Source organism: Chamaea fasciata, unplaced genomic scaffold, assembly GCF_029207755.1.
Source record: "Chamaea fasciata isolate MVZ Bird 193981 ecotype frontalis unplaced genomic scaffold, bChaFas1.0.hap1 SCAF_2, whole genome shotgun sequence".
NCBI lineage: Eukaryota > Metazoa > Chordata > Aves > Passeriformes > Sylviidae > Chamaea > Chamaea fasciata.
Window position 1 is genome coordinate 24,989,642 of NW_027094087.1, and position 119,532 is coordinate 25,109,173.

General features: G+C 44.5%; 2 protein-coding genes and 1 long non-coding RNA gene across 3 annotated transcripts; 2 read left to right on the plus strand and 1 right to left on the minus strand.

The window, feature by feature from the left end:
• Window positions 1-1,081: 1,081 nt before the first annotated feature.
• SLC22A15 (solute carrier family 22 member 15) lies at window positions 1,082-31,492 on the plus strand. The gene is made up of 12 exons (XM_066175289.1): window positions 1,082-1,168; window positions 13,279-13,491; window positions 16,614-16,746; window positions 17,769-17,933; window positions 18,879-19,008; window positions 20,674-20,889; window positions 22,230-22,370; window positions 23,118-23,203; window positions 24,608-24,728; window positions 25,585-25,657; window positions 28,205-28,393; window positions 31,397-31,492. Exons 1-12 carry the CDS (start codon window positions 1,082-1,084, stop codon window positions 31,481-31,483), a joined length of 1,641 nt encoding a protein of 546 aa, XP_066031386.1. The 3' UTR covers window positions 31,484-31,492.
• An 859-nt stretch (window positions 31,493-32,351) lies between these two features.
• On the plus strand, window positions 32,352-68,055 carry MAB21L3 (mab-21 like 3). The gene is made up of 7 exons (XM_066175290.1): window positions 32,352-32,371; window positions 48,038-48,146; window positions 52,280-52,420; window positions 56,993-57,284; window positions 59,574-59,755; window positions 60,534-60,728; window positions 63,566-68,055. Exons 2-7 carry the CDS (start codon window positions 48,099-48,101, stop codon window positions 63,797-63,799), a joined length of 1,092 nt encoding a protein of 363 aa, XP_066031387.1. The 5' UTR covers window positions 32,352-32,371; window positions 48,038-48,098; the 3' UTR covers window positions 63,800-68,055.
• Window positions 60,347-63,919, minus strand: LOC136284850 (uncharacterized). The gene is made up of 3 exons (XR_010719316.1): window positions 63,855-63,919; window positions 62,174-62,507; window positions 60,347-61,186 (listed from the first exon to the last, which is right to left on the minus strand). It is a non-coding gene; the product is annotated as an uncharacterized lncRNA (long non-coding RNA).
• Window positions 68,056-119,532: the final 51,477 nt, after the last annotated feature.

A 119,532-nucleotide genomic window follows, 5' to 3' on the forward strand; every position in this document is an offset into this window, starting at 1 on the left:
TCATGCTCCTTCCCAAACCAGTCCCCTTTCTTCTAAGTGAGAACTTCTACCCCACGTTCACAATGAAGGCTCTCAAAATTCTTTCCATACAATACACTACAACTACAGTTTTGTAGAGACTGGTGTAATGGAGAGAGGCATGTCCTCACCAGGCATTAAATCAAGAACAGTGAGGTTTGTGTGGGTCCAGAACTGACCTCTAGTGGCACCTTCATGCCTTATGTCAGATTCGGCTTGCCTTTTTTTTTTTTTCTTCCCCCCCCCCCCCCCCCAAACTATCGGCAAGTACGCTCTGAAGCATCATCACAAAACATTCCACAGCTGAGGTGTGTCAGCATTTTGGGGTTCTCTGTGTACTGATGGAACTTAAGCGGCGTGCACTATGCGGGTACAGCTTCCCAGGCACAGGGCTGTTCAGTACGGTGCAAACTCGCTGGGCGCACAGTGACTCCACTGTGCTTTGCTGGATGAAACTAGACGCTGGGAGCCCAGCTGCTGTACGGGCAATGCCATAAAACCCGCACCTCCTCGCCAGCATGGACCCAGAGCAGCCTTCTCGCCCAGCCCGCAGGGCCAGCGTGCTGCCCTGGTCTAACCAAGGGTCCGGAGGCAACACCTCTGCGCCCCTTCCCAAGAGCTGTGCGAGGTGTGACCCTAGCAGGCACACTCCCCCTGCACCTCGCACCCACCTCCCCAGCGCCGAGCCCGCTCTTGGGGACCCGACCGAGGCATCTCGGCGCTGCCAGCCTGACAGCGCTCTCACACAGCCCTACACCCCGCACGCCCCATCCCAAACCACGGCATCCCGGGCCCTGCGCCTGCGCTGAGCTCCAGCGCGTTTCCGCTTCCCCGGCGGCCGCCCGGGAAACAGGGAGGCGGCCGCATCCCGGCTGCTCTCCCCGGAGCCTGCGCAAGAGCACCGCATCGCGCCTCCCGCCCTTCCCTCCTCCTCCTCCTCCTCCTCCTTCTCCTTCTGCTCCAGCTCCGTGAGGGCCCGGCCGCCGCTCCGCGCCCCGCCCCGCCCCGGGGATGCGCTGCTCGGCGGCCGCCCGTGGGAGCTGCGCGGCGGGCGGGGAGCGGGATGGAGGTGGAGGAGGCGTTCCCGCTGGTGGGGCAGATGGGCCCTTACCAGGTGTACCTGTGCGTCCTGCTGGCCGTGCTCCTCCAGGTGAGAGGCCGCCCTTCCCGCCCGCTCATGTCTCCAGGGGAAGCAGTGCCGGGAGGGGGATGCCCTGGGTGCGGTGGACAGCTTTTCCCAAAATGTTGGGTGGTGTCCCTGCGGTGAGTGCTGCCCAGTGCGAAGGCTGGTGTGAGAAGGCTTCTGCTGACGGCCGCTGGTAGCACTAGGAAGTCTTCCCCTCCGGGTCTGTCCTGCAGTAGCGTGCTGCGCTCCTGGGACACAGGTGACCTCTGCCCAAAGGCAGCGCTTAGTTCTGCAGAGTGAATTTGGGGCAAGCAGCTGATGCTCTCTGTGCCACGTTGCCTGAGCAATTACACCTTGTGTCGCTCGTGTAGCACATCAGGAGCTGGTCAGGTGAAGGGCTGGCTGAGATTAAATTGAGGTTTCCGTGACCTGGTCCGGAAGACGTGGACTTCTGTAAGAGGCTCTGCTGGGAATCCTGCACAACCTAGGGTTAATGGGCTAGACTGGGAATTTCTAGGTTGCATGTGGCTTGATTGTCACTGATAAAGTGGCAGGTGGCCACTGATAGCTCTGTGTACGGAAGCTCTCATGTAACCAGCTGACAGGTGATGATGTCTTGATTTGCCCTGACTTACCTTGTAGAGTACAGGGGCAGTGTCTCTCCGTTAGGTATTTAAATGAGGCCCTACATTTTGGGTAGTCAGGTTTGTGAGATACAAAGCTGGAACTCTGCTAAGTTTTGTGATAAAAGTGGAGTCCAAAATAACAGTAGAGTGCAAGAAGAAAACTATTAGTGTTCTAGGAGACACAGACTCTCTCTGGAGAGAGAGTTTCAGAGACTGCCTGAGCAAGTGATGTGCTCTGTGGCCATGTTTGTCGCTTTTCAATTTTGCTTCATCTTTGTGCATGTTCCTGTGAGGACAGGGAAGGAAGACAAGAATAATACGTGTACTGTCACAGTCAGGCATAGGACTGAAGTATGGTTTGAATGTGACAGAAGTCTGATTTACCCCATGTTAGCATCAAAATCTTCATTGTCATGAATTCAGCTAAACTGACAAGTGCTGGGTTACTTCCACTGTGGAAATTTAATAGTTACAGGAAGGAAGAGGAGAACTTAAATGTCCTCCCTTCTCTGCTGACCCATATTTTGTAATAATCAAGAACTTCCAGTCATGAGCTGTGAGACTGAAGATGTCTTCTCCTGGCAACCCCTACTTCCCCTAGACTGACTGAAGTATTAAGAAGCTTTATAAGATGACCAGAGAAAGTTCAGATGCCCAGTCCTGTTGGATGGGAACTCTGTACTTGGTTGCAAAGTTATGATGATAAACAGTAAAAGCTTTGTAGGTTTCTATTTCCTTGTATTTTTTTCCCCTTCTTTCTTTTTATACTGATTTATCTGATTAATTCCTTAAAATTAGACATTGATTGTTCTGCTGGTCATCTGGCTAGAAAATGTATATGTTCACTGAAGATTAAGAATTAAGGAAGCAATACTTACTTCTTCCAGCACTGGTCATGTTCTGGGATGAGCTGCAAATCCTGTCAAGTCCTCTATGTTTCCTTAACTTTTAGTATGGGTCATCTGTTCTGTAATGTTTGTGTTCGTTTGTTTTGTTTTTAACGGATTAACTTGCATTTCTCATGGAAGAAGTAACCAGAAGGATCTTTGCACATCCTGGAACTAATTCAGAATAACTAAAGAAGAGATGATTGCAGGTTTGCTTTTTTCCTTCTCATGTTATCTTTAATTCTTGACCTGTACCAATGAATATCATCCTCTGACTGGTAGGTTTTCTTTACTTCAGATAATGCAGGCACAGGAGTCTGTAAGGAGTTTAGAAGCTTGTTGTCTCTCAGTTCATGAGTAGATGTGGACTTAGCTGGTTCCTGCTTGGGTGGTTGATTGCTTTTTGTGTTCCTTTATTGGTGCCAAGTTACATAATGTGTCACTGGGATGTGCGAGAGCAAGACTGAAGGCAGGTTCATCGGCTGCTGTTAGTCTTTTGTCGGGTTTATCATCAACCTTTGGAGGATAGACCCAAAGGTAGGTAATGTATCTTGTGTGTGACGTAGAATGTAGATCTGGGTAATCGTGGGCTCCTGTAGTGGATTAGATGCAGCATATGGCAGCAGAATGAGAACTCCTGGTAGTCTGTATCACTGGCTGTGCCATGATTATTCCATTTTATTGCTAGTTTCCTTGTCCCTTTCTGTGTGCTCCCTCAGTTGGCCTATATTTTTGTGTTGGCATAAAAAAATATTTCTACATTCTTGAAGGTAGGAATACTCGATGTGTGAAAAATGTTTGTCTGCTGTGTCAAGTCCCTTCATCTTTGTTGCCAATATCCAGAGCTTAGACTCTGTACTTTCCCTTCCCAGTAAGATTCCCAGCAGGTGCACTTTCTTTACTTGTAGACTTTTATGCTTTTTCATCATTGCATGTTACTACTCTCTGAGTTTCATACTTTTTAAGTACTTTCCTTCATTCTAGTGGGGTTTTTTTGTTGTTTTTTTTTTTTAATACAAATTTCTACAGTAAGCTATTTCCACCATGTATCCTCAGTGACACACCAGTGTGTCTGGTCTCTGAATTCTAGTTACAGACATAGTTTAGCACGCAGACCTTCTTGAAGTCAAGCTCTACCAAACACTTCTGTCTATAGTGGTGAGACTTGCCACGAGTCAGTTTTCAGGTGGGCTTGAGTGAACTGGTACTTGATCTGTGGAATGAGCTTACTGACATTCTGACAAAAGACCTCCAGGTTGCTTGTAATTAGAATAGTGTTTTTCTGTGTTATCGGTGTAAAACTAAATTAAGTATAAGTCTTGTGGGCTCCTTCTTTCATCTTCCCTGATTTCTATTGTTCCTCTGCTACCTGCTGCTGTTATTCATTAACCTGCTGAGCTGTTACTGTATGTTTGGTATGCCTGGCCTATTCACTGCCAAGTTAATGGGAATTTGGAAGATTTTTAGGCGTGTTCTGGAGCAATGGTTGCTAACTTTATAATGGACTAACTGCAACTAATGTAGAAAAATGTTTTTACATATAACATGGAATTATAGAAAGACTGGATCTACCTGAAGAATGTGAAGATTGACTAATGATGTGAAAAAAGGGTTGGATTAATCTTGCATTTCTAGTATATCTTTAAGAAAGTGAGGAAGAAACAAAGGGAGCTGATAACTCTTAAAATACTTAGGACTTTATTTTGAGCTAAAAGTAAGTACTTGATACCTGTTCATTACTGAAAAGGTTGTCACAACCTTTTGAAAAAATTATACAGAAGTATTATTAAGGAATAGTCTTTTTGGTGTTTGTTTAGTGTGTGTAGCAACGTGAGACAAAATCCCACACCTCGATCAGATGCTTGAGAGCATACAAGCATACTTAAAAAGTTTCTTTGTCTCTTGTGGTTCGACATTTGTGGTTGAACAAGTCTGGCCTGTACCAGTGAATCGGAGCTACAGGATTGCCCAAGCCCAAACTGAGAATGGAAATGTGCTCTTACTGTACCTCTACTGAAAGGCTTTAAAAAACATGGTAAAGCTTAAAAGGGAGCTCTTGTTTGCACAGCTGAAAAAGGCTTTGCCTTAAGATGAGTAATGTGCATTGCAGGGTAATATGGATAATTACCAAGGGTGGTTGTTCCCATCCATCTTAGGAACTCCTTACTAACTGAAAGAAGGATGTAAAAACAGTTAAGATAGTTACATTAAGTTGCTTGGATTACACCTTTGCCTTAAACTGTTTGTGATGCAGTGTAGCTGTAACAAGTGGTGCTGCTAACAATACTGTTGACAACAATATCATGCATGACTTTGTCATTACAGTATCCCAGTGCAGTAAGATGGTCTTTAATCATCCCATCTGCACAAATGTTTTGAGGGAAAGCACATTCTTGGACATGTGGCTTAAGTAAGGCAGGCTCAATCCAAATCTCTAGATATAATTCAGAAGAAATAGTGTCTGTTTTCAGACAGGATGCAGATGTGATCCCCTATGAAACTTTGCTTAACTGTTTCTCGGTATTTCTTGTCTATGCCCTGTACATACTCTGCCTCTTAGTGGTGTGAGACATCACTCTGTAGTTGCAATGACAATAAGTCAGTGAATCTTCTTTCAGTACTTACATTTGCTTGAATCTTTTAAACTTTTCCATGAACCAGCCAGAATTGATCATACATTGAACAGCTTATTCCCAGTCCTTGATGATGTATACTATTTGGACTTTATCTGAATAGGAAGAACAAAACAAATTGGAAATGTAACGAACAATTTAAAATTAAGAAAGGAGAGGGATATTTCACAAATTGCATTACAACTCTGGTATAATGTGCTGCAGTTGTTCCAGGCATCATGACAGGTTTGGCATTTACCCAAAGTTACTTGCGCTGTAACTTAGGCGCAGCTCAAGTACCAGTGTCTGTAAGGTAAGTGAGCAAGGTGGCAGGTATAAAAAAGATTTTCAGAATTTCTGTGTAATCTTTTTTGAGTTTGATTACCTCAATGTTTGGGTTTTTTTCTGTATGTGAGAGAAGTATGAGTTTTAAGTCTCTCTGGTTCTGAATAAAGCATTTGCAGAATGTGTGTCAGACATGTGCAGCCAATTCCGTGGAGGAGAGGTTTCAAATGTGGCATGAATACAAACATAAAAAGTAGGGACCCAAATGTTTTTTCTTGTGGAAAGCTTTGTATTCCGACATCTTTTTGTGCGTTGTGTCTTACTCAGAACATAGTTATACTGAAGGATGGTGTTGCTGTCCGTGTAAATACGATGAAGGCTTTTAGAGTACTTGCATCACTGCATATAAGTCCTTGTTCTGGTATAGCATACTTCTGTTTGGGAGGACAAATAAATGAGGTGGGTATGAGTATTTAAGTTATTGGTGCATAAAGATGTGCTGCTACTCATTTGGCTAAGAATATTTCCATATGAAAGTTGATGGAACTTCTAAGTGAAGACAAATCCTACCATTTACTTCAACTGGGTGGGGGAAATCTTTCAAGAAAAAAAAAAGGTAGTTCTTTGTAACATTTGATTTCAGTGGTGTTGACCAACAATCCTTGGTCTCTTCATCCTTCTTTCAGATTTATGACTAACTTCCCTAAGAGAGACAATCACCTGCTTTTAATGATACTACATTTATAACCTTAAAAACATGAATTCAGCTGATGCAGATATTATGGTATTTTCTGCAGAAAACCTGAAATAACAATGCTGGGCTGTGATATGCCTTATTAGCAGTGGGGTCCTTAACTCTCAGATTTAGTGCAGGAAGCATGAGTTTTGGGAGAGGCACAGAGCAGACATTCTGAAGACTTACCAACAGAGAGGGAAGGTAGCAGAGTATTCTGCCTGTTAAAAAACAACAACAACAAAAACAAACAAAAAACCCCCAAACAACAACAAACCAACTCCAAAAGCAAACCAAAGCCCAACTTTCTTCTTTTTTTTTTTTTTTTTTAAAAAAAAGAAAAGTGGCTATGTGGTGTGTAGAGTGAAGTTGTAAGAAGGAACTTGCTCTGGGGCTCTTTTCTGGAGCTCTGGCTGAATGCCTTGATTTTTGAAGTGTCTTTTTAACAGTGGGGAATGGAAGGTGCCTGCAGGCACTGTGTCAATAGTGATTGTTGTCTTTGTATGGGCTGTGGGTAAAACATATGGGGAGATGTTTTCAGATTATTGATAATAAAGTTGTTATTTCATAGAATATTTGGTGCAATGGGATGATATTTGGAGGCAGTGGGAGCTGAAGCAATCCCATCTTCTGCTGTTTGCCTTTCAGCCTGGCAAACAGCAATCCATCTAGCCAGTCTGTCCTCTGAGCACCCTTGAAGAGCAGCCTGGGAGTTAGCAGGCATAATTCTACTGGGTAGCAAACACTATGGGTTAAAAATATTTGTATTATGACACAGTATCTCCCCTTCCTTATTTCCTGCCCCTGTGTACACACAGTCTCTAACTTCCCATGTTTTGTAGGCAATAAATTACCTGTGTTTTTCCACTAGCAATATCAAGGCACTCCTCACTGACACATCTCCATTTTAGTGGCTCTAAATTCCTTTCCTCTTGGGTGAGAAAATTAGTAGGTGTGTAATTGAACTCAGAATAGTTGTTTCCCACTTGCATGAGAGAATTGCTCTTTATTTCTGACATAGATAAAGTATTATGTTCTCAAATGTCTTTGTTATTTCAACTGGAGTAGTTAATATAAGTACTTCTTTATGGTAGTGCTTGTTGTGTAGTGTTTGCATTAACCAAAACCTGTTTGCTTTTTCCAAATGTTAGCCCAGCGGGACTGGAGTCCCTCTGGAGCAATAACATCTGTTTTCTAGGTCTTGTCTGTTTACAGTATGATCTCTGACTAAGTTTGCAGTCTAACCTGTTTAAACATTCCGTTCACCGGGTCGTTTTCCTGATCATGGTGGGCTCAGGGTGAAAAGGTGTTAAGAATTTGCCTTGGAAAGCTCAATGAAGGTTTTGAGATCCTCATATAAAGAAAGATGGAGAGTTGTGTGTATGGCTTACAAAACTTTGTGGTGTGATGTTTAGTTACTGGTGTCTTAAAAATATATAAATACCAGCGTTCTTTAATATCTTTAAATTTGTAGACCCCTGACAGACTTCTTCCTGAAGAGGTTATGCCCTTTTACAGTAAATTTAAGAGTGCTGAAACAGCTTTGTAATTCTTAATTATTTTTCTGAGCACTTTTAAGGAATAATTCAGTGATTTTTGAGGCCTGTAGGCTGTAAGCTGAAAATCAGTGGTTTAGCAAGTTCCACGATGAAATTGGAAAAATATATTTTTTCAGTTCTGGGGTATCATGTTGCTCTGAAATAGTAGTAAACAGAAGACATTTTTGTTTTTAAAAAACCCCATAAACAAAACACAAGTAGATCTAATTGCTTACCCTCAGACAGGTCCTTAAAATGAATAAATAAATGAAAGTAGCTTATACAAATGTCAGCATTGTCTTTTAGTCTGGGTACTTAAACAAAAACTTTGGAAGTAATCAGTAAATTAAATCAGTAAATAAGTTAAATGCTTTAGCCAAGAATATGCTTTTCTTACAGTCTTAGCAGAACTGCCTCTCTGAGACCAAGATGCTCACCCAATACTCCTTGGCAGTGTCCCAAAATGTCATGCAGAGGTGAGGACTTTGATCTCTTAAAATACTACCTGTGACTCAGATAAGTTTATAGCCAACACAGGCTGGAAGGCACAAAGAGAAAGAGGGGCGAACATGAAACACAGACAAAAGATTAATCAAGTTTGTGGAAGCAGGACTAAACTCTGCCTGATACTTGTCAGCCCACAGTTCCTGCTTTTTTTTTGCCAGCAGTTGCTGGCTTTTTTTCATGTTAGCCTATAATACCATTGGAATTATCCACTCCTGGTCTGCTTTGCATTGTATTCATGAACTGGAATAGGAACTTTCAGCACTTCTTTGCTTTATTATTTTCCAAATCCTTTTCCTCATAAGAAGAGTGGAGTGGCACTTCTGATGCGATGTTGGTGAAACTATGTAGCTGGTATTTGACTGAGGAATTGTGGCACTTGATTGCACATTAATGTAGTTTGACTTCCTTGAATATTCCTATTGAAGCAGAGGTAGTATTAATAGTACTTTTTGTCATTTTGATTCATGTGTATTGCCTTGGTTCTTTAACTTATCAGTCCCTGGGCTTTATTTTTACCCTGTGTTTTTAAAGGCAGAAAAATACCCCTTCCAGCTCCATGATTCACGTTCAGAGATCTGTCAGCCTGCCATGTGAGTGAGGGTGCTGTGTTCCCATGGCCCTGTCAGACACAGGTGTGTACACAGGAGTCACTTGGATGGATGTACAATGAAGGTATTTGCTCTTCAGGCACCAGTGTTTGCCCGTGGAAAGTAAAGCAGCCCTTGCCTGAGCATGGCAGCAGTCACCTGACTCGTGGGCACCCAGGCTGAGCAGGAACCATAAACCCTGCTGCTGCCACTGCCTACCACAATAACACTGAGCATGAAACAGAGCTGAGAGGTGTGTGCTTGGATATTTGAAACAGGAGGGGGAACCTAAAGGGGCATTTTCCACAAACGTGTAGGAGGCGAGGCTCTAAGAGTTGTGGTCTGCTGTGCGGTGTTTGTCTTCATTGTAGATGTTAAAGAATTTCTAAATGTTATGTAAGGTTTTGAACAGATTTTGGACCTTTTGCTGTGGATTCTGGGGGCCAGCAGTTTCAGGCTTAAAAACTCTAAACTGTGTAGCTTTTCTCTGTTTCTCTGCAGAAACCCTCAGTTCTTTCAAAATATGTGTTGGCTCTGTCCTTGATAAGTCACAGGTAATAACCAACAATGGTTACATTCTGCATGGGAAGTATTTCCTGTCAGAGTGGGTCTGGGCTTGGTAAGTGGCTTGAGATGTTGTTCTCTCCTGCTCATGGTGATTCTTCTCTTTAACTACGACAGCTTTTCCTTCTGTCTTATGGTGTTCTCCCTCTTACTGTGCCACCAGGAAGGGAAGGATACTTTCATAGAGGAATGTGTTGTCAGCAGCAAATAATAATTTTGCAGCAAGAAGACATTGTAGGGCTTTTCTACATAGGAGTTACTGAGGAGAAAAGATAATGTGGATTTAAAGCCAAATCACCCTTTGGAGATGACTTGAAGCAGATGAGATCATCAGATTTTCAAAAATTAGGTTGCCCTCCAGCTTTTCAGCTGCTTGTCATGGGTTCAGAAGAAATTATTCTAATCCTGAACTGTAACCATCTCTTTGTTAAAAACTTCTACCAGAGCAAGGTCATTCATTGTTCTTCCTTAATTTCTGTCTTTCCTCAGGGTGCAGTTTTAATGTTACTGTATTTGAAAGGTCAGAAGTTACTGTCTCACTCATTATTTTGTTCAGCAATGAGTGCTTCAGCTGATACTTGTCTAGAATGACCAGGCTAGGTGGGAATTGCTGATAAGCAGACTAAAAAAGGTTGAAAGCTACTCTTCCTGGAGTTGAAATCTTGCTTTTGTTTTTTCATTTGTGATTCATAATGGGTAAATTATGAGGTCGAGAAGAGTTTCTTAAATTAGTTTTGTGTTCATTTTCACTATGCACAAAGGAAACTTTAAATTCACTCTCCCCCTTCCTTGCTAGTCTTATTAAAGGCTCTACATCTTTCTTGGATGTAATTTATTATGAAAAAGAACATCCGTAAAGCTGGTCAAGACATGGCAGGCACTTCTATTAATATTAATTTTAAGTTAATTTCAAAATCTGTGAATGAAATAGCTTTAACTGGCTAACTAAAATCCCTTCTACTTAGCAGGCAACGTGAAAGTTTACAGGTTATTAGGGCATTGTCTTTTAATAAATTCCCTTACACTACATTCTTCTAATTTAGCAGACTATGAGATTTTAACCTAAAGAGAATATTAACAAACAGGAGAAACCTCAACTAGCAGAACTCTGAGCATCTCATCATCAGTGACTGGGAGCTGGTGCCTTGTCCCCCTGTGCTTGGTATTCATCTTGATTAATACAGATCAGTGCAGGGAATTTGGTAGGGAACTGTTAACATCCATATAGAGCAAATTAAAATGTTTTATGAACTGGAACTATAGACTAAATGACATATATTTGACTTGACATGGGTTATAGAAAAAATGAAAAATGATGCACTTTGTTTGCCACAGTGCATATAATGTAGCCATTTTATACAGTTGTTATATAACATTTCTATTTGATTTGTTACTGTTTTATGTTGTTCACCAGTCTGCACAACTGTGTTACTGTTAAGTGCAAGCATTTAGAATTCTTAAGGGAGGAATCTTCAGATTCATTAACACAACTCTTACTTAAATGAAAACTTTATTTTGTAATTAAGTCTAGAGTTACCTTCATCGTGTTTTTAAAATCACTTCTAGAAAATGTTTCTGAGCTTCAGAATTGTCAGTGAATTTTGGGGGGTGTTTTGTGGGCTTTGTTTTGTTTCCTCAATAAAATTAATAGGGTTTACTGTACCTCTTACCCAAAATACAAGGCAGGTGCTCACTAGGAAGGAGAGTTTTGTGTCAGCAGTGACTCAGTGAACTTGAGTATAGAACAACACTATTTGATAATATGAAAACACATCTCCACCTTCATATGGTTTGCTGATTGCACTGATCAATTGAAAGTGTTTCTATCTTTGTGATATCCTTGGTTGGTGCCTCACTAGGATGCTAAAGGCTGATTGTTGGGGTGTTTTTTTTAATTGAAAAAACCCTGTAGTGTTTGTCCATGTGCCTGCAGTTGCTTATTTTTCTATCCAGTTTTCTGTAGCTGGTTTCACCTAGTGCAAAAATGAAGTGTGTTAGGTTTTCTTCTTGAAACCAAATGCCTTGAGGATTTTGTTTCTTGATCTACTTCAAAAATATGTTTATTTCACAAGACAAAAGCAAGGATTTTATCACTTAGTCCTGACACAGAATTGTCTGAATGAGTCAGAGTAGAGGGATGCACCACACATCATGACCTGTAATTCTCATTTCTCAGTAATTTCAAGCTGTCCTTGAGAGTATTGTATCCACACATCCCTAGCAACATGGCTACTCAGCTTTTTAAAACCTCTTTTCCCGTGTGATTTTAGTCATTGCCTTCTTTCCCAGATGAGTTCTTTTACTTTTCATTGCTGTTGATCTAGGAGTTGTTCTTTAGCTTAAATAATAACAGTTAACTGTATTTTTCCGAATTTCTTCTGATATTTGATAATTTTAATGGAAAATGGAAAGAGAATCATTTAAAAAATATTTATCTACCTCCTGCCACTAAAGTAGCAGTTGACCATGTAGAATACAAAGAGGAGCTGATGGGAAAAATTGCTTTCAGGTACTAACTTGGGACTCTGTTTTAGTTTAGTAATAATTCTCATTTAGATCTGGGTGTAACTCCAGCTGCTCAGCTGTTGTACAGAACAGAGCAGTATTATCTGGTGTTGCTTGCATCAGAGTTCAGAGGTCCTCAGGCTGCTTTTTTTGTACCAATGGTTCTCCCAGTTTTGTGAATTATTTGTGAAGCAGCCTTCCGAGAGAACTGTGGGGGCTTCCTGTGGGTACATTCTTCCTGAGGGTGCAGGGAGGAGATGCTGGGAGCAGAACAAGGACTGTTCAGGAGGTACCAATATAGAGTTTGAAGAATGGAAGGGCATGAATGAGGGGGTTTTATTGAGGAAGAGGTTAGTTTGTTTTGTCAGGATCCAGTGTGCCAAGTTATAGTCCCTCAGTGAGGGCTTGAGATGAAGCAGTTTTATTTGGAGAGTATGTGGGGTTGGTACTAGCAATGCCTTTTGTCCCTCTGAAGACTTTATGATCCATTTTCTCTTGTGGAATTTGTGCCACTTCTGTGTTCAAGCTGGTCTCAAACCACGGGGTTTTAAGCTGTAGTTGTATTGTGACCTATGAATGTTCTTCTGAGCAAGCAGCAGCAAGCCAGCTCTAGACCAGGCTTGAAATGTCGGAGTTTCCAGCAGTTTTATTTATTCTTTCCTAAACAAAAGTGGCTGTTGATCACTATTTAGACCCTGTGTGTATCTGTAAATATGTAGGTATATAGAAAATGCATGTGTGTGTTCACATGGTTGTCTTTGTCTCTTCTAAGAGTAAAACAGGTCCACAGAGGGTAGAAAGTGAGCAAAGAATTAATTTTGTCAAAACTGGGAAAGATTAGATGTGAAACCATGAGGAGGAGATCTAGTCCAAATACCCAATTAGAGGAGTGAATAACACAGGTGGAAGGAGAGGATATAAGAGTAATATACTTGCATTGAAGAATAGGGGTTTTCTCCTCCTTAGGATGTCTAATAACTCTTCCCATCCATGGTCTGTACCTGCTGTGAGTGGGAGTTTGGGGCTGTCTGACTGAGGGAAAGGTCTCAGGAGGGGAATTTCTTTTCTCTCAAATATCTGACACATAAAAAGTGTGAGAACCACTTTGTTAAAGCTGTGGTTCTTCAGTGTGTGCTGTTTGGTAGACAGGGGCTGTACATGACATCTCATAGTGGTGGAAGACAAATATAAAAATAGGAATATTTTTAATACTGATTCAGTCCGGCTGTGGAGGAGACATTGCGTGGTTTCAAGCTGTGCGTCTCTGATGTTTTTTGTCTTTCATGCCAGCTCTACGTGGCCACTGAAGCCATCCTCATCGCATTGGTGGGTGCAACTCCTCCCTACCACTGGGATCTCCAAGGGCTCTCAGCTAATCAGAGCCATGGCAACCATTCAGTGAGCCAGCAGAGAGCTTTTGGGGAATGGCTTCTGACTGCCAATGGCAGTGAGGTGCATGAGCACATACGCTTTGGCAGCAGCTTCACATCCATAGTCTCTGAGGTAAGTCTGAAATGTGTTTTGCAGCCTCACGTGTGAGTAGTAAATCTTACTGAGATGGTTTTGGGGGTCTCCTTGTACTGCTTTTTCCCTGCATAGTAATGCATGTTTTGATTAGTAAATGAAATGTGCTGACGTCCAGTTACAGCACAGGTAATGTGCTGATGTCTTTACTGGCAACAAAAGCTGGCTTTATATTGCTATGCAGATCTTGACCAATGTTCTGCTCCAAAACTTCCCACCTTTTCCGTGTGGAGGTTGCTCATTGCATCCTTCAGCCTGGTTCCACATTTGAATCGTGACACTCATTTTACTAATTTGCTTAAAATCCTTTATGGACTCTGAGGTCTTTCTGTCCATCCCCTTGCTGAGCTGCAGTGCATGTAGTGCATCCATCATGCAGTTAGCAAGCACTGGAGGAACTGGAGAGAAAGTGGCTCCTGCAGTCTTTGTACGTCCAGATACAAGAACGTGGGCAGCGGGGAGTCAGGTGGACACAGCAGCTCCCTCACATTCTATTCCAAAACAAGCTTTGGCTTCGTTGGCATGGCCTCTGTGTTTTTTCAGAGATTTCTTTCATGGTCTAGTCACAGTCCGTACAGGAATGATTCCAGGCTCTGCATTGATGTGTGCAACACCTGCCCTTCCTTGGTCTGTCAGTATCTGTTCATGTCAAATTGTTCTTTACAAGAGCCCTGAATGCATTGGTAGGCCTGAATGTAGAGCTGAACTGTGAAGTCATGTGTAGCACCACTTGACAGTTCTTGGCTATTGTCCAGAGGTATTAATGCTATCCAAATTACTCCTGTAAAGCAGTTTATTGGTTAAGAGCATATTAATAAAAATGGCCAGCTTTGGAATAGTACCAAGCCATTGTGTACACAAGGCATTGCTTCTTATTCTGGCAATAAAGAGGATATGAGTACTTATGATACCATTTAAATTAAAATTTTAATGGATGGTGGATTTCTTAAGCATTATTTAAAACTCAGTAAGGTTTCTGAATTTTCTCTAGGGTTTTTCTTTTTTTAAAAAAAAAAAAAAAAAAACTTGCCGAAGAATCCTTTACTCTCTCACAAACTTGACAAGTCAGATATGCTTGTAGAGCCTAGCATATGATATAGATTTTATACAGATCTTTATACAGTTTGCTTGCATAAATAAGGAATGCAGGTAAAGAACAAAGCCTGCTTGAGCAATAAAAAACCCTAAAAAAACTCCCCACCCAAAATATCCAAAAAACCCCAACCCCAAGGCAACTTGTATAGATTCTGCTAATTCTTTACCATATGTTTCTGTAGAGGCCCATTTGAATAAAGTCTTTTTAGCTCTTCTGTTTCCCTCTATTGAAATACAGTTTTTATGAATTTGTTAGCTGAATATTTGGTATGTTTGGAGGTTATGTGCTAAGCACAAATATTTTGAGAGAGAATATACATAGCTGGAGAATATTTCATCACTAATTATTCATTTTTAGTCTAATTTCATGATTGTAAAGAAGTTTTTTTCCTACATATTTAAAGAGGGTATGTCAAGGCTTAACCTTGTGGCATCACTTATAACATGACCATTACAAATTTACTCTGAAAAATATTCTGATGTAAAAAGCTTGATTTGTGAATAAGCATATATGTAGAATGTTTTTATGTATAAAAGAAAAGCCTTGAGCTCTCTAAAAGGCTTAGACATTGAGATAAATTTTGAGAACAATTTTTGCTTTGCAACCAACTTATGCCTTATTCCCTGAATGATTCAGAAAGCATCTCTTGTCAACAATTTTCATGTTGGCAGCTTTTTAAATTTTTATACCAAAAGTTATTGCATGATTCTTGTAGCTGTTATAAAACAAACTGACCATGTTATTTCAGGATAAAATTAATCTCATATGCAATTATTCTACAAATGTATTTTTCTGGGAATTGTTTTTAAAGTCTGCAGAAGCTTCAAAAGCTGATTTATGATCATGTGGTTGGTTTCTGTTGAATTTTGTCAGTCTTGGCACTTTATGAGCACATTTCCTACTATTATCAGTAACCACCTCCCTGTTAAAGTAACAATTCAAAATGAAGCAGATATAGAAAGTAAGCAAGTTATTTTCTTGGAGCTTATGAATGAGGTTTTGTTAGCATCCTAATCTTTGTGAGGTTTAATTGCATGGCTCTGTTCTCATGATGAGGTAGTTTATAACTGAGCTTTGAAATAATATAAGCTTTTTTAGAAAGGATATTTAATGAGATTTTGGTAGAGGAAGAGGAGATTATGATGAGAAGATTAGAGAGTTATTGCAGGGATAATGACATAATCACCAGCTTACCAGCACAGGAAGAAGAGTTGGTTGTCACTAAAAGGAAACATTATCTCAAGGTGCAAGAGGAATAGAAAAAGAAAAGAACAGAAGAGGTGGAGTGTTTAGAATACAAAAGGAAATAACTTTTGTACATTGAGAGCATGGCATATTTTCATTCTGCACTTCTGTGGGGCAAAGAATTTTGTCAGGTTCAGCTTGAGACAGTAAGTCTGTAATAATCAAATATTTCGAGACCAACTTTGTATTTGGAATTGAAAAGAACTGTAAATGAGGAAGTACATTGTAAAAAAAGATGAGTGTGCAGAAAATCCAACTAACCTGTGTAATGGTACCTGACAGAGTATTGCTCAGGGACAAGACAGTTCATAAAGAGGAACATGTGCAGGAGTTTCTTCAGACATAAACCACAACTATTTTTTCACAATTTGTGTTCTATGCACTGCAGTGACACATGTCAATGGGTAGAACTGAGTCTATTTAGGTTAACAGCATTATGTGAAAGAAGGCAGAAAAAGAAAAAGTGGGAGAAAGCTGCAAATATTAGAGTATTGCAAGGAATATGTTCTTGATTTCAGAATCAAAGATTGCATTTTGTTTGGGACAACTGCAATTGTTAGTATCCTGTGGGAAGTTTGGGAGATGGCAGTGGGGACTGGTGATTTACTGATTATGATGCTTGGGAGATTTATGAAGAGTTTGATCTTCTTTAAAATGTGTAACATCCCCTCCAGCTATTAGGTGTCGGTAAACTGTTTGGATTCTGATTAATTTGCCTTTTTGCTGGTTGTTTCTGTTTTTTTCTTCCCCCTCCATCCAGTGGTTTTTAATTGGCAGTGCATCCTACAAAGTCAGCGCTGCCAGTTCTTTCTACTTCAGTGGTGTGTTTGTTGGAGCCATCTCCTTTGGGCAGCTCTCCGATCGCTTTGGGAGGAAGAAAGTCTATCTCACAGGTAACCCCTCCCCAAAATAATGGCACAAGGTGTCGTGTCCCTGAGGATCAATGGCAACAGCCCAGTTTCTGCTGAGAGCTTGATATGCAGCTGTAAATCACGTGCTGTGATTTTGATTGTTTGTTTTGGCATTTCACTATGCTTGTGCCATAGAAGTTGAGACAAGGAATTAATATTTCACTGTTCAGTCACCACTTGAATTTCTGTGAGGTATTCTGGGTTTGTGAGTCGTGCCAGAAAGGCTTTCACTCATCTAATGTTGTGCTCATGGGATCTCTGCAAATTGCAATTAGTATTTTTAGTAGTTTTGTAACGACATTCTTACCTGTATAACCTGTTAGGAATTCCTTGCACCTTTTATCCCCTGTCTGCACAATTTAATTTTTATGTATTTGTGATCCTCATACTGTTTTGAACCTCATAAGCTTTCTAACTTTTTCTGGATCAAACAACATTTGAAGCTGCATGTTTTGTATATGTATAAAGTTGTGTGTCAATGGAAGAACGTGTAGAGTTTAAAGAAGTGTTTTATGCTTTTTTGTTTTTCTTTTAAGGAACAGCACTCATTCAAAGCACATAAAGGTGGGCCTGCTCTGCATGCTAACCCACCATGTATTGTCCCCTGGTGACATTTCTCTTCTCTGGTTTCTATACACTGCTCTCTAAAAATGAGGAGAGATATTTGGTCATATATTTAACCTGTGGTTTCTGTATCAGGGATAAATATAAAGCTGTCTTTAACAGGAGTCAGACAATGGTTCTGAATGTCTAAAAAAATTGTCTGCTATGAACAGAATTTAAAGGTTCAAACTGCAAACTATGTATCGAAAAACCACTCCTTCTGTGTCCATTCCTTTTTGACATTGACTCTAAGTATTTAAATTTCTTTCCAAACTTGTGGTGGTGGTGTTGACTGTGATGTCTTAGGACAGATGCCAGTGGGCATAAACTAAAGATACCAGTAGATGCTTCTGCTTCTTTGGGTACCCTTCTAAAATGAAACTTCTTGCCTTATTTTCCAGGTTTTGCGCTTGACATCTTGTTTGCCATTGCAAACGGATTCTCGCCCTCATATGAATTCTTTGCCGTTTCCCGATTCTTGGTAGGGATGATGAATGGTGGGATGTCACTGGTAGCCTTTGTTCTACTGAATGAGTGTGTGGGTACAGCCTACTGGGCATTAGCAGGTAAACTGCCTTTGTTGTCAGAATTCATAGAGTTCAGTCTCACACACCACTTGAGGCACATAAAGCAGTTGCAAATTTAGCTCCACTTGAGCATATCTGTGATCACAGTCTTTGAACTCTGCTTGTTTAACATGAACCTTGGACAAGCAGGGTAGATAACTTGGGGCCATTCAGGTCTCTGCATCACTCAAGTTGACAAAGATACAGCTGAGACATCTCTCCAGCTAAATACTCATCCCAAGGTTTGTCACAAGTGAGCTCTATTAATCAGAATGTTGGACTCTGCTAAACAGAGCCAAGTGTTTGTATGCTAAATATAAATTCTTTCCTTCCTGTCAGTTCTTAAAAAGAAAGTTGCTAAAAAAAGTTGTCCTCTGTAGTAATTACCTTTAGAATTTAGAAGATACAGACACTGTCTTGATTGCTGGTGTAGGACCTGTCCTTCAGAAATGTGTGTAACCTGTACTGCTGCAGCTCTAGGGCCTGACTTACAAAGCCCAGGAATTGCCATGCTGAGACTGTTTTAAAATAGGTAGGGTGTCTTACAGACCATGGGAGGTACAAATGAATACTGTGTATTCCTAAAACTGCCAATTTTTCAATGTTTTCTAGTATTTCTTTTTCTACGTAGAAAGGTGCATACTTACGCTGCATACGTACACATATATTTGGAATTAGAAGACTTCATTGTTCACAGGGCTTTGTTGGGTGTAGAGGATGTAGAAGAGCACTTTTGGGGCTTTTATTAATCTTTGCGATTAGGTATAATACTTCTGCTCTGCATGAACGAAGGACAGCGTGTTCTTTGGTCAAAGAACTGTGTTTCTGCCTGAATTGCTGAATGAATTTTTGTCAATGAAGAGTTAGTTCTAACTAGTTAGTTAGTCTGATCCCATTTGTTGAGATTTACTAATGTTTTTTGTTTTGTTTTTAACTGTGTGTTAGGTTCTATTGGTGGCTTGTTCTTTGCTGTGGGAATTGCCCAGTATGCCTTATTAGGGTATTTCATTCGTTCCTGGAGGACTCTGGCTGTTGTGGTTAATCTGGAAGGAGCAGTCGTCTTTCTCCTCTCTCTGTAAGTGTTTTTCAAACCAAGTTTCATTAAGAAAGATAAAAAAAAGTCCAAGTACCCAAACTACTGAGTCAAGTTGCCTTTCTAGGATGGCATAAAATGGTGTAAATAAGGTTTTTCTCTCAACTTGTACACCCCCTCCCCCCTACATGGTCTGTGGTTTCTTCAAACAGTAGTGCTGCAATATTTGAGCCAGTAAGTCCACATTGTACTGTGTGTGCAGTATTACTGGAGATGGGAACAGTCTCTAGGGTGGTAGAGAAGCACGTCCTGTTCTTCAGCTGGTGTGTGTAGATGACCTAAACTGGTGTGCTACCAGGGAGTATAAATACATGTTAAAAGATACAGGAATAGTTTTGTATTCGTGTAATAACATGATGCGTCTCTTGTGTTTACACAAGAAGGAACAGCATCAAAATTGCTTGCCTGTCCAGTCTTAAAAGTGACATGCAAAAGAAAAAACAGGCAGCTTCCTTTAGTTTTTCAAATGTGATCTCTCTGGAGCTAGTTGGGGCTTTGTGAATTTCAGCACTGAAAGCTCTGTGATGCAGTGTGGTGGTCTTTTCTTACATGCTTTCTGACACCTAAATCTCAGTAACTAAAAGAGCGAAATTACTTTAGCTGCTGTTTAAGCTGGAGGACTTTGCCTTTCCAACATCTATTTCACTTCAATAACCCTTTGAATAAAGCTTTTGCTCCTCAAAAAATCCACACACCCTTTCAAAGGAAGCATCAGAACTCAGGGAAGGGTCTTTGAGGCTGTTAGTTTCAAAACCTTGTGGTGATAGGGACCCTTGGGAAAAAAATTAACTTTCAGATTGATAGGTACAACTTTAGGTGAGTTATGCTTGTGACTTCAGAGCTGTGCTCAGAAGCCTATCTTTCTTGTAAGAAAAGGGGTTTTTTTATTTCCAAATTTCACACTGCCACCCTGCCACATTGCTTAAAAATTACTCAGTGTTGAAAATACTATCAGATTTTTATTCTGGGGAACAAAATATGTTCCTTTCTAAGCTTTTTTTTTTTTTTGGTGAAAACACAGAATCACATTCTTTTAAACTTAGAGGAAAAATATAATTTTTGGTCTGAGGCAAAAATCTTAAAAAACTTCTGGCTAAAGGCTAAAATTTAAATTAGTTCTGGAAGCCTGAAAATAATAGAAGATTTGTGTAGTAGATAATGTTGGAGTTTGAGATCTGTCAGGTGAACAGTGCATGTGAGGACCATGACCTTTGCACAGTTTCTGCCTTCTTATCTACAGGAGAGAATTTGGCAAAAAGCTGAAAAATGGGAGGTGGAAGTTCGTCTTGTGGAAAATGAGAAAAGGAACTTTAAAAAGCATCCTGTGTTCCTTGTAGTAATGTGTGCCTCCTTAATTCTGAATTCTCCAAAGACAGGATCTTAATCATACTGTAACTAGTTATGTTGTTCTTTCTATGTATGTATATATGTATACACTTAGTGTAATTTCTTGGTATCTAAATTATGTATGGCTTACATTTCCTTTCAACATGCTTTGTTTCTGTTTCGGTAAGTGAGTTTTATACCTGAAGGGTTGTTGAAATCTCCTTAATATACTGTAGTGCATTTCAGCCTTATTCCTTTTGACAAGTCCGGCGTCACAGAGAAGAGAATCCCTAAAGGTGTCTCTGTGTGTGTGTGTTTCAGATTCATTCCCGAGTCCCCCCGCTGGCTCTATTCCCAGGGCCGTCTGAACGAGGCAGAAGATGCCCTCTACCTCATTGCAAAGAGGAACCGCAAGCAGAAATGCACTTTTTCATTAAAGCTCCCAGCTGAGAGGGGCTCCAGAGAGGCCAGCAGCTTTCTGGACCTGTTCCGATACAGGATTCTCCTGGGACGCACCTTGATCATGATGTTCACCTGGTACTGGAAATACTTTGTAGGCCCAGCTGTGCTACTGTGGCCTCTTCAAGTCTTTGAGAAAATATGGTGCTGAGAATTGTCCTACAGATTGTTAGGGACGCTGTACCTAAAAAGGATCCTGTATGGTATTTAAGTATCTATTACAGTATTTCCTTAGTGCATTTCTAGCACAAAGCCATTTTTACAGTCCAGTTCTGTGGTGTTTTATCTCTGCATTTCTGTCTTGGGTTTTGAGTCTCAAAATAGTTGAGAGCTGCCCCTTCTGTTCTGACCCACAAGGCTGCTGAGATTAGTCACAGTGTCCTCCTCTAAGGCCCAGAGTTGTCCCAGTATCTCTTCACATGGATTATTCCTTGTTTTGTGTATGAGGAGCCCATTAGCAGGTGGGTGGCCTGCCTTGTGTAATGAGTAGACATGGTAGGCAACAGTTCTTCAAGAGAAAGTGCTGGCTATTGCTGTAGTGAGGAGCAGGAGCTCATGATGCTCCCTCTAGTCACTAGCAGAAATTTAACTCCAAAAGTGCCTCGTTTTTTTCACATCTCGCTAGCCCTGAGGTCTTTTGATTCTACTTTTAAAAAACCTTATGTGTGACATGGTAGGCAGGTCCTCAGGCATTACTGTTCATATCGTTGCTTTTATAATGCATATATTTGGGAAAGATGTATCAATTAAGAATAAAACCAATGGTTTTGTCAGCATACAGCACTGAGTTGTTTTCCTGTTGCTTTTCCAAGTGCTTACTGCAGGATAAATAGTTGATTGTTCTGTTCCTTAAATGAGAATTGCTGATTTGCTGCAGAATGAATTAATGAGCAGTTTCTTTCCACTCTGTAAAGACAACTCCCTTTACAGGGGTTAACATGACAATAGGGTTACAAAAGAAAAGTTAAGCAGAGTTGGAGAATGGATGAATATAACTGGACCAGGGTGTAGAAGTTAAAAGAAGGTTGAAGTGTTGGTTGAACTGCTTGTGAAATTTGATTTACACACTACTGGAAAAGTTGTGGATGACAGTGTAACCTGATAATAACAAAAGGGACAAAGACATTTCTGAAGTTAAATAATATAGTCATGATTGTATTTTAACGTTATACTGGCTTATGCGCATTGTTTGTAAGTGCAGTCTTAAGTTTCACTCAGTAGTAAATCAGGAACTGGGTCTTTGCTGAGACAAAAAGTTTTATTTGCCTAGAAGGCATCATATGCTTACAGAGAAACATTTTAGATCTCCTGAAACACTAGATATAGTTTATAGTGTGTTCTGCCAGACCAGTGCTTCGATTTGGCCGGCAAAGTGTCAGCTCTGATTTCCCTTTTTTTTTTTCTCCTGTCTTTTGCAGGTTTGTGTGCAGCTTGGTTTACTACGGTCTCACCCTTAATGTGGGTGACTTAGGCGGAAGCATTTATGCCAATTTAGCCCTGTCGGGCTTGATAGAAATCCCAGCATACCCAATCTGCATTTACTTGATTAACCAAAAATGGTAAGTAGGGAATTTATTAAGCCACTCAGGGTTTCCTCATAACTTTTCTCGAAGATAGGTTTTCTGTGTATCATATCTCCTAGCTTATATCTGTTGTGTGGGGCGTTCCACTTCAGTGTGAAAGTGCCATTGATTTGTCTCTACTTCAAATAGCAGTTTAACTTGTTTTCAGTCGCTCACCTAATGGCGAGCCGTCCCTCTGGCTCAGGTGGGGTTGATGTAGCTCGGAGGAAGCTGCGCTGCCTGCAGGCTAACACTAGATAGCGTCCTTCCCACCTTTGCCCCGCGATACCATCCTCCCTGCTGGGACAGAGCTATCCCGACTCCACTCTGCTGCGGCTGTCCTGTGGTCTCGTGCAGTACCAGTACCTGTGAGAGCTGCTGTGTGAGCAGAGCAGATATTCAGCCTTTTCCCGAACCACGGTACTCTGGACCATGTCTCAGTTTTTGTAGAACTTCCTCCCAGTCGCTCCTCTGCGTCTCCTGAGGAGGTTTACAAATGTCACGCAGAGCAGCAAGCAACCCCAAATCCTAGAAATTGTCAGCTGCTGTATAAAGCTGGCGCTCATTTTGTTAAGTGTGCAGCAGAAGCTTGTTTAAAAACGGTGTGAGAGGAAGTGTTGGTGGAAGACAGTATTCAGAATTCCCAACTGCAAATAAAGACTCAGTGTGAATTCAGAGGATTCATTACTTTGCAACCCACAAACCTAATGCAGAATATAAACCTTTGTTATTTTTGCGTATCAGGTTTGGTCGGAAGCGAACGTTGAGTGCATTTCTGTTCCTGGGCGGATTGGCTTGTCTTATTGTCATGTTTCTGCCTAAGAAGAGAGGTAAGTATTCTTTTGTTTCTGGAGTATGTGGTAAGAATTGGTAAAAGCAGCATCCTACAGCATAACAATTTGATGGCTGCTGGAAGATTAGGCTCATACCACATGTGAGTCTCAATTTTTGAAGCCAGAGAAGCCAACTCAATAAAAGAATAAGTAATAAACTCCCTAAACCTTAGAGAAAACTTGTTAGTAAGGTTTGGATTTGAATTTTTGCCTTTGGATTCTGCCCTTTACTGCTGTTCACTGCTGCTTTCCAGTGTTTTTGACATAATCCCAATGAATGATATTTCTTGTGGTATCTTCAGTAGCTAGATGATAGGTTAGTGTAAGTAGTACCCGTGCAACTTGGATGTATCTCTCCAAGTGGAAGATCAGTGTCAGAAGATCTGAAGAACTGAGTGATGGAGCAAGTTTCCATCTTTCCCACACTGCTGTGTAATGTTCAAGAGTAGTGTAGTTGTGGTAATAGTAATGTGGCTACATAACTTACAGCTCAGAGAGCATTCTGATAAACTTCTGAGTTGGGGGGTCTTTAAGAAATGTGAAATTAAACATCTTTTGTGTAAAGATGCACTTGTCAATTTTCAGGTTACAAAGCAATTTTTCTTTTTAAAACCAGATAGATAAATTCATCTTGCTTGTAAGATCTCTGGATGTATATTACCTTCCATAAATGGAGAGAATGTTTCAAACACTTGAAGAGTGATTCAAGAAATTAAACATCTGTGACAGAGTACAGAATTTGCTCTAGATGGCAATGGGTCTAATAGGTAAAGCTTTTTTAAAAGAGTACAACTCAAGTTTTCAGAATTCTGATTTGGCTGGTACCAGGCGTCAAGTATTTTTTGCATATCATTCCAAACATAAGATGTGAAAAGAAAGGACCAAACTGTGAGACCCCAGGAAGTCAGCTGTGTACTGAACTGCCTGAGTCAGGCAAGGGTGAAGTGCCTTGGGAAGTGAAAGGGCTCACTGGGCAGAAGGAAGCACCTGTCTTCACTGGGCATGAGCTCTGATTTGCCTGTTAAAAGCAAATAAGCACTGCGTGTTCTGACAAACTAAGCTGGATGGGAAATTTGGTATGATTCTTCACAGCATCTTCCTTTCAAAGCAATAATGTTAGAAGAATACTATCATACTATAGAAATGACAATACTTTTTTAAACTCTTGTTAAAAAAAAAAAGTGCTCACTTTTGGAAAATGTATCTGTTGTACTTTTCTTCAGCTTTCTGATAGAACTAATTTAGTATTTAATTAGTAGTAGACCGAAAGTCTGTGTTGTAGCTTCAACTTTTAGATTCTTCACTAGATTCCTTTTCACGCCATACTGTTGTGTGATTGAATTGATTAGAGGTGTATTGGCATGCTCAAAAGCCTTACAAGAATCACATTTTCTCTCTCAGATACTGGAGTGTTTGCAGTAGTGAACAGTCGCTCTCTGTCTTTGCTGGGAAAACTGACAATCAGTGCTGCTTTTAACATTGTCTACATCTACACATCAGAACTTTATCCCACAGTCATCAGGTAACACAAGTTAATTTTAAGTTTTCGTTTTTCTGGTTCTCTTACATGATCATCTTTTATTTCTCTTTATTCTTTTTTCTATTAACTGCAGTTTTTTATTGGAATTTTTCAGTTACATATAATGATTACATGAAGTTTTACACCTGAAATTTCTTCCTTTATCTTCTCACTCCCTCTTCCATCAAATTTGCAGTGTCCTTTTCAGACTAACCACATTTTTATGTAACAGTAAAATAGACCTTTAGCTGCTTGGCCTGCTTTCAACTCCCCTTCTACTAATGAGGATAACTATAGCACTGCTGATATTTCTTTTAATGAGTGCTTTATAAAACCAGACAACTCTATTATCATACGTGCTTAACCAGGAACATTGAAGATGACTGGTCAATAAGCTTTGTAAAAGTAACTTGATGCTTCACAGGCTGTGTGTGAGCAACAGTAAGGTTTCACTCACTAGGGGCAAAACCCCCTAGTGCTGCTTGCAGACAGAACTTCTGCCGTATGGGTGTATATGATGGTCAGCCACCAGTGAGACTATACTATGGTGTTTTTTATGAGTGGGTACATCTGATGATAAGTAGGATTTAAATAAACGAATTCGGCCAGAGTTTCAGACAGAGGCAAGATGCATGAACTGGAATCACACTTGTTTCAGCTATGCATGTGTGTAAAAATTCTGAATATAAAGGGGATTTTTGCTTCATTTTAATCACAAAAACATGTTTCATTCCTGTCTTGGGATGCTTTTAGTTACATTTCTTTCCCACTTAATGCTCTCAGGGTCATGATTGATGAGTCTTTTTCCTTGCTCAATAACACTTTTCCAAAGATTAATTATGTTTGTTTTTTTTCATAGGAATGTTGGAATGGGTGCCTGCTCCATGTTTTCCCGTGTTGGTGGAATCATTGCGCCTTTTGTCCCTTCATTGGTTTGTCTGAACTTCTGTTATGTATACTTCTGTTTTGTGGCTCTGGTGTATCAGAGACTTTCAGAGATGGGAATGTTTGGGATAAATTTCATATATAAATTAAGACACATAAATTGCCTATCTTAACAATATCATGGTAGGCCAAAGGCATTGCAGTATCTTCTGTGTGATTAGACTAAACCACAGCATTATTTAATTCGGAAAGCATTTTGGCTCTGTAGGAATTTTGTGACCTGTCTAGTGGACCTTAAAATATAATAATTTCAAATCACCAAGATGGTGATACCAAATTTTAAACCCGGCACAAGCAATAGCAAAAGACCCATGTGATTAAAAGAACTCCTGCATCAAAATTAAGCATATGGGCTCAGTAATTCATATTTGTGAGGAAAAGTTTGTTTTACTGTCAGTGCACTTCATTAAATATCCATGGGTTATAAATATCAGCAAAGCAGTTTGTCTTTCAGTAAATGAAGCTGTTGTGAAGGTCTGATACACCAGGAAGGCAAAGAAAGATTCAGAAGAACAAAACACGGGGATGATACCCTTACTTTCCTGTGCTTAGAGTGTTAGGTGTATGCAGGTAAAAAGTGTGCCAGTTTTTCCCAGCTGTTTGCTGAGGCCCAGTGACAATTCTGTTAATGTGACAGATTTCATCTCAGGTCATTTTCCTCTCTTCCATTTGCCATTTTACCTGTCAGGCAGAAGGTTAGCAAAAGAGCAGGTGAGCACAGAAAGCCTTTTAATCTGCAGAACAAAGCACTGGGAAGGTGAGAGCATGAACTCCTCTGGGAACAGTAGGCAAAGCCAAGACTTCTGCCAGTCTACCAGGTGGATTTAATAGGCAGCTTTTATGTAGCAGTTGGGGCATCCATTATATTGTCTGCCAGAGATTTGATACTGCATGAGACACAAATCTTGGATCATGTTTGAAGGGGTTCCAGGAAAATTTAAGTAGTTCTGCTTAAATAACAAATGAACCCTGATTTGGGGAAATAATCAATTATTTTTGTGTTTCATGGTTTCTTCCAGTCTTTTTAAGCATTTTCAGTGTCTTTTGTCTGGAGGTCTCATAACAGTAAAAAAAGGAGAAGTTAACTGCTAAGATAAGAGATGAAATGTTGGTCATTTATTTGATCCTGTTATTTTCCTCAATTGAGAATAGAATTGCTCTCTACAATGTGATTTTTTGAAAGAAACAGCTAACCTCTTTCCCTTTTTAAAAATAAGCCTTCTTTACTGTGAAAACAGGACAAGCATCAGAGAAGGAGAATAAACATTGCTTGTGCTGTCACAGGTGGTGCCAGGAGTGCCAAAGCTTAGTTGAAGTTAAAACTAGCAAGGAGCATAAATAGGGATTCTGTCAGCTAAAGGAAATTCAGTGCAAATGCCTGTTGATGAATGGGATGGGCATCCCATTGGTGGGTGACATGTAATAAGTTGAAATACTTGTGCTTCAGTCTTGAGAGACAAAGCTTGACTCCAATACTCTGCCTGTCAGCACAGCTGAGGAAGCAGAAGGCCAGCAAACAGTAGGAGAAGCAATAGGTTCAAGAACACTTACAGCTGAAAGCTTTCCATTCCATGGGGTAAGATTCCATAAGAATGGTTGTGATAGTGGAGCAAGTGTTCATCATCAGTGATAAGCCACTGTTGTAGTGAAGGATCACTGGTAGGTGTGGGAGGAAAAAAGCTAATCCGGTGTGTGTCCTCGATAACAGAAAGTGGAACCTGGGTATTACAGGCAGAGTACCTCTAACTCAATCTGTGGGGAGGATTGAGACCTCCCATGATCTCCCAGAGTCTGTCTATAAGCATGTGAAGGCAGGAAAGGTAATTGGGATCAGTGAACATGGATTTATTAAAGACAATTCCTTCTCAGCCAACTTGGTTTGATAGTCAGCCATGTAATTACAGAAGGCAATATGGATGAGGAAAGGGAAGAGGGCAGGGAAGGCTTTTGCAAGCCTTTTGACACTATCCCACATTGTTAGCATATATTTATCACAAGTTTTGGCTTGGAGGTTGGATAGGAAATTTGGAAAATAATGGTTTTGAGAGGCATAATACAGCCTGGAACAATCTACTTGGAACAGAAATCTCCACCTTTGGAGTCTTTTTGATAATAAGTAGTGACTGACCTAATCTAATTGAGACAGTAATTGTGTTCAGAGTAGGTGGTTGGCCTAGATGATCTTGAGATCTCTAAGCAGCACGTCTGTGTTTCTGGCGTATCTATTCCCTACTGCAAGGGGATGCTGCATTTGTTTAAAAGTGTGTATGTTAAGAGGCAAGAATTGAGTTCAGATTCAGGAGGTGTTTCTTTTAAAGTTCATGACAAAATCTGTGGGGTTCTAATAGTATTGACAAGATTCAATTCACAATACTGATAAAAACCCACAGCAGAAGGATTGGTGACTTCTGTGCTAAATAGGAACACAAACATTGCCAGAGGGAATGGTTGTAAAGGCTAGTTTCTTTAATATGCAACATGAACTACAGCGAACCAATCTGAACCTAATTCTGTTTGTTTTGTTTTTTTTCCAGAAGTCTGTACAGTGGTCTCTGCCTTACATTGTGTTTGGAGCAACTGGTCTGTTGTCTGGGCTCTTAAGCTTATTGTTGCCAGAGACCTTAAACAGCCCTTTGCTAGAAACTATTTCAGACCTGCAGGTGTGCTCCTACTGGAGGCTGGGTGATGAAGCCATGTCACTGCAAGCCCTAGATGGCTCACAGGTATACTAATTCTTTTCCTAGTACTTTTCTGTTGTGTTTGTTTCAGCTGTCAGCTTGAATCTGCCACTCTAAATAGATTAGGATAGTGATTCTTGGCCTGTGGAGGATAGGCCCCAAGGAGAAGATAGTGTAGCAACCCTAGCATCACATCTGAAATGTTTTCTGGAAATGCAGGCTGAAATATAGCTGGATTAATTCATCCCTTCAAGGTCACAAGCTTACAACATTTCCCTTTGGGATAAAGTGGTGTCTGTGCGTCTCCAATCTCTAAGACTGATTGCTGCAGTGTGCTTCAGCCAGAGCTGGACACTGAAGCTTGAGAAGCCTTAGATATTAACAAAACCAGAAGCCTGTTTGTGAAGGGCTGCACTCAAAGGCAGCACACTGCTTCTGACCTGCCCCAGCTGTTCTGCAGTGCCAGTTACCAGGTCTGTCCTAGACAGGCTCTGAATGGGTTAAAGCCAGACTAGCCTCCCTGTATTGAGTCTAGAAAATGAGATTCATTGAAAACATTGGGACTAACTCATTGAAAACTCCCAGGTATAAGCATAAATAAATGTGGCAGCAGGATGTTTTTTCAATGAGGTTTCCTTGAATTGTGTTTTTCAGATCACTTTTTTTTGTTAAACTCCTGGACACCTCTCAAGGTGTCTGCATCTTCCAGGCATGTGGAGGTTTTTTGATATGGTTACTTCTTTGTGAATGAAGTGGGATTAGAAAGAAGTAGCTAGAGAGCTGGGAGTGGGTGTTTGAATTTGGGTAAAATTTTAAAGTTTAAATCCTGGTCCCAAAACTTCAAGTATCAAAGGACTTAGAGAAATAGAATAAGTGGTCAGAGGACTTGAAGGGAAACTCATAACAAAAAATGTTAGTTGCCCCATTGGGCTGACATGAGAGAAGATCCTTTTAACACCTTTACTTTCATTTGAATAGTTGTTGGTTGAGCACTCTAAGATTCACAGGTAGTCATACTTATTTTCACAGAAATCACGAACTTGTAGAATAGGGACATTTGCTTCCTATCAGAAGCTTCAGTATGTTGCCTTGTTTACCAAGTTTAGCTGTAATAGTTCTTGATAGGACAGCACTGTTTAGTGACCGAAGCACTCTCAAAGAAAGGCTGAAAAAGGCAGCCCTGTAGCCATAATTTTATACTTTAGCTACTTTATATACTTAATTTATAAACGTTTTAGACCATGCTGGATAATGTGTTATGGCACCACATTCTTGCTGACTACGCAAATCCATCATATATGTTTACATCTGCTGTTATTTTGGTAATTACATTATTATTACGTCTTAATTGTGCAGATGGTTTACGAACGAAAGCAATTTTTGTAAGCAGTGCAGGTGTTACAACTTAGAGGTGGGGAGTCACATTTTTATTTTCTTCTTTAAGAACTACAGTCGGTATTACCCTTTGAGGTGACTAGTATTGTCTGTTAGTATTCCCACAAATTGGTTTGCTTATGTCAGTCAGTCCTGTTGGGTTTAAATCTTTGTGCTTCTGTAGGCTTCTTAAAAATTCCAACCTGAACAGGACCTACAAAAGGGGATGTTGTTCCAAATGTTCTTCAGGAACATTTGCCCAGATGGATTAAAATTACTGAATCCGAATGAGAAAGTCATTGGTTCAGACCTTAACTAATCCTGTAACTTCAGTGAAGTTATATCTGGAATGTCTGTGACACATTAGGAATTTATTTTAAAGCTCACAAAGAAAGTACTGATAAAATGGAAAGCTGTTAAACATTAACCCTATTTGACAAGGCCATGAGAGGTCTTATGAAGCTGTTGTGAGAAAGGTTTCAAATTTATTTGGCATACCCTGAATTCCCCCTGTGGAATCCATTGTCCTTTTGTACCATTTTCAAGATAACATGTGTTCTGATGGCCCACAACAGAGGTTTTGTTCCTGTTAACATACATGAATGTGATATTCAAGTTGGACAGCATCCAGTGATAGCCTGACTTTCCTCAAATAGTTTTAGAAAAAAAAGCCTAACATGATTTCCTGAACATCTTCTGACAGGTCGTAGTGCTCAAACTGCTTGAAATTTCTTTGCAGTTAACGCACGTTGCTGTAGCAAAGCTCCTCTGAAGAGAGATCTAAAGCTACAGATTTTGCTTGCATGGTGCTGTCAGTCAGGAGCACTATTTCCATTTCTCTATTTTTCACCTTCTTTCTCACCGTTCTTAGCATATGACTAGGCAGGCAGAGGTCTTAGGATGGATGCAAGCATACTGGGGAAAAAATCCTAAATAATCAAACTAGACGGAGTTTATACTAGCAGAAGAACCTTTTTGACTGGAATCATTTGTGTCAGTTCCATGGAAAAATGCTACACTGGCCAAATAAAAATCAATTAGCTGTAATAGCTGACTTTGTTTTGGGCATGTGGTATAAATTATGTTGTGGAAAGGACTCTGACTGAAGTAGGTATGCCTATAATAAGGATTTTACCTTCTGAACATACAGCGTGGTAATGGTTTTCCCTTTGCCATAACACTTTCATTTAGTATTGCGGGGGTATCGTTTCAATTCAACTTGCACAGTAAAATGTCTGTGCTACCCAAGGAAAAGTGTTAATTCTGGGCAGAGAAGCTTTACCTAAACAAATCATATGTGTGTTCTGAGCTGTGGTAAGCCACCAGTTGCTCTCCACGGAGTAGGCACCTTAGACTAAATTTAAGAAATTAGTTTAGTAGATTACCACTTCAGAATGACTCTAGCCAATCTCTCCTGCATTTCTTCTCTGGTGTGCTGGTCGAGCTGAGAAAGTCCCTCCACTGCAACCCCATGTCTTTTAAAGATACTTTGAAGAACCAAGGATTTAAATCTGAATTCACACAATGTCTTTTACAGAGTTTTAATACAGTGGTTTGACCTGTGTTTTCTTTTTCTCTACCAGCATTCCATAGAAGTGTAATGGTTCATGGTCACATATGTTGAGGTGGATTTAATATTTTCAGTCTAACTAGTGACTTCCTTTTTGCTTCTAGTCTGGAGACAAAGACAGCTCTACAGGGAGTGGAAGTGAAGATGAGGAGTTCTATGATGCTGATGAAGAGACTCACATGATCAAGTAATAAAAAGAAGAAATGCTGGCCTACTCTATGCCTCTTCTTGCCCAGTCAGTCCAGCTGTATGACAAGTACTGGGGACCTTGCTTGCCAGGCAATGTAACTGAGCAAGTGCCTGTGTTTTTCCTTACTGGGAGAGGGATTTGAGTACTGTTTGGATTGATGACATCACTGATGCTCTCCATGCGAGGCAGCCATTCCAGTTCTTGTGGTTCAGAATGACAGTGCATGGACTGCATTTGAAGCCAGGTGAGACAGCAAGAGTGGGATGATGTATTTCAGAAGCCCAGGAAATAACCTAGGCTAAGACAGATTTGGACAGATCATCAGTGCACATGTGTTACTATTTTATTTTCAAGGTGGTGGATTTTTTTTCAGTACAAATTGGTAAACTTGGAAACACCCATTGTATTTTTCCATAAGGTGAAAATGGTCAGAGAATGTGCTGTGTGCTACTCCAATGGGAACAAATTGCTGAAATTGTCTGGTAAAATGGCTTTTGTATATTCAGTAGAGGAGAAGCAGCTGTGAACAAAAGGTTTCTCTGTGTGCACACCTGTGCAGAGTTACAGGTGCAGCTGGTTACTCATGAGCTGGGCTTTAACTTAGTGATAATGGAAGGCTGAGAGGAAGGACTACACAACCGAGCAGCCGCAAAGCCTGTGCGCGTAAGGAACATTACTGGTTTTTTTCCCCTTCTTCTCAAACACAAAGCTTTTTCTTGGTCTGTCTTGTGCATATGTTTGCCACATGTTCCCCACATCTCAGCACAGCTGTTTACAGCCTTGCCTACTTTTACCTTGTCCTCACTTTGCCATAACTGTTGAAGCTCAGCAGCTTCTCTGTGGAGTGAAATAATTCTGTGGCAGATCTTGTTTCCTGGGTGCAACAAAGGTGAGTAATTTATCACATACCATGTATGTGGTGTGTTAGAATGTATAGCTCACTTTTGTGGGTCTATTTGGGCCTTTATTTCTGGAAGAGGCTTAACTCTGAAGTAAGTGGAACTGTGGGGTGCTGTTATATTTCGGGTGTTATTGTCAGGAAGCTGGTAATGTTTATTTTAAAATCTTGTGTGTAGCTAAGGTTTTCGTTTAAGAAGAAAGCAGATCTCTTTGGACCTTTTTGGCTACTTGATGTTTTTTAACCAGTGCTTGCTCAAGCACTTGGTTACTTGACCTTGTTAAGGAAAACAACTTCACTTTCCTGTTTTCACTGAACTTTCTGTAAGTGCTTCATTAGAGGGATATGGAATCCTGAAATATGAAACATGAACATGTGAAATGTGCCAACTAAGTGAGACCTTACAAAGACTCAATTTTCTTGATGACATTGTCATCATCATCCTCTAATCTGTGGCTTTCTCTTTGTTAAGATTGGTTTCCATAAAATATTAGTCTTCCTACTTTGAGTTCCTAGCAAAGTGCCACACAATGGCAGCAAATATATTTTCAGACTCACAAGCCATTTTTGCAGATTTAGAATTAAAAAGGTGGGTCTAAAAATATCAAAAAGCTGCTGAATATTTCCTGGTTGAACTGGGAAGTTCCTTTACTCTGAAAAAAAGTGAAAGTAAACAGCATCTGAAGTTTGCAGCTAGCTGCTTGAACTTTGTTCTCTGGGAACTGTAATGCTGAGCAAAGTGCAGCTGCCCTGGTTGGTGCAGAGGGCAGCCCAGAGTCTGCAGTTTCACACATGCAGCATTCCAATTGAACTTGATCCAGGTGTTGACTGTGAGCAAAGTTGGGAACTTCAGTCCCTATGGACAGTCTGTCAATATTGTTGTGATTTTTACCTGTATTATGAGTGTCACTGGAAGAATTCTCACTCATGGTCTTCACTGGTTTTTTTTTCCCCCCAGACTATTGAGCGGTTGTAGATGTTGCACTTTTAAACTCAACTGGGTAGTCTTTCTGCCTTATTTGGCCCTTTTGTGTATAAGAAAATTTCACCAAATAAGGTACTCAGAAATAGGTGGAAAAGTTGAATCTATTCAAATAGTTCTAAATTTTTTACTCACGCTTTAATTTATGGACAGCTGGGAAAATGGCTTTTTATTGCTGATGGCAAACAGCAGTAAGCCTGGCAGTATTAACATGTTGCCAAAAGCCAACAGTTGTTTTTCAGTGTTTGTTGCCTCTGTCCCTCTTTGGATGTTGGGTGGAATAAGTCAGGAACCGTCATCATCTGCTTCTGGCAACCCTGTGTAATGCCAGAGACCCTCAATAGAATTTTCATTAGCAGTAGGATGCTGTAATGGTTCCGGTGGAGAAGATTACTCTTTGCAGGACCTGAGCTAGATTTTGTGAGTCTTCAACTAAAAATTAAATTTACCTGTCCACTCATGCACTTTTAGATCATTGGTATACATATGTAAAATTGCAAAAAAACCAGAAGTGAAGACAAAATTAGCAATTTTTTTGCAGAGGAATTGCTGCTCTTTTTTTAACCTTAAATCTCTCCCATCTTTTCACCTTTGGAATTTTGAAGGGAATATTTAAAAAGGAATTTTAAATCTTCCATTTACTTTCCCATATCAGTTAATTCAGAAAGTTTAGAGGAGAGAATTTCTGCAGGAGGAGCTCAGCAATGTAGCATCAGACTCTGCTGTCCAGCTTTATGTTCTGAAGTTCAAATCCATTAGGGGCATTAAGTTTCTTTTCTGAGGCTGTTCATTCTTAGTATGATCTGGCCTTCTGGCACAGAAACCTGTAGGATCACTTTTCTTCTTACCCACGGTTTGTAATGCTTTACAATATTGAGATAGTTGTATCTCAGTGTCTAGGTAGTAATTTTGCCATAAGGAGCTACTGGAAAGCAGAGGATGATGCAGCACTGGATACATCAGTTCCCTGCATGTTGTAGTACTGGGAGTCTGAGGCCAAGGTTCTTGATATAGTTTAGTGCAGTATGATAATCTTCTGCTGTGTTTTTTGCTAGAGTAGCCAGTACTATTGGCTATTTTCATGTTGTGCAGGCACTAAGATCTCACTTTTCCCAAGATGGAATTTCTTCTCTGGATTCCGTTGGCTGTGATTTTTTTTTTTTTCCTCCAGGTAGCTCACTTAGTGGGATTATGCTATAGAGAAGAGAGCCTTTCCCATGGTGCTGATTAGTCAGGTCTCAGCAGAATCCCAAACATACCTCACCTACCTAGGGTGCTCACAAGTGATGAGAGAATACAGCTAAGAGTGAAGGAGAGGGACGGGTTGTGTGGGGCAGCATGGAGGAGAATGAGCTGGAAGAAGTAAAAAAAAAATATTTTAAAAAAAATGGAGGATTCAACTAAAACACTTTAGGGCAAGGATAAATGAAAGCACAAAATAGCAGCTGTTGGGTAGAAATACCCTTCTTGCTCCTTGTCTTGACTTGAAGCTTCTGCTTTTAAAGCTAATATTGGTTCTAGGATGTCATATGGAGGGTATCAGTTTCATAATTTGCTTTTTAATGTCTGCTGTGTCCAGCACTGCCTCTTCAGTGATGAAACTTTTTTTTTTTGATCAAAATAAAATGTGGCTTGCCTCTTTTCTTTTGGATTCAGCTTCTTTATGAAATGGCATTGCACCAAAATATAATTAAAATTGGAAAGCCCTGTTATGGAGATTGTTGTATAACTGGTCATTATGGCTTAATTTGCCAGCTTGCCTTCAGGACAGGAATGTTAGAATTATTTGTTGTGTTTGTCATACAACCTCTTGTGAAATTATACTTCAGCCTTCTAAAAGGATTTTACTGCCTGGCTTCTTTTGGTAGGCTGAAGAGAATACCATACAAAAGTGATTAGACAAGTATATTTTTTTAAAATTTTCTCCTGAAAACAAAGCTAGGGCTCTCTATTTAGGAATTGGGAAAGTGCTGTTCAGGGGCCCCTGACATGCCAGAAACTTAGAAGCTGTGTGTTAAAGGAGAGCCAGAGAGATGACTCTGTGTTCAGGATGCTGAGTGTCTCTCTCCAGAGACACCTGACGAACATGGAGCAGGTTGTAGTTTATTTCCACCACAGTTACAGTCAAGGCTTTCAGGATGGGAGCCACATGCTCATCAGCTCAAAGTGTGCAATCCATGCCAGCTTTTCCAAACTCTGTGGATGTTCTGAGGTCAATAGGATATCGTTCACAGAGCCATGGGGAATGCAGCTGAGCCATACATTTTACAGTGTGTTTCACCTAAGCGTATAAAAGCTGTTTGCAAGAGAGTGTTTTTCTTGTACTAAGGAAAAGGGGAAAGTGAGGAATTTTTCCTGGAGTGTGTTAAGGGGAACATTTGAGCTAAAACTCTTGCTCCTGAGTCTGCTGAAGGCAGATAATAATCACTGAATGCAGATTGGGCTAGTGGTATTTTGTTTTAGCTGGAGGTTGGTGTGCTGTTGATCCCTTTTCCCACCCTCTGAGAGCTTCTCTGGTACATGCTCTTTTGACATAGCTGAATCTGTGAGTGCAAACTGTGAGCCTTGAGTAAAGATGTCAGAAAAGCCCAAGAGCAGTGCTGTCATTTGATGGTGGGAGTTAGTCTGGCCTGACACGATGCTTGTGTCAGAAATGTCTATATTCAGCTGTTTACCAAACAGAAGACTTAGGGTGTAGCTGTACTTTGAGTCTCATTCATTGTATCTTACTGCAAGATACATGGTAGACACCTACATAAGAAAACCTTTCTGGCAGATGTAAATGTAGAATTGGAGGGTGGACAAATTTATACGTAATTTTTCCATGCTTTGTATTTTAATTTTTTCTAGTCTGTTGTAGCCTTCAGATTTTCAGGTGCTACTGTTATTTAAGGATAGTAGAGCTGGGTAAAGCTTTTGCCCGGATCGTCTGAGTTTACTGAACTTTCTCATCTTAATTTTGCTTTGACTGCACTATTCTCTGTTTCTGTCTTTCTGGAAAACGCTCCTCTATTGCCTAATAGGTAACAGATTTTTATTTTTTTGTTCTATTTTGAAGTGCCGGTTTTATAAAAGTAGTCTTTAATTTGCTCAGTCAGTTTTATATGGGACTATGTGTAAAGTAGCATCATAGAATTGGATTGTCTAAGTGCCAAAGACAGTTTTTGCGGGAAAGCAACAGTCAAAACTAGTTCTAGCTGCCTTCATTTAGAATTTATCCATGCAGCCTGCCAGAACTGGTATTTACAAGCATCCCTGAAACTATAGGGACAGAGAGTTACCTTTGTTTGCTTGTCTTCCATTGCTCAGTTCACTTAAGTAGCTTTTGTTTCCAAGAAACCAAAGAAATGAAATGAAGGATTAAAGTGTTCTTTTTGTAGAACACTGAGAATTTATCCCATGTAGCTGTTACAGAGAAATTGCAGAACCTGTCTGATTCTGAGTTGCAAATATCAAAGTTTACTCTAAGACTGATGAAACCTGGTTAAAAACTGCGCAATGGAATTTGTTAGTTCGTTCATCACTCTTACAAATTAGTATTGCTAGTAAACAGCTAGCCTGGAGCTTCATGGGATCTAGCAGATTTTTATAAAATGCACACTCTGTTTGAGGCATTGCTAAATAATAATGTATGGATTTTAAATCCCTATTACAACTAACGCTCACTGCAAGTCAGCCTTGTCATGGCTGTATGTCTGTCAGCAAAAAAAGCAGGTGGATAAAATTTGTTGTAGCAAGGGCTGATTAGGCCCCAAAGAAAGATGATTTCTTTCAAGCCATTCTCTGCTATGTAAAGGGGGACCACGGGGTGTATACAGCAAGGTTGTAGGATGAAGTATGTTTAAATACTTGGCTGCCCTCATTCACTAAAGGTTTCTAGAGGAAATCTGTCTTCATCATGCATGTTACTGCTTCCCACCAATGCATCTGAGGTGCTCATATTCTACCTACTTTGTCAGGAGCCAGGCAAGAAGTATGGCAGTAAGAAAACCTTTGCCAGCATTGAAAGTTGTATTTACTTAAAAATACCCTGGGAGAGGTATCTGGTACATCTGTTTTCAAAGAAAATGTTTTTAAATTATGGAAGCTTGATTGGGAGGCAGGCATTTCTGATGTTAGTCTGTAGGAAAAATCAGTTTTGCAGATACCAATGAAAATTGGTACAGAGCAAACAACTGCTAGGTGATTTGTGATGTGGGTTGTGTATGCCTTGAATTCAAGTATGCCTCTAAAATACTGGTTTCTAGTATTTGATCCCTTTCACTTCTCAAAATCCAACCCGAATTTTATTTTGTTCTTGTTAAAATTTGACTAATGTGGAAATGGGAAGTACATTTTTCAGATGGATACTTTTATTGCACTACCTTTGCTTCCTGAATCAAATAGTATTTTGATTTTTTAAGCTACCTCTTTTATGTTGAGCTTTTTTTTGTCACTTTTGTATTTAATTGATTTTGGGGAAACTACGAAATATTTCCTTTTTTTATTTGTGTGGGAATCCATGACTTAGTCCTCAAGCCATCCTTCTCTTTTAAAGGTTTTGTCAAAGGCCTTTTTAATTTACATAAAAGACTTAAAACTTCCAAGGAGCAGCATAGTTACACAGTTAGAACATGGCTTTTCTGTATATATTGTTTGCCTTCAAAAAGGACAGAAAGCCCTTAATTTTATACTCATGTCAGCTGAAGAGATGACTTTTCAGGAGCAGTAAGTTTTGAGTCCGGGGGGCTTTAATCAATTTAATTTATTGCCAATTAGAGTTTTTTGTTACTGCTTTGGTACTGGAATTAAAAATAATGACAACACTTAAGGAAAATACTGCTGTTCTTCTCCAGACACTGGTCTTCCCTCTCTCTCCCCATGCCATCTTCCAGTTCCTTGGCTGCCTGTCATGCTCAGTCCCTTCAGCAAGGCAACAGGCAGCACAGGAGACTGGGATCACTCTGTTGTGCTTCTGTTTATTCACTTGTCTTTGTTTCTTGTTCTGCTGCTCTTTTGTGGGTTACATCACCAGCCACAGTCCCTTTAGAGCTGTAGCTCCTTTGGAGTCTACTCTCAGCCTCTGCTCAGGCTGATTTTCCTTTGGTGTTTCTCCTGCTCAGCTATCTCTCCGTTTCCCTTGTGCTGGCATGGGCTTATCCTTTTTCCTCGTCCTGTTGTAGCACTGTAATGTCTTTTTCTTGGCATTTACAGCTCTGTCTTAGGTCAAGTAACTGAAACTCCTAAGGACATAAACAGACATTTATAGTTAAGCTCTGTGTCTGTGTGCATTTACATCTTTGCTGATTTCAGAGGACAGAACTTAGGCCTCCTCTTGACCAGAGGACCAGCCAGAGGGGTAAACTATTATTTTTGCTGCTCCACCTTTCATCATCATGAAAACAAATCTTCGTGTAGTCTCTGTATCCTGTAGACTTCTGCATTGTTTTCTCATTCCTGTTTAATTTGAACTAACAATCAAAAGTCCTGGCCAGTTGAGAGCTGAGTAACAGGAAATTGGTAATGGGGCAGAGGGAGCAGATTCAGTACAAAAATGAAGTTGTATATAGTTGATGTGTGTAGTGTTGAATGTTTAATTTGGATTAACGGAATACTGAGTGTTATGAGCCTTCCCATGTTAAAATGAGGACTGATATATTTCAGAAGTACTTTCTCTTCTTTAACTGTATTAGTGTGCTGTTGTTAACTCAGAGCTGTGCTGCTGGAAAGTCTGTTTGTAGAATACTTCATCTGAGAAGTCACAACTGAAGACAGCATAAGCTTTTCCACAGTAGACCTATTATGGTGATATATTCATATGTTCTGTGAACAGCTGTTGGATCCATCTTTTTAAGATGTTCTTTGCCATAGGTGAGGGGCCATAACAAATGTTGAAATATTCGGAATAATTGCACTTATCTATTCTGTTTTCTTAATGTATTTCCTATGCATACTGCCTTACCTGTGTGTATTGTACTTCACTGGAGGTACGAAAAGTAAATATCAGGTTCTTAATTTACAACATATTAATGAGGTTTTTTTAATAATTCTGTAATACTAAATATTTTCAAGTGATTTCTGTCTGCTAAGAGGGGGTGATGATGGGTAAACCCAGGTGAATTTAGTCAAAAGATAGTATTTGTGGTCTTTACTTTCTGTTTTAATTTCTACATTAGTTCAGTAATTTTAAATACATCTTTTGAGAATTTTGTAGAGGCTAACCTATGTTAGTAAGCCGACTTTTAGGTGATTTGTAACATTTCTGATACTGCCTCTGTCTCGTATGGTTCGTCCAATGTCTTTGTAACTTATTTTGTGCCTTTTCTTCCCCTGACACAAAATGTCTCAATAAAAACAAGTTCTTTTGCAACACCACAAATCTATTTTATTGCACTGATTTTTTTTACTTGCCTGACCCTTTTGTTTTGTTTTCTGGAGGGACATGAAGCTCTCAGAATAGAATAGATATTTCTAATGGACTCTGCAGAAGAAAATTGACAAGGTGGAAAGCAGGTCATTTTGGAAAGGCAGTGCTACAAAGCGCCTGGGAAACTGGGACTGTCAGTACTAATCAATATATTCCACCATATCTATCACAAATCATTTCTAACAAAAACTGGCACCAGTGGAATGTGAGAATCAATTTACTACTGGCTTCAGTTGTGCTGATTGATGTTGAAAGACTGGAAACACTTTGGGGGGTTTAGCATAGGAAAATGTCCGTGGTGGTGTTACTAACACGCACTGGGGGAGTTCCCATGAGCTCTAGTTGTCTCTTAAACACCCCTTCTTAAAGTGGGATGCAAATGCACAAGGCCATAGTCCCTGTCCTCAGTGGTCCTGCCAAAACATCGTCAGGGAATGGCAGAATTTGGACATTTGTCTTCATTATCTGGCAATGAGGTAATAAATGGCTTGACTGCATTTCCTGTCCCCTGTCCAGTGGCAAAGAAAATATTGTCAGAATCTGGAACAAGTGACTGTGGGGAATAGGCATCAGTGCTCTGTTCTAAACTTCTTGATTTGTTTTCTCTGCCAGCCTTTGCTTTGTTAGAGAGCAGTTCATGGAGTCCCTGGTAGCAGAAACTGAACAGCCCTGTGCTCCTGTGAATGCTGTTCTTCCCTCCTGACCCAAACTGTCCCTCTCCCACTAGATGATTGGTAGCATTATTCACTTAATTTTCCATTTGAAGCTCATCTGCCTGTTTCCCTCCCTCCATGAAAACCCAAGGAGCAGAGGGATGCTCCCTCATGCACTAGCCTGGCCGAGCAACTTGCTCTGCATATTCTCAGTGGTTTTATTCCACTGTTGTTTCTCCTCCCCCACTCCCGTTTTCAGTGCCTTCAATCTGCATTTAACTAGTTCTAGCCCTGGATATGTGTCCCGTGGCCTGTCACTGCCTGGAGCAGATGCAGCACAAACGATTGACGCTCTCCCTTTGGCAGTTTGGCTCTGACTGCACAAAACAGCCAATAAAGTGGCAAGGGCTGGGCAGCTGGTTATGGGAATTAGCTTGATGCTGTATAGTTTTATGGGTCTGAGATGAAGGAGGAAGTGTTTGCTTAAGAATGAAATTGCTTGCTTTTTCCTGCTGCCTGCTGTTGAGGGTGACAAATTTTCAGAAGTTACAGACTAAAAGAATAGCAAATGTATTAGCTAGCATAGCTTGGATTGGAGGTTGTTAGCTCATCTTCCAGTGACTGAAGCTGGAGCGTTTAGCTATGCTATTATCTTATCTGTCTAGAAATTCTCTGAAAAGACTTAACTGAATCCTCTGTAGAGATTGTGACAAGGCTTGTTCTCACTAGTTTGATGATTATCTTGGTCTGCTTTGTGGTACATACATCATACTTCTAATAAAAAGCAAATTATTTCTCACTTCTGCTGGTGCTCTCATTGTACTGTAATTGTTTCCTCATGGCAGTTGTTTCCCTCTGGGCCCATGCATTGCAGAGTCACGGTGACTCTCCTCCCCTGCTTTCTTCCCACACAAAGCATGTGGTTGTCTGGGCCTTCCCCTGTGCTTTTCTTGGGGCACTTCTACAGGTCTATTGGCAAAATCTTCCTTTAATCCTGATTGCTTCTTCAGCTTCTCCTTTCCAACCTCTCCACAGTGCTGTGTTAGCCCCAGGACACAACACAGTGTCCAAGTTGATGCATTCTAGGGGATCACCTGGGAAGTTTGGCATCTCTGACCTTTGTGTATAGGGTGGGAAGCTGAGGGGTTGGATCAGACAGCTCTTATAGTAGATTGGCAATACTGCTAACCTAGATCATACAAAAACACATCTGCTTTTCATGTGGTTCAGGCAGAATGTGGTTGTCAGCTGTCTTCACTCTGTTGGGGGCTTTTTGTGGATTTTTGTTTTGCGTAGGAGAGGATGGAGGGTTTTGCTTTTTTTGTTGTTGTTGTTCTTGGGATTTTTTTGTTGTTTTGTTTGGTTTAGCTTTTTTTTTTTTTAATATCACTCTCTTCCCACACAAGTATTTCTTTCAGCACTCTATAATAGCTCCTGGGGACCAGGCTTTTTTGGGCCTGGGGGCCCTACTCAGTTTCTTTGCTCAGGCTGACCTGTTTGTTCTGCAGTAATTGTATTTTGATCAAGAGACAGCAATAGATGTTACGGGTATGTAACTGTTATTGGCCTGTGATGTATGAGACCTAGTTTCTAGCTCTGGCTCCAGCGAACTCTTGTACATTTTTTATTAGTCAGTGACTGAATGAAGCACATAAACAGGGATGCCAGTCTGAGTCTTCTCTCTCCCAACTGAGTTGGTGTTGGAGTGACTATTCTCACATAGCACTGGTAATTTACTCAATTTGCTTCAAACTGCTGTGGACTCAAGCAATAAGTTCTGAATTAGGTCAATTTGGACACAACAGCAAAGTGTAAAAATAATACAAGCTAACATTGTGTTCTGAGAGCAGTCATGAAAAAAAAATACCAGCTCCTGGAAATGCAGTGATCAAGTGTCATTCAGCCCCTCTTGTCGAGAGAACATCATTGCAAACATGCTTCTTGGTTTGGCTCTTTTAAATCTTGGGCTTGGTCTGTCTGTCCCAAGTCACTGTGCCTCTAGATATAAAATCCTTTTCTTGACACCTGAAAAGAACCAGTAAACCTATGCTGAGATCAAAAGTGAAGCAGCTTTTTCTCACCTGAAATGACTTCCAGTGCTAAAAGTTTTCCCAGTTGCACTGTGCTCCACCAAACACGTTTTTTCCAGATGCTGTTTTTCTAACCATGTGTTTAAATCAGTGGTATTAAGTATTTCCTTTTTGGCATGCAGGCTATTTACCTAGGCATATAAATAAAAGTGCTGGAATGCTCTCATTTTTGTGGATGTTGGCTGCAGGTAGGTTTTCAAGCTGGTGGGACATCCTGACTGAAACAGTAGTTGTAGTTCAGTGATGGATAAAACATGGAGGGAAAATATCCTTAGAAATGCTCTAGTGGAATATTTTATGTTTAAATTACGATGCACTGAACTTACACTGTTTCAGTGAACTTTCAGAAGACAGTACGTGGATTCAGAACTCAAAATGCCAGTTATCCTGCCCAGCATCTCAGTAAACTCTCCTGGAAGCCTCAGAGCAGATGCACCCGGGCTCCCAGCTTCCTGCCTCTCCTGCCATCTTCTGAGCTGACCATTTTAAACGTGGAAATTTCCAGACCCTGAAAACATCACCACACTGGGTCCCAGTGATGTTGGCAATACTAGAAGCACTGCTGTGTGATTTATGTTTGCTGCCCAGTGGCTGATGCTTAACAGCAGCTGCAAAATGGACTGGATTTTCATGAAGTTCCTAGTTGAGGCTGGTTGGTGGTGGGTAGCAGCATTATAATCTCAGCCTTTTTCAGAATTTCCCACATCCTCAGCTGGTGATCCGGGAGTGATCACTTTCTTTGGAAATACTACACTGCAAACTGAAAAGATTCAGGTTGTAAGTAAGTTTGGGTTTCAAATCTCTTCCCAGGTTGAGAGAGCTCATTTCTAGCAAAAGCTATCTGCCTTTTTCTGACGTGTCTGGTATGACCATGAATGGAAAAAAGATACCAGGTTTTATAAACCACTGGACCTGATCCAATGCTGTGCTTAGTTTGGAAAGGATATAAATCTTTAACTTGCATGATATGAAGTGCAGGCCCAAGGCTAATGTGAGAACGTGTGGCAGTGAGAACAAGCAGCATAGGCATTCGGAGCATTTCTGAGCCTGCCAAGTATTGATTGGTAACGGGAGGGAATGAGTGGAGAAGCATTTCAATTTGGCACCCATATGTGATTCTGGTGCTGTCACAGTGAATTAGCAGGACTTTCTTTTCCCTGTAGTCCGTCCCAGGCTTTTGTCATTGAAGTATCCCCTTTGCTCATATCAACTTGTTCAAAGACAAAGTGGAAAAAACCCAAATAAATTCCCAGAACTTTTGCCCCCAAAAAGCCTGATTATGTTATGCTGCTATCCTCTGAATGAAGGCTGAGCAGTACTAACGACTGTCACAGCATAAATGTTATAGGGGATTCAAGCTACAATTACTCATTTTGCACAGTCACTTAATCCACTAATGGGGAGAAATGGGACAACAGTTTAAGAAGGCAAGAGAACTGTCAGAGATTATTAAATCTGTTGGGATCACTTGGTTTAGTAGTCTGTCTTGACCCAAGTACATGCTTCAGCTAATGCAACAGACTTAATGCCTCCGGTAATTAGAGCAAGAAGAGATGGGTCATCATTAGCAACTAGAAATTCAGAGTTGTATTTCATCTGGAAGGCAGCATCTTCAACGGGGCTTATTTGTTGCCACTGCAGATCATCTGTGAGTCACAAGTGATACATTGGACTGACTCATTTGTGTGATTTAGCAGAGGCTTTTGAATACATGCTCACTGTTCCGTATGAATAGTTTTTCTAAATAGTTGCCCAACAGAAAAAGGCACAATATTGGACAACCCTGTGCAGTTAATACTACTGCTCTTATTTACAAGATGTTGGTGATTTCTTTATTGTTGTGTAGTTCACAGTTCAGATTACTTTTGATTGTAGGTTTGAAATGTCTTTGTCATATCTGTGAAACTGAAGAGTGAAGAAAGGAAAGCCAAGCAAGCATGGAAAGCATCGGTAATTGGCATCTTCAGAAGATACAAGAGCCAATCTAATACCATTCAAGGCATATAGTCGCAGAATACTTTTACAAGGGTTTCACAGATCCAAAATCATATTCAATCCTGCATATTGCCAACACCATGAATGAAAATTATATACCACAGATTCAGTGTTTTTGCAGATACTAGGAAAATTCTAAATCATTTTCAAAGAGTACTGATAAGTAAATGAAGATGAAGGTACAAAGGAAATTAGCCACAATCTGAAGTCCATTATAAGGTACTATGAAATGGGAACTGAAATAATATAAATGGGGTGATAAAATATAGCTGAGTCATTTCATATGATCTTATGCAGATCAGCAGGCAAGGAACTGTGACTTGAGAAGACCAAATTATTGAAGTGTGGCTTGAAGATGCTTGAGAGAAACTATAAATCAATGGATGCTCATCAAGCAAAATTTGGGTGTCTGTGGCTGGCTAATTAAGTATGTGATGCTGAAAACCTCCTCAGGAACACCACCAAAGAGGGAAGAAAGGTTGAAGTGCTTCAGCAAGAACAGTCTGGAGAAACTGTCTCTCAAAAGTATGCCCAGACCCTAACAGGGGCTTAAGGCACTTGTAACAATCACTAGAAAAGAAAGGGATTCAGAGGTGTCAAAAAGATAGGCATTCTCAGTGTGGATGGGAATCTACTTAGAAACAAGTATACTTGGAAGTTTAACTTGCCCAATTAATCAACTTTAAAAGATCTCAACAGTGCTCATGTCCATGATATCTGATGGATTGAAGTGACTTTTTGTGGTTTTGTCTTCACATGTTTGCCTGGCTTCAGCAGAGTGCTTTTTATCTCCACGGAGCTGTTGTGAGCTTTTCACAAAAGAAGAGTCATCTGGTCCAACCTCCCTGCTCAAGCAGGGTCGTCCCAGAGCACATGGCACAGGATTGCATACAGACAGTTGTGGAATATTTCCAGGGAGGGAGATTCCACAGCCTCTCTGGGCAACCTATTCCAGTGCTCGATCAGCCCCACATTCAAGAAGTTCTTTCTCATATTCAGGTAAAACTTTCTGTGCATCAGTTTCTGCCCCTTGTCTCTTACCCTGATGCTTGAAACCACTGAGAAGAGCCTGGCTTCATCCTCTTGATGCCCTCCTTCTTTCTTTCTGTGCTTCATGAGGAGTGAGGAAAAAGAAATAGCCATTCTTTACTCCCTCTTGCTGGTGTGCCTGGGGAATTAAGTTGTTGTAGGCTGAGAGGAAATATTTTCTCAAGAGACTGTGTTTATCAGCCTTTGGAGCTTGGATCTGTCTCAGATTTTCTCCACCTTAGTCTTACTTTATACAAGCACTGTCATGGTAGAAGGTTCCTGAAAAGGACCAATCTGGTGGAGGTTTCTCTGCAATAACACTACATCAGCTCAGTAGATCTCACTGGAGAAGCCTGGATTCTTCCTACTTTGTGTCTGCATCCTCTTATATCTACGCAGATGTTCTGATTTCTGCACTGTCCCTTCTCTTTACCCTTTCCTTCCAATGCAGGTTTTTCCCACAGTAACATTCCCTCTTCACACGTGGCCATTAACTGCCTCTACTTTTCTGCTGTGTTTTGTGCTATCTGGTCCTCATGTGACAAACACAAATTCATGTGAGTTCAAGACTGGCTGCTGCCTCCCATACCACTCTAATCTATATTTTGCTGGTGGTGTAAAGGCCTTTATCAGTTGTAGTATTTACTGTCAGCCAAATAGCACTCTTCCCATCCTATAAGTAGCATAATATGTGCTAATGGATTGGATGGAAAAATAATGGATGGATTTTAATAATAAGGATTATGAACATAAGGTATGTTACTATATAAAAGAAAAATTACCAAAAGCACTTAATCTCTCTGCCAGCACCATGTCTCTGGGCAGCTGTCACGAGGAGAGACCTTACAGGTGCAAGAATGAGAGCCTTAATCTCTCCTTGCTTCATAATACGTGTCTGAGGTTCTGAGTATTAAAGTAATGTATGGTGGTGTCACGAGTGTTAAGGAGGTTGTCTACTGTGTGTGCAGCTGACTGTCTGAGGGGACTCAAGGGGCTTAATGTTTTAGGGGCATGCTTTTAATGGAATCTGACCGTTTCAAAGGCTAATTCTCCTCTCTTGTACACTCTGCTTGGATATAATCCCATCCAACCTGCCCCCCTACAAGTTTCATTCCAACCTATTGTTCCACTTGCTTTCTTTCAGACCCTCCCCTTTATCTGGCTTCCCTAGCAGAGCTCACATAAACTGCTGGCCCCTCAGAGGAAAGATAGCCAGTAAGTCTTGAAGTGAGCAAGAGTGTGGTATGAGTCCCTGAACACTGGGAAACCAAGATTTTTTTCAGTGCCCAATTCTAGTGGAAGCTGGTTTGGGAAGTAAATGCCTACATGTCTTTGTGAAGTAGTCCTCGAGTCCCTTAGCAAAAAGACAATGGCAGCTGTCTGGCAGAGAAAAGTTTGCTTTGTAGGTGCTGGGGAAGCAGATGTCCTGCAGGTATTTGTGCTCCAATTAATTACTTAAATAAATGCACTTCGTGTGTGATTTGATGAAGCACATAATGAAGGATAACTAGCAACAACAGCGCCTGTGCTGAGGTAGCACCCAGTGCCCACCCAAGTGCTGCCTTTTGCCAGCTGCTGCAGAGGCAGTAAATTGGTCAAGGGATATCAAAGTTCATTTTCCAGGGGGAAATAGTGATTTTACTCAGAAGTGGAGTGTACCTTCCTTAATAAGGAATGCTTAGCAGCATGGGATCTTATCTCTGTATTCTGTCACTCCCTTCCATGTGCTGATGTACCCTTCTTTCTAAAAGCCACCAAGCTTCACTGGATCAATGAGGCCTGATCAATTGTTTTTGCCTCTGAATCATCCATATGGGGTTGTTAGCTGAGCTGCTGGCAGAAAACGAGAGGCAGCTTTCTGTCTGTTTACTGTAAAGAAAGCAAAGCAAGCTACAGGAGGGGACCGGCTGCACAATATTTACTGTCAATACAGCCGGAGAGACAGAGGAGATATAAGGGGAGGGGAGGAGAGGGGAGCAGGGGCTGCAGACTGCAACCCCAGTGAATGATCTGAGTGTAAAAATACCCATGCTTTTTCAGATGGAAAGAGAGTAGATTAGTCAACAAGGAATAACTGAGAGCATTTAAGAAAGGGTGTAGTGAAGGTCTAGTGAGGCAGGGCGTACTAGTGGCGTGCAGAGTAATAATGCTGTGCATGAATGTACCCAAGCTGCACTGCAATCTGAAAAGCACATCCAGATCTGCCCTAAGACAGAGCAGTTGCTGGGATATTTTTGTGTATGCCTGCATGCAAGATCCATCATTTAAAAGTAGTAAGATGAATATTAGCAATTGAACTTCGAGAATAATATTTGGAGCTAGTTTGCCAAATGAGCTGGATGTCACCATTGTAGCACAGACCAGAAAAAGAAAATTATTAAAAATAGGCATACTTCCTTGCTTCTTTCTCCTCTTATTCATCCACAAAGGTATTAGGTGACCTGAGCTTCACAGGGCAAGAAGGCTCTGAGCAGCTCTCTCTGAGTCTTCCTCTACCTCCAGAGGCAGGTGAACAAGTGAAGAGTGAATTCACACTTTAAAGAGCAGCGAAGACCATCTTGCCATGAAACCATTCACAGATGAAGATGTAGAAATCTACATCCAGAGCAAGGTAAGACTTTATCTGACCAGATTTTCTGTCTCCCACAGTAGGTGTTGATTCTGAAGGGTGCCAAATTTGACAGTTAGTTGCTCGCCTGCTGTCTTCTTTTCTGAGACAAGATTGGATGAAGTTTCATGAGAACTGTATTTTTAATGAGATTTCTAGGTTTCTGTTGCAGAATCTTATCTGCTGGTAGCCTAATTTTTCAAAGTGCTTATCCTCTTCATCTAGGTATCCTGAATTTTTGTTCCTGATCTGGAATTCCAGATGTGAGACTAGCTGTATTTGCCAGCATTTAAATCTAGGGAAAGGTCCTTGCCTCTCTCCCTGTCTGGTGGTCTTGGTTTGACCATAACAAGACCAACACCAGGCACTGCCTCTAAGAAAGATTCATGCAGGAACTGCAGAGACAGACCGATATTGTTAGAATTCAGTCATCAGTCTGTCACCTCAGCTTAGGATACTTCTCTATATGCCATGATTAAAATAACATGTCTCATTAGCACATGCAGACTGGAATCTCATTTTCTATTTTATAAGATATTCCAGCACTCAATTTTCCCCCATTATGAAATGAAATAAAACAGAATAAAATCCTCTGTGAAACAATACTGTTTAATAAAAAGCTCTAAGTGAGCCATAACATTTTTTAAAGCTGACACGTTTCATGGCAGTACTTAGCAAGATCCTGTTTTATAGTCTACTTTCCCCAACAAAATGCAAGATAACAAAGTGACAAATAATTTCAAAATCAGAAAGTGTAAGGCTCTATTTTCTGTAAAGGATCACATATTCTAGTACAATGAAGGTGCTGGTAAGAAAGCCCCTTCTCTATTTGTTTTCTCTATGGAAATGTTTTGGTGGCAAGTATGAAAGTTCTCACAGAAATATACCTTCTTCAGGCATGCAGTGTTGTGCACAGGAAAATCATTCCATGAGAATCTGTTCAGTGAGCTATAACAGCGAATGCTTCTCTGAAGATTTAAAAAGCAGAGCTACAAAGGAAGGAGCAGAGGGAAGCCATGCACAGGAAGATGCTCATATGACAGCCATAAGTACAAGGAACAGAAGCAGACTGTAGTTAAGTGAGGCTCATAGTTGCCAGTATTTTAGGTTATACTGAAAGTCTGTTTTCTAGCAGCCCTCCAGCTCTGATGGATTCTGAGTTTCTGCCTGCTCCTGAGTCTGTTGTTCAAGAGATGCTGCCTAACCTTCAGGCATTTCAGCTTGTCAAATGCTGCCTGTTTTTGGAAATAGGTCAACCACCTGGTGGAATGGATCTCTATAATACCAGAGATTTCATCCTTAAGCCACTCATCAAAGGAAAAATTAGAATGTGTATGGAGTGGATGTGGCTGGCTAAATAAGAGAAAACCCAAATGTTCTTAACAGTTCCTAATAAATCCCAATCCTGCTTCCTTCCCCCTTAATAAAACCTTAATTGACCTTGTTATTCAGGTTTTGTGCATTTGTTTTGGCACAATTCCCCAAGTTAAGACCTGGTAAGGGGAATGCCAGTTGGTCCAACAAAGACCTTGCAATGTCTCTTCTCCCAGTATGTCTGTGCTGGTACTAGAAGTATCTGAGATAAATGCCTTGGCTCTTCAGACTCACGTCCTGTTTTCTGATTGTTTGCCCTCCCTTCTGTAGGAAGGTTGTATTTTCCAACAGAATGATTAGGGGGCTAGTTATGGTTAGCTAATTATAGTGAGCACACTCTGTCAGTCACATGCCCATTGTTCTTTTATCCCTGCTCCAGTGATGGGGAGTACACATTGAAAGAGATGTTTAGTGGTCCTCCCTCAACTATTTCTTGAGACAGTACTCTTATAAAGAATTCATGACACTGCAGTAGCCTAGCCAGTAGGTGATGAAGGCAGAATTAAATGAGGCCAGGCTGGGTTGAAGGGATTCTCCCTGGATGATGGAGGTGGCAAAAAAATGTTTCCAGCAGGTGCCCCTTAGAACAGAGCATGAGCAATGCATACAGATGGCACTCTAGGTCTCTGTTTGAGCTGACCCACTGTGAGATTGTATGCTTTTTATACTTTTCATTTTTAAAAAGTCTTTTTTGGTCTAAAAGCTCTTAGAGATGGACAACTTTCTCTGCTGCTCACCATTCACTTGCTGAAGAAACCATTGGGTATCTTGTTGAGCAAGACAAGCCTATTGGACTGTTCTAAGGAGTTGTTCTGGATGAACAAAAATAAGGTGGAGAAAATAGATACAGTGTAGATACAGATGGAGAAGTGCCATAAATGAAAGCTGAGATGAGGAGGTGAAAATGAACACGGACTAACATCTTTCAGTGTGGGGTTTGTTTTTTTTTTTCCAAAGTAGATGTAAGTAGCTAAAACTGCTCTTAGAGAAAAGGATGAATGAGGAGGAGGGTGAATTACTAGGGAAACTAAAGGGCATTATATAAACATAAAGGACTACATGGTGTTAAGATAGCAAAGAAACAGAATGTCCAGGGTGAATGAGAGCCCAGTGAAGGGAATATGGTGCTGCTGTCTGATGTATTTCCCACTTCCAAAAGCTATTCAGTCCATTGAATGGTCCCGTGTTGTGAAGAAGTGAATCTGTTTGTCCCCTTCCAGGGCCTGGGGACACATTTCAACACACTTTAGTGTGTTTGGCTGATAGTTCAACATTTGACATAAAAGTGTCCAAAAGGACTTTTAAAAGAGAGTTATTTAGATGCTGAAGAAGATGCTCAGTGAACAGGACACAGGAATTTTAAAAAGCCATAGGCTGGTTTGGGTTGGAAGACACCTTCAAAGATCATACAGTGCAATTTCATTGCCGTGGACTGTGGCACCTTCCACTTGACCAGGGCTCAAAGCCCCATCCAGCCTGGCCTTGAGCACTTCCAGGGATGGGACATCCACAGCTTTCTCTGGGCAGCCAGTGCCTGGGCCTCACCACCTTCACAGTACAGAACTTTTAACTTATGCTTTTGCTTCCTTTTGGTCTTAGATAATAACAAAAGACTGTGGCAATTATGTTTGACTATGGCAATTATGCTTTATCATTCACTTTAGCCAAGTGATGAACTCTGTTTCTGATTTTTTTTTCTTGCCTGCAAAAAATAAGATTTAGTAGAATGTCGTGAGGAAAAAGAAGAATCGAGAAGAAAGCAAAAGCTGCAACCAAATGAGAAGAAGCATAGGATCCATAGAAGAACAGTAAACAGTCTTAATATTTACCTCTGCATAAGTAATTCTGGTTGTATAAGTAATGACAAATATGTTCATGAACTTCATTAACAGTAGCTGAATCTCCTAATTTGGTAAATGTGCAAGGATATTTGGAAATTATTAAATGTCCTTCACTAACATGGTTCCTTTATGTTCCTTCTGTTGAATCTCCTTGTTCAGATTGTGACAGTCCCCTTATGCTCCCTTCATTTTCAGTCATAAGTGAAGGTTCAGGTTCATCTTATATTTTTCTGAGTTGTCCACCCCTCACCTCAATCCTTCAAGACTCACACATTTCACTGAAATAATTTTCAATAATTCCATACGCTACTACTTCTTGAATTGAAGAACTACCCTTTAAGCCACGCAAACACCTAGTTCCCAATGGGACCAGCTTTGGAAAGATGCTTTCACACTATCTAGGAATAGAAGCTCAACTGTACTTCAGCCATAAAGACAGTGTGGATACTTTCAGTGTATAAGGTAGGCATCTAAATGATGGCACATACATCTAACACCTGATTACTGGACAGATCTGTAACTCTTGATGACCTTTCAGTTCTTGGAATGAAACATATCCTGGCTTTGAGAATGGCTACTGTATGCAGGGGAGTAACTGGTATTCCGCATCAAATAGATAAAGAATTGAAACTGTAGCTGTAGTTGATAACAAATTTATCTGTGTAATGAACTCCTTTCCTTCCATCCAGCGTGTTGGCATGGAAATATCAATTAATGCTCAATAGCCTTGAATATTGACCCTTTGGTGTTCACAGCTCTGTCTCATGGTCAATTGGTTGCAATACACAGGGAACAATTTTTATTCCCAGTGCAGCATAGGCACAAATGTTTCGGGATGCTTTAAGCTGATTTGTCTGCTTCCCACTGGAGACAAAGACTGCAATTTCCTGTGACAAGAAGTGTCTTTCCTGGAACTGACAGGTGGAACGGCGGCATTACCTGGTTTCCAAAGCAGTGGAGGAGGTGCAGAAAATCATCCAGCAGCTGACCGCAGAAATCAGCTACAAGGCCGTGCGATTCCAGGCGATCTCCAACTCTGGCATTCACAATGAGAACATTAAGGTATGAACAAGGGCTCTAATGCACTCTCTGGCAGCCTGTAGGCAACCAGAAAGTGACTTCTCCATTATGTAAGTGTTTGTATGGGCAGGTACCTCATCCAAAACACCACAGACGATGTGCTGACACTTCACTGTGAAATTCTAGTGACTGGGTCATTGGCACTCACTCATGGACATCTCACAGCCAGAGGAGCATCGAAGAGAGATGGGTAAATGAAGCAGAGCCTCTTCTTAGAGCTGTTGTGTTTACAGAGAGCATCTATTGCCAGAGCTGTCAATCCACAAGCAGAAGCCAAAGTTCCTTGGGAGACAGAGAGAAAAACTTATGCAGCAGTAACGTAAGAAAAAAATGATCATGCCTTCATGAGCTATGACTCATATTTTTCATAGGTGGAAAAGCTTCACTTTTACTGACTTTAGTGAGTCGACTCACTAAAAGGAAAGAAAGAAAAATTAAAAGTCCTTCTTCTGCTACAAACATTAGAAAGCTCCTTCTTAAAAACATGTTTTTTCTTTGTCATGGATCAGAATTTCTTTTTATTGGGGAAAAACATGCTTATTAGTGGGAGAAGTGAAATACCTCCCCTTTTCAGACTTTCAGATGTGAAAACAATAATGCCCTGTCCCAGCTGTGACAGAAGAAGGCTGCTTATTCCTTGTGATTCCATTACACAATAGTAACTAGTAAAGACACAAGAAACAACCACAGCAATGGCAACATGAGATGAAAACAATCTTTTTCATCTGAACAAGTTGAAATACTAATGTCAGCCATTATACTATACCACAGCCATTTACAGATCAAAACACAGCAAATACATAAAAGCGTGAGACAATTTTTGCAGCTCTCTGGGACTGAAAGGGAAGAAGTCTTTGTATGAAGCTGCTGGAAGGGTATGGAGGTGGAGGCAAAATATAATCAGTCTGAAACGTGGCAATTGCCCTGGGGACAAAGACATTCAGATTCATAGCTTTTCTGGAAATTTGTGTATCCCCAGAGCATGTGGTCTTGTCAGTAAGTATGGCCACAGTAGTGTAAAACAGTGCCACATCCTGGTTCTTTAGTGCCAGAGTCTGCCAGCCACCTCTTGTGCTGGAACAAACCCTGTGCTTGGCTAATGAGATCTGACAGGACCAGGGTCAGGGTAAAATTGTTGCTCGGAAAGCAAAGCAGAACAAAACCAGCAAGGCAATCTATTATGAGCAGTAACTTGGTGTTATAGTATGCAGATCGGAACAAATTCTGCTTGAAAGAAATCCTAAAAATCTGTTTCCTTAAAAGTAGCAGATCTGTTGTTCATGCTTAACTGGACCCAGTGTTACAAACCCATGGAAGTAACACTAGGAGGACCTGACTAACTGTCCTGTACTTATGGGGCAGCAAAGAATGGGTTGATGAGATAATATTTTGATTTGGGCTTCTACTTCCAAAAATTGGAAACTTCAATACCGTTGCTGACATGCTTCAACACAGAGGAGACTTGTGTCCAGGGAAAGTCAATATATTCATTATTCCATGTTTAATTTTGCACCTTTTTTTCCCTGACAGTTAAATCTACAGTGGTTTTTCAGAACTTTCAGCTTCTGGCTAAAAGGAATCAATTTAACAGGGTGGGAGATCTAGAGTTGTTGAGAAGCCTCAAGCTCCCTTCTAAATATGAAGGGATGAGTGGAGAATAGTCAAGAAAAGTCTTCAGGTACTGAATATTTTCCTTTGACCCACGTAGCAAAAAGTCACACTTTAATGAAAAACCTGAATTAAAATTCACATGAACAAGACAGATGATATAATTTTTAAAAGTTCTAAGTCTTTGTTTTTGTTGTGGCCCACCATTTTTGGAGCTGTCAACTGTGCAGGGCTGATGCAAAAGCTGTAGAGGCTTCAGTAAGGTTATAATGAAGAGGTTCAGACTAATCACTGGCACTGCACTGCCCAGTGGCATTGCCAAGCGTTTAATCAAGGTGGGGGCAATGGGATGATTTTCCTTCAACATTCTCCAAGCATCCAAGGAAGCTTGCCGCTTTGCTCTGTGAATGAATGACCTAGCACATGCTTTCTCTCTGTTCTGTATACTGTATACTTCTTGTCTTCCTTTCTGCTTCTCTCAGGATCAGCCAGCTTTACTGGCCAAGTGGTCAGCTATGCTTCGGAGGAAGCGCCCATTCCACCCGTCCATCCAGGTATAAAGCCTCCCTGGTGCCTGACAATCCCTGTACTTCCTCCTTGCACACCCTCTTCTCCAGACAATTTCACCCACCAAACTGATCCTTCTGTGACTGTTTTGTCCTCCACACAAGAGGCTTGCTTTTTTTTTTTTTTTTTTTTTTTTTTTTTTTTTTTTTTTTTTTCTCAAAGCATAATTATTTTCTTTCTAACCTAATGTTTCTGCCTCCCTGGAACAGCCTGTCAGGTTCACAAGAATGAGGTTGTTTTTAATTTGCCCAGCATACTTTAGACAGGATTTTAATACAACAGAACTGGCCACAAGTTACACCCCCCAGAACTGGGCTTGGCCTGCACATAGCGTGTGAGACCATTGTGTGACAAGAGCATCGGTGTGGGACTGGGATTTGTTTAGGCCAAGAAGACACTAACTGCCCAGCTTTGCAGTGCTATTCCCAGCCTTGTGTATTCTCTTGTTTTCTGGTAAGCCTCAGGTGGAGGACCCTTGTGACTTGCATTTGCAGCCACTCACATAAGGTGCAGCTCTTCCCTTTACAATCTATTGAGTACCAATGCATACAAAATAACATTTTGGTATGGGGAGGAATGGTTTTTTGCCTACAAATGTGGCTGAGGCAGGGAGAGGAGCAGTAAGTGCATGACAGCCATTGTATTTTTTCCTTATGGAGCCTACTGTTCAGTTTCTGAGCTGCCCACAGGATTTCTCACCCCCACCAAACCTAATGTGTGCAGGTCAGCTTGATCTCCAATATCATCCTTTCAGCATCCTCCTGCCTTTATGGTTTATATTTAACAAAAGAGCAGCTTCCTGGTGTTTTCTTTGCTATTTCTGTGCTTCTGGCTGGCCATCTTTTGTTTTCCAAATCTCTTGCCAGGGAGCAGAGAAGACCAGCTGCTCCCTGCGAGAGAGAGAGAGAGACAGGAGGTGAGCGTAGCAAGGCCGCCCCTGCCCTATGGTCCCTGAGTGAGACAGACACAAGGAGGGCAGCTGGGTCAGCCAAGAGTCTGAATCATCAGGAAAGTCATCTGTTAAGTCAGGTCTGAGGTCAAGTCACACCCCCACTCACTGGAGCCCAGGGCTAACCTGAAATGGGGGTCTCAGACCCATGAGCAGAAGGTGTGGGTAGCAGTCCCAGAAATGCTGCTTAGGGACAATAAAGCCTGTTAGTGCCCTCAGGGCCCTGGCACCTCTGTGGTAATACTTTAAATCAGCTGAGCTGAGCTGAGGAGGGCTACCAGAGTGTTTTGTATTATTACAGGAGAGTGACAAGCATGTTTCATTCACCATGGGTGTAACTACCTTGCAGCAGTGGTTGTCACTTCACATCCTGCTCATGCAGCAGCTCCACCTTACTTATGCCAGTGTAAGTTAGGCTTGGTAGCAAGTGGACTTGAAAAGCTCCTAAGCCAACATGGTAAAAATCTGAAGGAATTTGAACACTCCTTCTGGATCCAAAACTGCCAGATGCTTCCAAAGTAGCACTTGGCCATATCTGGCTATGCCCTGGGCCAGACAGATGATGTTTTGTGGTATTTGAGTCACCTTATTCTTCCCTTGCTAATACTGTCTCAGAACTGGTTTTTATTGGAAAATAGTTGTTCCCCAAGTGCGGCAAATTAACCGGCTTGTCAACAAGCCCGTCTAAGGCTTCCTTGCCCATTGGTTGCTGCCTCCATCCTTACACAGTTTCTGTCATGCTCAACAGAAGATGCAATTCCATACGTTACAGCTGGCCAAGACCCGAACTTATTTCTGGGAGTGACACTGCCTCTGTAGGTTCAGGCATGTCACTTGCTTTATGTCTCTATCCCTTTAAAGGCCAGTGAAACTGAGTGAAACATTTGTAACATTAATGGGCCATTGCTTTATTTTGCTAATGTCTGTAGTGGACTTTGAAAGAGATCAGAAAGGTGCACTTTTTGCCATAGTTATTACTAGTATTGGACTCTGGGCTTATCTCAAGTAGCAATTCTGAGATAATAAGTAGCACTATTTGGGTTTCCCTTGGCTGGATCTCAAAACATATTCTCTTATGCCTTCCTGCTCCTTGGAAACTGCTGGTTATCACATCTCATTCAGTTGCAGACTAGAAATAACAAAAAAAGGTGGAAAGCATGGCAGGTGTGGTGGCAAATCAGCCAGTGAGCTCTTATCTTCTAAGATCCTCACATCAGATGCCTTCTAAGACAATTTCCTTTTAGTCTGCGTGCCTCCAAAGTAACTCTTAAGACAGGTTGTGGCTATGTTCAGTTAGTCCCATCATACCATGGTTTTTCCTTCTTTTCAAAGCCCCCAGTTTTACCTCGCACTTCCTCAACCCTGTTTTCCTTATTTTAGCTCATGGATCTGCCCATGTCTCCTCTCTCAATCTCTCTGAATTCTCCTAGGTCTTAGCACCCAGCCAGTTCCTCATCACAGTTCCTCTGCGTGGCCTGACCGGTTATAGGGAATGCCAGGTACGGCACTGGCGCTATTACACCGTGAATGGAGCCAAGCTCCTCTCCTCTGTGCGGGACCCTGAGGAATTGCATCAGTGGCTGGAGGTGGAGCAATTCTCAAAAAGCCTTCAGCAGTGGCATGAAACGGATGTGAACATCGAAGGTGATCTGGTTCCAGCCAAAGTCCTTATCGTCTTCCGGGATCTGGTGGAGAAGTCAATCGTCTCCTGTAACCTCTCCAGTGAGTTTGGTGGGGACAGGTGTAAGGGAACCCATCACACACACACAAAGGGTTTGGCTGGCGTGGTCAGAAGCTGAGCAAACCCTCCAAAACCAGGAAGCCTTCAAGCGATTGCAGTGACATACACAGACCTTCACTGAAGATAGAATTTGGCAGTTCTTGGGCTCTTTGAACCCAAGATGTTACTCCTTTCTTAGGAATTTGGGTAGGGTCTCCAGTAACATCACCCTCACAGTTCAACTAAGAGGCAGCCCAGATTTTTAGAACATTTAGGAATTTGTTTGGGAAAAAAAAAATCTTTCTCTACTACAATATTTGGATTATCCAGGAATGTAATATGGGAAAATTCGCATCAGAAAGACGCCAAAGTCTGAGGAGAATGTGTTTGAAGATATTTATAGGGCAGATAATGCTCTGGGGAAACCTTAGTTGCCCACAGTTTTCCAGCATGGAATGGTGGGAACTGAGGAGAAGGACTTCCACTGAAGCAATGTTCGACTAGTGCTCTTTTCCCCAGTGTCCAGGCTATCCTGTGGTCCCTCTTCCATAGCATGTTTCCAGGATGACTTTACTCACCAGTAGCCTAGTGAGTCTTCTGTATTTCAGAGCAATAGAAGCTGTTTCCACTCATCTGATTCCACTCTAAATTGTAGTTACAGAAAAAAAAAAAGTGTTAAAGTTTAAGGTCTGCTAGATAATGGCATTTTTTTCAGGAAATACTTGTTATCATAGGAATGGAAATGTGGATAGGAATGAAATCTCACCATTGAGGCTCACAAGAAAGACCAGCTGGAACAGGCCTCCTTCTGAGGCTTTCCTTATGTGAAAGTTATTGTGCTGGGCAGCAGTCACATGAAGTTTTTGCGTGAAAGTTGAGTGTTGCAGGAAAGGTACTTGCAAGGACCCCAGAGAGTGATGTTTGGGTTGATGATTCTGATGCCTTTTTTGTAGGGTCCACTGGGAGGAGATGAGCTAAGATGAAGTCAGGAGAAGCAATTACCATTTTTGTTTGTTTTTGTGAAGGATGGAATTCCTTCATCCCACAGTATGGCTGAAAAACTTCACTGATTTCTTTGCTTCCCTATTTTTTTATTCTTTCATCACCAGCAAAATCAGTTTTTGAGGTGTCTCTCTTTTCCTTAGTGGAAAAATAGTTAGAAGCATTGCAATGCTTTTGGAAATGCCATGAACATATTTACATGCTGACACAGTGGTTGCTCTAACACTTTTCGGCTGCTAGGGGTCCTTGTTGGGAGCTTGGGAACAGAATGGTTCCTGTTTTAATGCCAGGCTTGGCTCAGCAGGGAAATAGCACATAGATTTTCTGAGGTTTATGAAGTTCTGGTTGGGATGAACTCTTTGCAAGGTAATTCATCCCATGAATTGCTCCTTAGCCCATGCCAATTAAAATGAGGTGGGATAACACACTGTTTATTAAACTGCTTATGTTCATCTGCTCAGGCTTTCACTTCAGTGCATTAGAGAATGAACACACAATTGGCTCAGATGAAGGAACAGTGATCCTGCCAGAGTGACCAGGACAGAAACTTCTTCCATGAACTCAACTACACCAATAGAAAACATCCCACAAAGTCCGTTAGTTGCAGCTTTCGTTCCTTTCTGTACTCTTCAATCATGTTCGTGGAGATGAACCACTCTTCTTTCACACTGAGGAAACTTCTTTTCTCCAAATCACCTTGGAACTGACTCTTCTTAGAACTCAGGACTTGCAGTGACGTAGCTGTTAGCCTTTTCTGTGTGACTGCTCTGCATAACATACCATAAATTCTGGTATTGTCTTCTTTGTAAGTGCATCTCCAGAAACAAACCTTACAGATACCCCACAAAACATTCTGAATGACTGGCAGTGGTGTGATCTGGCAAGGGTCTGATCTCAGGTTCTCTGAAGAAAGAAGATAGGAAGTGGTTCATCTGGTCCTCTCCAATCTGCAGTGATCTCCTTATAGTGTACCATTAGAAATATTAGGTTGCACCACTTGTCTAGCTTTTTTTAAGAAGCTGATCCTAGGATTTAAGAGGACCCACAAAGAAAAAAAAAAGCGTGATAATTGAATGTGAAGTTAAGAACTTTGTTCTTTCATCTTCCTGTTCTCATTCCCCAGGATAGACTTATATAGATTTAGAATTTTTTTTATATTCTTCATGTGTTATTGAAGAGAAAGTGTCAAGATAGACCAATAGAACTGCTGGGTCCTAGACAGCCTCTTGCTTGGTTTGTGGAAAAGGACCTTTTTATCCATTTTATCTTCTCTTGTTCTTCTTTCACAGGTAAAGTGACAGTGCTGGAGAGCTTCAGCTCCGTGGTGCGGGTGGCTGTGGAGACATCAGAATCCCAGGTTGAGGTGGAGCTGGTTCCTGCTGTGGAGATTCCAACTTGCTGGCCTGAGAAAGCCCGGTGGCCTCGTTGCCTTAAGCGTTGGCCTTCTCAGGAAAAAGTGCAATGCATCAAGGTAAACAGTGTAAAAACCACCCATAACTCTGGGATGGAATTTACCTCTCAGTTGTCTGACAGTGTTTTCCCAAAGGAAGAGCTGCATGGTGGTGGCAGTAGGGTTAGAAGATGTATCCTCTAAAGGGAGAAGCAGTGTTTCAAAATACTCTGTCATTTCTTTTTGGATTTTGTTCCCCTGCCCCCCCCCCCCCCAGTGGTGAATTCTATAGAAAAAATCTGAGTTAACTTTTTATTCCATGTCTCTCTAGCAAACAGTTCTGCCTGCATCCCAGAGCTCTGACATGCATCATTCTTGCTCTGCCTCATGTAAGACTTCAGCAAATGGGCTGCTGTCTTGCAGTTTACCCTCCAGCTCAATCCCATCTTTCCCTACAACACTCAAGGCTGGATTCTGGCACTTCAGCTCAGCCCCAGCTGCCATGTTCCTGCAGGTCCCATTCCACCTTCCAGTCCTGCTCCCCTCTAATGCACAACCTCCTGCTCCACAGCAAAGTGCCTGCAGAGCTGCACCTCTGCTTTATTGGCACTGCTGGTACTGTGCCTGATGGAACAGGATCTCCCTGCAGTAACTGATACCAGCACACAAGGAAACAGTGCAAAAAGCGTGTTTATTCAACTAAGAATTAAGATGGGAGCACGCCTCATGTTTGCTGCCTCTGCTAACCCTGTTTAGAACAGGCTTCAAGAGATGTCACACGTGCTTTTGTAACCTCTCTCTGCATTGCTGGGAGAAGTTTGCCTCTGATCTGCTGTCACACTTCCCCTGTTGTTCACAGTCGCTGGGTTTCGACCTCCTGGCCCGCTCTAATTATCACTGGCAGCTGTGCTTCTCCCGTGCTGAGCACATCCTCATGGAGGGACTTGATGAAGATGGTGGTTGTCGCATGAAGTGCTTCAGGGTCATGAGGCAGATGAAGGAAGATGTCTGGTGTGCTGGAAATAAGCCTGTCATCACAGCTTATCACCTTCAGGTAGGCATCATCCTGATACCGACACACAGTCGCAGGATCTGTTGCAGTGGCTTCCATCCAGTAATGTCAGAATGTTGTTGGGTAAATCAGTGTAGGATCTGTGTAACTTCGAAGGTAACTGTCAAAACTGCTGCACCTTTTCATTGCTTTATGGTGGCAAAGAGTTCACTAAATACATGTTCCAAACTTCAATAAGAAACTAAGGCCTGTAGGAACGTTATGACTGCAGCAACATAAAGAGAGCTGAGGGCCCTGCTCTGTTTTGACTTCACAGTGTACTGTTGTCTGTACTTGCACACTTATTTCCTTCTTCTTGACTATCCCAGCCATCTATATCCATCTGTCTCTTTGGTGGAAGATGGTGCTTTTTTTCTGTGTGGATATGCGCCAAACAAAACTGTCTCAGATGAGTGTTGTTAATGAATTAGGTGCAAACTACAGTTCTGGTGGTGTTTCACCTGGAGTAGGAAGAGAAGAAAGAGTTAAAGGGGTGGTGGCATCCTCCTTGCACCTATTTCAGAGTTCAAAATGGCTTCAAACAAGATTTGTGAAGAAGAGAGAGAAGATTTGCTATGACTGTGTCCCCACATCTGACAGCTGCAGACAGCAATGGGCCACAGGCAGCACCATTTGTTAGATTATAGATTAAAAATCCTGTTTTCTGGGACTTCATCCTCCTGGAGTTGCCAGGGAGAGGCTGTACTTTTCCCATCTTGAAGCCTCAAGCCATTAGGTTCCTACAGTTGTTACTGATCTTTTGGTGTCCAAAACCAGATGCAATGCTAAGATTTCTCCTAAAGAAAAAGCTGGTGACCATCAAATGCTGTTACAGTCATGGCACTACTCTAAGTCAAGATGGAGCAAAAAAAAATTGATGAGGCTGATAATAGCTTAGCTGAATGCAAAACTCCTCAGTGCCTGTAAGAACAATCTGGTGGGAAAACTATCATATGTAAAACAAAGTGGAAAACCATTTAACCATTAGGAACAATGTTTTTCCCTGACTCAAGGAGCAGATGTGCAAGAAGTGCTGTTGCATCTTGAGCAAAGTAAGAAACTATTTAGAAGCTCTTCAGTTCTTTACTGTAACTGTACTTCTGGCTTTTATGGCAAGAGAGGATTGGTTTACCAGACAGAAAGAACTTTTCAAAATTACTGACATTAAAAAGAAAAACAGGGGAAAAAAGAAAAATGAGAGAATGTCAGGAGACTCCAACCCTCCCTGGCAGATACCTGTCTATCTAAACCAAGACAGAGAAACAGTTAGTGGATAAACCAGCAGTTGAGCAGAGGCTTAGTGTTAGGTTTCTTCACATTCTCAGGTTCCCCCTGGCAGAGGTATCCAACAAATAGGATTAAATAAGGTCCTTCATGACAGATCAAATCTGCACCCCAGAAGCTCTGAAAGCCAGAGAGGACCATGTAACTGCCCTTCTTTTGCTTACCTGCACAGGAATGAAGTTCAGTATCTGGAATTTCAACAAGATCTGGGTACATTCTGAAAGCCAGCTCTATGCTGTTGGTAGAGAGCTGGCAGTTAGGGACCTAAATGCTAGGGATAGATCACTTGTTTGGGCACCTGACTGAAAAAGCAGTGTTGTTTTCCTTGCCTCCAGGAACTTCATTGCAACTGTTGCCTGCTGAAGTAGTTTTAGCGTGTCAGAAGGTAACTGCTCTGCAAGTCTTCAAGGAGCAGCTCTCAGAGAGTTATAGCTTGAATTCCTGACTATGTCTTTGTTCCCTGGTGACATTCAATAAAAGGCTTTGTGATTATTGCAGCTGTGAACAAAAAAAAAAAAAAAAAAATTCACGTTTGAAAAACTGTTTGAGGAGAAATTTGTCAACAGTACAACTAGAGATGAAATTCTACCTCTCTAGAAACAGACAAGTTAAAGGCTGTGGTTCTGCCACCTCTCACAGTGTCTGTGAATCTCTTTTTGGGTAGCTGAATTTGCAAAATAAAATTGGGATTCAAAGGACAGTTAAGGAACTTAGCAGAATTATTGAACACAGGATAGGTGATTTTGTACTTTAAAAAGTTATTTCAGGCTGACAAAGGCAGTCAGTATGGCTTTTTTGGTACAGTAAGTCTAAGTTCCTAGAGAAAATTCTTCTCAGTCATGGGAAAGTCTGAGAAAATGCAACATGGGAGGTGTAAAAAATAATACAAGAGCAATAATCATATGCATTTTGTAATTTTAATTATGTATTTCTCAAATGTTAAGTTGCATAAAATAATTTTGGAGGAATAGAACATAAGATATGCAGAAAGTATCACATGTCAGAAAAAACAGGCAGCATTTGACCAGAAAGCAAGCCTTGCACCTGCAACAGCTTCTTGCAATCTCAGTCTGTTTAGGATGCAGATCTTTGTGTGTATCTTCAGCACAAATACAGCTGAAGCTAACAAATAATTATGTTAATCTCATCATGCTCTATCCTTCCTTGCATCTACTGGCTTCTACCCTTGCATAACAGGCCATTTTCTACAGCCTAAAATGCCTGGCATTTCAACAGAGGCTCCTGCTGGAGGATGGCAAATAGGTCAAGATTATTTTAGCAAGATCATTTTCCTTGGGTTCCTGGCTCAGTCAGGGGAGGGTGGCTTCTCTGGGGAGAGATCCTAACCAGGCACCTCTGAGCTGCTCTTCCTGGTGCCCAGAGGAGACTTCAGCTGGGACCCCTCCATTGAAACGTTAACACAGGGAGGTAGCAGCGCATGTCTCTGTGATTTCCAAGGCTGTCAGCCATTCACCAGCACTCAAAGTGCCTTAGTAAGCTGTGTGAGCCCTCGACAGAACCTCTAACACATCTTCTCTCCCATCTGCTTCTTGCAGACAGTGCTATTCTGGACGTGTGAAAAATACCCACGCACCAAGGATTGGCGCTGCTTCCCTGAAGCCTTTCTGAGGCTGGTACAGAAGCTGCACAAGTGTGTAAGCCAGCACTTCCTCAAGCATTACTTTCTCAAGAACACCAATCTGCTCAAATATGCCAACACCAGTGACCTGGACCTGGTGGCCAGCAAGCTCGCAGTCTTCTTGGAGAACCCCGTTTTCTGCCTGGACTAAGGCAGGCAAAGGTCTCGCCCCAGCCCTGAGTCAATCCCCCAGCTCTGCTCCCCACCTGTGGTTGCTCTCCGTGTCCTTCCAGTAGATGTTGCAGCTGGCTCTGTGAGACAGTTGGCACATGCAGCGCGAAAGAGAAGTGTCGAGCTGGCAGCGGTGGGCGGTGAAAACTGATGGGAGGTATCACTTGATGCCCAGCTGATCTAATTTGCTTTCAACAGTGACAGCCTGCCTGGAAGCTGCAGCCAGTGAAACCCAACTTTGTGTGTCAGTCAGAGCAGGCAACTGCCTTGTTCTGTGTCTCCAGTCTTGTGGCACCTAAGCTGAAAGGCAGCGCAAAGGAGTCTCGCTCGGCTGCCTCTGTAACCTAGCATGTGTATTGTTGCTGCAATCGCCTTTCTCACAAGGACAGAGGGTTTAGTTGCCTGCTTACCTCACAGGCCAGCTCTGCAGAGGGGCAGAGGAACATTCCCGAGGTGTTCTGAAGCTGGAAGCTTTCTCAGAGGAAATTCAGTTCAGTGAGATCCTGCTCCAGTAGGAATTTAGCCATGCTACTAGTGTTGAAGAGCTCAATAGAAGCAAGAAGAGGAACAGAGGGTTTTGCCTTTTCATTTTTATCTCCTCCACTTACATTTTTCTTCCAATTGCTTCAAGTATATCTTTTTCATGTTTGCCTTTGCCAGTTATGTTAGTGCTATACAGTCAGGGGGCTTTGGTAGGGCAGATTTCACTCCCATCCTTGGCTCTATACAGTAGGCTGGACAAGGAGCAGGTCTTTCCTTAGTTGTTAGCACCCATGTATTTTTGGGTGCAGTGCAGAAGAAGAATATTTTTTCAAAGGCTCTTAGCTCCTAGACCCCCAGTGCTTTTAATTTTGTGGATGTTTCAAAAGAAGATGGATTTTAGTATTTCAAACGAACAGAGCTTTAGAATTAATATAAGGAATGCTGGGTTTAATGTTATTAAATTGCTGAGGATAAACCAAGAAAGGGGGGATTTTGAGTTTGGTTTGGTGGGGGTTTTTTGTCACATCGGTACAGGAAAGTAAATAAGTCCTTTGCCAAGGGGGCTGGCAGAGGTGGGATTTGCATCCGGCGCTCCAGGGAGCTGCACGAGGCGCATCCGTGGTGCGGCGTCTCCCCGTCGTGGCAGACTGCGGTACAGCCACGCGTCTCCGGCGCAGCCTCTGCCTCTGGAGTAGGCTGTCGTCTACAGCTTTTGAGCAGACTAGATACGGGTCAGGAAAGATCCCAGCTGTGTGGTCCTGGTCTGGTTGCGGTCCCGTGTCTCCTGCATCAGATCTCACCACGTATAGACCTGATCCAACCATGTCAGCTGGCACCCTCTTGGCTCAGATCCTCGGAATCGTCTCTCCAAGTCACCTTTCCACATGGGTAACCGCGTTGTGTGGAACTGTTTTGAACAGTCAACTTCTCTTGCTAAACCTTTGTTCTCCAGGCTCCCTAAATGGGACACAAGTGTCAGTTTCAGGATGACACCTCCTGTTCAAGTTTGGCTTTCCTGTTTCCTGTGAGCTGAGCTGTTTCAGTAAAGTGCAAGAAGATGCCAATCTGCCAGGCAGAGTCGGGCAGCTGTGGCAGTGAAGTAATGTCTCCTGCTTCATCTTGGTTTTGTTTTGCGGTTGGAGGGCTGGCTTCTGAAGTTAGAGGAGGGCAAAAACAGTTCAAACTGTTCGAGGACAGTGCTAAACATTCAGAGCTGTTAATCCCAGATTTGATACTTTAGTGCTCTGGTGTACGTTTCTTTTGGGATTTAGTTGTGGCTGTTAAAGAATTTATCTCCCTTTATAGCTGGGTAAAAAAAAAAAAAAAAAAGTTTTGGTGGTGATACCTTAACTTGGATGCAGCTGTGTATCAGAGTCCTCAGCTGCTGGCGTTCAGAGCCTGCTGTGAAGCGAAACCATGGGCACGCAGCGTGTGCTGCACAGCCATGACATGGAATGTTCCACTGCTCTGCCAGAGTTGCAGCCTCGTACTGACTCAGCAAAGCCAGGAAATAAGCACAGAATGATGGACCCCTGCTTTGAGCCAAGTCTGATCAGTTTTTGCTCTATTTTCTTCTTGTTTACACGAGCACATGCATCAGCTAGCATACGCTGCTGCAGAAGGTATCCTTGCCACCACTGACGCATGGAAGGTACAATACTATTGACCACAAAGACACGGGAACAATCTCACAGCTTTTTCTCCAGAACAGCAAGATGTGACACAGCTGGCCACTGGCAAAGGGAAAAGGCTCTGAGGAAAGGACTAACGTGTTCATGGAAGCAGTTGAATACAAGAATTAACTCCTTTTAGAGACATCTTTGAGATACTATCTTACACCATCTTGTGCAGGTCTGCTTGGGTGTGTGGGGTTTTGTTGCGAGGCAGTTTTCTGTGGTCACGGGGCAGTTGTGCAGGAGGTCTCTTATTAAAAAAACAAACTTGTCAAATATATTTATTGCATTTCTTACCACAATAAACTTTCTGCAAACAGTTTTTCATTTATACATCAAGCCTGACTGCAAAATCATGGCCTCATCCCAAGATTTTCTTCCAAAAAGAGATGCCACATTGTGGTTTTGGTTACACAGTAAGTTTTATGTTTCATGTTTATGATTTTTCTTTTTTAAAAGTGACCATCTGGACAAATACAGACTTTCTTGAAATTGGTTTAATCAAATGTTCAGAACATCTGGAAGGAATGTGATGACCATTTTCTCTCCCTCTCTTTTTCATTGCTTTCATGAGTATTTGCTGCATTCTCAGCCGTCACCACAGTCAGCACCACTCTGTCTGTCAGAAATTTCAATGGAATGTGTTGCTCTGCCATATAAAACCATGCAAACTCATGACATTTTTTAGTATTTTTACACAGCCTGCATTCTAGTCACTAGAGGGCATTGTCTCTCTGAAGCACAAACACAGATCCAGGATCTTGCTCTTAAAATCAGCATCTTGTTATTATCATCGAGCTGATACAAATTAGCTCGATTAATTTAATGCTGAATTCTGTTGCCAAAAAGGAGAGAAGAGACCACGGGAGAGCTTTCTAATAAATAGCAAGACTTTGGTAAAAAGCCTCTAAACTCTGGAAGCCACTCTAAGAGCCAGTTTATGGATTTATTGTTTCTGACGGTCTTGCAGTAATTCCCAGCAGCCTTCGATTGGGAAAGCACCAACAAGCAAAGTGCAAGCAGGGTTCTGGGAAGGAGGGAACTTGCAGGAATAGCCACTCCTCTGCTCCATTAGGGTCCTACCCTCCCTCCATGGGTCTAGGTCATGATTCTCATGTGTGCCTACCCCTCAGGCTCCTCTGTCTCCCTCTTTTTTTTCTCCCTCCTCCAGGAAAAAAAAAAAAACAACACAAATTCTCGGAACAAGTTTTCTGATGCCACCCCTTTGGCTTTGGTGGGAATGGTCATTTTTAAGTGCACATCAACTCTCTTTTAGTTCATGGGACCCAGGTGTACACAGAGGCCATTACAGACCATCTAGTCACCCTCACTTACACTCCATCTTTGAAACAGTGCCCAGCAATGAAGTTAGATCACCTTGCAAACTTCATTCCCAGTGGGAGCAGCCTGGCCTCTTTGAGCGAAGCTTGGAAATGGACAGTGATAGGCAGGATAATTCTGCCTTCACACTAAATATTTTTCTGCTTGCCAAGGCTAGGGTTTCTGGTTTTGAGGAGAAACATGTTTTTTATTATTATATACCCCGCCCCACTCATCTGAGGGCTTGCAATGTCATGTGAGACAGTGACACAGCGGCCAGTGCTCAAATCATGGTAAGAGATCCCACTCACCCTGTCAGGCCAACCTGTGCCATTACTGTAGGAGGCTGTGGTGCCCTTGACCCCTTTGAGATCTGACTTCTCTGGCTGGAAGAAAACACACAATTTCAAAGGAAATTAAACAGCTGCAGGTAGCAGATATATTTTAGCCTGTTTTGACCCAGACCATTGCAGCACAAAGAAATGGACAACACTTTCATCCTGTTACATGTACCTGTCAGTTCTGCTCCAAGTGACGTCTTTGAACTGAAAGAAAGGACAGGATGAGCACCTGGCTCCACAAGCATCTCGTGGATGGGTGATGAAGAATGCACAGATGCCACCAGAGACCAAGCCTATGGAGAGTGCAGAATGTATTTTTCACAGGAAAGATTGTCTAATTTAACATTAGCATTTTCACAAATACAAATTACAAGGAAATGCATTAAGAAAAGAATTAATCAGATTGAAAGGCTTTGTAGTAATTAGAAAAAAGAATGGCATCTTCCTAGGCTCCCCTGGGTAGTAGTAATTACCAGCTGCACAACTGTGGCTTGTGCCACTTAAAGATTTCTGGACTAAAAATCTTAATATCTTTTCGTTTCCATTCTTTGAGAAGTCACTCTTGGAATCAGGCAGCAACACAGGCCAGCAGTTCTGAGAAGCATGAACTGAGTCTGCTTCAGCCTGGGAGGGCACCACTTTACATGCAGGGTGGTCCAGAGCCTGATCCCAAGCCATGGCTCAGTTGTATCTGGCCCAGGACATTTTTCCTGTTGCCTTGGAGGAGATGGATACCATGAAGTTATCCAGCAACTTGAACAGCCAAACCTCTTCTGCCACAACTCCAGGCAGCCTTACACCCATCTGCTTCTGCAGCACATCCCAGCAGCAGAAGGCCGGCCAAAGCCCCTTCTGGTGACAGTGTTGTCACCAACACAGCTGGGGGGACCTGAAGGGCAAGGCTGCATGCACTGCAGCTCCAGGAGGGTAGCTAATGCATTCCAGGGAAAAAGTTTGGTTAATTCAGGAGAGCTTAAGAAAGTCTAGTTTCAAGCTACTAGTGAACCAAAACAAAAATGCAGGTCAGAGGAAATTTTTAAAAATCCGTGGTAAAAATTACTAAGAAAATGAACTTCAGTGTTGAATTCCTGGGATCCAATTTTTAAAGGGTCAGGACAAGTAGCTGGGAGGAATGTCATCAGCCACCAAATCCATCTGCTGCTCTTTGTGGTCCTTTCCCCCAAATTAACCTGGAGTTGTTTCAAAGGTAGGTAGATACTTTGCCCCTGGCTCCTGAGGCAGGCAGATTATTTCAGACCCACACAGAGCATTAGGAGCTTTCTTTGAACTTTCAGCCTAGATGTGTTCACAGCCAGTGCAGTCTGGTTTGTACCAGAGCAAGCTGCTGCTCACCCTCCATGGAGTTTGCTGTCTGTGCAACCATCACAAGGGTAATCATAAGCTCCCTTGCCGTTAGCTGAGCATGACTAGATGTGCCAAACTCGGTGGTCTCTTTTTCTCTGATAAAACCTCTGTTCCAGTCTTGATCTACACTGAGTGTAATTCATCTCTGCACAGATAACCAGGCTGGTTTGCAGCCTTCCAGATGGATTCTCATCAGTGTCTCCTGTAATGGCATGTCACATTGATAATACTAATCCATGTAGTATATCCCCTGTGCTGAAGAGGAAAGAACACACAGAGGTCATGTTCCCTTAAAAAACAACTGCAGCTTCAAAGGAAGAGCGACTATCATCAGTGATTTCCTTGGCAAACCAGGTTAGGCTGGTTGAAAGGCTTGCCGTGGTCTAGTTGTCTTGGAAGCGAACCATATTCCTGAGGCCATGGGCCAACAGCTTCATCATGTCCATAAGACCTGAGCTCAGGCCAAAATCGATGAGTCTGCTCCAGCCTGTTCCTCTCTGCCTTCCCCAGGCAACAATCGGCTCTGGTCTGTATTTCTCCCACACTTCTTCCCCTTGAGTTAATGGTAGACACCATTCCTCCTTGTGACACATATCCAGCTTTTACCACTAAGCTGAAGAGTTTGGCTGTTTTCTAGCTGTGTCATTAAAATGGCATGGACTGGAGAGGCAACAGATCAGTGACCAGAGCTAATAGCAGCAAAAAGGATTAAATGAACAATGGATCTTGAGCATAATTTATGAATGCCATTAGCCACTGAGAGGGAATTATGTTTTGGCTGCAGTTCTGAGGGGGAAGGGTGGGTCTTATCTAAGCAGGAAGAAAAAAAGTGCCTGATTGCATTTGGATTAACAAACAACTATATTGATTTGCCATGTGATGCATCTTGGACTTTTATGTTTAGATCAGATGTAATAACATCTGTCCAAACACAAACTTGGTCTTTGGTACTTTCTCTATCTGATATTCAGACCCTCATGGCCAGATAACGTTGTGGTCACATCTCACAGCTGCCAGTCATGGAGCATCTGCCACCCTGCCTGATAGAGCACAGTTCTCCATCAAAACTCTTGCAGAAAGGCAGGTCTTCTCCTCTTAGAGAAGAGACACAATATTAATTGCATGAGTGTTTCCTTGTAGGCCATGCTCACATCCAGGGGATGGGACTGAGCAAGCAATGCCTTTGTCTGCAGTGTCTCTTCTGCCTTTCATTTGATAACCAACACAGTATCTCATTAAACTGCTTAGCTTGGCAGCTGGGGCCATTTGTTAGAGTGTGAGATGAAGGATCATAATCAGATTAAACCTCAGGATCATATTGTAGAGACAGAGATTAGACTGGAGAATAAAGAGAAAGTTTCATTTTGTGTGACAGTGCAGAGTTGCCTCTGCTTGGAGTGGTCAGGAAGGTTAAAAGTGATTGTGGACGCTCGAGCCTGAGGGGATTTATTTCGATGTCTCCCTGCTCAGTTTCCAGCAGAAGGGTTTTAGCACCCACTTTGAAATAGGGAGTAGCTCTGCAGCCAGCAGCCCCTCACTACTTTCCTTTCCCAAATGAGGGCCTGAAGAGGGGACTTGCAAGGGAAAGGAAAGCTCAGCAGGTGTAAATGATGCCAGAAGCCAAAGCTGCATGTGCACCGAATGTGGTACCTCTGGGAGGGGATTGCCCTTGGCAATAGCCACTTAATTATTATCTCTTGCTGGAGGCCCAGGTCCTTGACTTGAACTGCTGTTCCCTGAGTCCTTCCTGTTCCAGTGCATTTAACACAACATCTTATGAGTTGTCCAGCAATCAGGGGACAGGACGCACCCTCCCAAAGTCAGCAGCAGCTCCACAGTGAGAATATACATCTTAGGTCTTCTTGTGATCTCCTCTGAGCTGGTTTGGCTAGTATTAGAAGTAGCAGTAAGAGAAAAGTTGGCAGGTTGGGAAAGGCAGCATACAGATGGATTTCTGGCATTTGTGCCTTCAGAGAGAAATTACCACGGGTCAGAGCAGCTCAGTCTCTGTTGTGGGCCCATTTAACAGGCAAGTGTCAGGAAAGACCCCAGCTACCACCAGCTTTAGAGTCAAGCTCAGACCTCTGCAGCTCTCTCCTTGGACATTATCTAGTCACAGGAGATGACGTGCACATCCCATCATGAACAGTGAAAACAGTGGGAACTTATAAATACACTCATTTTTTAAAATGGTATCTAGGTCTAGTCCTATCCCAAGTGAAGTAAACAGATGTCAAAAAAGAGGAGATAAAAATGGGTATATAAATTTTTTACTACTGTACCTAAGACCATTGTAAATTCTGTTCCCGCACTCCCTCAGTTACTTGTTCTGGAGGTATACTTAATGAATAATATATTCTCTCACTGGCTTGATCTTTTGCTCAGATACTGTACCCTCTTTCTTCCCTTTTGTCTGTCCTCTATTCCCTGGAGACTAAGTACTTTAGGGCAGGAGCTTGGCATACAAAGATCTTCAGTTTCTTTGTGCTTCCTGAAACTTAACACAATGCAAACCCTTAGCAAAACCTCAGAGTAACAAAGGAGATGCTGATCTGAACAGCTGGAAAGACAACAGAGCCTTTCCAGCCACCCAAGATAACTCCTGGGGTGGTAAGGAGGTACTTGGGGAGGAGCAGATGGATGAGTGCCCCTTGCAGTGCCACAGCCATTGCAGATCGCTAATGACATCCCCTGGTTTAGGATGATGAAGTGGCAGCATTCAGGGGATGGCAGTGCCAGATGCTCGGTATATGGCTTCAGGGAACTCACACCCGATATTAACAACCAAAAAAAGATGGCAGCAGACTGTCTTACCCTCCTGGTGCCTGACAGAGACTGCAGAGGGGCACTCACACAGCAGGAAAACACACACCTAGCTGTGAAACTCCTCCGCCTTGCAGCAGGGTGGAGTGATTCTCTCTGTTCCCTCTGGGCCAAACATAGTCCTGAGCTGTTCCTGGGACTTCTGCACAGCATGGTGACTTTGGACAAGCACCTGGACCCACGAGGAGCCTGGGAAGCTGCTCAGGAAGCAGAGCCTTTTGATGACACTTAGAGGATTTCTGCTCAACCTACAGCCATGGTGGGAGTGGGGCAGGGGCAGAAATCCTGCTCTGGCTGGTCAAGCTCACCTTGGGTGTTGTTTCGCTCGAGACAGTGTTGTACAGGATGGCAGCAACTGTGTGCCCCCAGAAGCTTCTCCCCCTTTGGCTCCACATGCTCCCCAAAGCATCCCTGATGATGAAAGAGGCTGCTTCAGGCAATGGCACCTCGAGTCTTGATGAAGATTTTAATAAGGGATGATGATCATATGCAATATGCTTCCAACAGATATTTTATAATGTATGCACCAATCTAGCCAGACTTGGGCTGTATTTTTCTGCATCACTCTCTAGAGCTACAGGGGCACCATCAGTTTGGGGCAGAGCCAAAACTCTCTCTGCCTCTGCATCCAGCTGGAACTGAAGGCAGCTGTCCCTGTAAGTACAGTGCAAAATGAGCTGCCCAGAGGAGCAGACTGGTCAAATGTTGTCCTCCTGTCACCCTGGTGACTCTATCAGCCAAGGTAGCCTGTGCTCAGGCACTGTCCTTGTGTTAAAGGCTCCTAAGTGCAGCGATCCTGCTCGAGCCCCCACGCAGAGAGGCCCCGGTTCTGATTGTGCATCTTGGAGCTGCTGTAACATAAGAACTGATTTGGAAGTGTTTTCAATTAGGTTCCTCCAGGCACTGAGAGAGAGGAATCTGAAGCACAGTGGTGAGACATCAGAGCTGACAAAGTCAAATCACATGATACACATGGAACACCCATGGGAGTAAGGGAACACCTAAAAACATGGACACCAACCCTCTGGCAAATAGAAATACTTTGAGAGCTGTTAAAGAAACCTCAAAACAGGATCAAAGACCTAAGATGATCACCACTCTTCCTGCTGTATGTGAAACAGCCACATGGCAAACTGGACTGATGGAGGTTGGAATGTGACAGGTCAGGATGTGGGGATGGCTGGGATATGGAAGTGGCAGCAGCCTCATCATGCAGCCTTGGCAGAGTCCCTTAATGTGATCCCAGCATAGAGACGTTGTAGCAACTGGTCACTTTCATTTGCTAGGATTTAACAAGAGGAAAGTTTCTATTCAAAGTGGAGGACCACTTCCCTATTTGTGTTCCAGCAGTTAACATTCCCCTTTTGCTTAGGAAACCACAGCAAAGGCTACTTTTGATGTTCTAAAATTTAATCTGTTTGAACCTTCAACCTACAATCAAAACAAGAAAATAGGAAACAACTTTTCAACAAATAGTCACTGTTTACATCCAAAATATATGTAATTTATTAAAAACATGCTATCATCCAAACCCAGTGTTTGCTTCCTGAGCTCTGTGTAGCACCTGGTTAGTGAATAGGAGGGCACTGCGAGCTTGGGGTGTTTTTTTAAACAGGAAACATATCAGAAAACAAACAGAAGTTTTGGCAATACTGAGTAGTTGTTGAAAAACAGCCTAAGGCAATCTGGGAGAGCCCTAATACTCATTTCTGTTTTACCCAGGGCACTTCAGGCATAGCTCCTTGGGAGGCTGGTCAGGTACCCACAAACTTGCTGCGCTAAACCTTCACTGAAATTTCACACAAAACTCATGGGTGTGAACAGGGGTATCCCTTAGTTCACACACAGACTGATCTCGTCTGTGACCAATAAGAAAGGAAAACTGTGATATGTGCCCAAGTCTAGGGCTTAGCAGGGTGAAGCACCAATGTCAGCCCAGCAAGCATCTTGTAATGCTGACAGCAGGGCTGTGGGAACAATACAGTGGTTCTCCCCTACATACAGTGGACTACAGCTCAATCTAAACCTCATTCTATTAGAGGCTGCAGTTCAAGCTTAGCTTTTATTGATTTTTTTTTTCCAGTGGTCTGCTCTTACAAGCTGGAAAAGCCTGGTGAAATGAAGTGCAGGTGCTGGGGTCTCATTTGAAACACTTGTAGGACAGACACATGGTAGTGCTTTGAAAGATGACCATTAAAATCAACAGGACTCCCTCTTTTTCTTCCTTCAATTCATCCCTACAACATCCTCAAAAGTATTTTCAGACCCTTTCCCTGGCCTGGGCAAGACATGAACCGAACCCACATCAGCCCATCTTGAGAACCTGGAAGAACTGGGTAACGCTTGAGCTGGATTTAGCAGGATTTTTAAGATGAGGGATCTGGAGTTTTTTCCTTCCAAATATGATGGTCTGTGACTTTTCCAAGGTGATGCAGCAGAGGGTGGTACACAGACCTGGACCCAGCTCTCCCAGCCTTCTGGCCTGACTCCTTAACTTGTGCTGAGCTGTGAAAGTCAGCTGTGACTGCCTGACTGCTCTATAGGTAGAAAATCTGCAGCTGCTGGTCCTAGTGAGGCTGTGTTGTTTTTCTCTCTGTTGATTCTTGGTATCATTAATGGTAGGGTTTCCTTTTTGTTTGTTTGCTTGTTTAAAGCCTTCTTGGTGATTATAGAGCCTCTTCTGCCAAACTGCAGTGCTCCATCTGCACATTTTTGTGCCTTGGGTGTAAATATTATTTACAATAGTTTCTGGTTGTAAATGCAGGATTTGTCATGAGGAGAGCATTTTTAATGCCACTGCCTTGGCTTCTGTTTCAGAAATGGTCCCTGCAACAGGGCAGGGCTGACTGGCAAGGCCATATTCCTCAGACTGGCCAGAAATAGCAGTATTTGCAGTAATTCTGTTCCTCTGGCTTGGGCAGGAAGCTGTACGAGTATCTGGACTACTGTCAGTATCTGCCCAGAAACACAGGGGCAGGGCGTGAGTGGATGCCATCTCACTGTCCTGCTGCTGGGAGACGACACTTCTCTGCCCTCCTTTCTGCTGTCTGATCCAGCCAGCTCAGGTGGGAGCCCTACCATGGGTTGTCAGTGTCTCAGCTCCACAAAAACTCCAGCTGTATTTGGGAGCAGTTTCTGCACTGCAGCTGCACCTCCAGGTGAAGGGGGCATTTATTTCACCCCCATCAGGGGCAGGGCTTCACTCCAGCCCTGCTGCTGGCAGCTGGGTGCTCTGGTGCCCATCATGGTGCTAGTGGGTGTGCAGCTTCAAGCTCTGTTCACAGCCTTCCAGGGAGAGCCCTTCTCACTCTCCTGTGCTCCTGAGTTTGTAGGGTCTGGTGTGTGCGAGCTGGAAGCTTATGCCCTACATCCAATGCATGCCAGCTGGTCCCCTCTAGAGTGTCACAGTGCCATCCCCCTGCTTCTTTCCCAGGAAGAGCTGTGAGCACTGGGGAGAAAAGGCTGGGAGGCTCCACGTTGCCTTGGTTGTGTTCTCCCTTGTGCTCCATGTCTTTTTGGTGTGAGAGGGAAGAAGGTGCTGCCAAGGGTCCTGCCCTGTTTACCTATTTTACTCGTGTGTTCCTGTATCTGCTGTAAGCAGACCTCAGCTCCCCAAACTCTGTGCCACAGTCCTTGTGCAAGCTTTTCCTCTGGCTGCAGTGTCCAGAGGAAAGACTGGGACAGAGGGGAAGCAGGATAACGGGGGGCACTAAAGTGGCTATAGCACTAAAAACATCTTTGTGACAGAGAGGCGCTGCGGCGGGCTAGCAGCTGCCGCAGAGGGAAGGCTGAGGACGGTCTGAGAGATGCCCGAGGAGGGAGCCCGAAGGATCCCTTTTCCCACCAGGAATTCTGCTTGCGGGAGCTCGGCGGCCGCTGGAGTGCAGTGCAGCCCCACCATCCTCCCGCGGCCGGGCTCCAGCACCCACTCGGTCCCGGCTCGGGTCCCCGCTCTGAAGACATCGAGGTGGCCGAGGGCTGCTTGAGAACAGCAGTCCGGGCACATAAAAGCCTCTTCCTTTCCCCCCAAAACATGATGTAGGAAGCGTGGTCCTCTGTGAAGCCTCGTGGGGAGCGGCAGAAGGAGTTGGGGCAAGTAGAGCTAATCCTCCAACCCGTTTTAAGCAGGGCTCTCCTGGATTTGGGACAGTCCAGCATCAGAGCCATCCCTGGCAAGGCAGTAGGTACTTGCCCTTCCTGGGCAGAAGCCAGGGGTGATCATGTCTGCATCCCTGGGCAGAGTTTGTTCTCACAGTCAGGTAGCACAGAACATCACTTCAGACAAGGGCACCTCCTTATAAATCTCCTTAAAAAGTTTCTCATCCAATTTAATTTCATCTGAAGGTGCACAGGTTTGGGGGTTTTGTTCTCACCTGCTCTGCTCCAAGCCTAAGTTATTCTCTGCATTATCTATGCCAGCATGACTGAGCAGGCTCTCCCTGGGCAGCAAATATGCTCATTGCTCCATTGCCTGCCCCGAGTCTCTCCTTGGCCCTAGCCTGGGCCAAGAACATTATGTACCTGCTAGTGGGTGGTGCTTGTCTGTGACTCTGCTGCACTGTTATGTTCCTCAAGCCAACACCAAAAGTTGTCCATTTTCTTTTTTTTTTTTTTTTCCTTTTAAATGATTGCACTCGATTTACTGAGTAATGGAAACTTTCCATTCCAAATGACTCGAGTTACACTGGAAACTGAAATATTTAAATATTTCTCATCAGCCCTTTGCACAGCTCCCTCACATTCTTTCTCTCTGGAAGGGCTTTTAAACCCACAGATGAACTGAGACCACTCACTGGTCCCTGCTTCACCAGACCACGGTGCAGACTCCAGGCTGCTGAGCACAGCAGCCCCTTTGCTGAAATGGAGGTGCCTACAGGCAGCGTGGGGTCCAGATGTAGCCAAGCACTTTGGATGCAGTTGCTAGTCCTAAAGCCGGACTTTCAGCCCGTCGTGACTGCATGTGCCTCCTTAACAGTGCTGGCAGTCAGACCCACTGGGTCCAAATTCCTTCCCACCCGCCCAGATACCAGCTCAGGAAGGCAGTGGGTGCTGGGCCAGCCAGTAGGAAAGTCCAGGCATGCGAGTAGCTGGCATGGGGAATGGGGGTGTCCTTAAATTGCTTAGCACGGTGCTTCCACCCTCCCACTCTGATTTGGGGCACCTCATGGCTCCTCTGGTGACACACAGCAGTCCAAGGTAGTCAGGATAATGCTGCATGGAAACTGTAGGCAGTTCCTTGGATCTGCTTTGAACTTCATTTATCTCAAAAAGCTTATCTCTAAATGGAGTGATTTCTGAGTAGAGGAAAACCACTCACTCTTCATACCACACATGGTGTTACTTAGGCAGGGTAGTTATCATGCAAATACTACTTGCATCCAAATTAATTGCTGGGCAAGGGCATGCCCTGTGTCAGCAAGTCAGCCCTACCCTGCGTTATGTGATTTTTGAAGACAGCGCTTCCTGGGACAGGCAGTCAGGGCACAAAGAGCATTGGGCTGTTGATGTGACTCCCTGCTGGCACTCAACACAGCTTGGCTCAGCCCTGGGGACAGCACCTGTGCCATGTCAGCACTCCCCCTCCCTGCCACCATCCCCAAACGTGCAGCAGCCTCTGGGTGCCGCTGGAAAGGGGTGGCCTGAGCAGGGATGCCTCTCCTCCTTCACACCCTCGCAGCAGAGCAGCCAGCCCTGCCTCGTGTGTAAGGGGATGGGGTGTGGAAAATAGGATGCCAAGGGGGCCTGGCCCCTCCAAGTGCCTCCCAGACAAAAAAAGTCACAGTAAAAATCACGCTCCCCTGCTTTGCAGAGGACCTTAAGTGAGCATGATGATGTGCCCTTGGAACACACGTCCCACGAGGCAGATTTCCAGTACCTAAAGGAGGCCTACAGGAAAGAGGAAGAGAAATATTTGCCAGGGCATATAGTGATAGGACAAGGGGGAATGGCTTCAAACTGAAACAGGGTAGGTTGAGATTAGATATTAGGAAGCAATTCTTTACTCTGATGATGGTGGGGCACTGGAGCAGGTTGCCCAGAGAAATCGTGGATGCTTCGTCCCTGGAAATGTTCAAAGCCAGCCTGGACAGGGTTTTGAGCAAACTGGTCTAGTGGAAGATGTCCCTGGCCATGGCAGGGGGCTTGGAACAAGATGACCTTTAGGGTGCCTTCCAACCCAAACCATTCTGATTCTATGTGTCCCCATGTCCTGGGCAGGTGCTGAGGAGCAGAGAGGATAAGCACAGCTCCCTCGCAGCCCGTGGATGGCCCGTGCAGCTGAGGCAGCCGCGGGGAGTCCAAAGTGTTTGGCCTTGTCCCGGTGTGACCAGATGACTCATGTCACCCTGGTTTTCTGAAGCGTAACAGGCGGCATTGGGCAGGCAGGGTGAGGCTGAATCATCGTGGGCAGAGCAGCTGTATGCAAAGTGCAGCAGGCACCGTTCGCAGCAGGAGCGCTGCTGCAGTCAAATCCCTCCGGCCGTGGGCTGGGTGGGAGCGGGAGCAAGGGCTGGAGCTGCGCCGCAGCAGGAACAGCATCGGAGCGGCGTGCTGCCTGTTGCAGCGCCGCTGGAGACTTGGCTCTGCCCGAGAGGTTAAAACAATCCCTCCCTGTCCTTCGGGGGGGCTTCGATTTCCGCTGTGAGAAACGTCGGCTTGGACGGGAGAGTCTGGCCGAAGTGCTGCTTTGCCGCAGTTCCATCATGGGCGATGGGGAGAGCGAGTCACGGTGATTTAAATACTTGCTAGCCTCTCCTTGTGAGCCCAGGCTCTGTGTATGCCATTCGCTGACTTCCCTTTACTCTGCACCCAGACCTTCTTCAGCATCCTGCTGGGGTTTTATTTGCTTTACATACAGGGCAGCGTTTAAACCTGGTAGTTTCCCTCTTGATAGTAGTAGTTTAAAAAGACAAAACCACCCAAAAATGCTTCAATTTCAGCTGTTTAGTACATCAAACCTGTATCAACCATCACAGTTATTTGTAAATCACTTCTAGGGTTTTCATAAAAAATATTACCTCTCAAAGCCTGAAAGAGAGGATGAGAGACCCTGCTCTTCATCTTAAATGTAACAGAAACCTTGATTTTTCTGCGCGGGTGGCTGCACTGGGCAGCACTGAAGAACACCCACAGCAACTAGTTATTCCAGTAAAGCTCCATATTTTCATTTAAAAATAATAAAGTAACTTTCCAGGCCTGGGCTGTGTGTGGGGGAAAGTGTGAAAAATGAACCTACAAGCCTCACATTTTTCATACTAAGCAGCAAATAAACCCCCTACAGATTAATTCTAAAATAAAACCTCAACTCTTTTTTTTAATCCACCTTCATGACACTTCAAAATTTCACATATGGGGGTTTTTTATTAGTTATTTTTCTCCTTCCTGCCTCCACCCCATCCTGAAAGCTGGGGAGCTGGCAATAAAAAGGCAGCCATTAATCCACCCATCAAGTGGTTCTGAAAATGTGACCTGTGGCCATGTAGCTGAGATGGATGGTGGTGCCGGGCTGGCTGTGTACATAGCCAGGGAGGAGCCTTCTATATTTAAAAGGCTCATATGGTGGTCAGAGCAGAAAATAAGACAAGTGAGTCTGTTAATTAGGAATAGAAAGCCTCAGTCCCTGCAGCTCTGGTACACATCACACTTTCCTCTAGCCCTTGACTTCCTCTCCACCCTGCTTGTTCCACCTTTCTTGTTTTTCTTATATTTGATTACAAGGTCTTGGAGCAAAGGCTTCCTTGTCACAGCAGAGCAGAGTTGTCAGCTGTAATGGCCTTTTCTACTCCTCAGGTCACCTAAAGAATTACTCAGTGAATTACAAAAATTCCTGATTCACATGGATGGAGAACTAAGAACAGTGTCCTGGAAGCTTTGGTCAGCTCCTCTGTCCCTAAGGGCAGCTTCCCAGGGGATCTCATCCACTAATTTTTTAAACAGATAGAAGTTCACTCTGCTCCCCATGAGACCCATGCTCCTCAAGATCATGGACTCATCCAGGGCCTGGCTGCTACAGTCCAGACAGCCTCCACTTAACTTCTCTGATGAGCTCCTCAGCACATGTGAGCACCAGGTCCAGCAACACCTCTCTGCCTGGTCTGTCCAACGCCTGGACCAGTAGGTTGTCCTCCGGGCACTCCAGGAGTCTCCTGCATTGTTCTCAGCCAGCTTTACTGCTTTCCCAGCAGATGTCTGGATGGTCAAAAGGCTCCATCTGCATGAAAACGTGTGGGTGTGAAGCTTCTGTAGCTGAAGCAAGAAGCCTTAACAACAGGTCAGGCACCTGGAGCAGACCCCAACCACAAGCTGTCCTTTGATGGTCCCATCCTCGATTTTCATCCACAAGTTCTCAGCCTGTCTGTGGCTGTTTCTCAGAGGCAATTCACCACAATCCATCCATTCCTTTAACTAAAGCACAACAGCTCTCTCTCCTTCCCGGCCTGTCTCTTCTGGAAAGCTCACAGTCCCCAGTTGTAGAGTTGCAGTTGTGGTACTCATCTCACCACGTTTCTGGGATAGCAATTAGGTAATAGTTTTCTAATTACACCATGGTTTCCAGCTCCTCTTGCTTGTTTCTCATGCTATGCACATTGCTGTAGAGACATCACAGCTGGGCTATCACCCTCCTTACCTTTTGGGAAGAACCGTCTCTAACTCCTTTGGAATGGTTGACAGGTATTTCCCAGCTGCTTCCTTAAGTGTTGGTGTTTCATTATTCCTCTCTGACACTCCAATAAACAAATTTTGTAATTTGTGGCTCCATGTGAGACTTTTTTAGAGTCATATTAAAATTTGGGACAGCAAGCATTGCTGTGTTGTGTTTGGCCTGGTATTCAAAGCAGGAAGTGCCCGAGGTCTCGGGACCCAGTTTCCACAAATCCAGACTAATTTTGGCAAATTCAGGATGCTTGGAAACAACAGCCAGCTCTTATATGACCTTAATCACATGTAAGTACGCACTGGTGAGACAGGGAAAGGCTGTTTTGGGCTCATCCAGGAAAAGGAAAGGCTGAATTGTGAATATTCTCGGAGACCTGGGTGGGAGGGAGTATCTCTCCATCATAGGCTCACTGTAGTACTCCAAAATGCTGCAAAGGACTACCAAACCCAGTCAATCCCTAGGGCAATGTCTGTACCACACTCACTCCAGCTGCTTGGGTTTGCTCCACAGCTGAGAAACAATTCTGTGGCGATCAGGTGATTTTCCATTAGAGGTCCATTACATTTAATATCATCCATCCATAAAGCTCTCTGTTTCACCTGCAGCCTCAAATCTCCTTAATAATTCAATGCCTTCAGATACACACAGTAGCAATTTGGCTCCTTTCAATGGAGATTTTACATCCCAAGCAGCAAGCAGAGGTCTCTCAGTGTGGTAATGCTGCCCTTTTCCCTCTGGGATTGGCCTGCCTCAGCAGATACTGGCAGCAGAAATGCAGCTTTCCCTTGGTGCTGGAGAGCTGCCATGCCCATCTGCCTTCCTGGAAAAGCCAATTTTAGCAAAGCTGTAGCCCTCCAAAATTGCTGTCTTGCTGTGATTGCTGGTGGAATCCAACCTGGGACATCCCAGGGCTTCCCAACAACAGCTGATGCGGGGCTGTGCTATTAGCCCGGGCTTCCTATGGCTGGTGGTGCTGGGCTGATTGATCTGTTTAGCTGTTGTTCCTTCTGTCCCACAGCTGCTCCTGGCTGTGCCAGGGCCTGGAGTGAAAGAGCCTGCTGTTCCCCACAAGGGGTACAGTCTTGCCAGGTATACCATGTCCTCATTAAGGGAGGGCTGCTTATCTCCTAACCTGCAGTGGCGATTGTAGTGTTCCCTTTGTTACGTCTCCATTACAAAGCAGCCAGGAACAGAGCCTGGACACAGGGAGCATGGGGGTGCAAACAGCTCCACTCCTTCCCTGAAGCTGGCCAGGGACTGGGAGACCTGCACACCCCCCAAACCAGCCTTCTGCCCTGAAACACAGTCATCTGAGGAAATTCAATTAGACAGCAAGGAACAAGCGGAAGGCATGGGGAGTTAAATGGGTAGTTGAGGGAAAGAAAAGTAATGAGATTTATTTTTTTAAACTTTCTCCCATGGACAGTGAAGATGTTCCCTCCTGCTGCTGCACCTGAGAGCACTGGCAGCTGCAGGCATCCCTCTCTAGACCTTTAGCTGTGGCTGCACTGATTTTCTAAAAAATTCTCTTAAGCTAACTGCTATCCATATGCCCTCCTCCAGCAAAAGGAAGCCAAGAGAATGAGAGGGAGTAGAGTCATCTCTGCCCATGGGCTCATAGCTCTTCCTTGCAAGGTGACTTGGAGTCAGACCACCTGGCCCAGAAGACATCACACCCCTATGTCAGGGACATCCACCTGCAGTCCCCATTTTCATTTCAATTAAGGTTTTGGAGGAGAGTCTCCTTGTCAAGAACGTTCCTCACTACTGCAGGTGGGGCTTGCTCTTGTTGTGTTTTTTCAGGCCTCACTGAGCTGGGTGGTGGAGACGAAGCCTGGCCTTGCTGGCTGGGTGATGTGGCTCTGGTGGCTGTGACATCATGAAGGATGTGTCACAGTGGGAGAAGTCACCAGGGGCATCAGTAGGTAGCCCCATATCCACCACAGCTGCACTTATGTAGCACTTAGGTGATGGTGAGTGCTCATGCAGGGAGAAGGCTGGGCTGGATGGAGGACAGGGCAGATGCCAGGGGGTTCTGAAACAGAGAGAGAGCCCAGCCCCTCAGCACAGGCACTACCACCCTTGGGTCTGGAGCAGAGAGGCTTGGGGCTCCCTGAGGTGGCAGGTGCCTAGAGAGGCTTTGGGAATGTGCTGGGTGCCCCCCAGCTCCTTACTTTCTCTCACACAGACCTGATGAGCCCCCTTTCCTCCTACTTCCTCCAGGCTATGGCTACAGCAAATGCTCTCATCCTGGCTGCGTTGGCCAGGGAAATGATGCAGCCTGGCCAGAAGAAGCATTACCACATCAGCAAAGCCACAGCCAAACAGATGCTGGAGCGTGAGGTATATCTGCACCAGGAGTTGGTTCATTTGCTGCAGGAGATTGAGAATAGCAAGAACGCAGAGGAAGCCCAGCACTTTTATGTGAGGCTGTTCTGGACTGCTGTAGTTGGCCTGGTCCTGCTTGCTGTCATCTGCTGGCTGGTCAGGCGAAGAAGGAAGCACCAGACATCTCCTCAATCGTTCAAAGTCTTCTGGCCTGATCTCCCAGAAGACATTGCTGAGATTGAAATTGGATTAAGCGTTTATAAGAACAATCGCACAAGGCACAACAACTTGGCCTTGGATGTGCCCGGTTCTTAAGCTTGCTCAGGCTGTCTGGATGGCACCCCTTGCTGCCATTGTGTCAACTGCTTCATTAAGGTTTCATATAGGACTTAAGGAGTCACATTAAAATTTGGGAAAGCAAGCACTGCTGTGTTGATTTTGGCTCGATGTTCAAAGCAGGACTTGCGTTGGTAACTTCTGCTGCAGTAGTTTTCCATTGAGGCTGGGTATTTTCCAGAAAGTGAGACAGAAATGTTGACATCTTCCAGGACGCCCCCTAGTCATCAGCTGGTACAGCTGACTCATCTTTTGCCTGCCTCTGTGCCTCTTCCTGTCTCCCCACCCCTGCATCTCCCTGCACATGTGTACACTGCCGGCATTGCCGCTGCAGCAGGGTGGCTCTGACTACTTGTGTGGCACGTGCCATGCAAGAAGCAAGAACCAACCTGCACCATCCCTCCTCCCAGCTATATCTCCCAAAACCTCCAGTCCCTCCCCTTCCAGGGTTTCTCACCTGAACTCTCTGCTTCTTGTAATTTGGCCCATCAGGGTCCTGTGCACTCTTCAAAGCCCACAACAGCCACAGTTCCCCTGCCCTTTGCAAACTCTTTTAGAAAGTCTCAACAATGTCCCTGCTGCAGCATCCTCCCCCCACACCACCACACCCGTGGGCACAGCAAAGATGTTCCTCGTGCAGGTGGCAGTTCATCTGGTGTGATGTGGTGGCCGGTGTGTTGGGGACAGATTTTTAAGCAAGGCTCTGAGCAGGTCTTTCCAAACTATGTCATGCAGGGCCAGCAGCCCTTTCTCTGAGGGAGGGGTGTAACATTACTCCTATTTTAAACAGCCTTAGTTGCACAACCTGCATTTTTGTGAAATTGGAGGATTTTTGCCTTGAGTCTGTCTTTTCCAATTGTCTTGCAGCTCTCCCCTTTTGCCTGAGCTCTGATGTGCATCTGTGCCTCCCACCCTTGACCCCCATTAGCCCAAGAGGCAGTTGCCTCGGTTCATACTTGTCCTTTCTTGTCTTGCAGGATGAAGGAGAGTTCTTCACCTCCAGCTTGGTGGCTTACAAGCACTATAGGTCATTATAGTGAGCAGGCTTATCTGAGAATCTTTTCCATGAAAGCAATGCAACACAGCAACAAGAAGCTCGGTTGTCCCCTAGGCCTTTTCCAATAGCCCTTTCGCTCCCCTTCACTTCCCCCGTCCCTCCTCCTCTTCCCTGTCCTTTGTCTTGGCTCTCAGCCGGTGCAATTCCAGCCAACTTGGGCGCACGGGGCTTGGATGCACGTGCCTGTCCTGTTTACCAGGATAAAAAGGGCCAGTGGAGGGAGATGCAAGCAGAGACACAGGCAGGCGCTGGAAGGCAGACGCAGGGAGAGGCACACGAGTGTAACTGAGCAGAAAAACACAGATGGACATGGAAGTGCAGGAAGCCCCGGGCAACCTGAGCCTTTACTGAGAGCAAGACAAGCAGACAGGGCTGCACGTGCAGGCAGGCACATGGGGACAGGACACTGGCACATGCCGAGGAGGAGACAAGCAGAAAAATACCAGGCAGGTAACGAGGGACCAGGACAGGAGGAGCTGCAGGGGCCTGTGGTGAGGGGAAACAGCAGGAGGTGCTGTGCTGGGCATGTGCCCTGGTGTGTGCTACAGCCCCTCTTCCCAGGAGAAAGGGTGAGCAGCTGGATGAGTCTGGCCTTCTCTCTCTTCTCTCCTCTCTAGCTGGATCCAGACCGTAGGCAGCAGCTGCTTTCAGTGTTGGCACCCCACCCGGAACAGTTGTCCTCATTTATAGACAGTTTCCTGCCCTTGGCTGCCTCACAGACTTGTAGGGAAAATTACGGTGAAGGAAGTTTCTTGAATGTTGCCTGCTGACCTGCACAAGAAATGTGGGCTCATTAATGCCACCATGCATAGTGAGCAGAGAAAGTAAAATCCTTTCTCAGTCAGGAAACTTTGAGACTGTCTCCTGGCTGGAATACTTGCTTGGCAGCTCCAGCCTTTTGCCATAGACTTGACACGAATAATCCTTTTCCTCTTGGCTCCTTGATCTCCCTGACCTGTCTCCCCTCCCTCCACCAAGGAGAACAATAAAGTCCCAGTCTTCAACAAGACGGTTTATGGAGATCCCTTGTAGCAGGGGGACCAGACCATGTGAGAGGTGCAAGGGGCGCTGCCCAGAGGAACCCTGCCCAGAGCCTGCTTCACACACCTCCTCCTCCTCCTCCTCCTCTTGCTGCTCTGGCACTGCAGATGGGAAACCAAATCCCCGTCACTCACTCTGAGCCACCAGAGTCTGCTGCAGGTCACTTCCTGGAGACAATGGCTTTATTCCTTGGACCACTGGACGGCTTTTGGCACGGGAGCCAAATCAGTGAATGGAAATCTCCTCCCTGCGAGCTGCAGTGACATCCTGCTATTGTTGGCACCCCTTGGCAGGTTTGTTCAGCTGCTTTGTACCAGTTGATATCTCCGGGCTTTCATCAGTGCATCAGCATCACCCTAAGGCACATGGGCTTCCTGACCTAGTGCCCAAGGAAAGCCCTCTTCTCCTGTTTACGGTCAGGATGCGAAAGTAAAGGAAGCTGAAATGCTTCTCAGGAATCCATTCCAGGCTTTAATCACCACTGTCACTGCTGGAAGACATGGGGAATGTTGAAAAATAATCACCATGCTGTGTAATAGGATGCAGATGTTCAGGTTGTGATCTGTGCAGACACTGTGACCTTCTGGCTACTGGAAGACAAGCCCTAATCAAAACTCTGGAACTGAAAAAAAAAATTCCCGCAAGCTTCCAAGAAATCTGGAAGACCTTTGTGTGTGATCAGTAGAAGTACAATGGCTCTGAACACAACTTTGGTTAGGCTAGGACAGATCTCTCTGTTGATAGCACATGAGAGCAGCATAGGGCAGACAGGGTTAACTGTGTCTGGAGCTGGTTTGGAAAGGCCCTTGCCGGACAAGAAAATTAAAATTACGAGTGCCTTTTAAGCTGTAGGGTATTAAGGTACATACACACGTGTATGCATCCGATATGCGTGCACTCACATCTCCCTGGGGAGGACTGTGGGCTGATGAAGTCCTTTCCTTTCTGCTCCTGGCTGGCCACACTTGGCCCATGCTGCTCTTTCCCACACAGGAGCTGGCTGTCTGGGAGTTGCCAGGGCAGTTTTGGGAAGAGAGGAGGAAGTAAACTACCTTCTCTTACGAAGCATCACAGTCCCACCATGCCCCTGGGAGGCAAAATTGTGCAGACCTCCTTCAGCTGTCATGATGAATTTTCCTGTAGCTACAAGAGTGCTGGCATGGGAAAAGAGGTCCAACTGCAGCCAGTTGTGCCATCTATCCCAGTCTCCTTCTCCCCTCTCCTCCATCCCTTGGCACACCCAGAGGCATCTATGCTGGGGACTGCTGAGCCACTGTGGGCATCAATGCTCTCAGAAGAGGAAGAGGAGGCAGAGAGATGAGAGGATCAGAACTGCATCTTCCCGCGGTACCCAGGTTCCCAGAAATGAGCTCTGCACTGGCCAAAAATGTCAGCCAAGCAGCACAGACACTCTCCCTTCCACAGACACCTCATTGGTGCAGACAGTTATGGCAAATCCCAAAATAGCAGAGTTAGATAAATACAGAGAAAAGGGTTTACAAATTTCCAAGAGGGTGGCAAACAGCAGTGCTTGCTAAGGAGGGGAGCTCTTTTTAATTCAAGGGCTTTTTCTTTCTGAAGATCCTTTCCCCACCTAGAATAAAAGATAAGGTAGTTTTCAAGAAAAGTGCCCTGTAACTGGAAGACTGACGGATAGGAAGTGATGCTGGGGGCTGCACTGAAGCAGAGAGGAAATTCTTGGCAAATACATGCCTGCAAGACAGAGAATAACCTGAGCCTCAAGTTTACTTTTTCACAGCTCCAATATTTTCTGCCCGCTTAAAGCCTGGGAGAGCAGCTATTTAGGAAGCATGTAGGAAAATAAGTATGTGATGTAACTGGATCTGGGAAGCAAGCTGCCTGCTTTTTCACCCAGCTCTGCTGAATGCTTCCTGCATTGCCTAGCTTCAATGTATTTGCATGGATACAGATCATGGTACCAATTTCACTGGAGTCAGTGAAGCACGTTCACCTGCCATTTAAAGGCAGCAGCAGCTCATGGAAAACCTTCCCACACTGCAAATGACCTAGTTTAAAATCAGAATTTTTGAGCATATCTGCTCCTCATGCCATACCTGATGAGGATGAGGAGAACCTATGGCCCATAAGTTGCATGCTGGGGATGCACCATCCTCTGCCAGCACTCCCAGAAGGCACAGGGATGCCGCTGAGGTTGGGGTGAGGGGTGAAGGGGACTGGACACCATCCTCATTTTACTGCCAAATAGGCACTGGGGGCTTTTGAACACCCCAGCAGAGAAACTGACACTTCTTCCTGAGCTCCTGCACCTCCTGTGGTGGGGGCACTGGGACAGCAGCTGCTGCAATGTGTAGAGGGCAGCCCAGGGGCCGCTCGCCTGGCTGAGCTGCAGCTGGGCTTGCAAACCGGACTGGGAGCACTGGGAGTAACGGAGACCCTGCCGGTGCCCCTTTCTGAAAGGAGCATTGTTATCGCACGGAAATGACCTTTGGAGTCCAAATGTCTTCATTTAAAATGAAGCAAAACCAACCCTAACTGCTCTTTAGGCAAAAAACAAATTAGCTGTTATTGGTGCACAGCTTTAAATACACTGTGGTGATCTTCCACACTTCTCAGTGTCTGCCTGGTCAGAGAATACACGGTGCTGCCTTAACTCCCCGCTCCTGCCGCTCCCACGCAGGTGAGAATGGCAGGAAAACCGTCAGGTCTCCTCCCGCGCCTCGTATTTAATTTCACCTCAGTGAAAAGATCTTAAAATGACCAGAAAAAGAGGAAAGCAGTTGGGTTGGCTTAAAACTGTTGATCAGGAAGCAAAAACCACTGCAAGTCTGAAGTATATTATTTTATGTTTTAAAAAAACCGCTGTTGGTTCATGAGGGCTCTCCTCTTTCTTCTGTCCCTGCCAGGAGTTAATGGCTTTTTTCAAGCATCTCCCTTTGCTGTCACTTCAGCAGAAGTTTGCAGGAGCTCTGCTTTATCTGCCTCTTGGCTGGGTGGTGAAAATGAGTTGTAAAAAGCAAATTTGGAAGTATCAGTTCCTCTGGCTGCATGACTAGTTTGTTTTCTTTTAAAAGCATCAAACTCTTTTCTTGGATCTTTATGTCCAGAGAGAGCAAAGCACAAAGAGTTTCCCAGCCAAGTTTGTGGCAGCAAAAATGGTGTGTGCTCATATTCCTCCTCTACCTCCCTCCTCTTTTACAGCCCCAGCCAAACATGGCTTGTGCTAAAAGTTTGTGACCCTTGCATGGTATTTTCTGAGCTTTTTCAAGCCAAACCCAGAGACTGTTTCCAAACAAACTTGAATTTTCCATTGGGAGCTACATAATCGCAGTGCAGAGGAGGACACTAAAACCAGAGCTTGTGCTCTGGAGTTGCATATTTCCACAGCATCCTTCATCCAGGAAAATTCCAGAAGCCTACTGAAGGGTGCTAGCTGTGAGAGGTGAGCAGTCAAGCAACCTGCTTGCCTGGAGGACATTGGTATTTGATCAGCTGGTTTAGGAGGCAGGAGGGGGCTGCCCCGGGCAGTCAGGGGAGGAGGGCTGACCCAGGGAAGGGAGCCGGGTATGAATGACCTTGCCACTGCGATGCAAGCACAAAGCAACCCAGACATCCCGTTCCAGCGCTGGGGAGCAAAGCCCCCGCACCTTAGAGCCACAGGTATTGCCAGTGTCTGCCCTTGGGGCTTCTGCCCCACTCGGGGTGACAGTCGAGGGGGGGGCTGTGTGCAGGGGCACAGAGCAGGCAGGGGGGTTCTGCCCCAGCCCCTGCACGACCCTGAGTCCGTGGCAGGAGACTTCCCAGCCTGGGCAGACACGCTGTCTCCTGTCTCTAATTGCAGCCTTGTGCCTGTCCCAGAGCGGGAGCTGGCTCCTTCCCCTCCATCGCATTGTCTCTTCCCACAGCCCAGCTCCCACGGGGCTCACGGCTCTTCCTCTCCGGCTCGCAGCCCAGCTCTGTCTCACTGGCTCTGCCTTGCTCCTCGCATCTCAGCGTCATCTGCTCTCCCTTCCCCCTCCTATTCATTCAGATTTTCCTTTTTTTTGCCACCACCTTACTGTGCTCCCCTATATCATCTTTTTCACGGAAGTCCAAAAAGCAGTGGGGCTGCACCGTGGAGACACAGAGGTGGGCTGCCTGCTCCAGAGGCTTCCATCCATCCCCTTCACCTTGTTGTCTGTGCTGCTGGGCTGCAGAGGTCCTGGCTGTGCCTGCCTAGTGGGGATGAGAGGGGCCAGAGCCCGGCTGGACAATGGCAGCACTGTGCTGGAGAAAGCAGCTCTGTCCAGCTGCCACTACGGTCTGCATCCACTGAGCACAAGGGAGGGGAAGGGTGTCCCTCCGTGCCCCTGCATGCCCCTCACTGGGCAAAATCAGGGAGAAGATGGAGGTGTTGATGCCTGAGAGCAGCGCCACCCCACTCCCCCCCGCACTGTGAAGGCTGATGCAGGCGCTAGGGTGGCTCTGCTTTCACCAGGCACTGGCTGGGTTGCACAGAGCTTGGACCTCTGCTGTGCTGCAGACTCCCAGGGGAACCTTGGCCATGTCCCTTGGGCCATGCTGGTGCTTTGTGATCCCTGAGAGGCATGGAGGCTGCCTGGGCCAGCTGCACAGCTGGGTCCTTGCACCTCCACACTGGAGGTGTGGGCTGGGAGCCCAGGCGTGGAGCCACACTGGTGTGCCCCCAGCCCAGCACTGCACACAGGGCCATGAGATGCACCAGCCCAGGGGTCTCTGAGGCAGCCCCATGCTGTGTGGGTTGGGAAGACCCATAGACTCTCCCTGTGTCCCTTGCCCAGGTGGCACTGGGGGGAGGGGGGGGGGACGGTAGCACAGCTCTGCTCCCAAGAGCCATCACACAGACCTTCTTCAGATCCTGGATGCATTTCTGGCATCTGCACTGCTGGGCTGCTGTGAACAGTGACTTTCTCATTCCTGTCCTAATCCATCAGCAGCATCTATCAGCACCTCTCAAAGCAATGAGTTACCAAAAAGGAGTCATTGCAGCATCAAAATAACATTGCTGTCACTGGCAAAGCTGTGGCGGCACACAACACCCCTGAAGAGGGCAGGAAGAGGGAGCTCCAGCTGCAAGCCAGAGAGGAAAACCTCTAGTCACAAAGTGGTGGCAGTAGGGTCTGGCTGCTTTGCTCTAGGGCCTTCCTGAAGCCCTGAGAGGGACAGGAGTGGGGAGCAATGCCCACATGAAAGCACTGCTATATGCCTCACCTGGAGAAAGAAAAGGTAGCTCTTTCCAAGCTTACCAGTGCACGGCCTGCCAGCATCAGTGGGGAAGAAATCACAGCTGCCTTCCTTCTGAGCTGTCTCTAAAGTGTAGTTTGTGCTGAGACAGATGCAACGTTGAAGAGAGACTTTCCCATCAGAGCTATAAATCCCCTTTGAACCCAGGCTTGGAAAACACACATTTCTGTTTCTTCCTCTAAAGTTGTCACCATAAAAAGAACGACAAAGGGCTCCACAAGCCCATGGCAAGAATGAAGGGCCTGTTTAGGTTTCCCTCCACGCCACAATTCCTTCCATGCACATTGGTGCACATACATGCCATGGGCAACATCCCTATTAGAAAGCTTCCCTGCAAGACTTCTTTTAGCTAGCTCTTAGAGAAAGAGAACATTTCCTTTGCTCCAGTTCATGCACTGAATTGGAACTGGGACTTCCTGTTTCTGCCCTGCAGGGATTAGAAGATCAGGCTGGGAGTGAGGGACCAGGAGGAAGCTGGGGGTCCTGAGTGTTCCATCCTATCCATGGGGGCTGTGGTGGATCCAACCCCTTGCAGCTGTAGGTATGTGGGGAAGCTCCCTCATGCAGGGTGAGCACAGCTCACACTGAGACATCCCAGGACCACTCCTTCCTTTGCCCTTGTCAAAATGGGTCCAAATCTAGCTGGCTTCCCAACAGCAGAGCTAGGAAAGGTCTGAGCAAGTGCCAGGCTGCAAGCCAGTCACTTTCTGATGGGGACACCCGAAAAGCCTGGTTCCTCAGCTCCTCTGTCTGGAAAAAAAGGCCTGAAACAATAGTCTGGCTTCCCAGCAGTCGGTGAGCCAAAGGATGCCGTGTGATGAGGTCGCCAAGCCCACAAGGATTAATGACAGCCAGAGGAAACTGCTCTCCGGACGCCTTGCCGTGGGATTTGGCAATACAATAGCCAGAAGGAGCATGCAGGCTCCTCCACTTTTTCTCAGGGCCTAGGTAAATAATCCCCTTCCATGGGAGCTGTATGGATTCCCATAAAGCTGAATAACAGAAGCAGTTCCCAGGCTTATGGTTAACAATAATTTTTTCCAGGCCACATAATTATTATTATTTTGAGAGTCAGGAACCTGGGAGAGAATGCACAGGCATTCCCAATCAGCTCACAGTGAGCATTTTTATTTCACTTAGAAAGAGACAGCTGTGAAACAGAAAGTACCCCTTGACCCTCAGGAAAGGAGCACAGTGGGTGCCCTAATGCTTGTGGACCCACCGCCCCTGCAGTAACCAAGACTCAGAGCTGAGAGCACATGACAGAAACCACATCTCCACAGCTCATGAATATGTCTCTGGGTCTTGGATGCCACAAAAATGCTTTGGAAATTGCTGCAGGGCAGAGCGAAGAAGGGAGAGAGGAAGGAATGTGCTTAATCAGGCAGGGGAAAGCAAGGCAGCTTCTTGCAAGAGTTAGAAAGGAACAGGGTGCAAGACCTTCTGCAGCCAAAATCCAAATATTTTGCATGGCTCATGCAGGAGAATGCAGTAGGAAACTGGTGGACATTTGTTCACAGCTGAACTGACAGCGTTGGAAGCCAGGTATCTCAGGCTGAGGGTGGGAGGGCAGCTCCTTGGAGCTGGCAACTTCGCGACTTTCAGTAGGGAGAAAAGGAGGACGGGAATACCAGCAACTCTGACACAGGTAGGTGGTGCAGAGCACTGGTTAGATCCCACTTCTTGGTTAATTCCAAATTTATTTGCATGGCTGGAGAAAAACATGCTGTGGGCAAAATCCTGCCTTTACAGGTTGGAGCAGCTGCCCCAGCAGCAGGGGTGAGATCAGCCTCAGACTTCTCCTGAGGAGACAGGAAGGCTCGAGCCTGTACAGGCTCACCACACAGCACAGCACATGCCAGGGCAAGGAAACAGGATCCGTGCCCTGCTGCTCACACGTGCCAGAGCTGGTCTGCCTCAGCCAAACCCTGCCTTTGGGAGCAGCAGGGCCCAGCTGGTAGAGGAGCCTGGCATGGCATGGCATGGCATGGCATGGCATGGCATGGCATGGCATGGCATGGCATGGCATGGCATGGCATGGCATGGCATGGCATGGCATGGCATGGCATGGCATGGCATGGCATGGCAAGGCACACTTACCAGGGCAACAGGCTGTGCCTTGTGGGAGTGCCCAGCACCTTGCCAGCTCTGCCTCAGGAGCCTCCTGTCTTTGCATGCTCCAGGGAAGCATTGGGAGAGGGAAGCCAAGATACAATTCAGTGAACATGTGGCTGATTTGACAGCTTTGAACACTAAAAGGTGATACTTGAAACATGTTCACAAGGGTGGACAACATCTGTACAGGTCTCCTGACTATTGGCTTTTCAGATTCAGACTACTGCTTTTTCCAGTCTTCACCTTGTTGTCCAGATCTGTCCATCCTTCATGGTAGAGATGGTCTGGGAGAACAACAGCAAGGAGGGAGACGGTCATTGGAGTGGGGATTGGAACTAGATGATCTTTAAGGTCCCTTCCAATCCAAACCAGTCTATGATTCTTTGACATGTATATCTTCTCTCCCAGTCTTCCCGTGGGACAGGGTGTTCACCTCAGCAACTGGAGCCTCCCACTTGTATCTCCTTTCACGTGCCTCTGCCAGGAGAGTTTTGCCTCCTGCATATTGCATAAGTGCTTTCCAGTGCCAGCACCAATTTTGTCTGCTCAGGTTACAGGAGGTTTGCGAGAGCCATTTGAAATACAGGAGTAGCAATTAAAGGGCCCAGGCCGCAGCTCCAGAGGGTCTACTTGGCCAGCTAAAGGTGGAGACAGGTCAGGGCTTGCAGAGGAATTCATGCTCTTGGAGAGTTAAAGCAAGACCAGGAAAGGTTACTTTTAGCAGGTTTGAGGTGCAGGCAACCAAGGCAGTGCCTTGCCTGAGGCTACACTCAGAGGCAGGGTGTACACACAGCCTCCTCTCTGGCATTAGGAAGAGTGTCCTAACTTTGGGAGCCTGCTTTTGGCTGCTATCTGATTTCAAGGCAGTTCATGGTACCTATGTTCTCAGAGACATGCTATGGAGTGAAGAATTGTTGGCTTTTCTGTTTCCAGGTCTGAGTAAATGGTCCTCCAGCTTCAAAACTTTTCTTGCAAGCAAGCACATGATTGCTCTGAGGCTTTGGCAACTGCGATTCCCTCAGCCACTGCAGCTCTGCCAGTGAATGGGGAGCCAAGTTCAGGGGTCTACCTTGTGCCCATTGCCAGTCAAATGCATAAAAATAAATACCTTTTCCCTGTATTCAGTTCTAGGGCAGATCAGTTGTCATGGGTCCTGTGGGTGAGATTGTGGTTTAAAAGGGAAGCTCCTCTACGTAGACCTTCTCCAGGGACTTTCCTGGCACTGTGCCCTCTGTAAACCTTTCTCTGCAGCCCGTGACGCTGTCATGGAAATGGGCAATTGAAGATGCCAGACTGTTGGTGTGGAGCACGGATAACCCCTTGTCCTCTGGCTCTCCTGCTGCCCGGGGATGGATAGAGGCAGGTGGTGCGGGAGACATGCGAGTAGGGAAGGGTGAAGCAGATTTCCTGAGGGACACATGGTGTGCCTGAGCCCAACACTGTCTGCTTTGCCTTGGGGAGGTAGGGCACAGCCCAGATGGTGGCAGAACGACCCTTCCCCATGGCAGTTCCTTTGCAGGACAGGACCTGCCTGGACCACTCACTCCTTGGATGTTCAGCCGAGCCAGCCAGAAGAGGGCCTGTGTTGGACTGGGCGGCAATGGCTGGGCGTCTCTAGGGGAGGGAGATGCCAGTGAGGTTCATCCTCTGCCAGAGGTGGTGCTGCAGGCCAGCACCCTCTATCCAGTTTGAGTTTTGAGGTCAATACTTCACCAGGACACTCAGCCCCTCTGAGCAGCCAGAGGCTGCTCCCAGCAGCTCAGATGACAATGATGTTCTTGCCATCTTCAATTGCTGTCACATTTGAGCCACTGTATCTGTTGACAATATGTTGTGGGGAGAGCTGAGGTGCTTTCAAAAATGTCTCTCCAGAGCCAGCCTGTGAGTGATATAATTCACTGTCAAAGCATCAGCACAAGCCTCAGCTCAGCACCCTGAGAGGCAGTGGTGGTGAGATGCTGGAGAGAAAGTGAGACAGGGAGGGAAAAGATAGAGAAGGAGGTGAGTGTAAGGATGGAGACTATAATCCAGACCTTCTTGCTTTCATCTTTCCAACAATACTCCCCTGCTGTAGCACTTACAGTGAGAGAACCCATTTATATTTTGTTTCTGTTCTCTTTCTCTCTTTGGGCTTGAGAGGAAAAAAAACAAAACAAACCAAAAACCAACCAGCAGATGCAATGGAAAAATGAAGTGAGAACAGCAATCCTCCCAGGTCACCCTCTTTTTCCTTTCCACTGTGCTTGCCAAGCACAACCCATTCCAGTCTCTGCTGACAATGCTCCGTGCTGCAATATGGTGTGTTCCAGCCCTCCGGGGCATGAACTGAAAGAGAAACTCCTGGCAGCCCCCAGGAAGTGCAGCAGTGAGGAACTCATATAACCTCCACAAGGCTCCTACCCTGCCACAAAAGCCGTGCAGGGTCACTGTCCTGAGATCTGTGTGTCAGGGAACTTCGTAAGAGCTGCAAATGACTTAGGAAGACACCATGTCCCGTGTCTGAGCAAAGGCCCAGCTACTCCCCTGAGTGCGTGAGAAATGGCAGGCCAGCCTGTGACGAGATTGCTGATAAGCCCCAGGGGGGTTATAGACCAGTCTGTCGCTGTTAATCAAAAAGACTTTTTTATTTTTTTTTCCCTCCGCCTGTGCACAGCCCCCTTGATACTGAACTGCTTGTTTTTAGGTCTGTCCCAAAGAAGAGCTCCAAAATACAAAATGCTCCCTGGGTGCCTAATCCAAGGCAGAGCCCCAGGTTCAGATGGCTGATCCCTTGCACTTGGTTTTGAAGAGCCTAACTCTGAATTCTCTTCAGCAAAGTGCCCTTTGACCTGTGGCCTGCAGGCCCTCTATTCTGAAAGGTCATTAAGGAGAGCAAGCCTTTTGCTGGCCACTTTAAATTCATTGTATGCATCTTCAAAGGGAGAAAATCATAGGAAGATCTATGATCAGAGAAGTTGAAAGCCACCAGTCCAAGAAACTGGAGGCACTTACAGGAGAGATTGCTGTGCTGGCTGTGGTTTATCTTTTTGTTCCCACAGGACAAGTTTTGCCTGCATTTAGAAAGCACTGCAGGACCTGGTTCCTCTCACAGTCCTCCCTTAAGCATTGACTACGGAATAAATAGAGGATGTTTTCCTTCTCTGAATATCTATTTCCTTCCTAAATAAACCATGGGTGACTCTGTTTGGGTTTTTTGAGTTTTTGTTTTGTTGTTGTTGTTGGGTTTTTTAATGGAAGAAACACAAACCAATAGGGATCTTACAGAACTTTTAATCACTGTATTTGGTTCCTCAGTACCACGAGGAATGGGGAAATCACTGAACATAGAATAAGACTTTGGGATCAGCTAACTCATCCTCCTCTCCAAGGCAGGATTAACTAAACCTGATTAACTAAACCAGCCCATGCCTGACAGATGCTTTTTGACAGGTATTTAACAGCCCTACAACCCTCCAGCCAACTCAGGAAGTGATTCACTCACCTTATAATTAAGAGAATGTTAATGGTATTGAAGTGAGTCTTCTTAGTGTGTTTAAGGCACATGAGTTTGGTTCTTCCCCTGTGGGAAAAGAGAACAGGTTCTCTTTTTTTCCCTTGCCTTTTGTAGTCACCTTTCACCTGATTGAAGCCTATTGCAGTGGCTCCTCACAGTCTCCTCCAGGTTGGATGAAAACACAGCCCATGCTGTCACACCTCCCACCACAGTCAGAGTGGGGGAGGCAGCTGGGCAACCCTTTGTGCAATTCTTTCACTGTCTGTGATGATGCTGATACAGAGGGAGTGGATAAAACCAGAATTGGTCAAATACCATCCATGCTGTCTACTCAAAGAGCTCAACTGAGAGCAGTTTACATGCATCAGCACTGAGGTGCCTTCTTCAAACCATCCAAAGGCCTGAAGCTGTGATTCTGCAAAACTGCCCTCATCTTCATGAGTCACTGGACAAAGGAGCTGCTGGATTTGGACTCTGTTACCTGGTCTGAACCCTCTGCTGATATGAACCCTGGGACCTCTTCTGCTCTGACTCTTGACCTCCCTCTTACACCACTGAGCTTCCAGGAAGGCTTGGACTGAGACCCAAACACCCATTCTGCGTGGGCAAGTTCAGAGACAGGTTTTTGCAAGCCGGTCTTTGCTTCACCCATGGACAATTTTCATCTGGATGGTCTTCCTCCAGCCCCTTCTGTTGTTGTGGCCTCACAGAAACAGTTCATGGCTTGTTCTTGCCTCCTACTCCTTGACCTGCCAAAGTCCCATCCCTGTTGCAGATACCACAGCCCTGAAGCAGCCAGGTACAGTATTCCCCTCATGGTACTGGAAAATCAATCCTTTTCATCCACAGAGATCTAGAACTGCATTTAACTATTTTCTGAGTTAGCACCACTCTTGAAGCTAGTGAAAAGTCAGGATTTGGTCCATGATTTCTGCAAGGCTGTGATATGGAAAAGTTAGGCTGATCCCTTCTGTGTAGATGAGGCCAAACTCTGTTTATGACAGGACACTGTTCCGTATCTATTGAACAGGCACACTTCCTATCTTTAGTGTTATTGTCTAACCCTCTTACACCTAAACCCAGGTCACCCCAACAATATTGCAGTGGAGTGCAATACTGTCGTGCTGTATTCAGCAGGACAAAATCCTGTTTGCAGGTAACATTTCAACAGCTCTCCTTAGAGCTGAAGCCTGGGGCATTTTTAGGTGCTAGGGAGGTTGTGCCTGTGGAAGGCTCTACAAAGCCAGTAGGAGGCCCCTGCACTGGGGCTTTTACTGGGATACAGTTGTCATTGCACAGGAAAGAGAACACTGGGATTCTCCCCAGTGAATGTGCTCATAGAGACTTTCGAGAGCAGGTGAGCACTTTTCACAACCACAGCAAGTGTGTGCTGCAGACCAGGGTGCACTTCATCTTGGTGGCTGGGTGCCATCTCCCAGTGGTAGTTTTTGGTTGTTCACTGATGTGGGGGCCCATGCCATGTCCTCACCAATCAGCAGAGCAGTGCCTCTGGCAGCTCAGCATTACCGTGCTCAGCACTGAACGGCTTCACCTCCTTCCCCAGAGCAACTCTGACCTTGGAGATGTGGTCGAGTCAACCTCACAGGTCCCCACTCAGGCTGCATGCAAAGGAAACATCCTCAAAATCACAAATGCTCACTTATGCCTTCTGTTGAGGGCACAACTCAGAATTCCTGCCCTGAGATGGGAGTTTTCCAGTGGAGATCTGTGTGAAGAGATAGGGTCTCTGGAAACTCCTGTGATGGGTTTCCTTTCTACACGGGGTGGAAAAAGCCGCATCTTACGAGTCACACCTCTATTGCAGTAATGCAGATGCCACTACAAACTCTCTGATATACATAGACCAAACACTGCCTGTCTTGTTATGCTCCAAATGACGAATTCTGAAGCCCCTGGCAGAATTTATTTTGAATTCATAATTTAGAAGAGCAGAAACTGCTCATGCATTCCCTAATTCCAGAAAAGGCTGAGAAACCCTCGGATGGTGACCTAGCCTTTAAGGTGCTGCTTTTGTTCAGAGGGTTTCTTACATTGAAATTTTGGTGCTTGCACTGAAAATTTGGTGCTTTTCACTGCTTTGAGCAGCGTGAAAATGTTGAATTATGTGGATGTCAGAAGACCATGATGAAGACTGTCCAGTTGGGAAATTTTAGGGACATAACTTCTTTGACTGTGTGAATTATGCTGGCATAGCCAAACAGATGATAGACGTGACCACTTATGACATGTCATTCCTTAGCTAATCCCGTGCAAAGATTGCTCGTTGTGGGCAATACCCTGTTTTGATGTCTCTGGCCTGCATCAGCTGTAGCTTCCTCAGACTGCAATTAATTCCCAAGATTGCACAAAGGTTATGGACTGCCTCCAAACTTCCAGTTTGAGACCAATTGTCTTGGTTTGGGAAGACAGGTATCTGCCAGGTAAAATTACAATCAGAGGCTCTTTGGCAAAGATTTGGGAAATAGGAATAGCAGTTCTTTACTAGTATGTATTACAAAGCAAACAAACACAAAAAAAAACCAAACCAAAACAAAACAAAACAAAAAAAAAAAAAAAAAACCAACAAAAACCCCACCAAACAACTACTGCATTAATAACAAACGAAAACAGTACCAAGAACCTTGAGGGCTTTGTTTCACAAAACCCAGGACAGTTTGGTTTCGGTGTCTTTGCAGGATCTTCAGAGCACCAAGCTGAAACAGTGGAAAAGTCCCGGGCTGGTAGCTGGGATGGCAGGGTGTCCCGGCAGGCAGGGGCAGGATGTCCCGGCAGCGCAGGGGGTGCAGGGTCACACTGCAGCAAGAGGAGCAGCGCCGAAGAAGCCGAAGGCGAGGCAGAACTCGCCCAGCTCCCGCGGGTGGCAGAGAAAACTCAGGATTCAGGCCGAACCGGTGATAGTAGATTTCCCAGGACTGGATCCCTTTGGCCACAGTGAAACTCTTCCAGCCAGCAACAGCCGTTCTCTCCCTCCCCGAACACCGAACACCGGAAAAAACAAAAGCCCGCAGGTGCCTCAAGCTTTGTCTTTTACCTGGTTATCTCCCCCTTCCACCTTTGTCCACCTCTTTGTTTCGGTTAAGTACTCTCAAGTATCCAACACTTGGTCTCCTTGGTAACTTATGGGGAAAAAATTCTTTAGAGAAAGAAGGAACAAACTTAACCCCCAACACCAATGCTGTGTGCAGGGGTATAGTAATAGCTAAACTATATAATTACATCTGATTGCATTCATATCAGGGACTTCAGGACCTTCGCTACATCTGCTCCCAGTCGAAGCTGTGCAAAATCAGGATCTTTGGCTTACTGAGCTGTGTCAGCAAGATCCTGCTGTGTTGTTCATGGAGGAGCTCAATTAAACTACAACTGGTTGTTGCTGTAAAGCCCCTCATGTTTTGCTGCACAACGTAGCAGTGAGCTACATTGAGGAGTTTCTTAATACACACTTTGTGAGACAGTGGCCAGCCAAGAGAATTTTGAAGCTGGCAGCCTGTAATCAGTCTGCATAAAGAAAGGACAAGGGTTTGGGGGTCAGAAGGGCAGTAAGGCCCAAAGCAACTGCATCCCACAAATCCAAGCAGTGCTCAGATCCATGCAGTGATGACAGCAAAGCCGAACACTCCTTATATCCTGTCTGGTCTTCCCTGCCTGTGGACACCTTGCTAGCTCCACTACCTGCCGGGGGAAGCAGGCTCCCAGCAAAGAGACTCGAGATTGTCCTCTTCCACCCTGCCCAGTCCTACAAAACCTAGCCTGACCAGCCCCATCAGGATCCCAGTAGCTCTGGAGATGTGTTAGAAACACTAAAATTCTACTAAAGTAGAAATGTGAGGCATCTCTCCTTTTTTTCTGCAGCGAACGAGTAGAATCCTTTCTTTATCATTTGCTTATGCATGAGGGATGATTAGGACAGGGCAAAGCTGGGAGGCTGAGCAGCCCAGGTGTAATGGAGATGTATGTTATGCTAACACAGAGCCCTGCACACACGGTGCTATTTGATGTGCCGCTGTTTGGCCGGGCTCCTGCAGCTCAGCCGGTCACGCAACAACCTCTCACTCTCATTAATGCCCGATTGGGCTCCTGCCGCTGCTCCCCTGCTGCTTTTAATTATGTGGCCACCAGCCAAGGACTGCTGGGGAAAACCCTACCCCTCAGTTTGGGTGTCAGCTGATCCTACCTAAAACATATGGCTCTTGGAGGGGGGAGAGGGCATAAAGGAAAACAACAGAAATGGGAACAATACACGGGAGAAAAAGGGTGAAGGTCAGAGGTTAAAAGTGCAAGAATAAGGAGCCAGGAGGGGACACAGAACAGAACCCCCACCATTTCTGCTCACCTCACCCTACAAGCATACAAAGTGCAGGGAGAGAAATAGCCACCACAGTCCTCTCTCTTCATCCTCATTTTCCTGGGGCTGCTTGGTCAGACTGTCCAAGGCAAAGAGGAGGCTGCCATGGTCTTGTGGCATAGTGGGCCTGGAGGTGGAGAAGGTGCTGGTACAAAGGCAGTGAGAAAAATACACAGCCCTTGGGGAAGATGGGAGAGGCAGTGGGGCATGCCAGGCGCACGTGTGCCAGGTTGTGTCTCATGCTGCAGAAGGGATTTGTGTCCAGGAGCCCCATAAACCATGTTGTGACCATGCCTGTGCCTGCTGCTTCTGCAGGGTGAGGAGTTGGCCCCTGGAACTATCAGTCCCACCGGTTTCCTTCAGTATCTTCTGAGGGTAAGAGTTTACCCCACTTAGGGGTTGGAAAAAGGAAGCGAGTGGAGACTAATCACTTGTAGTTCAGAAAAGCTCCAGTTTTGGTGGCACCTGCTAGGATTGTTCTCTGGAGAACCTGGGTCTCTCTGACACCTGGACAGAAGATGTGGAAGATAAACAATGGGGACTGATCTAGGGCATCCCCACTCTGCCTCTTGGTGGTTGCAGGAGACCTGGCTGCTCTGAGCTGGAAAGAAATCAGTATCAGAGACAGTCTTGGGCACTCTGGTGTCCTGGGATAGCACAGAACATAAGCAAAGGGACACATGTGGCTGGTGCTCTGAGCTGCACTGATGTGGGCAAGGGTCTCCACAGGCCCCAGGTCTGCTCTTCAGCACATGTCAGGAGCAGCACCTCCAAGCCCCCCTCTCAGCAGCCCCCCCACCTCACTGCACAGAGAGGCAGTGGTCCCTGGCAATTCAGAAATCCCAGTCTGGCAAGGCCAGCCCAGAGGCACTTGCTGTACTGGGATATAGCACCAGTACTGGGTGATATTTTCAGGGGCAATGACAGCTGTGTTCCCAGGCATTCAGACACAAGGTCAGTCTGACCCTGGTACTCCTTCCTATTGCCCAGCCCCCAGCAGTTCCCCACACAGGCCCTCTGAATTGCTTACCAGCCTCCAAAGAATCTAAAGAATCCCTTAAAAGTCCCTAATAATCTCTACTGTCTGCACACAGGGTCTTGGGAAGGAGGCAGGCCACCTGAATGACAGAACAGTAGTGGGCTGATCATGACCAGATGCCAGATGCCCGCTCAGCCACTCTCATTCCCCCCCACCTCAATAGGTCAGGGGGAGAAAAAAATCCCCTTGTGGTCAAGATAATTACAGTTTAACAAGAAAAGCAAAAGCTGCACGTGGAAGCAAAGCAAAACAAGGAATTCATTCACCACTTCCCTTTTGGGAGGCAGATGCACTACACAGGCTGCTGTGAAAAAAGTTAACTTCCTAACTCCATTCCTGACAGACCCCGCTCAGATGTAGACATGTCTTGAGTATTTTGTGCACACACTTGCAAGAGCTCACCTTTTTTTTTTCATTTTTCACACTCCGGCCATCTCACTTGGACCTGGGTCTGTCTCCTAAGTAATACCCAGTTCTAAAATGCCATCATGTCAGCTCCATTATCTATAAAAGGAATGAACCATGCTCAGATATCCTCAACAACCTCAGGAGTGCTCCCACCCACAAATGCCCATTTCCCCTGTGCACGTTACCACAAACACCTGCAAATGGGCCATTACACAGTTCTGTGCTCATACACACTCATTTGTTCCTACCGCAAAAACAGCTCGGACATGAGGCTGAACCCCTGTGCTGGCAAGCTACTTAGCAACGAACTCTTAACATAAATTAGGCTGACTGCACCGGTGAGCAGCTCTTACAATAAAAATCACGTTACCTTCCCCTCTGGCTTCCCATCCAGACAATGTGGCAGCCTGGGAGTCATGTTAGGTCAAGAGATGTAGAAGTCTGAACTAGCTGCAGCTGCCTCAAACAGCTCTGGAAGGATCTTTTCCTCTTTGTTCATTTTTGATCCTGTTTTAATAGGCAAGAGTAACTGGTTTAAAGCAGCACACAGAGTCCCTGGGAAACCCACGGCTAGAGCAGACACTTGGCTTTGTCCGGTGCCTGGGCACCTCATGCAGAATGGGGACTTTGTATTTGCTTTTAGAAGATAACCAATTCATATAGGAGGTTCATGAATATTCAGCTTGTGCTTAGGGTTGGGGAGAACAATCCCTAAAACAAAGAGGCAAATTCTTTTACCCTTCATTTGGGGGAATGTGTTTTTCAGCCTAAGGGCTGCAAGTAGCCTGCGATCCCTTTCTGTGCAGGATCCATTAATGACCGGTGTTTTTCCAAGCCTGAGCATGCATCGCTGCTGAAAAATAGATTCAGTCAGCGAGGGCTTGGGGTTAATGTTTCTGGATGAAGGAGAATTTGGAGGTGAGTCCAAGAGCATAAGGAGCCAGGCTGAAGTCAGTCAATCTTGCTGTTGTAGCCTCTGTGGCTTTGTCCCTTTACTGTGGCTGTACCTGCCCTGGGATTCTCTAGCAGAGAAGTCTCCCAGCAGTGGGAAGACATGTGGACTTGCCTTTTGCTGCAGATAGCTACTGCAGATATTCCTCTATGCAGTGAAAAAGAACCAGTGAAGATTCTGTCTTCCCCAAAGAGGTTTGTCAATTGCAAGCGATTCCCAAAATTGCATTTAGCCTCCTCCCTCATTTTCCTTGCACAGCACACATTTTAGTGCTTAGAGACACTGCCTAGGTGTGGTAACAAATTACCAATAAATAATGATTGTAGCTTGTTTGTCTATCTGCAATGCCCCCGCATGTGTTGTGAACTCAGACGTCCCACCCCAGGCAATATGCAGCTGATGAGCAGGAGTTTGCCATACCACAGTGACCTGGGTGCATTTCTAGGCTCTTATATACATACTTCTCCACACAAAACGCTTGCTAGTGTTGTTTACAGGAATTACCAAGTGAAACAGGCTTTCCTTGAAAAAGTGAAATAAGCTTTCCTATTAAAAGTGCTCCTTTGCAGTATAATTGTACCCATACTTGGGTTGTTGCTGCTCTGAGTGCTGTCTTCCCTCTCCTTCCCAACCCCCTTCCAAAATGATTACAATGGAAACACTTTTAAATACAGCCTTGTTTTCCTTGTCTTCATCCTCATGGGAACTCTCCTGTAACTGTTCCGTGTTGTCCAACCAAAGCAGCAGAACAAGTTGGGTGACCACTGTGTGACTGATCACCACCCTGTCATGAGGAAGACAAACAGTCAGGACTGGAGCTGGGCAAAGTGGGCAGTGTTTGCACCAAATGAAGGGGTTGTTACTGTTGTGGATCCCTGGCTTGGTCCCAAAACTGTTCCAGCAATGCGAGGTGAAGCTGGTGGCCAACTCAGTGCATCAGTGCTACCAGGCACCTGCCTGGAGCTGTGTGTGCTGGGAAAGAGCCTCTGTGTGACCTCTCATATTTTCCCCCTTGCCAGGAAATTTGCACAACACCAGCTCCTACTGACAGGCCCATCTCCATGCTTCCACCTGCTGCCTTTCTTTTGCAACCATGTCTGTGCTCCTTTCTCCCCTTCCAGCTTTTACCTCAGGACCTCCATTTTTTCCTTCTGTTCAGCTCCAGATTTTCCATCCTACCCCCTGCTGCAACCCTCCATTCCCCCTGCCTCCCTCCAACCCTGTCCTTCCCGCTATCACCATTCCTCTTCTGTTCTCCCCAGGTGAGAGGCTGCTCAAGCTGTCCACCTGCTGACCAAGGGGCAGGAACAGGGATTGAGGAAAGACACGGCCCGTGGGCAGCAGGACCTGGTGCAGCAGAGCTCCTTTAGCCCCCAGCGGTGATGGAGAGGGCTGTCGGCATAATTGTCGTGTTGGCATGGCAAAGGTGGGAGGAAGGAGGCAGGGGATGGGGAGGGAGGGGGGAAAGGGATTTGAAACTTCAACTGCTCCTTTGTGTTTTCACCTCCTCCAGTTTATCTGGTGCCCTGTGGAATTTGTGATCCTCCCCCCTGCAAAGAGCTGTTGTGTTTCAAGTCACAGAGTGCCCTCCAGCCGGGTGATAGACCAGCTAGCCTGCTCTTTAACAACCTCAAAGCGCATAATGAGCAAAGCCAAACTTTCTCCCAGCAACAGTTTTAGGAAGACTGATTATCTCTCTTTTGCAAGTGGGAAAACAGCGTCAATCCATTCCAAATCCCCGTGGTGGAGCTGAGCAGTGGATACAGCCCATGATTTATATGCTATTCTAAGGCAGCTAACAATCTCTTCCTTTCTCCCTCTCCATGCTCAGCTGGATATTTGCCCAACTTAAGGAGAATAAGGAGACTGACCCTTGTCATTAGAAAAGGCAGAGAACAGGTAAAGCAGAGGAGAACAGGAACAAATACAGAAGTCAGACAGACAACTCCCATTTCAGCAGCAGGAGTTGCCATCTAGGTACTGATTTTCAGGCACCCCAGAGGAGGGACTTTAGGAGTCTCAGCCTTTTCTGTTTCTCACCTCACTGCTTTGGTGTGTTGTGAAGTGAACAGGTGGCATGTTTTGAGAGAATGCAGCCTGTGTGACAGGCAATTGGAGAACCACAGCTCCCAGAGCAGCTCTGCCAGTGATGGATTATACAAAGAGAGCAGGCCCTCAGTGAAGCCCCAGTGCTAGCAAGCATGAGGGGCAGCCCCTCACACCATTGCCCTGTGTCAGGTCACTGTTCAGGGTCCGCCCTTCCCTGTCCTCTATCAGGTTCACTGTGGGATGGGCTCCAGGTCAGCCCTGGCAGCAGACTCCTTCTGAGCACCTGTGGCTTTTTCTGATTAAGAGGCACACAGCTAAGGGGCATTGGGAATTAGAGATAAGCTCCAACACTGGAGGCACTTCTGACAGCCCCGTAGCACGGTTGGAGAGACAGATGAGTACAGAAATGTGGATCTCGCAAACCCTGTACAAGGATTGAGGCACACCCAGCTCTGGAGGATGGATTTGAGCCCTGAGCACCTGGGGATGTGGCAGGCTGGCCAGAAGCCCCCTGAAGAAGGTGCTGATGCAGACACCTGCACACTGAGTGAAGTACCCAGTGTCCCAGCTCCTGGAGCAGGTGCACAGTTGTGAGGTATCACACGTCCTTGGTGGGTCCATGCCCTTTGCCAGCGCAGCCAGAGGTGGAAGGACACAGACCTCAGACAAGCAAGATGCCTGGCAGGTATTGCTTTCTCCAAATATCACCAGCCCAGTGTGCCTTGCCTGTGGACCTGGGGTGGCTGTACTGCAGTGGCACAAAATGCAGCTGCACCAGTGCTGCTGTGTGCAGCCTGAGAGCCCTCTGCTTCCACAGGTCACTGCAGACACCCTGCAACCCTCCCTTTCTGTATGCAGCCTGAGGGCCCATCAATCCACCCCTCCTCTCTGCCCAGGCACGTCCTGTGCCTTCAGGCTGGAGTAGGGAGCTACAAGACTGTTAACGCCCTCCTCTCTGTCCCAAGAGATAAATGCAGAGATGAATTTGAGCCAGGCAAAGCCTCCTGGCAGCTGAGATCCACACTGGCTGTTTCACAGGACCTGGTACTCCAGATGTGTGAGTCTTCCTCCTGGATGCTAAACTTCAGAGGTCAAGCTGCTACCTGTGAGATTCAGCTCTTGCTGCCACTTTCTTACATATGCCCTCTCAGGTTCTCAGTCACTATGACAGGGACACACAATATAGAAACTTACTTCAATTACATTTATTTTTATATTTATAATTATAAAACGTGAAAGGCCGGTTCTTCCATAATCTCTGATACAGCAGTACTGACATCCTCTCAGTGGGATTTGCAACAGGATAGGCTGGTGGACTGCACGTTTATTGGATCAGTTTCAGCTTGCCTTCTTCATGGCTCTGCCAAGGCTTCTCTGGTTACCACAGGTAGATGTGCTGAAATCCAGAGCAGTAATGCACACCATGCCTTCTGCTGTCCTTGTTGCTGGGACAGGGAGAAGGAATGCCACCTGGAAAGGCTCCTCCACCTCTGCTGTCATAGAGAAGTCACGCAGGCCTTGGTGCTGAGACCTGCAACTCAATCCGTGGACATGACCTTTTGGTAAATCAAGCTGAGTGTCCCAAGTTTCTAATTCTTGTGCATTATTAATGTCTTCCTCAGGAATTAATGTGGGTCAGGCTGTGCTTATGGGCCCATGCGTGCATTTCAAGTGTAAGCTTATCCAGAGTTCAGAGATGGCTAAAGGGAGGATTTTGGCTCAGTCTCTTTTAAAAAAAGACTCTATGAAGTAATGACCCAGTGACAAGTATCCTCTTCGATTTTGCTCCTATTCCCTCACCAGGGAAATTGTTCAGTTAGGGCCACAGCGAGTTTTATACCGGGGCCAGGATTCAGACTTATGTTTGCACTATATCAGGATAAAGTTTTGGAGAAGTGAGCAAGAATTTTAAGAGAAAGCAGCAAGCTGAGCAGAGGGCTTAGAAAACATGACCTCTAAGGAAGATGTGGTAGACTCCGTCATGTTTTCCTCTAGGCACAACTGTAAAAGTTGTGATGCATTATTCCCCATGTCCATGGGTGCAAGGCGGGGCTGACTTGATTTACAACAAAGGTGATTTATGATAGGCATAGGGGCGATATTTTCAAGTTTTTAAGGATTGCTAGTCTTCCAGTAAGTACCCACAGACAGTGCTGCTGGACTACCACCCATCCATCTTTAAAAACCTGTCTCCAGAGCTGGGGGAGGGTGAGGTATCCTGGATCCTGCCTCTGAGCAAGGAGAGGCTTAGATCACCATGAGATAATCGGTGAGGCAATTGGGCATGGCCCATGGCCTTTTTGGAAGAAGGCTTTTAGGAATGCATTCAATCAGCATCCCCTTCATTCAGCTGGGTGGGGCTGGGTGAAAAGAGCCAGAGATCTCGCTGCTAAACTGCAGGAGAAAATGCGGAGGGCACATTGTATAGGAGTGCATGGTGCAGTAGGGAACTACAGTTTTCCACTTAGCATATAGTTGGGAGTTTTCTAGGCTCCGTGAGGAATCCTCATCAGTTAGTACATGGTGTTTGAGTCTTAAGTATGGCTAGAAGCAAGGCAATGCATGTGAAGTTTACAGCTTGTTCTCCTTCACAGTTCAGGCCTAAACCCTACCTTTTGAATCAACTTTTCTTTTTCTTTCAGACTTTGGGTAGAAATCTAGTCTTGCAATCCAACTGGTGTAAAGGTCTAGTAAGACTGAGTAACATTGCAGCTACACAGTGCTAAGCACAAAATTAGGTTCAGTACTTGCACTACCTTTGTTTATTACACTACAATGTTCCTTCAAGGCATTCCCTTTTATAGAGGCAAACCCAGTTCCTACTCATTAACTCAGATGGACTGACAGCAAGAAGCTTGGCTTTCCTGTCCCAAACACATTAGACAAACAAAAAATAATCCTGCATCAACAGAGACACAAGCACTGTGTGCCAGCAGGATCCAGAAGTATAACCTGCACCCACTTGCATGGTTGTTTTCCTGCCCGGCCTTCCCTGACCATTACATTTGCTAAAGGCATTGCATCTGCAAGAGATATTTTGCAATCTACTGCCCTATTCCTGAGCAGAGAATTGAGGCTCCACGTGGCATAACAGGAGAGTGGAAATTTAAAGAGTCAACAGCACAAGATTGAATACCAGTCATGGCCATGTGCCTCTGCAGTCCTGAAGACCTTCAGGTGAAGAAAGGGAGCTGACATCTTTTAACTGTATTCTAGCTTGCCACACCTGCCTCATGGCACCCTGCCTGGTGGCACCCTCCCCATATCTGATTACACACACCCTTCCTTTTTTTTTTTTTTTTTTTTTCTGTCCTTGCCATATTTTCGGCTGATTTCAGGATTGCTAGATGTCTACACAGCACGAAGGCACCTGTGTTTTGCTGTCAAGGACTCTGGAAGTGCTGCTAGAACCTAGCTGACTCCCCCGTCCGCTGCTGCCTGTGTTGGCAATATTAACAAAAAGTTATTTCCAAAACTGAAGTGAAGAGCCAACTCCCTTATTGGAAGAGCAATAAAAAAAAAAAAAAAATCTCATTCCTCTTTTACCCACACAATTTTTTCTTTTTTTTTTTTTTCCCCTCCTACTTCCCAGGGGGTTATACCCTTTTATCACCATGTCTGTTCACTGTCTCCTGGGAGAGGTAAAAACCCCAGCATGACAAATCCATCTTTCTTAGGGTGGAAGCTCTCCCAAAAGCCTCAGCATGCTGGTGAAATCCTGTACCTCAGAGAACCACCCACCTCACTCATGCTAAAACCATTCCTTGGAAGATCACATAAAACAATCTGTTACGCAACTCTCAGAACATCAAATAACCCCCTTATTTATAGTATATACACTTGCAACAATAAACCTCCCTTTTGAACTGCATTGGTCAATATAGATTTAATAGCCTTTTCCTATTTCAGTCAACATCTCAATTTGTTGTTTAAGCACTCAGTGCTTTTGCTTGAGAGGAGCTGGCTGTGTGACTTCCTTTAGGACTAGATTTGCAAAAACTTCTCGAGTGTGGCTCTCTGGGAGGTGGTACTGCTCCAATTTTTTTAATGCCAGCTTCTTGCTCTAAATGTTCAGTCGACATCAGAAAGCTTATGTTTTGAGTTTGGAAGTATACCTCGAAAATGTTGCCCCAAAAGTTAAAGAAGAGGATAAAGGCCATTTCTTCAAGCTGCTAAGCAAAATTTTAAAAGTATCTGTAACATTTGAAAGGCCCTTTCTGCAATAGGTCCAGCCTATAATGGTCAGCAGCAGAGCACCAGCAGCAAGCAATCCCCTCCATGCCCATCACAGCTCCTTTGGTCAATCAGCAGAAATAATGCTTTTCTACAGTGCCCTGGGCACTACATCAGCTCCCAGAAGCCACAGATTTCTCTAAGCTCCCTCCCTGATGGCAAAGAAAGCCAGACAGGCTCAAGCCGGGTGCCAGATGCTGGGCAGGTGCAGTGCCCAAGCCGTCCCAGTCAGCAGCAGCCCGAGCTCCTCCAAGGGCCATCACAGCTGCTCAGCTCGGGCTGGACTGAGCCATGAGGGGAACCCTCTGCCCCATTTCCCAGCCCTGCTGGCCAGTGTGGAGGTTTTGGCTTCTCCATCACCCAGTTTCACGGAAACACAGGATATGCTGAGTTGGAAGGGACCCACAAGGATCATGGAGTCCAACTCCTGGCCCTGCACAGGACCATCCCCAAGAGTCACACCTAGTGCCCAAGAGCATTGTCCAAATATTTCTTGAACTCTGTCAGGCTTGGTGCTATAACCACTTCCCCGGGGAGCCTGTTCCAGTGCTCAGCCACCCTCAGGGTGAAGAACCTTTTCCAAATAGCCAACCTAAACCTCCCCTGACTCAGCTTCAGGCCATTGCCTGGGGCCCTGTCACTGCTCACCGCAGAGAAGAGATCAGTGCTCCTTACTGCAGTGACCAAAACCCGAACGCAGTGTTCCAGGTCAGCCCCCTGTTATTTCAGTTAGAGAAGAGCTGACCCCCTCTAGATCTTCCCCAGTCTCTTCCATCTCTTTATTGGTGTTGACTTCCTCAGGGCAAGGAAATACTTTCTTTTCCGCCTTGGTACAGCACTTAGCGAATGATTTGCATACTTTTATGGGCGGTTCAAGCCCTTGCCTGGAGATGCAGGAAAAGAGGATTGCATGGGTGTGACATGCATTAGCTCTTCAGAATGTACCTCGGGGAGGTTGTCTGGTGAGTTAGGCAATACCCTTGGAGAAGTTTGTGTGCACACTGTAAGGGTAATAAGCTTAAAAGAATTAAGGCAAGGCTGGCAGTGTTTGTTACTGTTGTCTTCCTAGTCATTGGGGCATAAAGAAGAGACAGGAAGCTCCCTCTGTTTATGTAGGAACTGGAAGCTTTCTCATCTGTCCTTTGGGATAGACTGGAGATTACTCAGGCTGTTTTCTTCACCACCTCTTTGCAATAGGTATATATTTCTATGTATTTACTTCAGTGATGTCTCAGTCTTAAAATTTCCAGGTGTAAGTATTCCAGAAGAGCTATCCAAGCAAACCTTCTTTGTGGGAGTACTGCTTTTGCTGTCACAAGAGAGTTCTCTTGGTTTAGCTGATTTCGATAAGTGAAACAAAAATGATTACATATTGGCAAAAAGACTTTTAAGTCGATTCAACTGCATTGCACTAAGGTTCTTGTCATTATGGAAATTTCAACTTCTCTGCCAAAGGAAAAAAAATGAAGTTAAAAAAAATAATAAAAAAAGCTGTTCCTTAACAATATTGTTATTCTGGCACAAAAAAGACTGTCACAGGCATGCCTTAAAATTAGTTTTCCCAGATATTCACTGAATTCATGATTATCCTCTCCCATTAAACATTTCCAATATAAGTGAAAACCAGGCTTGAAACAAGATAATGCATCCAACAGTCCATCTGAACATTCATATAATATGAGAACAAGATCTGAACTCTGACACAGCCCTCAAACCAAAATAAATTCCTCAAGCTTTTCAGGAGTGAGAAAATTCAGCTTTGAAAATGCTGGGTTTGGTTGGGGTTTGGGGTTGTTTGTTTTTATCTGCAAGAGAGGAATCTGCTGGATTTGAGCACTAGATCAGAAGATCTTGAGGCTTAAGGGTGGATCTCAATTATCCAGCCCAGGTCTATCACTAACCATAATGGGCTCTTTTGCATCGTTTCTTGAGGACATGCCTATGCAGACAATAGCTATGTGCTGGCAAGCCAAGGTCTAAATGTATCTAAACACCACATAATCATTAAAAAACAAACAAACAAAAAAAAACCCAAAACAAAACAAAAAAACCACGCCGGGGGATGGGGAACTGGGCTGCTGTACTGCATGTACTTGGCAGATACCTGTGCACAGAGCAGAGCAGTGTCATGGGAGGAGCAAAGCACGTCCTCCTGGGACATGCTGCTCCTCAGAGCTGCTCCCCCGCTCTGCCGTCTCCACTGTAATTGCCTCTTGGAGTGCTAGATGTTAACGCTACGGCCCCAGGGAATGCTGCTTTTTCAGCAGCCGGTGGGAAAGAACAAAGCGGGCAGCAAGAGAGCGCCTGGAGCAAAGCACACGGGTAGACATCTCGCACTTCATCAGGGGAAAACCCAAGCTCCAAGTCAGCAGATTGACCACAATTTCAGGTGCTGTTAACAAAACGTTAAGGTCCTGGTACACATATGTGTATCATGAAAGTAAATCTGCACTTGCCCCAAACCAGCCACTCCCATAAGGACATAGAAAAGGGGCATCAGCGTTCTGGTGAAGAGCTGATGATATCCCACTAAACAGAGGCTGGACTTTCAGGTTTGCCTGGAACTATGTGATCCTAATCAGAATATGGGTAGATCTTCCCCATGAACTTTCCAAAGAGATGAGCCAAGACAAGTTTTTGTGCAATTCACTAACTTTAGTTTATTGAAAAAATCACGTCTTTGAACAGGGCCAGATTAATGGGGAAACATGGGGTGTTCAGAGTGACACCTCACTCTAGGATCAGTGGTGGATATCAAGTGAATGAGTTGCTCTTTGGAGAAGTGCTCTTGAGTGAGTTTGGAAACCACACACATTTCAACCCTGGCCCCTTGGTCCTGTGTTTCTCTCCCCCTCCTGTACTATGTAGACAATGACACAATGAGGCTTTTAGTATGGGATTACAACTGGAGGGTCAAGTTTGCCAGCTGGTTAAATCCATGAGTGTCTAATGCAGTGCATCAGAGCAGTTAGGAGAGCACAGGTGAGCTCTCTGAAGGGTGTACCACATGCACTTCTTCTTACTCATGGCAAATCATGGCAAATGGGCAGCATCCCATGCTCAGCCTTGGGCAGCCACAGGAATGGATGCATTATAATCCACGTGATCTTCCCTGGGAATAATTTGTTCCCATATGCGTCGTATGTGCCTTTACCAGCTGCCAGCTTGTACTTTTGCTAATTTGATCAAACACAGGACCAATTTTTCCTAATCTGGGTGTAATCCCTCAGACAGAGCTATCACTGCCTCTTGTCTATGTGCAACTCTTATCTAGGGCAGCCAGAAGAGTGCGACAGCTGCATGATAGTCTGCCTGGTACAATGGGCGGCCCTAGGAAGAAAGGACTTGACACCCTGTTCCCCACTGAGGTGCCTTGATGGTGCAGGGGAGTGCCTGGAGCAGCCTGAAAGTTGTAACTCACCTGCATATCAGGATATGTCACTTGGAGTAGCCTCGCAGCCATCTCAGCACAGGCTGAGGGCTGTAAATCCCCTCGGCCTGCAAAGCCCTCCAAGGCCAGAGAGGGTGGAAGAAACAATGGAGCAGCATCCTCCCCAGACCTTGCCCTTGGCATCTGGCTCTGCCCTGCCAACACGGGCTATGTGACCTGCGTGCCCAGAGGAGATAAGGCAGGTCCTTCTCTGGTTTTAGCCTGAGCCATCACAGCTCTGCAGGAACTTTTGGAAAGGTGATAAGCTCCCTACTGCTCTGCTCTACAGTGGGGCCATGGCTGTGCTCAGCAGATGGCCATGAAGGGGTGCTGGCTTGGCAGTGTCCTGGGAGCGTGGCATACACCAGTGCCCATGCCCCAATCAAACCCTCTCTTTGCAACACATGCTGAAGCTGATTAAAGTGTGAGAGCCTCTGTGTCCTCTGGTCTTTACGCAGAGTAAGCAGCAGTAGAGGCAACACTTGCTAGGACTTTGCTCTAATTTTTACAGATCTAGTGAACTTCATCCACAGTACAGGTGAAACTGCAGGTTTATGCAGGTTCTTTCTCAATTACTGCTAGCTGAGGCTCCTTTTTAAGGTCTCTTGTTTGGATTCCGAACATGTAGGCACAAAAAAAAATGACACTTTTGTAAAAGCCAGTGACCTTGTCAACTATGCCTGTCATCTGGGTTCTCTCTCTCACTCAGCAATTCTTTTCTTCTAATTAATTTTCTTACTTTTTTTCCATAGGGTAATATTACATTGTGTTGATAAGTAGCTCTTTTCTTTTGCCCCAGAACAGTGATGAGTGCAAACAGGGAGGTTTTAAAAACCTTGAGGAGAAAGATATTCTGCAAACAGGACTTTTTACAGAATTAAATTGTTAGAGAATTAGAATTCTGTTGCAGATAAGGAAGATCTGAATCAAAAATCTATAGCTGGTCAGTGTTTTGCTTGCTCATGCCTATTTGAGTTGCTCTGGGCTGTAAGTACTGGGAATGTAACACATCCTTGGGCTACAGCCCATCGTCACAGAACAATTTTGCTGCTGAATATGCACTTCTTAATAAGGGTAACTGCTCATCTCGAGACTATAATGATACCAATGCACTCATGCCACGGACTGCAACCTACTGTTCTGGCAGTTCTCTTGTTTTATTTGCCCACCGCAAGAGCTGGAATGAAATGTATTTGTTGGTGAAGTTTATTTTTGCTGGCTTTTCATCCCAGGCAGTGGAAGATTTTATGGAGCTATCTTGTCCATTTCAAAACCTTTTTTTAATCATCCTTTCCCCCAAGTTATATTGTCCTAAAATAGCCCTGTATTTAAACATCAATCATGCAAATGTGCTTCATGTTTCCCAGGGTACAAAACTCCCTCTACAAACACCTTAGGAGAACTACTGTGAGCCTGCACCTTCTAATCACCAACCTGGCTGGCTTTGACTGGTGTAGGTGACATTCTTGGTCTTTCCTAGATTCTTGTGCATCTCAGCTAAGATGACAACCAATTTATCTGCACATAAATTCCAAGAGCAAGGAGTATTTCTGAGTGTCAAGGATTAGGACCATAATCAGAATGTCCCAAACCCAGACTGGAGTGAGACTTGTGTGTTTCACAGCCCCTTCCCTGGCTCTGTCACTTCTGCAGGACCCCAGGGGGATCCTACTTGAGGCCCTGCCTCTGTTCCTCAAGAAGACAAGAGCATTTCCTTAATCAATCCAGGTGGGCAGGATGCTTTTTCGAACAATGCTGCCTTGTGCTGGCAGTGCTGTTTGTGGGGATCTGGTGTAAGAGAAGATCTCCAAATAAAAGACTCCATAGAAAAACAAAACAAAAAGAAAAGTTGGGGATGCTTTCTGCATGTTTGTTTCAAGTGGGACCGGTTCTCCAACCTGTTTCAGTGTTTGTCCATAGCACTTGAGCCCACACAACTGCTGGGAGAGGTGGGAAGTGCCAGGGCAAAAGGAAAGACCAGGGGATTGTGGTGGTGAGACAAAGTTTTTGCCTTGCAAATGCTGATGGATCTTTTGGGGACATCCAAGCAAGTCTCAGACTCCTGAATGATGAGATTACCCTCTGTCTTTCTTATTGAGGCATGCACCTGGGGGATGCACCTTTTATCACTTTGGTTTCTTGTTATCACATGGCGCTTTTTAGACAATTACACTTCAGGCACTACTAAAATATCTGCTCTGCAGTATTTGCCTTATCACAATACTTGGCTTTGTTACATTTGCAAAAACCTTAATGGGGGCTGGATTCTTATAAAAGTGAACCTGCATAACAAGTGACTCCATTTCAGAGCCCAATACTATCAAATTTTCTCTCTTATCCTGAGGCTGTACAGTAGAATTTCCCTGGTTCAGGGAAAGAAAATCTGCAACGAACCAGTGTTCAACAACCAGTGCCTTCCCAAAGCTGAAGCACTGCCATGACAGTTTGATAACCAGCTGAAAAATATGTCTGGTGGAAGATCCAGAGTGGGAGTGTGGGCCTTAAAAGCAGGGTCCTAATCCATAACAAATTACTGTGTGCAACACTTGTCCAGAGAGCCCACACAGTGAGGTAAGGTTGCACCATGCTCTCTCTCCTTCCTTGAATAAAAAGTGCCTGCTCTAATGAGAGGCAAGTCCCTGATTCAGCAAAGCACTTAAGTGTTTTGATGAACTGGGGCCAAACTGAACATCTTGTGCAGAGCTCAGTTGTCTAGTGAACAATATCAAATATTTTATTCATGGATGCAGACTTAAATGAAAATTAAAGACATGGCTATTTAAGGCCTTAGGTGCCCAAACTCATATTGTTCATTTTTTATTATCTTAAAGTAATCATTTGTACGGGAAAAGAAGCAGCCACCTCCAGAAAATCCATCCCTGTCATGCTGGGAAGAATATTCTCAGTTCTCCCCCAGCACCCTGTCAATTTGATGGCTTATGTAGCTTGCTTAGAAACTTGTCACATTCAGGCTATTTCAGATCAACAAGTTCCAGCCAGTATCCTCTCTTTTCCTACCAGGAACATTGAGCTTTAGTACCCTTATTGGCTGCATAAGGTGTCGGCAAGTCAGGCACAGCCTCCACAGGAGGCCAGATCAGGTACTAGAAGGGTCTTAATACTGTGCCATGACCCTTACCTGGCCATCAGTCCCCACACAAGGCAGTGAGCTCTGTGCTGACCTCGGCCTCTGAGGCTGCAGCCAGCAAGGGTCCCTGTCAGGCTGCTCTCCTCACTCCAACAACCTCGGGCTGTCCTGCTGAAAGGGTCTCTCCAACTCAGAAAACACCAGCCTTGGAAAATGAAGGGTTACAGCAGGTGAACACAAACCTCAGTCTATGAAAGCATTCGCTGAGCAGTGTTTCACCTGAAATGCTGGATTCAGCAGCATGCTGTAGCTGAAGGCTGCACCACAGGCAGGTGGAGAGAGCAGAGCTTGGACTTTGGCGTATCCTGACTTCAGGGTGTTTCTCCTCAGAAACATCATCTTTTTCTAATGAAAATTTTCAGTAGAACATTATCTATGCCTTTGATATGTTTGAAAATATTTCCATAGATAGTAAAATGCCGAAGTGAGCTGTTTCTAGTATGGCAACACATACTTTATTTTTTTCTCCTTGTCCACCCTACAGCAACCATCTTCAACTCCCTTTTACTTATCAATACACCCACTTGTCCTCACAGTTAGGCAGAAAACAGTCAAAGCATGGATTAAAACAAAAATCTGACATTTTTCACCAGCTGGTCTATACTTAGATGGAACCGCCTCCCTGCCATGGAATATAAGCAGATGCAAATGGGAAGAAAATGGGGGGGGGGGGGGGGGGGAGAAAGAGTACATGCAGACATTTTTGCCTTGTGCTCTCTTAGATTTATTCCCATACAGCTACTAGTGCTCAAATGATTTCCAGAGCACACATAAGTTACATGGCACTCAGTTTATCTGCTCTGGAATGGCAAAGTGCACACACAGATATACACTGTGGTTCCAGGCAGTCTAGGGATTTCAAAGGTGCTTTATCTCCCAGATAACTTACTGGCAAAGAAGGGTGAATTAATAACAGTGTTGGTAACTAAAACTGGAATGATAGGTTATGAGTACCAGCTTTAAAAAAGAAGTGTCACTTAAATGCATGTTACAGATTTGTTTAGAGCAAGATATTAATCCTTTCTTTTCTTTTTTTTTGGTTTGTGGATTCCTAGGCATTTTTTCCAGGACAAGTACAAATCCTTGAATTGTGTATTTCAATCTACTGGCAATGGCTTTTTTTCTTGTGCTCTCACAGCATCACCCCCCTCCAAGTAGTCTTTGGGGATCTGTGAACCAGAAGTAAAACCCCATCTCCTAGCAGTCAGACAGGAACCACGCTCCCCTAAATCCCACACATTGATCTGATTCACTGCATGACTCTTGTATGCCTCCATCCACCTCCTCTCTGGGAAAACACAAAAGATCCACAGTTTTTAAGTTCTCGGGCTGAGGCCCTTTGAGTTTAGTACAGAGGAAGGCTGAACGGCCAGAGTTCCCACTTACGGAAGTGCCAAGTGCACAGGAATTCTGTCCAGGCATAGCACTGAGGCACTTGAAATGACGGGAATGCTGTGTACTCGTGCCCTTTGCCTTCTGCAGCCCGGGACACTGCGGTTCTAAAGGAAGGTGAATCTATTTATATGCAGTGGTAGAGGCTGGAGCCTTCATTTTCACCGGGCCTTTGAGGAGCCTTTGTCATGTTTTTCAACACTATTTGAATGACTCAGAAGGCTTCAGACAAATACTAAATACTATCAAAAATGCAAAATGTTTGTATCCCTCAGCCAGGGAGAAGGAAAAAAGTGCCGGAAGCTTAGCCAAGCCTGACGCGGTATAGTGGATCTTGATCTTTGCTCACCCCATAGTTAGATATTGTTCCCCCTGCCCCCCCCCCCCCTTTTAATGGAATCACTGCCTTATCTCTTAAAGAGATCTCATAAAGGCAAGGGACAAGACAGCAGAGGGTATGAGGCCTGTAATTACAGATGGAAGGTCGACAGAAATAGCGTTTCGTACGCCTTGTCTTCAATGTTTCCCCTCTGAACAGGAGTGGTCTTCAAAAAAGCATGAACCCCTTTTGACCACTTCTCTGAACCACACCAACAAAGAACTCATGGTAGAGATGTCACAGAAAGAAAAAACAGATGAGATGGCACTCCTTCCTATTCTGGGGACTAGCCACTGCTGGGATCCTGGTTTTCCAACAAATGTAGCCCTAGGCTGCAGCAGCTGTGAAGGAGTAAAGAAGATTTGCTTCTCTACGTCAAGCTACATGTAGTCTATTACTGGAAGCAGGAATATGTTTGAGAGCAAGCTGTCATATCTAGCAGCAGGAGCAAAGAGCTTTCAGACCCTTGGACTCTTAACTGGAACCTGCTAAAGCTTTTCTGCACGCTGGCCTTCCCTCACTGCGAGTGTTCTCCGGTCCTGAAAATGGCCATAAAAAAACTCCCTGCTGTAAAACAATCCCTGCTTCTCAAAGTAAAAAATGTGGCAGGAGGGCCTTGTGATGTCCATAGCAGCAAGTATTCACATAATGCCCCACACTTCTTAGCTAAGGCTCATCCTTCTCCTTTCAATGCATCCCATGCTACCTACCCTTGGAATTCGACTGCTGTGCAGCAGCCCACAAGCACACCACAGCTGCTGTCTGAGGGGAAAACGATGTATGGCTGCAAATCTGCAAAGTAACGATTCAAGATTACTCCTGGGATGAGCTGGAGTGGGACATAGAAGCCAAAGAGCAGGAATTTTCAGGTATCAAAGCCTGACTGGGATTTCACCTGCTGGCAGGAGTGAAGTTCCCTTGTATGTTATCTCTGCTTCTCTCAGTCACCCTGCCAAGGTCTCAAAGAGTTTGTAATTGCTTGTAGATACTGAAAACAGAGCACGCCTAATTTTTCTTAAACTAATCTCACTGATACCTATTATGTAAAGAGAACACAAGCATTTCCAATACAGAACGCTACTATCTCTGCTGGGTTTGATGTAATAAAATTTCCTTTAATCTGTATGGATTTGTTCTCCGTTTAAATCACTGACAATGACACTGAGACACTAATCCAGGTTTACAGCACCACAGCTGCATGCTACAGTTTCGTATTATGCAGAAATGACAATGCATCAACTGCCCCAAGGAAAAGACGGGTCAAACTCATGGCACGCCAAATCAACTACACTGGTTAGGTAGCACTTTGAGGGGCAATATAGTGCAGAAGTGGTCTGAAGGTCTTCTTTTAGTGTCCTATTGATGATGCTTCTTCACTGCCACATACAAAGAAAGCCAGGTTTGGTACAGTGTACTGCTGCTCAGGACTAAAATGCTGTTAAGGAGTGAAACCAAACTAATAGGTGATTTCAGGCACTGGAATTTTGACCCCATTCCTAATGCCTATCCCCTTCTCTGCACCCACAGGTAAGAGCCAAGCCTTTCCTTGGAAATTTCAGAAGCAAATCTCAAGGGTAAGTAATGAAAGCTGTATGAGTGTCACCCCAGGGTCAGGTGGGTGCAGCTTGGTAGGAAGGCAGCTGTCCAGGTATTTTTCTAGGTAAACCAAAAGCTTCAGCCTCCTAGTCTGTCAACGCAGTGCCAGATTTAACAATAACCATGAGAGGCTCCAAAATGGAGCTTATGCAGACAACTAAAAAGCGTCTCTGAAATGCTGGCCTGCTGTCTAAAATTGCATCTGAGCTCACTGCTGGATTTTGCTTTCATGTTCAGTATGTTCTGTTGCAGAAGCACCTCAGAACTGAGCCATCAAGATGTTTCTAAGTCCAGCAGGAGTCACAATGATGGAGCATCTGGTACATGTGCAAACAGCAGATCCATCAGAAGTTCTAAAAACAGGCCTAGGGAGCAGTGACAGGGCCAAGCCCCACCACTGGTGTGTTGCTTCCACGGGACTGTTTAAATAAACATGATAGCTGCAGCGG

What these genes read in the sequence shown, in the direction of transcription:
- SLC22A15 (XM_066175289.1), top strand. Translation starts at nt 1,082, where the DNA reads ATGGAGGTGGAGGAGGCGTTCCCGCTGGTGGGGCAGATGGGCCCTTAC. An exon ending in TGCTGGCCGTGCTCCTCCAG is followed by an intron (nt 1,169 to 13,278) that starts GTGAGAGGCCGC and finishes CTTTCATGCCAG; the next exon opens with CTCTACGTGGCCACTGAAGC. An exon ending in GTTTCTGCCTAAGAAGAGAG is followed by an intron (nt 23,204 to 24,607) that starts GTAAGTATTCTT and finishes TTTCTCTCTCAG; the next exon opens with ATACTGGAGTGTTTGCAGTA.
- MAB21L3 (XM_066175290.1), top strand. Translation starts at nt 48,099, where the DNA reads ATGAAACCATTCACAGATGAAGATGTAGAAATCTACATCCAGAGCAAG. An exon ending in CGTCTCCTGTAACCTCTCCA is followed by an intron (nt 57,285 to 59,573) that starts GTGAGTTTGGTG and finishes CTTCTTTCACAG; the next exon opens with GTAAAGTGACAGTGCTGGAG. An exon ending in AAAAAGTGCAATGCATCAAG is followed by an intron (nt 59,756 to 60,533) that starts GTAAACAGTGTA and finishes TGTTGTTCACAG; the next exon opens with TCGCTGGGTTTCGACCTCCT.